Source organism: Phalacrocorax carbo, chromosome 2 (assembly GCF_963921805.1).
Source record: "Phalacrocorax carbo chromosome 2, bPhaCar2.1, whole genome shotgun sequence".
Taxonomy (NCBI): domain Eukaryota; kingdom Metazoa; phylum Chordata; class Aves; order Suliformes; family Phalacrocoracidae; genus Phalacrocorax; species Phalacrocorax carbo.
The window spans coordinates 105,231,857-105,376,035 of record NC_087514.1 but is presented as its reverse complement, the minus strand read 5'-3'; the positions used below and the strand labels follow the sequence as shown (position 1 = coordinate 105,376,035).

The 144,179-nt window shown below is 39.9% G+C and overlaps 1 protein-coding gene across 1 annotated transcript; it reads right to left on the bottom strand.

The window, feature by feature from the left end:
* Positions 1-53,076: 53,076 nt before the first annotated feature.
* Positions 53,077-125,788, bottom strand: TPPP (tubulin polymerization promoting protein). The gene is made up of 4 exons (XM_064443781.1): positions 125,700-125,788; positions 112,040-112,354; positions 81,339-81,492; positions 53,077-61,749 (listed from the first exon to the last, which is right to left on the bottom strand). Exons 2-4 carry the CDS (start codon positions 112,348-112,350, stop codon positions 61,555-61,557), a joined length of 660 nt encoding a protein of 219 aa, XP_064299851.1. The 5' UTR covers positions 112,351-112,354; positions 125,700-125,788; the 3' UTR covers positions 53,077-61,554.
* Positions 125,789-144,179: the final 18,391 nt, after the last annotated feature.

Sequence of the window (144,179 nt, the reverse complement as noted above, 5' to 3'; positions counted from 1 at the left end):
GAAATAAAGCGGCATGTTTCTTTTCAGATGCATTCCAGGAAACATTTGAATTCAAGTCTGAAATTACAAGCACACTTGGATTAGTTAGGGAAGTTTTATCCTTTTATCCCATATCCCTCTGCTATATACGCTCAACAAAACAAGATGATACAATATATCAGCATTGCAGTCTAGAATACCTCTATGTAGCACAGGTCACAGACTTACCAAGATCCTTACGCTAATTCAAAACTATCTAGCTAAGGGGTCAGCATTGTGGCCACCTCCATGTAGACCTCTGTTGCTCTGTAATTATTCTTACTGGGAATCAGGATATGTTATTGAGAGCGGAGTCTGAGCTGATGTAATTATATTGCTTTGCGAATCAAGGCCAGTATCTCTGTATGGCACTAAACTGCCCTCTGTAGTCACACCAGCTTAATTAGAGCTAGCTCCAGCTTTGCTATGTAAAGCTGCACTCTGTGATGGAGACACATCCAAAGTTTCAGGCTTTGCACAGAAGGATATGCTTTACCGTCAAAGTAAGATTCCATTGTATTGCACCATTATCTGGGTCAGTCTATCTGAAGTACTGAGCCATTTATTAGGCATGCCATGGAAAGCATCATGTTGCAAGTTCATCTCTGCTTGCTGTTTTAATCAGTATAACCCAAACACTTAAAATAGTCTTGAAGGAGTCAAGGACTCATTAGAGGTGAGAGAGGTCAGGTTGCACGTATGTTTTGGGAATATCCAATTATTCGGTCAGCATGAACTTACTCATAATTGAGATAAAGCAGATAAGTGGATGGGCCCTGCATTTCAAAGGAATTTCTCACAGTCCACTAACTCAGCACATTACTTGATTTTGGTGAAATGCATGAACCATCAGTCTAATGGAAATATGAGAAATACACACTATAATCAAGAAACTGATAAACAGAGAAGCAAAAGGAGAAACTCAAGTCAGAACAGTGATTTTAAAGCAGCCTCTCTACCATTAAAACTGACAGAACTATTGAGTAAATCTGAAAAAGGGGCCCACTGCTCACTGAAAGAAAATTGTAACCTTTGATAGAATATCCAGCAAAGGATATTTCTCTGAGTGCGACTGGAGAGAAATCTTGATAATCCCTGTTGCACAAAGAGCATTCTGCTGCATGATGCAAAAGTAGCATGTGCAGCATGCAAAGCTCACAGAAAGTTGAAAACAGATACTGTTATTCTTTTTACTCCATATTAAACATACTGTCTATTAGCAGCTATTCACACTAAGAACATCCACAGATGTATGCACAGAACAGTCAGCTAACCTCAACACCTATTTTGTTTCTTTTCAGAAAGCATTATCCTGCAAAGACCTACAGTGTGGGCTTGCAGCTCTATGGAATTCCAGTTTGGCCATCAATATAACCACATTCAGACTTGTAAAGTGACATGTATGGTTTTAACCACCAGATAACAGAATATTTCATATGGAATTGCTAGGTTGATACAGGATTACATCTCTTCACTACTGTTTGGTGTGGCCACGGACTTGGTAATGAACTGAATAGACAACAGAAATGCTAGCAGAGTACATATGTGTGAAACATATGTGTAAAACCACGAGACTTAGATTTTGGGTCTAACAAGCACGCTTATGAAATGCTACAGACAAGGAAAATTAACCTGGCAGAAATAACAGACCAGATTCAAAATCAGTTAAGACATACTTAAATCCCCCTGATATCATGTCTAAAGGGAAAAGCATCAGCAAAGGAAAAAGGTTCCCTATCCACTACTACACAAGCAAAAAGTAGGTAGCACATCAGATTTAAGAAACACACTAGAAGCATTTACTAAGTTATTTTTTAAACAGTAAAAATAATGTATATTATGTTAATTATACTGTGTTATATTTTAAATAACATATCTCTCAGAAGGATGCTTTTCTCTTATAATTAAACTGAACAACAAGTAAAAGACATGGGTCACCCCTACACATTAGCTGTCCAGCTATTTCTTTGGAATTTGCTAGAAAGTATGTGAGTTACCTTCTAGTGAAGAACCAATCATTTAGAAAGTCTTTAAGATGACATTTCTTTTTTGCTAAACATTCTGCATAGTACTACTCATCAACACCTAAATGAAAAAGAATTTAAAGTTCTGTTCCATGAGCTAGGTTCTAGCACTATATAAATGACTACTTGCAATATATAATTTTTTTAAAAATTTGAACAAATTCTGTCTTGCAAGGTAATATGTATATCATGACTTGTAAGTGTTCTTTTATCAATGTTAAGCTCTTCTCAATAGAAACATTTCCCCATTCGTCATCTGTACACATCACATCATCAACTTCTAGCCAAATTCACATTACAGTACTTTGGAATTTACAATCTAATTAAAAATCAAAATGAAAAAAAGAATCTATAAACAATCTAGGTGTCAGAGTGTTATGTTTCTGTCTCTATGCCTATATTTTATTTAACATAAACTACAAAGTCCCTGAGATAAAGAGCATCTGTGACTGCCAGATAAGATAAGGATACTTAGACCCTGTTTTTTTACAAAATGAGAAACTGAACAATACTCTTACTTACACCTTACATGGAATTTTTTAATGTGCTGTGAAAAGAGGTCTTAATCATTATCATCTGAAGATCAAGGGATTGTCTAAACTCAGTGACTACCTCAAAAACTGAGCTGAGACCAGACTGGCCCTGCTCCCTGTCCTAGTCATTGCTTACGAAACTACAGGCCCTAAGGAGGGATGGCTGTAATAGGGGTGTGCCTGTGGTCTTGCAGTTATGTGCTGTTAATGCAGAAGCATGTCCCTGTCATTTAACTTAATGCAGGACACATGACAGGATACCGTGTGACTAGATGCAAGGACTGAAATCACATCCCTCTGCCATTACTATGCACCTTGGGAAAGCTAGCTAAGTTGTTTTGCTAAAGTTATATCATCTGAAAAGCTGTGTCTAAAAAAGGAAATTGGTTTTACCTTTCCTAAAAAGATGCAACACTTCAGCTAGCTTTAAAAACTAGATGCCTTTGAAGCCTGACTTTAAGTATCAAAGCAGAGTTACTGCTACAGTACACACAACTGGGAAAAGCTAAACTATCTGTTAAGTGACCTAGTGACAGCAGAACTGTGGGACCTCTAACAATTCCAAAAGATAAAAAGCATTAAAAAAAAAGCCACCATTGTTCTCAGTTTGCATGAAGTAAACACAAAAAAAGGGTCTGTAAACACAGAGAAAGGATTTCCCACAAGTTAGGTGGGGTATTCAAAGCCTGTAACTGAATCAAATTGAGCCAAAAATGCAAGACTTCTAGGGTCGTTTAAACTCTCATACAAGGGGATGTGTCTGTGTCTGTATGTGCATATGTGAGTAAAATCATAAGTGTTTCCTACCTCTTAATTACTGCAGAGGATAGAACAATGTTAGCACAACAGCAGCTTCCTGCTACTGGTATTTATGTATTTTCTTTTTGTAAGTATTAAACTCTGCAGCAGGGACGGTTTTGGTTTTACTGTCTGAATCACTGAATGTGTTACAAATTGTCTTACTAGACAGGAGCAAATTATATTCCTATACTAGAATGTAAGAACATAGCCATTTTAATATTTTAATCAACAGATAGTGTAGTCTTAAGGCTGTACCCTGTAACAACTCATACAGCTTGTACTGAAACCCTTAGAAAAGACTGTAGATTAGCAGAAGCTAGTCTGTGCAGCCTTAGCAATGATGAAATGCATTATGTTTTAAGATAGTTAAACACATATGTTAAAATGGAACTAATTTGTATTTTTTAAGAGGCCCGTTAGTATATGCGAATGAGAACTTCCTGAAATACGTGATTTTGTGAGAAGACAGCATAGTAGGGAAGAACCTCATTTAGTAAAGATGGCTTATACCAAACTTACCAGTTCCCTGCTCCCTAAACCTCCTGCCTTCCAGCTGCAGCTGACTAACAGATTTCCAGCACTGTGGATGTCCCATTGTGGATGAAATGTTTCCATTAAGATCCCAAGTTTCTACTAGGAGAGGTGTCTGGGCTGCTGGATCTCTTCTGCTTAGAGAGTAGCAAATCAAGAAGTTCTGATTCAAAAACAGGCATTTTATACAAAGGAATGCTCAAAAGGCTTTGCTTCTTGTTGAAGGATGGAAAAATACAGGTCAAAACCTCGAAAGTACTCATGAAAAAAACCTGATACCAGGTTTGGTCAGTCTTCTTAAGCTTGTATAGGTTTTAATTTTAGATAATTTTACAATTATGAACTTGCTTATAATTAAAATTCAAAATCTTACATTTAATGTTCACATAGAGATGTAGAGAGAGTAACTCTTTAAACTCTAATGTACTTCTAAACTGCATTGCACCATTGTGATTATGTCAGACTTACAATTAAAGAAAATTAAACTAGTGTTTACTGATCAAGCAGAAGTCCTTGGCTGCTTTTTGATTTCACAAACTATGTGAATTATTCAACTATTTCAACATTTTTGCTTTTAAATAAAATAACCTTTTGCTCCATTGGTGACCAAAAAAGCAGGAATTTTCCTTACTCCTGAAAGGATACAAGTTAGTGACTTGGTTTCCTACCTGTCAAATCTATTCTCTTCAAGGGTCAGCATTTGCCCAAAAGCTGTCTCATTGGTTTCTTTGCTGACAAAAGACCATGCCTTCACAGTTTTATTAGCTGAGGAGTGAAATACCTTGTTTTACTGAGGCAAAAGTTCCTTCATCCCAGCTGTCATTTCACTAAGACTGCAACTGTTGTCAGCCAAGATGTTTTCACTTGTATAATGCCTGCTGAATCTGCATTCAAACTGAATGGCACAGTCCTGGAAGCCAATGCTGGTCTATGAACTATCCTAAGTGAATTCTCTGTGGTCAAGAAAAAACTGGTATTAGATAAGCTCCAGTTCCATTTGCAAAGACTGTAGGAACAAGACAGCTGCTCTGGCATAGAAGGTATCTGTTTCCTGTCCCAATCACAAGGACCTCCAGAGTTCTTGACAGTGAAGGAGGAACAATACCATCTTAAGTACTTTTCATATTGGCCTGAATGTGCCTGACTGTATTTTTAAAGAACTATGTGGTGGTATGAGGACAGTGGACTGTAAATGACACAGTTTACACATATACGGTGTTCAATACTGATTGCTTCCATCTGCTGAAAAATGCTACAGCAAGGAGCAGGAGACGATATTGGGAATGCAGACTCAGCGTGGTATCCTTGACTGCCTTCTAATCACTCACAGAACATAATTATTTGTTGCTTATGCCATATAACACTCTGGTATGTGCATGTCTTTTCCTCACGTGAAAAAATATTAGAGGAAAACTCTGAAAAATCTTGTAAAGATTTTTGCTGCTAGAGCCTGTTCATTAGGTTTCCACACCTTGGGGATAGTTGGACATACAGAAGGACACAAATAAATTGTTTTGGCTGCGACAGAGTTAATTTTCTTCACAGAATCTAGAATGAAGCTATACTTTGGATTTATGATGAAAACAGCGTTGATAATAAAGGGATGTTTTAGTTGTTGCTAAGTAGTGCTTACACTGGTCAAGGACTTTTTCTGCTCCTCACCCCACCAGCGAGCAGGCTGGGGTGCACAAGAGCTGGGACAGCTGACCCCAACTGACCAAAGGGATATTCCACACTGTATGACATCATGCTTAGCATATAAAGCTGGGGGAAGAAGGAGGAAGGGAGGACATTTGGAATGATGGTGTTTGTCTTCCCAAGTAATCATTATGTATGATGGAGCCCTGCTTTCCTGGAGATGGCTGAACACCTGCCTGCCCATGGGAAGTAGTGAGTGAATTCCTTGTTTTGCTTTGCTTCCGCACACAGTTTTTGCTTTACCTATTAAACTGTCTTTATCTCGGCCCATGAGTTGCCTCACTTTTACTCTTCTGATTCTCTCCCCATCCCACCATGGGGAAGTGAGTGAATGGCTGTCTGCTGCTTAATTGCCAGCTGGGGTTAAACCGCAATACCCATTTTTTAATAACATAAAGCTACCCAGAACTGCCATAAAGTGTTTGGTTTTTTTTTTTAAGGTCAAAAAATCACAATGAATTCTTCAAGTTACTATATAAGGAAATGCTTTTATGGCATTTTTGCATTTATACCATTCCTGCACTAAGGCAAGATTTAAAATTCTGATTCAAACTAAGTAATGTTTATCACAAAGCCAGTCTTTGGAATATAAAGGACTCTGTCTTCCCTGGAGCAGTATATTTGTTCACATGCTCCATGTTGAGTGTAAAGATGATAGTAGAAGAAGTAGAAGATAGATCAGGTGGGATCAGGATAAAAAGTATGAATGATAAGATGCTGTTCAGTCAGCTCATTTTGATGAAAAAAGACTAGGGAACATTCATACAAAGAGCTCTGTAAACAGTTTAGAGGCTGTAACTAGGAACAGGAGCTCGCTGGCTCCTAGGAGCAAACTGCTCCTGCTAGGGAATAGTAACCTACTTGCTTATCTCAGCAGCTAAGTGATTTACACAAAATGCATGCATTTATACACCTAGAGAAACACTATAACCTCCAGGACCAGCGGTGCACTCCAACAGAGTTTGCACATATACTAAATATTCCTGCCAGGAAATTGAGATGTACATGCACATGCGATAAACACTTACTTAGGCTGGGAAAGGTCAATCTGTTGTAGCAGTGGATAACTTCTCAGTGCCTACCGAAGTTTGTTCTCTTTGTGTTCCAGAAACTTGACAATATCAGTGTCAGGAAGGTCAGACATACCCAGCTGTATAGAATTTATGTGACCAGGCTAGTCTAGAAGCCAAAGGTATGTTATATTTTCAGTCCCACGGCAACTTGAAAGATACAGTGTTCACTGGAAATATGTCATTGAAAGCGCAATGACATATTCATCCAGATTGGCAAGCTGCACTGCACCTAGCACTGATTGAGGTGTAGGGTCACAGCAAATCATTTTGGCACCTTGGGCAGCTTGCCATGTCTTGCCTAGGAGCACTTTTGCATTCCACAGGCCTGTTTTGAGAAGGTACTCAGTTTGAGGTGAGTCTGGAACAACCCTTCTACCTCCTTTCTGTCTCCAGCTCAGAGAAGCAAATCTTCAGCACCGTGCCTGAAACAGTAGAAGTGGTCCATGTTTGCTGGGGATGTGGAGGATAACTATGAGAGTGGGGAAGCTGACCACTGTACAGGAGTCAAAGCTATCTGACATGTCCAAAACAGTACTTTGTCTTTACAATTGCAGTCTCCACATGTAAATGTCCTATTACAGGATGTTGCTCACCAGTAACCCACCTTGCCTCTGTCATGCTTATCAGCGGTGGATGGAGCAGGACACTGGAGGATATGTCTGACCATTGGTGCTAGATTCCACTCATTTTTTGATGTCTGACTTGGTACAGTTGTACAAAGCTCGTTGTGCACACTCCGACTACCCAGTGTGCCTGACCAACTGTATTTATGTTGCAACTTCATTCAACCTTGAAGCTCCTCTGTCGTTAGCAAAGTTTCTCTTCTGCTGGTCTTATTACTATCTTGGTTTCATAACCCTATTTCATTTTCAAACCGAAGTCAGTCAGTCTGGAGCAAATTGTGATGAACGCAGGTAGCTGTTGCCAACATATACAAAGCAGAGAATAACTTGTGAATCAGGATCACCTGCAAAGGCAGGCTGTGGCTTTGGGCTCAGTCAAATAGTAGGCCAAAAGACAGGCATGACATGGCAGCAGAACTGTAGGATCTCAAACCCAGTTTCTTAGACCTCTCTGCTTAGTCTTCCTGTAGCCGCAGATACTACTTCCCATACATGAGGATGATGTCAAGACAGCAAAGTGTGTGACTGATTATTTTACTACCCTGGCAATTACTAATTAATTCGGCATATAAGTAGCTCAAATGTTAGGGCTGTCAAATGGAGCTGTGACTCTGTCCAAGAAGAGTATGATAACCCAAGCTGTATCTTTTGTTCATATTGTTTAAAATGGTTTTACATAGCTGGCATTCTCTAAATCAAAGGTGGCTACTGATTGTACAAGTGTTTGGGTTTTTTTACGCTATACCCCAAGGTGCATTAACAGAGAAAAGTGTTTCTCCATGGTATGTCAGTGTTTGGTCTACATATGGAAAGTTCACCTACAGTAATGAGATATATAAAAAAGACCAAGACATAATACAGTGACACATCTAAAAGACTGAAAGACAGATTCCAGAGAAAAAAAAAATGTTCCTTTTGACGGCTGCTTGATGTGTCTTGCAGAAGCTCAGACATCAAGTAAGAGAGAATCTTGCACAAGGGAGTAGGAGAAAAGCAAGCTTGGTAAGTCAGAAAGGAGGACTCAGTGGAATGATACAAATTCAAAAAATGAGGGATGTATTGTACTCATACACTGATACTAATTTCACCTTTTCATCAGTATACATTTTTTTCATAGAGAAAATGTCTTAGGAATGCTACATGTCTTCTTGGCCCAGTGTACTGGTATCACAGTTTAATCAGATTTGATAAGTGTTATCACATTTAGTGTTATTTTTGCTGCACATTCATGCATACTTTGTAAAACAGTTCTTGTAATAAGGTTGAAGTCTCCAAGTTATTTTGGAGTCTTTGAGTATGTTATGATGATGATGCTATAAAAGGGGGATCCCTGACCCAAGTGAGGAGAAAAAGTCAACTCTTTTGTTCAACACACAGCAATATCAAAAATTTAATACTATTCTTATAAAAATCTTGGCCTAGGCTTTCATAATACTATGCACATTCAAAAGACTACCTTCAAGAAAGTTGTTTACCTTTGCAACATAATTCACTGTCTCTTCCCTCTCCCCATCCTTTCTTTTTCATGGTATTAGAGCTATAAGGCAAAAAGCAGAAAAAGTTAGCTTCCTTATGTGCATTGCTACTCCCCAGGTGTGATATGAAGCATCTCAGTAAAAACTGGTTGCCCTGCCAACCCGGAGAAATGAATGACCACTGACAAGCTGGCTGTTCCTGTGAATATTGTAAAGCCACATAATGACAGTGTATTAGTGAAAAGCTGAGAGTTATGTATGTTCTTTCATTCTCTCCAAGATATCACTTACTGAGTCTCTCTGTACATCTTTAAAACAGTCACCTGGATATCACCCTTTTCAGGGAATTAAGAGTCAGCTAGGCAGAAGTGAAGAGATGAAGCACCATGATCGGGGACACAGAGTGGGACACTGTTTCTGTTTGTATGTACTTACAGAAATAGGGAAGTGGTAATAGGTGTTCTGCAGGACAGCTGAATAGGAGTCAGGGTGCAGGCAAGGTGGTAGGAAAGGCACTTAATCCTTGAAACAAAGAAAGGCTGGAAAAATGTGTTAGTGCCCTTAAGTTATTTAAACCTCCCTACCCACTGATGCTGAAGTTATATTCGACTGTATCAATTTCTGTTTACTGGACATGGCCCCATGCATGGGTTTTGTCCTCTGCTTGTGGTTCAGATTGATTCTTCAGTGTTATTCAGGGTCTTTGAGTTCTCCATATCTCTATCAGGGTTTATGAGATCCAATGTGTCTGACATTCTTGTATTTCTGTTACTGAGACTGCCATAGCCTAGTCAGCAAGATACCATCAAACTGTTCATAGAAATAGCAGACCATGGTAATTCTCATCCGAAGTCTACCTATGAGGTATTTAGAAGAACAAGAATTCATCCCATGCATTCTTTCATCTGCATAATGGTGGTTGTTTATATAACTACAGATCATTCTGGTGAAAAAAAAAATCTCTGCTCCAAGCTTCTCAGTATATGACCCCAGCCAACATCATATATGGCAGATGAAGCACCAAGAGCTCTGGTCTGTGAGCTCCTTACGCATTAGGCATGACCATGTAAAAGTCTTCAGATCAGTGTTCAAACAGCACAATAACCATGTGTCTACCATGACTCCAGGACAGAAGAGGCAACATGGATTAACAGAAAGCCTAGAAGCAGCAAAACATGGTAGAAAAACAGTGGTATGTTTTGAGTCTTGCAACATGACATGTTTCACAATGTTTCACGTTTCACATGTTTCATCCATACTGGTTTTGGTGCAAATAAACTTGTAATACTACTTAAGTAAAATGCCAATCATAAAAGCACAATTGTATGCCAGATAATCTACAATAAAGCATTTTAATCTGGATGTAAGACATTCTAAGGTGAACCAACTCAAGATAACCCACAACAGTTGCAAATGTAAAAAAACCCTAATGACCTCAGAACTAAGCATGCTCTGAGGTATATTTGTCCTTAACCTTTAGTAGCCCATTAATAGTTTTATTAATCTATGCTGTCACATAATTCTGAGCAAACCAACAGACTCAAAAGGAAAATACTCAGAAAGGATTTCATGTTCAAATATGGAAAACAGGTGACACTCTTGTAACACATAATTACGTGTCAGTTATGTGTTAAGTACCTCTATATGAACATACTTGGTTTTTACTACTTTATGTTTATACGGTGTACTATGGATGGTGTTACTTTATCAGCCAATAAGCAGCTACTGCCATCTATTGGAGGAATTATTAAAATACAGAAATTACACTATACTGCCAGCAAGGGATCGGGAATACAATATCCTTTCAGGAAACAAATGCTCAGTATTTTATCACATATAAAAACTGTTACAAGAATATTATCAAGGGCTGCTAGCTTAGATATAGATTACAGGTAAGGAAGTATAAATGAAACAAATTTTTTTCAGCTCCATTTTAGAACTGTTGCTAAAGCTTGATTCTAAGATACCAAGTAATAGTAATCAATTTCATGCCCATACTCCGCACCACACAGCTGTGCTGACTAATACTGTGCTGCCTATCATCCCTACTCTTCCACTTGACCTGTGACAGTTCTTTACAACACCACCACCTGTTGCAGATGTCTTTTAACACAATAGAGTTCTGTTTTGTGTCATATACTATTCTCATTGAAACTTGTTACCAGGGGCAACTATAACAAACAAGAAATGTACAGCAGCCAACTTCAGAAATTGTTCTTCCTGCCAATGCAGAGGCTGAGGGTATGGACTAGCAACCTCAAGTTGCTGAGGTACGAGATCATAGCCAGTGACTACTCACCAGCTAAACTGTGGTAACTGAATGTGTGTGTACTCTTAGCCTCCCCTAAAATACATTGTGAAAGAAAATTTTATCTCAAATCCTACTCTAAGACTTGCTGAAAGCCAGGAAATTAAGATTAATGTCTCTTAATTTTAGAGGTAATGTGAATACTCTATTCACCTGCAAGATCCCCTTGTAAACAATGGAGAGAAAGTAATAAAAAAGGTTATTCCTACAACTTGTCTCAGATATGTGTCTTACAAGATGAATTATCATGTGGAGAGGTCCATCTTCACAGACTACAATGAGAGTTTAGATTTGAAGATCCAGTTTTGAGATGCCTCAGTATACGATAAGTTAAAGAGATGTGCTCTGCTCCCAAAAAATGAGTTTCTGCTCCCTTCTGCCTATAAATCCCTCATCTTCCTGTCTCCAGAATGTCCCATGTCTTCTGCTATCTGTGGTGGATTTTGGACCTTTCCATGAGTGTTTTTGAGTACAGTAACAGAAACCTGGCTTAGCAAGAAAGATGTCAGTTTTCTGCCTTGCTAGTGAGCTACAGCAGCTCACAGGAGAGCCTGACGAGCACCAGACCTGCACAAAGAAAGGGACAGTAGCATGTGACCTGGAACAAGGGGGGATAGAGTAAAGCAGGGCAAGAGAAAAAAACCTGTAAGACATGCTACCTTCAGGAGCAAGAAAACATGTGATATGTTCTGCCAAATGTAAAATTTGAGATTCACAATCTGTTTTCACATAAACCCTTTGAAAAAGTTGTTCCAGAAGAGAAATGTAATTTTTTTTACTTACAGTTCAATTGTATTTTTTTTTTTAATTAAGAAATGTAGGCAATTACTGTGAGAAAAGATTAAAGGCTGTATGTTATACTTAATACACATCTGTACACAAAAAATAATACACGCAGAAAGTATCGGGACAGAGAAAACTGCAAATAAGGTTGGTCTTTCCCAAAGTAATGTTGAGTTGCTCAATTGTCAAGAGTACATTGGACCTTGGGTGATCACTGAGGGCAAGCTCCGCAGAGGTAATTTTTGAGACCTACTCTAGGGCTTAAGCAGAAGTTTGGTACTGAAGTGCAAGATAGTGACCCAATGAGGCCAACATCCAATGGTCAAAAAAATCAAGGAGATATCTTAAATATGTTAGTACCTAAATATGTTAGTACCTGTCTCTTGCACTATAAAATTCTCACAGTTCTAAATAATAATTTCTACAGTCTGAAAACCTGTATAAATTGGCTTAGTTTTTAAAATTCCATTTATTTTCAAATTTTAAGTCTGTACTGTACAGATATGTAACACTTCTAAGATGAATACTATTTTACTTCAAAGGTTGAATCTAAACGTTTTAAATAAAGGACCTGTAGGGCAATTAGAAAACACCACAAACAAAGTTTTTAATATTATGCTGTGCAAGTCAATGAGACTGAGATCAGAAATAGGAAATTACACTTAAAATGTAAACTTAAGACACTGAAATGTTGCAGTATCTCAAATGTACAGTATCCCAAGGAAATAAAGTAATTAATTTACTAGCTGCACAACACTCATAAATTAGTTTCTTTCTGGCTATGAGTGGAAAGTTTTCAGTTTCCTTTTTTAGTACATTAAGTAACTTTTAAGTAAGTGAAGTAACCGTATATATAACAATATTTTTTTTTCAGAACACCCTTTCCGTTTTCTGATCAGGTTTAACTTTGGTATTGTTTGAGAAAAAAAACAACAGTGTCTTGCCGTGGCACTGACTGACTACCAACTGGAATAAAAGAGCACCATCTGCTGAGTAACCATCACTCCTTGCTATACCATTTAAGGAGAGTTGGAGATTTTCTCACAAAGGTCCAGTCCTGCCTCATCTTTATTCATTATGCTAATAAACACCAGAAACACCATAAAGTAAAATACAATGGTATGAAATTATTTTATGTAATTTCACTTCCAAAACAAAAGACACTGAACATAGCATGCCTCTTAGTGTTCAGATTACAGATTTAATGCTACTTTATTTATGCTTGTATGAGTGCCAGTGCAAGTGGCATTATAGTGAAAAGTAGATCAGTTACTACTTTCCGCCCTTTTGTTTAGTAAGTATGAAAAAGGTGGTGTAGTTTCTTATATTTTCAAACAAGGTTGAAAATTAGCACATTCTTTCACAAGAAATCAATTCAGGGTAGGACTATTATGTGATAAATATTAACAAGTAATTTCAAGGAAAAGTTAATTGCTACACAAAGTTAATAATTTGATAGCTCAGAGAGTTGAGTTATGCAGTATTACAAATTTTAAACCATATTCTATTTCTTGCATATACATATGTACATAGCAGTATACTACACCTGTGCTTAACTACTTCTCTTATCAGCACTTTCTATAAAGAATAAATAGTACATTAAAAAATCAAATTGAGGTATTTGAAAGTCAGTTTCTATACTGACTTTCCCAGACTGTACAAAAATATCAAAATACTACAACTCAACTTTGATTTTGAAAGTATACTAGAGAAGATGCTTTAAAGAGACAAGTTGAAATCTATTTTATAATTTATTTGAATAATTAATTCAGTGAACATCATATTCAATTCTCTCAGCAAAAAGACCAGGCTAAAGGCTTCTTTCTTTACATATGACATGAAGGACTGGCACTTCTGAATTTCTCTCTCCAGTGATCTCTTCCATGTATTTTGTGAGGAGAAAAGTCATATACGATAACTTAGCATGCATTTTCCCCACATGCTTCACTGAAAACATACTAATAGATATGGAGGACTTTGTCTGCAAAGGAAGCAATCTCATATGCATTAAAATCATTCTATACAACTGGTTGTAATCTGCACACTGAAGAGCACACTATTCTTTCCACTAAGTATTCCACATAATAGAGGGGATATAAAACGCTGCCTGCTCCTTGCAGAAGTCACATAAGGACACTCACATCAAAATTTTAGCATGCACAAGGAATCTGTTCCAAAGGAAAAAGCAATGAAAATCAGACCACAATGTCTGAAATTCTAAATTGATTCTTTTGTCATACTGACAGAGACAGCTAAAGACAGGCATTAAGCAGCTTCTTCCTTTCTGTAACATTTTGAAAATGAAAGAAGAGTAGTCATGGTTTTTTGGAGTCCCCAACTTTCACCTGCATTATAGCCACTTTGCTCTGTTTATTAATAAAGAGCAGCCTTAGAAGCTAAAATTACCATGATATGATCACTGCTGGAGTGTCCAGTGGTGTACAAGGTCCTGACAGAACAGGATTTGTGGGTGCAGAATCAAGTATGATTTGGGATTCTCTTGTTCTAATAATGAATGTAGTAACTCATATAACAATTTGGACTGCAATGGGTATATGTTGCTTAAACATATATCAAGGGCCATATCATACTGGCTTAAATACAACAGTCTCCTTAGTCTTAGACAGTTGTCACACTTTCTCAGCCTAGCTTGAACAAGTGAAGTCTGGAGCACTCTGTCTCACTGTAAAGTATCAAGCATAAACTACTTTCTTTCCCCCCAGCACTGGGCTAAAATGCATTAATATAAACATGAATTACAGATTACAGCACTGTACTTTCTTTGAATGTAGACAGTGTTATCATGGGGCCATTGTTCCCACCATACCTAAATGATTCAAAAACCTGAAGATTATCTTTCCTCCGGGTTGAGAAATGTATCACGGGCCTGATGGAAATCATCCCTAACCTCAGTTTCAGCCAAAAAATTCTCACAATATCATTGAACTAGAGACTAAAAATGTATTACAGCCAAAAGCAACAGTACTACACTTGATTCGCTTGTGTGATATTAGGGTTTTTAAAAGTCTTAAATAAAATATATTTATCTCAGTGCACATTTATTTTAGACTCTCACAGGGCTTAAGAGTTCTTAGATTTCGTAACAACATACATATAAAGAAGCATATTGGAGTCAACTGAAACAGCCTTTTAAAAGCCATGCTTTTAATTACTATTTGAAAAAGAAACATACTCATACTCAAATCACAAAAAAAAAAAATTATGTGATGTCTGCGGAAGATGCAATTCTGGAAATTAAAATGGTTAGCAGTTTGTAATTTTTCCCACTAGAATAAATGTAAGGGGGACGTGTGTGTATGTATTTCTTTTCTATACAGTGTAAGTACACTGGGACAGTACATACAACATGGAGGATGGACCACCATGAGCATCAACATGGAGAAGATGCTGAATTTCAGCAGCTGGCTTTTTGGAACAGGTTGGTATTCCAAAAGAACTCATCTGCTTCACCTACAAAACTGAACACCTGTAAAACATTTAGTTCTTGCTGATGAATTAAAGTCAATCAAATCAATAAAAGGTCAACGATAGAAAAATATGGTAACGATGACAGTCACTGGAGCATGGTATTAAATGATTGATGATGGAACTCCAAAATTATAACTAGAAAAACTATAGATAGCAAAGGCGTATATTTGTATTTCGTTATACTGTGTCAATTTCAATAATTTATATCTAGATAGCTATTTTATTTCAACAGCACGGTTAGGATCAATTTTCAATTCAGTTTCAAGAAATTTTCTGATGCTGTAATAACAATAATTGCATTTTCTCATTAGTCTGTAACAAAGTGCAACAACCTTAACATTAAAAGGCACACTTTTCAGTGTCTGAACCAACATGTCATTCAACACAGTTAGACCATCAGGTTAATTTTGCTGGCTGCTGTGCGTCAGCAAACCTCTTGCTACACTCCAAATGAAAATTCCTCAGGAAAGCTTGTATCTCAGAATAGTATTTGAAGAAACAAGTCAGAACAGCCCACATGAAGCTTATTTTTGTATAGCAAAGAGTTGGTTACTCCCCTTTTATTACATTATGCTTTAGAGAAGTTCAGGAATCAATCACACTACACTCACTGTCACTCCGAAGAGGTTCATTATTATTATGTGTAGTCAAGAAACAGCGAATTACACAGATCTGTCGCATGTAGATGTTTCCATTGGGTTTGTTTCTATACAGACATGGTAAGAGAATATAAAATCCACTGTAGAGCACACTTCACCATGAAACATGCACGTGAGTTATGGAGAGAAAAGTTGTTCTCTGGACAGTCAGGTACAAGAGAGAACACCAGGACTAGCAAAAAGATACTTGCTCGTTGTTAGACAGTTATGACTTGAAAAGGAGGAAAGTAAGTTTTCATTTCAGAAGAAGTTTAAATCTTTAACTCCAGAGGTATTTTAAAGAAGAAAGGGAGTATAAGAGTTAACATGCTGCACTCAGAATCAGGGCATCCCTTGACTAAGGCCCCACACATTAACATCAGGAAAACGAGATGTCAGGCAAGGGCAAAGGCAGAAACACCTGATGGCTACTGGATGAAACATAAAGAGACCCTTTCCACTTTAATCTTAGGCTTTGGTTTATCTGGATAGAATACATAGATCTAATCGCACATTCTCCTCCCACACAGTCACACACACATTTATGTACTACCTGTTGTCAGCACTGGGGCTCATTTGAGTCCTTGGAGAGCCAATTCAGTTTTACTGCACTTGCAGAAATAAGTTACATTTTCAAGAAGATACTTTATTCTAAAACTTGTAAATTTATATCATGCTAAATACACAACAACTGACTCAAACAGTGTTTCACACATAATACAAATAATCTTTCGATGTCATAAGAATGTGTATTTCAAATAACAAAGTAAGCACCTAATAGTTCACTTACCCGGATGAGTTCCAAGAGCCACCAGGATCCAGAAAGAAATGAGGTAGGGTACATGAACATCATATCAACTGAGAGCAAGTATGTTTAATCCATGTTTAATATCACTTCCATTAATTCTGTTTCATCTGTCTGGAAATTTAACCTTGTCTTGGAATGCTTCAACCACCATAAGTGAAGTGCTGAAGGGAAGATGCTTCCAGCTAGTTCCCCATACTTCACAAAAGTAAGGCCAACAGCACAGATGATGGAGTTTAAACTTTCTTGCCTTCGTTGTCAACAAGTCTGCTATAGATGTCTTTGCCTTGATTTTTTACTTTATTTCCCAGTTGCTCCAGTTCTGCCCAATAATAAGCCTTTGCTCAATATGACTAACCTTTACTTCCAGTTATCTTGATCCCCCTTTTTTTAAAAAAAGCCAAACATTCTGTTTTTAAATACTAGTTTTGACAACATTTAGAGCTATGGACTGTTTCTTTGGCTGAACTCCACTGTTCTTTTTCTCTAAATTCCTTAACACTGTACCCCCAAGCTTTTGTTTCTTGATGCAGTGCTGGAATTAATAATTCTAACCCAGATTTATCCTACTCTTTTTCTTATCACTGGATTTTTACCTCCTTTGAGGAAAGACAGATGTGGTTTTTTATGTTAATATATCACAATGGGAGGAGTTTACTTACACCTATCAGTATATGCCATTACAGTATCTTACCTGCAAATAGTTATGACTAAAATATTTCCTCATATGCATAAACATTTTGACATAAATTAAGTGGGAAAGATAAATTATAATAACCTAGCAGCAGAATTTTGTGAAACTGGTATCAGGGATTCCCCTGGGAGTTAGCTGCATGCTCAGCTGAGATCCATTCTGCAGTGAAGCAGTGGAATCTCTGATAAATCACTACCCTATTCTGGAAATGAGTTATTTCCAGAGTTTCTAGATTCACTTGTTGCAAACACATGACAAGAATGTTGCAGTTCTCTGCCATACAAACATCTTATGTAAGTCTCTAAGGGTAAGAAGATGGTCCACCTTTATATAAAATTTATAGGTTTCATAAATGAATACTTATCTTGAAATCTACTATGTTCATTAGAAGGGCTCCCTTATTTTGCTTCAGGGAACTAGCAATCTGGAGCAACAGCTTAGAAAAAACAGAAAAGCAGAAGTGACAGTCACTAAGTGTGCCAAAGAAAGTTTAATGGTGAGTTCCTGAACAAAGAAAAGGCCAACCTTCTAACTGTGAATGAAAAACATGGGAAAATATGGGAATTTTATCACAGAGGTAAGCTGGAAATACACACATAATAACGATCCAACATACAAGAAGTTATTACAAAATGGTATGTCATCCAGGTACCTGTGATGAGATTAAAGGTAAGCCAACTCCAACAGTTCCAGTATACAAAAGGGATGATATATTAGCTGCCACTACCTGTAGAAGAGATTGTAAAAAGCAGATTGGTAATGAATATTGATGTAAATGATTTACTAATTTTTCATGCTTCACCAGAATTCAAACACATTTTACATTAATTACATTAGTTTACAAAAAGTTATCATCACAGGTACAACCCCTGAAAAACTGCACAAGATTGTGACTGCTGTTTATATATTCTGCTAGTTCCTGCCTGGTCACCATACTTTTTATCACATATGTATTTATTAGTGATATGCTTTAAACTCATCGATCTGTAAGAAGCTGAAGGAACAAATATTATTCTCCTTTTCCTTCATGCAGCAAAAGCCATTCCTTCCATTTTGATTAGTAACCACAGCCACCATTTAGAACACTGAGCACCTCTCACTCACCTGCTCAAAACCACAAAAAGGACATGAATATCAAATAGGTAAAAATTTGACCTCAATATAATTTGTGCTGTTTCGAATGCCAGCTGAGCCTCAGGTAAAGCAGAGTTCTAGATGACATGAAAAAAATGGAAATACTCAGTAGAAACAGGTAATTTTAAAAATCCCTACTAGAAAATTAAAGCCTTTCTTTTCGTGAAGAGCATCTGGAATGGTTATATACTTTTAAGACACAGAAGAACCAATTGTTTAATTATTGTTAATTTTGTATTCCCACAAAGTATGAAAGCTAGGAAGTACAGGAGATCTTCAAATTCTTGAAACTACTAGATTAGTTCTTGCTTGTTACCTTATTGCCTAAAGAGACATAACTAATTCCTTATAAGAATGTAAGTGACAGAATATTAAGGTGCCTTAATGATGAGTACCAATTAGTTACGGGCAACAGATATTTATTGAATGGCTCTTTTGTTAAACTGAGTAGTGATTCATGTAAGAAAACAAATCATTCCCGGACCACTGTCAAAATTTGGAACAGACCACTGATCCTAATATTTCAGAGCAATTAAGCCCTGCTTCTTCTTGAAGTACTCATAAATTGTGTTGAAATACATTATTCCACCTGGCTGCTTTTTTTTTTTCTTTTTTTCATGTTGGAAAATAAACTTGCTGTTGGAAATGCATGATCAAGAAAACTGTAAGAGTAAAATAATTCTCCCAGTAACAGTAAGGACAATGATTCAAAGATAAGAAGCATTTATTTGCATAGGCTGACACACAGTCATTTTGCCCCCATATACTAAGTCAATTTAGACCATGTGATAGCTGCATAGTTTCAGTTAAGGCAATGCTGACAGGCAAGGTGTGTTAACACTCAATAATGATGTTAACACTGAGCTTAATATGGTGTCCAATTGGCTTGGAGTGTGAGCATAAGACTGAGTAGACATAAGAAAAGCATTCTTTTCATATGGAAGATGAGACAGTCACTAGTCACAAATGACTAGAGCTGTGCTGGCTGGTAAGTAGGTGCAAGCAGTCAGATCTTCAGAGAATGGTAAAACTTGCATGAAGAAAGAGAAAACAAACAAGTTTCTCCACATGAAGCATTTTAACTGAACTCCATGTAGAGATTTTTAAGTGCCTTGGCAGACACCTACAACAAGCATTTATTGGTATTCACTTTTGGTTTCACACATGCTTCACTGATTGCTGCACACTGCAGGATACTTGTAAAGCCTTATCACTGAAAATTAAGAAATGGAAGAATAAATGTGACTTTACTTTTTTAATTTCACAGTTTTTCAAAAGGAAAATCGTGGTCATCAAGCCCAGATTCCTAACTTTACAACAGATAATCCTTGCCACAAGGAGCACAAAACCCAAGCATTTTTATAGTAACTGGTTCGAGGGCGGCACCTGTTTCTGACAAGCTATTTCATAATTTCAGTAAGAAATATTTTTCCTTCCCATCCTATCTTAAAACAATATGGCACAAAATGTCTTATGACCTGTTTTAGTTTGTTATGAATAGCCTTAACAAGCCTACAGCTTCCGTCAAATCACTTGAAAAGGGAGTCGAAACTGTGGTATGCTGCGGATTTGGATGACCAACTCCTTTGGGCTTTTATCTAATAGAAATATTTAGAAAAAAATGTGTTAAAATACTCCAGTATCTCATTGATTTGTAGTTATTTACTCTCCGCTCTTGATAATATATTAATTCCTTTAATCAGTTCTGACTTCATATTAATCATATTCACTAAAGCATATAGACTTCTATTAGTGGTAATCAAAGCAAAGTATTATATTTGGTGGGCAATGGAAATTGCCAAAGAACTCAAGAGAGAAAAGAACTATGAGAAAAGATAAGGACTTTATAGCTTTATATTTATATATACACATATAAAGTATAAGTATATATTAAAATACTAGACCTGAAGTCAGAATTTAATGGAAACCAGTGGCATCTAATTTATTGTATGATTTCAGTCACAAAACTCAGATTTTTAGGAGATTTTAGAGGAACTACGCACATGAAAGTCATAGAAATTAAAAAGAATTCTAGCACTTACCTTCCCTAGACTCTTCAGAAAATCCTGTCCCCAGATCAGTACAAGCGCTTACCATAATATGTCAAGGAAAACTTGAATTGTTTTACACCTTTCTCTGTTCTGCTCCAGACTCTAGGATACTGGTTCATGGCTGGAAAATGCCACCTGCAAAATGTGACAAATGGCCTTGGCAAGAGCACACTTTCAGGATAGTCTTACTTTAAGGAGAAAATTAATATTTTAAAAGCTATATAGTGTCTGCTTAACTGGTGGAAGAAAACAGCTGAGTAACTAATGTACACAATCACTGGAAACTAATCCCTATATGTGAGGCTTTTCAGTGACCCAAACCTGATAGAGTAGTCCTAACTCTACTCACTCCTGACCACTATTACACAGGGCTCAACCAGAATTTCAAACCTGCAGTAAGTTCCAATGTTCTGCCACCTCCAAAATGATGAGAAGAGAGAAAAAAAGGAGAAAAACGCAGCTTTAATTTTTAATATTTTATCACCACAGTGTAGAATACAGATCTGAAATGAGAATTAGTCCCCAACATTTCGGATTTTTTTTTTCTCTCTAGACACAAAACACAACACAGTAGGCTATACACTTGGCTTTGCAACCAAAAGATTTTAGAATTCTGATATGACTTCTCAGGTCTTTCACTTATTTTTGGCATTGTATCATTGATCTGCAAAACCATCCTTTTTTATTGTAATGAAAGCTTAGATCAGTTGCACCAAGGAAAGATATTGCTACTTAAATGAGGGAAGACCAAGAGATCTGGGGTTTAGTTTAGAAGAGAAGGCTGCAGGGAGATCTTATCAAATGTTTATATATATCTGGGTGGTGCATAAAATCATAGAACCATGGAATGATTTGGGCTGATCAGAACCTTCAGAGATCATCCAGTCCAACACCCCCTGCCATGGGCAAGGGACTCTTTCACTAGACCTTTTTGTGCAGAGCCCCATCCGACCTGACCCTGAACACTTCCAATGGTGGGCATCCACAGCTTCTCTGGGCAACCTGTTCCAACATCTCACCACTCTCATCATAAAAAATTTCTTCCTTATGTCCAGTCTAAATCTACCCTCTTTCAGTTTAAAACTGTTACCCCTTGTCCTGCCAACACAAGCCTCGGTTAAAAACTCTCTGTCTTTCTACTAGCCCCCTTTATATGTTGAAAGGCTGCAATACGGTCTCCCCAGAGCCTTTTCTTCTCCAGGCTGAATAACCCCTTTTGGCCTTTTGTCATAGGAGAGATGTTCCAGCCCTCTGATCATTTTTGTGGCCCTTCTCTGGACCTGCTCCAACAGGTCCCTGTCTTTCTTGGGCTAAGTCCCCCAGAGCTGGATGCAGTAGTCTAGGTGGGGTCTCACCAAAGCAGAGTCATCTCCGGGCATGTAGAGGAAAAGGTTATCAGAAGTAGTCAACATGGATTCACCAAGAACTGGGCTCCTAGTCTGGTATAGGGTATCTCACAGCTCAGGAACAGAGGCAAAAATGAATTCCATTTGCTTACACAATCCTTAAAGCTGCTACACTTCATATGATAATTTTATGATTATGTAGTGTCAGATATTTTTAGGTGTCCTTAATCCTCCTGTCTTTATTTTTCCAACCCATACTGATAATAATTTCCTGGAACATGAACTGACTGATCCAAAAAATATTCTAACGACTTTGAAACTGAGGTAACATTTGTAGCTATTTTAATGCTAGTGTCTTCAAGCCATGGATTTTTTTAAACATTTTATAGACTTTTTTTAACCTTATCTAATATCTTCCAATTCTCTCTTTTTCATCTGGCCAATAAATCCTGGTTTAGTATCTTCTTCATTTTTTCCCCTAAATTAGACTCTTAAGGAAAAATGTAGTCACTTATCTTGAACACAGTGTATCTTCTAACTTTACTATTGTTCCATTCAGAAATTGTTTTCCTATAGGCCTTCCATAGAAATTCTTGGAGGCACATTTTTCAAAGGCAAAACCAGCAGGTAAGGAATCAATCACCAAGAAAAATTATTGTCCATTAGGTCCCAATTTCCAGCGATGCCTTTGGCAATTTCCTTGCATACACTTGCTTCACAATTGCAGGTTAATGTCAAGAGCTATACATACCTCAAAATTAACAACTGTACTGCCACTACATTGCATATTGGTGAACCTTAAGAGGTTTACTTCTTACCAGCATAGCCAAAAGGTCACTCTGAATATGCATCTGTCAAGCAGTTAGCTACTGCTACACACGTGTTTGATACATAAGGTCCTAAGAGTCAGAACAGTACCACTGAAATCCATGGAGATAAGCTGGCATAAAATGGTGTAAACCTCATTATAAGAAAATCAATATATCCTTTCAACAATTTTTTACAGTTTAGGTTGGTAGTTCCCAGGGTCCTGCTTTCTACCCTTTTTAAAAATGGGTACAATGTTTCCCTTCTTCCAACCCCCAGGGACTTCACCTGACTGCCATGACTTTTCAAATATCATGGAGAGTGGCTTGGCAACTACATCAGCCAATTCCCTCAGGACTCTGCGATGCATCTCATCAGGTCCCATAGACTTATGTAAGTTCAGGTTCCTCATGTGGTCATGAACCTGATCATTGCTTACAGTGGGAGGGACTTTGCTCCCCTGATCCCTGCCTTGAGGTCCATCCACTCAACAGGTGTGGGAAGAGAGGTTGCCAGTGAAGACTGAGACAAGTTGTTGAGTACCTCAGCCTTCTCCTCATTGTTGTTACCAGTTTCCAGTCATGCTCATCATGGGGCACATGCTTTCTTTGACCTTCCTTTTCTGGCTAACATACTTCCAGAAGCTGTTCTTATTGCTCTTCACCTCCCTCACCAAGTTCAGCTCCAGCTGTGCCTTGGCCTTTCTGACCCCATCCCTACACAACCAGGCAGCATCCCTATTCTCTTCCCAGGATACCTGTCTCTGCTTCCACTGCCTGTGCATTTCCTTCTTGCCCTTTAGTTTGACCAGCAGGTCTTGACTCATCCATGCTTGTCTCTTGCCTTTCTTTCCCGATTTCTTACACCTGGGTTTTAAGAGCTCTTGTGCTCTATGGAAAGCATCCTTAAAGATCTGCCAGTTCTGGTCCCTTGTCCCTTGTCCCTGAGGGCATTACACAACTTCACAAGCTTATGGATCACCCATACTTCGACATTTATATGCAGTCCTGTCTCTATCATCTCAAAAATAACAGAATGTAAATACAAAAGTTTCAAAGAAAAATGACTAGGATGATAAAAGTTATAGAACACCTCCCATTCAAGGAATTACTAGGTGGGCTAGATAGTACTCTTCAGTCTGTAAAAGAAATAACGGATATGCTACTAAAGATTATTTTTCAAGAATAAGAACTGTTAATTTTCTCTTTCAATATATAAATCTTCGGTTCCATCAAAGTAAATAAGTAGAATCCAAGTTCAAAGCCAACAGAAGAGGTTATTCTTTGCACAAAAAAAAAATAATTTTGTGTTTCTGTGAATACTTCAGAGAAGTGTTATCATATGACTGCCTGGTTCTTACTCTTTCATAGGCAACCATTTATGACCACTGCCCTTTTCCTAAAGGCAAAATTTACTGTCAAAAAGACGGGTAAGGGTACAGGGATAGTACTTTCCACAGCCACATATATAAAGCAAATGTGGGCATCTCATTCAGGAAATCTGTATTTAATTTCCAGATCAAATGCTGTTTCTTGCATTTCTTCTTCTACTCTTCAAAATAAGAATGCAGAAAATATACTGCAAGACCACCTTTGTGAGGAGGCAGCTGCAACCTCTTTGGAGACAAGACCCTCGGCTAGATGGACTCTTAGCCTCAAGCAGTTCAGCCAGTCTTAGGCTCAGAGGGTAAAAGATACTGGAGACCTAGTATAGCATTAGTTTATTGGGCAATTTATTGGCCAGCATAACGAGGACAATTGTTGCACCACATGAACTTGCAACAGTGGCCATGAAAATGCATGTATCCAGCTATAAGTAGGATCCAAAGACGGAATAACAGACGGAGATTCATTTCTAATGGCTGTCTATCACTATTGATAGCTGAGCAAAAAATTAAGTAGATAGAGAGGAAATCAGCACTTCAGAAACCCTAGTTGTCCTGAGCAGGGGGACAGGTGAGCACAACTAACAGTCAGTTGTGTAGTAGCTAAGGTAACTGACGTAAGAATCAGTTGTTTAGATGGTAAAAATTCTGTTACCAAGTACTGTGCTTAAGCCTCTGTGTTGACAATATAATGAATCTGTTCCTTTTCACCTTAATTTGTTTAAAGTAGATAATATGTTGCCTGCAATTAAAACTTCTGAGAGCAACAGTCTACACTGCTCTGCAAATCTAGCATTTAGCGCATTGTTTAGAGCGGTGTACAGCTGCAAAATCACATTTCTATAATGAAAAAAAATCCTGATGCACTGAAATGCACTACAATGTCTGTTTTAACATAATGACTTCTCTTTGGCTTGTATGCATTTGTTGGAGAAATCCTACTAAAGATAATATAAACAGTCCCTGACCTTATTATCTTAAAACTATATTTAAAGAGAAACTTCTGAAAATTGGCAGAACATCAAAATACTTTTTCCTGTGCTTCCTTCACATAATACAAAGCATTAATTTATTCCCTTTCTTAAAATATCTGCATTATTTGTACAAATATGGTTACTGCAAAAAAACACTGAACAGGACATGGATGAAACGCACTAACCCTTCAGCGTATGAGCAGAATGCAATTTGCACACAAATGTGGGAGATTTATCTTTCTGAGTGTCTCTAGCCAGGAAAAAAAAGGAACTCTGCTTAAAACTACCTTCCCTTCTTGTGAATCTTGTTTTTTCTATCAGCAACTTCCAACATCTACTCAAAATCCTCTTTTGACTGTGTTTCATTGCAGGGACTTGTTAGCAGTTTTATATGGAGTGGGTTTTGTTAGCTTTTATTTAGAATGTAAAGGATTTGGATGCCAAAAAGATTTAGAGAAAGTAACATTTCATTTTCCCATGGTTAATGTACAGTCGAATGCACTCTGGGAACTAATTAGATTATTTTAATCTTGTGAGAATAACTTTTATTTTATCAAGCTTGTATTTCAAATTTCTGTAATTATAGACATAGTTCTCTAGCTATGTCTAAATAATATTAATTTTTAAAAGATTAATGATCTGAAGGTTTCTTAGTCTTCACATTCATTACTGTGATGAACCATAAAACTATTAAACAAGAAAAAAAATTACCTGACTAAATTTCCACTCCTTAAAAATAGTTCTGTTGGACTACATTACATTATCAGCTATTTCTGACAATCAGGAGAAGATTTGTAGAGGAAAATATTTGGTGCTGACTCCCACACCCAATATGCTTGGCATATTCATTTATAGCCATTACTTTAGAGAACCTTTTCCTCCCATTCCTGACAAAATTCAGCAAAGACAACTGTGAAGTCCTGTACCTTGGGTAGACTAACACCCTGCAACAGGTACAGGGTCTGACTGGTTAGGTACTAGCCCTGCAGAAAATTTGGGCTCTTGCTGGATAATGAGTTGAACATGAGTGCAATACATGTTGGGCTTCATTAACAAGAGCAGATTGAGAGAAGGAATTATTCCCCTCTACTCAACACTTACAAGGCAGGTTTTGGAACACTGCGTTCCACTTTGGGGCTCCCCAGTAAAAGAGAGGTCATAAAACTGGAGAGAGTCCAGAGGAGGGCCTCTGAGATGGTACAAGGCTGGAACATATAACATACAAGGAATAGGCTGAGAGATCTGATTTTCTTTTTACCCTGGAGCAGGGTTGGGGAAGGGGAGCAGGAGAAGAACCTAATTGCTGTCTTCCACTATGTAATGGGGGGAGATGGAGAAGATGAAGCTAGACCTTTCACAGATATACACAGTAAAAGGACAAGAGACAGCTAGCATTTGCATGGCAACAAAGACAATTCCAGCTGGATGTAAAGGAAGGATTTTTTCCACTGGTCAAGCATCCAGGGAGGACTTTCAAAATATGACTGAATAGAACACTGTGCAGTTTTATCTGACATTGATGTTAGAGCTCGTTCAACAGAAGGTTGAACAATGAAGGACATGCAGAGGTCCCTTATAGCCTGAGTTATTTTATTATTTTAATTATGATACGTGCTGGTTATGTACAACTTAGTACTTTAAATTTTATTTTGACTCTCAGACTGGTGTTGGAAAATTTTCTAATACGTTATTACTTTTCATTTAAATCCTGTTCAGAAGTTGTAACGTGGATTACTGGAGTCACATGCAGAACTGCAGTGAAAAATGACACAGACAATAAGTAGGAGAGAACAATTATGGACCTCCCCATTTTATAAAATGGACTTGTAACACAGAGGAGGTGAATGGACCAAGAACACGCAATGAAATTTTTGACAGACCTCTAATTAAAACTAAATTGTTCCTGATGTAACTGTAAGAATATCCTACTAAAATCCAGTTGAAAAAGGCTTACACTGTCGTGTGACATGCCCTTTGCTAGAAGGTTGGAAAATCCTGTGAAGTAACCAAAACCAGAAAGGCTTTGCGGCAAAAGTACCGATAAAGATATTTTAATATTTTCCTCAAAAATTTTATTAGAATCTGTAGGATAGCAATAATGCAAACTTAGGCCTAGTCTTACATATCAGACAGGAAAATGCTGTTGCTGATTTCCCTTTGCATTTTTGTTTTCATACAAACTGGATTTGGATGCAGTAGAAGTACTAGGAAGTACAGGCATTTGCTGGTATTTCAGGTTCCAAGCACACCATCACTTTCTCATTGCTGCCACAACTGCCTTCCCCCCTTTGGTTACATCAGGATATTTCTGCGCTTTAAGAGAGCAGTGTTCTGGCTGCTGCATTCTAGTGAGACACCCTTGCAGGGAAAAGGGGAATGAGCTCTAGTAATGTGGTCATCAGCTTGCCAGCAAAAGTCTTATTGATCTGATGGGGATCAGGAGCCTTTCCTGTTAATTCTACCCTGTGTAACATGATTTTTGCCCTCAGGAAGGTGAAATGTAATTAGGTCATTTTAGGTCTGTGTATTTTGTGGAATCTGGAGGAAAAAACCCAAAAGCTTGGTAAATAAAGTTGTGGGTAAGGGGAAGAGAGTATAATTTCTCTGGGTTTTGCGAGACTCGGATTCATGCAGATCTTAAAGTTCTGCATCTGGGTTAGCATATGAGTTAAGTTTGGGATTTGTATAATTTTACTTTCAAGTGATGAAGGCAGCTGATGATTATACAGCTGAGACATAATTTTAAGACATACATGCATGTTTGGTACTTGTGGTCAATTTATTTTTCTGTTTTTAAATTTTCAAATGCTTTTTCCTTTGTATCTGCAAAATTGATGGCATAAATGTTAAAGAACAAGAAGTCTGAGATCAGATCACCTCTCAAATATGGAGGCAACATGGTGATAAATAAGTAAGCTGGTATTGCCATTAGCTGTTTGGTAATATTGTGGTTTAACCTGGCTGGCAACTCAGCAGCACACAGTTGCTTGCTCGCTCCCTGCCATGGTGGGATGTGGGAGAGAATCAGAAGAGTAAAAGTGAGGCAACTCATGGATTGAGATAAAGACAGTTTAATAGGTAATGCAAAAGCTGCACGTGCAAGCAAAGAAGACAAGGAATTCATTCAATACTTTCCATCTGCAGGCAGGTGTTCAGCCATCGCCAGGAAAGCAGGGCTCCATCATGCGTAAAGATTACTGGATGGACAAAACTTAACAATGAACAAAACACCATCAGTCCGAATATCCACCCCTTCCTTCTTCTTCCCCTGCATTTATACACTGAGCATGATGTCATATGGTATGGAATATCCCTTTGGTAAGCTGGGGTCAGCTGTCCCAGCCGTGCCCCCTCCCAGCTTCTTGTGCACCCAGCAGAGTGTGGGAAGCTGAAAAATGCCTTAACTAGTGTAAGCACTGCTTAGCAACAACTAAAAGATCTCCACATTATCAACACCATTTTTAGCACAAATCCAAACCATAACCGCACGCTAGCTACTATAAAGAAAATTAACTCTATCCCAGCCAAAACCAGGACAGGTACCCATAGCTGTTTTGATACTAGAGATTTCATGAATTAAAACCTGCACCTGTATAGGTATAGGCTTATAGAAATATAACTTTTGGTTCTAGATGACATGATCTTAAATGTCTGAACTTCTTTCTGGGATATTCACCTTTGTTCTGTTGTCAGCCTGGTATTTGCTCAAAACTGGGAGCATTTCAGGTTACAACTGTGGTACATTGTGCTATTTTTGGAATAATCTTGCCTTGTATTATTAGTTTGGCCTTATCTACACCTTTCTTATCTCTTTCCTTAATGCTTTATTTTTATTTTTGATGTGTAGTCATAAAATTTCTTCCCACAGCTAATGGTATTTTCAAAGCTGGGCTCTGCTGAACTGATGACATCTCTCTCATGGCTTTTGCAAGTTTAGCTTGTAACTTAAGGCACAATTGAACTGAGCAGCCTGACACTACCTGCTTTGCCAAAACTAAAACCCAAAATAGATACTTCTTTCAAATACTTCTTTCCAGGTGAACCTTTCTTCTACTTGTCAAACATGTTTAGGGTTTTTTGGCATTGCTTGAAGGTCAGCAGCTTCATACTGCTTACGACCAAAGTGTTTCTACCACCAGCTCTTTCTTTAACATTTTAGATAGTCGGACTGATATTTCTGATGCTAATAAATTAAGCAGAATTGCATGGAGAAGGTGACTAGTGCAGGAAGTGCTTCACAGTTGGCACAGCACAGTCGTCTTCTGTATCTGCTTTACCAGTTAACTCTAAGTTCAAGGTCCTGAATTTTTAGCAATCTTCACATTTTTTTTGCTGTTACCTGGAGTTGTCATATCTCTATAGAGAGATTGAAGTTTCACTGCAAGAGGTGACTGACTTCCATGAAGGCTCTGCTGCTCTCTGTTGTTTTGGGTGGAGATAGAGTAAGTTTGTGTCTGGCTTTGGAGAGAGTTACATTTCAAAGCAAATGTTTGACAGAAGAGGCTGCAAGAGCACTTACAGGTTCTTATTAATCCATGATAAATATCAAAGATAGCAGCGAAAATGTCTGTGGTCTTGAAAAAACTTTGTCATAGAGTTTATTTCCTAGCATTTTATATCACTTCATCAGCAAAAGGGTATACAGCCTAGCCTATTAAACCTGTGTCCTGATAGTTACAGTATCTAAGATTGAACACTGCAAAAACGCTGGCATCTTCAGAATTTTGTGGTTTTTCTTCAGAAAAAAAAGGGGGGGAAGAAATGAGAGAAGAAGAATTAGCACCCATTTTAACAAGCATGGTATCCAATATGATTTGTCAGATATACCTAAATACCTTTGTAATAGGAAGTTCAGCTAATGCTAGGAAAAGATTAACTCTCATAACGCTTCCTATGCAAGTATAAATACTAGGTTATTGCCTCCTTAAAGAATGCAAGTGTTAAGTGCAAACAAGTAGAATGATACATGAAAAACCTTATAAGAATTAGCTCTTGGTGCCTTACAAAAAAAAAAAAGAGAGCATGAGACATTTGCATTATATTTAATAGCCTATATTTAGAAGTTGTTTGGAATTTTGCATTAAATCCCTATGCCTAGAGTATGACATTTCAGTATAGTGGAAACTGCTGAAGATTGTGTTAGTGTTTTGCAGGCAACCATGAGTTCCGTGCACTTATGCTCTGAATCAAGAGAAAGCAATTTTAAGAGCAGTAGTGATAACACTACATGCTATAAGAAGATAATGCAGGACACTGTGTCAGCAATCTATGGAAAAAAGCAAAAATAGAGTGTAGCATAAAATTAGAAAATTATCAACCTGTTATCACCTAGTTTTCTTATAATCCCAAACAATAAGTGTGGAATACCTGGTCAGTGGCTCGACTTTGAAAAGCTGTACTTTTAATAATAATAAAATAATAAAATACCACATTTTATTTTGTCATGCTTGGAGAATGAGGATTGTCTAAGTGATCCATTAACACTCTTTTCTCTTGCATATTCTAGCATATATCCATATATTAAACTATCTGTAGTTATTTGATAGCAAACCTAAATTTCTTTCTTTTCTGTGCTACGTTTTAAGTATTTGTCTAATGTTTCACCAGCTAAACATGTCAACAGCAAACAAGGATCTGAAAAAGAAGTAGCAAAGTTACATTTTCAGAAAGTAAGACTAAGGATTTGTCTAAAAAGGACCCAAATCTAAAACTTCAAGATGTAGCTGAAGCTTATGATAAAATTCCTGTCCAGGCTATCTTAACAACCCATCCAGGTATCAGTTTTAGTACTTTAATTCTTTTGCTTGGTTGGTTCAAGGTGTTGATTACCATGGTGCAAATTATTACTATGTCTTCTGTATAAGGACTATGTGTCCATGGCTGTTCATGGTTGTTTTCTACTTTATTATTCTGTGATGGTCAGTATCTTGGAGGGATATCTACGTAATGAAATGTAAGTCAAATTCAGTCTTCAAGTAGTAGGAGTTTTTGAGCTTTCTAATTGGTGTCCTTACTGAAGAAAAGACTGCAGTCTTTAATCATTACATATACCTGTTGTGGCTGGCTCCGAGTTGTGTGCAGACTGTCCAAAAAGTGCCTCTTTCTTAGCAGGTAGCGAACATTAGAGTACTTCAGGGGCTCAGAGAGGGAATGGCTTAGGTAAACATTAGTTAATTTGGCTAGTAACTGGAGGTGGTGTTGTGGAGGAAGAGGTGCACATGGGCTGCACGAAAGAGGATCTTGAGCTAATATTGGGTGTTGGGTGCATAAATAAGAACACAGAACAAATCTATAGGTATAAGGTGTCATACAGACTGCTAGATACTGATTTGCAGTTCTGTTAATATTGCTAGATCTCTTCTACTCCACAATCTTCAGACACAAAATGGACACAAATCTTATAGTAGAAATTACACAGAACTGATTCACAAGCCCCTGTGCTTCCTACTTCCTCCTGTGTGATAGGAGAAATGGATGTGACCTTTGCATTTCAGCTCAATGTCATCCATTAGGTATTTGGTAGGTCACACTCTCTCTGCTCACCTCTAGCAACCACATACAGTGTAGGCTTTGGGGAAAAATCTTTGTCTATTTAGCAGGAAGATTCTTTTTTTCCTCCTGCATTGTGAAAGTGAAATGAAATTTGCTTGTACCCTAGACTTTTTACTGAGGTTTTTCTTCAATAATTTTAACCTTAGATTTTGGGGTTTCTTTTAATTCTTTGTGATTATTTTTTTTAATTGAAAAGTTTTTAGGTGGGAGTTGGTCTACAGGCCGTTGCCTGACTCCTCTATGCCTTGTGCACCACCTAGTGGATTCTTTTAATATCCTTTCAAAGATTCGTTCTTTCAGAAGTCCATGAAATGCAGCGTTTTCTTGTTTCCGAACAGATAACTCACACCCCAGTTACTTTGTCTAGTAACAAAATATGTCTTAATCCATACCTTTCTGTTTAAATTCCAGCTGTGTTTAGCAGCATCATAAAGATTTCTTACTTTAACATCTAGCATCAATAATCATTAGTGGCAACCTAGTTTAAGTTTAGCCTTCACCAAGAGAATCAGGAAGGACAGTACTTTGAAAAGTTTTAAATACTGTTTGTGTGAAACCATGTGAAAATAGCTCACTAAGACTTGGCAGTGAAGATGTTTTACACAGTTGAAACTAAGTCTGGATATTCTTTCTCCCCCCTGCTGAACATCATACATACCATCACATTTAGTTCTTGGCTTTTCACTTCCATAAGTTTAAATTTGTGACTCAGTCCTATTTACTACAGGCAATGTGTATTGCAAGTTATTCCAGTAGTTCAGACATGCATTATTTTTCCTTAAGCAAAAATGCTTTCATGATCAGTAACTTGTATACAAGGTGATGGCACTGTCTGCAGTTGTGAGGAGTAGATAAAGTACTCCAAAGCAAGTAAAATGTTACTGAAAGAACTAAGCTTTTTCAAAATAAAAAATAGATACCTGAGAACTAGTCTGGAAGTGTTTTTCTCCAGAAACACTTTATCTCCAGACCTAGTTTCAAAAACTGAGTAGATTTTCATAGTAAAAAAATCTATGAAGATTTTACTCTTGGAAGTCATTTTAAAATGAGGATATTCTGTTGTCATGACTATGGTGTGGGGTTTTTTTCCTTTTTCAGACTCACTAGAAATAGGTGAATTATCCGCTTTTTCAGAGGGGGATCTGCAAGCTCAGGAGATTTCTAACACACTCTCAGCATCCGAATTGCCCAGCAATAGAAAATTGTACGATGAAACAAACCAACCTGCTGATAAACAAAAACTTCATAGCTTTGCAGAAAAATAATGAACAACCTAATGCTGGAGTATCAATGCCTAAGCAAAAATTATTCATCACCTCTCTGGAAACTGTACCTAAAGAATAAAGAACAAAGTCGATAGACAGGTAAGCACTAGAAAAAAGAGCATATTATTGTGTATTATATATCTCAAACGTAAAAATGGACCCTTAATAACAATTACATTTTCTTAGATGGCTTTTCAGAAATTAATATAGTTCTGTCAGTACCTTTTTTGCTTGCAAAAATAAGAACTGCTGAGAACGCTGTTCTCTGCAATGCTAAGCTTAGGACTCTCTAATGTTTTCATTAATTTGGTAAGCAGTCAGAAGACTTTGGTGATGGTATGCCAGTCCTATATGGAGAGATCCACTATCTTGTCCTGTTCATTGGAATAACGTTTGCCAGAAGGATCTCTGGCAAAAATCTGTGGAACAGTACAGTAGCAATTTGGTTTACACATGTGTGCATTAGCTTTATTTGTGATCCCAACTTGTCTTTTAGTGAAATCAAAGATAGAATTGTGTTAATTCTTTGTTTCATCTTGGGGCTGGGCAGGTTTGTAGTAATGTTAGGAGGGGCTCCATTACAGGAAAAGTTAAACTTGATAAAGGGGAAGAGCTGGAGAAGTAGTAGAAAAGCTATGCAAAAAGCTTTTGCTTAATGCACTGTTTTAGACCAAAAGACTACAGTTTTGTAAAAACTGTTCAAAACCGGAAGAATGAAAGTTTGTAAAGGAAATTTTCCAAAAGTTTTAATAAAAGTAAAAGCATCCAGACTTTTCCATAGTAAAACCCTTTGACTTAAGAATGGCCAGCAAAGTGGTGCTTGGGGTTTTCCCAAACAAGCTGGAGCTTGTTTAACTCTACTTAATACCAGAGCTAAACATAGGCACTCTCATCTTGAAGAAAATAAATGGGTTTTCTTCAGAAAGAAGTTAGAACTACAGAACAAACTGTTGAGTACCTGTTTTAGGGCTTTTTAATGCATATGCAATGTAAAAGATTTTTGGCAAAGCTACCTGATTGTATTCATTTTTCTTGCATATCACACTTCTTAATTAAGAAGGGACTCCAGTTTAAAGAAACACCACCTTGAATTGAAGGTTTTCTATTTTTTTAGTTTCTCCAGTTACTTTCAGGAAAAACATAAGGCAAAAGCTCTGGCAGTCAATAAACATGTATATGAAGCAACACCTATGAAACAACTCTGGACACAGTGGATAAATACTGGACATAAGAAATTTCTTTTTAAGAATTTTACTTATAAATAGTATATTCTGTTGATATTTTGAGAGGCTTTCATTGAATGGACTTTAAGTCCTAGTGGATGTTGTGTATTGTGTAAGTCTATGAGCAAGTGCAGTACAATTTATGTTTTCAATAGCTTGTGGTACATAAACTTCTTTTCTCTGTGGTATGAAAATCAGCATTCTAATATAAGTACAGAAGAAGTTGTGTAAATAATATTTACACAACTATATAATTACATAATAAAATTTACATAAAGTTTTTTTAAAAATACCAACTAACCCACAACCGTAATTAAATCCACAGAAAGTGACCTCAGAAAGTGAATCTGCAGTGTTGCCTTGATGATTTTGGAGCTTTAGTGCTTTGTTTCAAGTGCAGATGTATCAGATTAAGCTACAGTTACTAAATCTACAAGAAACAGTTGCCTTTTATCAGGGTAGGTTCATATGACTAAATTCTACTACAATCCTGAGTCATGCAACTAATGTCACTGAAGGTCGTGGAAGTCACCAACAGATTGCAGCTGAGGCAAAGTTCTGCATTATCAGGAAATGTAGAAAATGTGTTTTTAACTAGCCAGCCTTGGGTTTGGTTTGATTTTTAAAAAATTTACAAGTAAGGCAGGACCTGTTTTCTGTAATGTGAACAAATCAAAAAGCAGATCAATAGAAAGATTCTGCAAAACCTAATCAATAAATTAATTACCTGCTCTCAGAGGAAAAAAAACCCTTTACAAAGCCACTTATCAGAGCAAAACCAACAGCATAGCCTGAAAATTAATGGCCTGATGTCAGAATTGAGCAGTACGAACTGGAAGATTTAGCTGATAAAATTTGCCATAGGGTGCTATTGAATTCAGCTGGATGCATTTATAAAGCTTTAGGACTCTTTGCACTTTTCGCATCACTCATGAGGATCATTCTTTGTACACCATGTACTTTTGCCATAATTTTCCCTCTGGCAGGATCTAGAGCTAGCTGTGAACATGGGTTCTGTGAAGAATATTCTTCTTCAGGATTTTCAGAGACCAGTTTGTCATCAGGTTTCAGAAGAGGAGACGATGACTGCAGGTTCCTGGTCTGACAACTCCATATTCATCAGCTTCTCAGAACCTTTTTTCAGCCTTATTTTCACTGAGCATTGGAAGAATTTGCCTCTATGTTTTTTTTCTGAAGATCAAAAACAAAAAAAGTTGTTCCTGGAACTGCAGTTTCTCTGAATTCATTCACTTTGGCCTTCAGTTATCTGAGTAACTTCACACTCACTGGCTTCTTATTCTGATTACTGCACTGTAGCTCCTAATTTTTGCTAATTATATAAAAACTTTTTGTGTCTCCTTCAAACATGTAGATTCTGCTTGCTTACCATCTTGTTTCTACTCTGCATTTCTCACTGAGACATAATGAGACTTCTGTTTTTCTAAATCTCTCTCTAATCTAATTATTCAACTTTGGCAATACTGAGTTTTACCTTCTGCTGAAGAACAATCAATCAATTTCCTTGGCTCTGTTCTTTCCCTTCTGACATCAGGCAGCCATCAAGAATAACATGTATTGTTTTGCCTTAACTAAATTATCATAAGGTATGAACTTGAAAATCTTGTTTTGCTGACTGCTGGTTGGCAATCAAGCATAAAAAACATCTTTCTTTCCTCTTCCTCTCTTCGCGGTCATTTCAAAACAGCAGTCAAACCAGCAATATCTTGCATCTGTCTTGATTGTCTGTCATTATTTATCATGATGCTGTTTAGGTACCTTTGTTTCAGCCATGTAAATTACAAAGGCTATGAACAGACATGCATTCAGTTAAGTGTGTATAGTGGGTTTTTTTAAACATAGAAATAGCCCTGCTCTTGCTATTGCAAGCTAGTTGTAGTTCATGCTTTATGAAAATGGGCACTCTTGCTGATAAGGCCACAGTAAAAACAAAGGCAGGAGAAAATATGATAACACAAGGTGAAATTGGCTTTGTAGAGGTTAAACAGTTTGTGTTCACTGTTCAGTCAAGGACTTCAGTTAGAGTTTACACATGGTATTTTGGAGTAGGGATAGGAAATGTTTTTTTTTTTTGTTGGGTGTTTTAACAGTGCTAACATTGAACACACTGAGCTGATCGAGAGATTAAAATATCAAGAGTAAGAGTGTCATATTCTGCATTAAAAAACATGTCTCTGTCCTCTCCTTCTTAAATTGTGAGCTGTAAAAGTAAGTCTTTTGGACTTATGAACTAGGTAGACTGGTGGTAGTCAATTCCATAGATATCCATGGATATACTGACAAGAAGCTCTTCTCTGCTGGGTAAATATAAAAATAGTTTTTTATTATTTTACAATTAATTGTTTGCATAATAATACATAATTTATATACCATTTTATTATTTCTATTTATTATTTCTATATTCTTAATTAAAAATATAATATTTAAATATTATAAATTAAATACAATTTTGAACAAATGGTTTTATAAAGTGAAAGTAGTTGGAATTATCACTTAATATTTCATTAACGAAAACACTTGCGATTCCCTTTAACAGCTGCTGAAGCTCACTGGGTTTATATCACTGCTGTAAAACATAAAACCAGGAAGCACTGATCTTTGGAGGGGGGGAAAAGAGTGTGTTATACAAAATCACTCGCACAACTGCAGATGAAGAAAATTATCATGTTTATTTACACAGTATAGTTCTGTGATTCAGTGGTGATGCTGAACTCTGTTGAAAACATTCACTAACTTTATTTTTTTCCCTAATTTGTATTTAAATATCCTCAGACTGCTTTGAAACAGCAGCTGGGTCAATTTCTGGAAGAGAACACCAGTTTGAATTCCTTTAAATATAGAAGAAAACACAGATATTTACAGATTAAAGGTGAGTTTTAAATATACTTCTTCAGTACTACTACCTGAAGCAAATCTCAAACAACATTTTATGGTAGCCTCTCAAATAACATTCATATTTGATGGTGTCATGGTTTTAGCTGGGATAGAGTTAATTTTCTTCACTGCAGCTGGCACAGTGCTGTGCTTTGGACTTAGTATGAAAACAATGTTGATAACACACCGATGTTTTGGTTGTTGCTGGGTAGTGCTTGTACTAGTCAAGGACTCTTCCAGCTTCTCATGCTCTGCCGGGTGCACAAGAAGCCGGGAAGGGAGGGGGCACAGCTAAGAGAGCGGATTCAAACTGACCAAAGGGATATCCCATATCATGTAACGTCATGCCCAGTGTGTTAACTGGGAGGAGCTGGCCGGGGGAGGGAGGCAGAAGTCGCAGCTCGGGGACAGGCAGCATCAGTCAGCAGGTGGTGAGGGGTTGTATCGTTTGTGGTTTTGGTTTTGTTTTCCTTTTCCCCTTTTCCTTTTTATTGTATTATCATTATTGCTGCTATTATCACAATCATTATTATTATCATTATTATTTTATTTTAATTATTATACTGTTCTTATCTCAACCCACAAGGTTTTTTTGCTTTTGTGCTTCCAATTCTCTCCCGCATCCCACAGGGGTGGGGGGAGTGAGTGAGCGGCTGCATGGTGTTTAGTTGCCAACTGAGGCTGAACCACAACAGTCCTTTTTGGCACCCAACGTGGGGCATGATGGGTTTGAGATAATGACAGCTTTGATTGGAATGTGCTAGATGGAATTTATAGCTTTTTTTTGCTGTTTAGCTATTAATCAGCAGGCTTCTGTGCTTACTATGGGGCTTGCCTGTCTTACTTTATATATATACTCTATGCCTTAAAGTTTAGTGCTAATTAGTGGTGTTTTTTGCTTTTGCTGCTTGCAGTACTGCTGTACTGCTTATCACCTTGCCTGGGAACATTCTGATAACAGCAATGGCCAGATGCCTGGGCTGGCAGATGGCCAGGGCCCCGCTGCTGTTTCTGTGCTGCTGTACTGGACAGGCTGAAACTCCAGTGTAAACTCGAATCAAAGGGACTGTGACCTGTGGGTGAGTCCATATGGGAGCAGGACACCCCGAAGCATCTGTGGCTGTGTATAAGCCCATGCCAGAGCAGGTATATCTCAAAGCATCTGTGGCCTTGGTTATGTCTGTGCCACAGCAGGTATACCTCTGAGGCAATTGTGGCCCAGGGATAAGTCCATGTTGGAGAAGGTACACCTCAAAGTGTCTGTGGCTATAGGTAAGTCTGTGCTGCAGCAGGTACACCTTGAAGCATCAGTGGCTGTGCATGAGGTCATGCCAGAGCACCTCAAAGTGTGTGGCCATGAATAAGCCCACAACAGAGCAGGTTTACTTCTGGAGGGGCTGCAGTCATGGATAAGGCCATGCTGGAGCAGGTATAACTCTGAAAGCATTGTGGCCCATGGAGAAGGCGACACTAGAAGAGGTGTACCTCAGAGTGACTGTGGCTGTGGATAAGTCTATGCTGCAGCAGGTATACCCCTGGAGAGACTGTAGCTTCTGGGTAAGGCTCCACTTGGAGCAGGTACAAGCCTAAAGGACTACAGTCTGTGGATAAGTCCAAGCCAGAGCAGGGGCAAGGGGAGGAGTTTATTACAATGTTAAATCTGATGATCTGGTCAAAATGGACCGGGGGTGGAGATTGTAATGGAAATACCTTTAAATTGTTGTAACCTGGGATTGGAGTTACATGTTATGGAAATTACTATAGCAGAAACCCCTTGTTGCTAGCCAGGCTGGGAGCAAGGGGAGGAGTTAATTGTAATGTTAAAATCTATAACCTGGCCTGAAGGGGTCAGGGGTGCAGATTGTAGTGGTTCTGCCTTTAAATTGTTGTAACCTGTGATTTGAGTTTCATATTATAGGAATTACGACAGCAGGAACCACCCAAACAATGGAGGATGAGCCTTTCAAGAATCAGTGCAAGTGCAGCAGTGACCCGACCTGAGCTGGCTTTGGTGCCCAGTAACTCCACACAACACAGCACCTCTCCTGTCCTGAGCGACCACTAGAACAGAAGGAGCCCAAAGCCATGGACTAAATGATATCTGTGTATTTTATCAAAGGATGAGAAGGGGGGATGGAGGTTAATGAGGTTATATTGGATAATGTGGAAGCTGAGCATGATGTAAATGGTATGGAATAAGGGGTGGATACTGTCCTGGTTTCAGCTGGGATAGAGTTAAATTTCTTCGTAGCAGCTAGTATGGGGCTATGTTTTGGATTTGTGCTGGAAACAGTGGTGATAATGTGGAAATGTTTTAGTTGTTGCTAAGTAGCACTTACACTGGTCAAGGACTTTTTCTGCTCCCGGTGCTCTGCCGGGCACACAAGGAGCTGGGAGGGGGCACAGCTGGGACAGCTGACCCCAACTGACCAAAGGGATATTCCATATCATATGACGTCATGCTCAGTATATAAAGCTGGGGGAAGAAGGAGGAAGGTTTACTTCCCAAGTAATCATTATGCATGATGGAGCCCTGCTTTCCTGGAGATGGCTGAACACCTGCCTGCCCATGGGAAGTAGTGAATGAATTCCTTGTTTTGCTTTGCTTCCATGCGCAGCTTTTGCTTTACCTATTAAACTGTCTTTATCTCGGCCCATGAGTTGCCTCACTTTTCGTCTTCTGATTCTCTCCCCTGTCCCACCGGGGGGGAGTGAGCAAGCAGCTGCGTGGTGCTTGGTTGCTGACTGGGGCTAAACCACAACAGATGGCCAGATTGTGATACCTTTATTCCCATTTTAAGTGTAGGCAGCAGTCAAAAGGTGATGTCTGTGACTTCTCACTCAAGTAAGCACATTTAAATAAGCTACCTTTTAACTGATGATTGCTTATTTAGTGAAATTTTGTACATAACTAATTTAGATTTGCTTAGCACAATGAGGGTAATAGAATGAGAAAACACAAGTCTACTGACTGTAAATTTAGGAATAAATTGTGTTCAAAACTAAGCTGTGTATAATACTGTGCTTTTTTAGCCTGTCGATCTAGGTAACTGAGTAGAACAAGCAATAAATTTGGTTTACCTGACTGCATGTATACACTTTCCTATTTTTCTCATAAGCATCATTGAATCATCAAAACAGGGAAAGCCTGGAATCTATGCCAAAACAGTACATCTTGCCATGATAGTTTCATCCTGGAATCAAGCTAGGATCACAGAAAAATCATACCAATTGTTGAGTCATTATCCTATAATGGTAATGGCTAATACACATCATCACTGATCTCATCAATACTTATAAATATCTAGAGGGAGGGTGTCAGGATGGTGGGACTGGACTCTTCCTAGTGGTGCCCAAGGACAGGACAAGGGCCAATGGGCACAAGTTGGAACACAGGAAGTTCCAGCTAAATATGAGAAAAAAACATCTTTCCTGTGCGGGTGCCAGAGCGGTGGAACAGGCTGCCCAGAGAGGTTGTGGACTCTCCTTCCCTGGAGACATTCAAAACCCGCCTGGACGCGTTCCTGTACCTCCTGCTCTGGGTGTGCCTGCTCAAGCAGTGGGGTTGGACAAGGTGGTCTCCAGAGGTCCCGCCCAACCCTCCATGCTGTGATTCTGTGATCAGATATTGGAAACACAAGATGAACTTGCCAATAAATGTGTGCAAGGGGAACTCTTGTATAAACTCAAGGAGTCTGTTCAGTATCCAATCAATCTCCTTTCGTTCTAGTATTTTCCTCAGAAAAATCTGGTCTCTCCTTTTCTTGTGGATATAAAAAAGAATTTGAACAAATATTGTTATAAAGTAAATTAAAGGCCTTGGACATGCCACTTAATATTTAACTAAACACTGCTTGCTAACTCAGATATAAACTTGTGACATGCAAGATGTCTTAAGTGGTTGTGTACCCTGCTCCTAATGTCGTTACAAACATCAGTGATGAGAGTCACGCTCACTTTTTAATCTCTTAATTTTGGATGTAGAAGAAAAAGTAAATTTTCTATCTTGTATCAGCATTTTCCAACAAACTTAGTAACTGTTGTACGTTGGATACTTTTACTCTAGTTGGCTTTTGCATTAAAGAATCGGATACATCACTTTGTTTTTTCTTATAAAATAGTGTTAAGATTGTTTTCACATGGTGGAAGACTTCAGTGGAGTCCAACTAATAAAAATCTCTGAATGGAAATTCTGATGACACTTTTTCCTTCAGGAAGACTCAGTTTTTTGGAGTGTGGTTAATGGTTTTAAATGTTTGGAAAAAACAGTAGTGGAATATCAAGCATTTTTCAAAAATCTAACTATTTTTTTGCCTCAGAAAAGACTGAGTTTTTGGGGAAGAAGTTGAAATATAAACTGCAACTTATCTTACATTCTAGCCTCTCCCTTAGACAAGACTTGGACTTTTTTTGAAAACAAAGATGTATAATGAGTTAGCATCCTCACATCTAGATGCAAATTTGATGTGATATAGTATCCTTTGTGTATGTGGTATATGGTGTGTGTATTGTTCCAGTCAAGCCTGTGCCTCCAGATTAGAGGACAATTCAGGAAACTGATTGGTTAAAAGAAATTATAGAGATTTCAGTCCATAGAGCCTTGAAATGTTTTACAAATGAAGTGAAATAGTTTTCAGATGTATCACTTCATTAATGAGAAGATTTTCAGTAAATGGGAGCTGTCCATTCTAACAACATGGCTGCAAAAATAAACAGCTTTAAAATAGAAAGTTAATTTGATTAAAAATAAATATTGCCAGGAGAATACTGAAGATAAGAGTACGTTTAACTGTATTGGGATTGAATTAAAATACTCTGTAGCTGTATAGTTACATATTTGATGGAAATTTACAAAGTGTTTTGTTATGATCAAGAAAAATGTTATGGAATCTTTTGGCATGAAATGCCAATAATTTTTTTTAGGATTCATCCAGAAATGGATTTCTGACTATTGTAGGAAATAATCTAGTTTTTTTAGAACTCAAAATCATCGCCAGGTAACAAACGAAAATATTAGCTTGAAGGAAAGGCTTCAACACTGTGGTAAAGTTGAGGAGCCTTTACAAACATGGCAGCCACAGGTACACTTTAGGTCCTAAGCATAAATGAAACAGACAAATAGAAGCATCTTTTTTCTTCTCAGCAGTCACGTTTGACTGTTTGAACAATTTAAGTTTGTCCAGCATTGTGTCACAGTGGTGACTTGCTTCCTCTTCTGCTTCTGTTCAGTACTACGAAGCTGTGTCACTCTGCCTCTCTCAGTGTGCGTTCACCTCGCTGACAAGCCCCCTGCAGTGTTAGAAGACTAGGGGACAAAAGGCGTGCTTGTTTGGCTAAAAACATGCCTAATGATGTGGAAACCGATTTATTCTATCTCTCGGTAGGTAGGTGGTAGAATGATTAGAGGCAGACAAGGATTTCATAGGAAAAGTGAGAAATATTGAGGTAGGAGAGTGGGGCAAAGAGTCTTTGGGGAGTAAGAGGACAGATTTTTAGCAAGGGGGAAGCTGTTAACTTTCAAAAGTACAAGAACATGCAATCAGCGTTCAGAAAGATGTGCTATCAGTGTTGTTATCAACGTTTTTCTCTGCTTTATTCCTTAGATACAGGATAATGTGAAAGGAAGCATGGGTGGGATTCTGAGGAAGAATACTCTGCCCCAGAAGCTAGCGCTGGACCCTGGGGCAGGCATTTAGGCACGCAAGCTGTTAGAAAGGGGCAGCAGACTGAGTTTTGGGACTGTGCTGGAGACCCAGAGATGGGCCAGCACTCGGCACATTTTCAGGGGTTTTAAAAGTAAGGATATCCAACAAGTGGTTCGTCAGTCAGATTTTTCAAGGCATCGACTTTGAAACAGGAAGTTTGCTTCCTCCATAACTTTCTCAGAACCCTGCCACAGCTTGGGTCACTGAGTGCATTGCAGGGCTTTTCTTGCCTAGTTGGAATCTCACTCAGCATGTTGCTGCAGGTGTTCTGCTGTTGGCTGGCCCATGGTGGAACTTCCCTCTGCTCGGGTAGGTTGGGTAAGAGGAGGGGAAAGCAGGGCAGAAGCTTCCTGTTCTGCTTCATGGCCCCTGCCTTAGTCCAGAAGGCTGGAATGCAATAAGCCATTACAATCAGGGAAGACAATAGCCTTGTTTACTGTAACATTGTTTCTAGATTTAAACCTGTGTAAAGTCAGTATTTTAAGGCTGTAGTGTAATTCCTGTAGTCCTGAGATAAATCAAATCTAAAGAAATGGGATTTTTTTTCCAAGGAATGTAGGTACTTCTAAACTCATGTGAGGGGTGTTTCTAATAGAGACTTCTGTCAAGGAGATTGTAGATCAAGTGTTTTACAAAACAAACAAGCAAAAATTCTTGCTGTGCTTTATATTTCTGCTGGAAATATGTTCTCCTTTTTTATCCATATGGTGATGCTCAACAGGCCTACTGAAATTGGGCTGTGTGTTGCAACGGTATAGCTAATCAGGTGCTGTGTATGCCTGTCAACATGAAATTTATGTCCTCGTTGAGATGTGAATGATCCAGACCTATGCATTTATTTTGAAAGCCTTGGTTAGAGTATTGTACTGCTCAGTAGAAATACATCCTGCAGTAGAGCAAACCTGTGTATGTACATAAACCTCTCCCTCTCCTGTTGCCCTGCTCCATATTTTTGTTAGAAGTAGCAGCTGAGGATATTGGTGCTGCTGCTACGGGTGGAGGCTGGGTCCTGCAGCAGGGACAGAGGCCAGGCCAGGCCAGACAGGTGGGCTGCCAAGGTGGACAGGAGGTGTCTGGTGCTGCTGACTGGCCTGTTGAAGCTGTGAAGGAGTATGGAGGTACTCCAAAATACTCAAATAAGTACGAAGTCAGTTTTTCAGATTTTAAAAGAAAGCTGGTTTAATCAAAGCAAAATCTTTTAAGTACTCTGATTACCTACATAAAAGGGAGCGATAACCTGGTAGTGTGTGTAGGGAAAGCTGCCACTGACATTTTGTAACAGCTCTCACAGGACTGAACAGATCATTTGATAAAGTGAATACCATTGTCCCAGGTGCCAGCACATCTGCCCTTGTGATTTTAAAAAAAACAAACCCCTTAACTCTGTACTTGTTTACACATTTCCTTTTTCACTGATGCATTCAATAGAGGTTGCATGCATTCAAAATTAGCCAATTCTTGTGTTGCAGGAGTTCTTTCTTTTCAGAAAAACTAGTGTGTTTTGTACGTTATAGACAAGGTCTTAAGCCACTTAAGGCTTTCTAGCCTTTGAGAAACTTTATGCTCATTCAAACCAGTAACAGACACTTTGTGACAATTTTGTAAGTTCGTATTGACACATCTCACTTTATTGCATCAAAAGGTTAACTTCAGGCATGTACAGATGGTCTTTCTATTGAACGCATAGTCTTCAGGCTGCTTCTTGTGTACCTTCTCTAACTTCGCTGTGACCAGCTTTCTCTGCTCCCCTTTTCTCTGAAGTTTCTACTACTTCGCCTATTTTTGTTTTGGTTGTTGTGCTCCTACCCTTTATTTACTCCATTCACAGTAATCTCAACTTTCTATAAGTATATTATGTTTACCAATCCAGGAGTAAAGCTCAATAGGAATATAGCATTTAGCTTTTGGCATCTGCCCCAGTCTCACCAGGAGCAAAAATGTGATGACTGAATGAATGGCCCATTGAAGTCAATAAAGATCACAGCTTTACATTGTAATAGCTTTGGATGAAGCTTTACCAAAGCTCCAGAGAATGCATCTAACCTTCCCTCTCATTGATGCAATTACACAGAATATACATTAAGCCAGGTCAATACTTGCCTGTCAGTTTCTGGGTTAAAAAAAACCCAAACCACTGAAAACCTAAGTCAGTTAACCCATCCAAGCATTAGGCCTGCTTCAACACTTCCGTAACTTAGCTTCTCCAAATGCTACAGGAATCCCCTAGAATTTGGTTCTAGGGCAGGGACCTCATACAAAGCCAGACAGTTCTGCATCTGTGCAGTATGTGATACTACAAAATGCTACTTATTATCTGACATCACCAACATCCCTTTCCATCTTGCCTCTTAAAGGCTGCTACCCCCTGCTCTAGCCACCTGTGAAACCAGAAGGAACTCCAGGCTTATCTTCACTCTAAAGGCTTGTAGTCAGCATCTCCTGCAGGATTAACCACAATTTGCTCAGCTTTTAACGGCAAGGCTGGTATAAGATGGCTATGGGCTTTGATAGGTACCTATGGAGATCTGTGATGCTCATGTAGCATTTAGAAGGGTGTAACATTCTCATACTCTGCAGATCTGAGGCTAATTTATGGTCAAAGGTCAAGCTCCTTTGCTGTTTCTTTGATATTCCCATTGTAGGGAGAAGCAAGACAAATAGCAAAAGGTTCTGCAGGCAGCTGTGTCACTAATCCATATGGCTAATAATCTCCGCTGTGCCAGAAGGGAGACTGCGCAGTTTAGTATGCCCAATACTTAATACTTCCCTAAAGGAACAGTAATTCTGCTGCCGCCCATGAAATCCGACAGAAGTGATATTACCTGCATTACAAAGATTCTTGGCAATAACTGATACCTCCCTGAACTTCTTTGTGCAATTCATTATGCAAATAGTGGAAAAACATCCATTAGATCTCATCCCAATTTCTAAGGTAAATAACAATAAAATCAGTTTAAAATTCTCTGTGAAACCTGGTCCTAAACAAAGGATCCAGGCCCCCCTGTGGATTTTACTTTGCATTTTTCTTCTGGTTGTAAAAGAGAAAGAAGAGGCCCTTAAAGACTCCCTACTCCTCATTGCCCCATTATCTAAGAACAGAAGAGAAGGAGGAAGCATAGACATCCAGGATGAGAAGGGCTGGCCTTTCTGAAAAGACAGAACAATTCCCTTCATGCAATAGTAGAAGGAAGAATTCTTCAAAACATCAGGAACTGTTGTACATTTACTCCTTTATTAGCCTATCCTGAAGGCTCTGGACTGACTTCCAAGATGAAACTCTTGTTCCAAATACTATATACTATAGGAAAAATTTACTTTTCAGGTGCACGTCTGAAACCAAATGCTTCTCTTCTAACATGTGCTGTTCCCCTTCATATCTCCATTAAGGAAGGAGAAAGAGGTCTAGGTGTTATAAGATTTCGATGCAATGGTGTCTTAGTGAATTAAATCTGAAAAATATTAAGCTGTAGAATACTCAAGTCAATGCTAAAGGAAATATGTGACGCTAGTGTACTTGTAATAAAAAGATCTGAATGTGCATGAAACTGATGGCAAATGCAATTGCAGACACAGTGGCCATCAAAGGCAAATTTATAGGCTGCTTTCCTAGGAGGTAGACAAGTGGTAGTTAAAGAAGAAGAAAAGCAAAAGCATATGACCTACTTTAGTAACACAGAAGAGTTCAAGCTGTCACATGAAAAGAGAGGTTCTTTACATTCCAAATGTAAATGTAGAAGTACTGGGGGAAGTATTGATCTTCTAGGCCCAGATCTAGATCATAAGCATAATAAAGCAGGACTGTTTTGAGGACTAAAGGTAATCCATTAGTTCTCCAGGCCTACACACTATAAATGGATCAGGTAATGTAAGATAACATGGTTCTTTGTGCTACTAGTCAATTTAGCTTTGGCTTACTTGTTGGTTCTTATGTTCCTGAATAATGCTGTAGTAATCTACAATGTTGAAGGCAACAAATTACCTACTGATTGGATTGGGAACTACATGTATGCTGCTGGTTTTGTCCAGAGCAGACTAAAAGTTAATATCCTAATGAATGTCCTTCTGAGATTGAAGTTTTCCCAGCTAGGAAGTTATGGTGGTAATACCATGATGTGGGGTTATGGGAGTGGGTTGGGGTGGCGACGGTGGTGTGAGGTGTGGTTTTTGTTTGGCTTTGGTTTTGTTTCGTTGTTTGTTTGGTTGGTTTTTTTTTTTTAATTTGTGAGTGCAAATAAGCTTACAAATGAGCTTGGGCCTGTTTTAGGAGCTTGTCTGCTTTTCTGTACATTTATAATTTATTGCATTCTAGTTTGTGTAAAATATCAGCGAAAAATATCTACTTACTCAGTATTTAAAGTAGAAGTTGTTATATGGTCTGCCTTCTAGCAGGTTTGCAGAGGAGTTAAAATTTGGGCTAAAATGAAATTTTGAATGACAGTCTCATATTACTTCTAAAAAGAATCAGAAACACCACTTGGTCTAAAATTATCTCAGTAATGTTTAAATGAGATGAAGCTATGGCCCAAGAGAAGACAGACAAGAAGCTGAGATGAGCAGAATGAGACACAGCTCAACATGAAGGCCATTGTCAAATACTGTTTATGAGCTTTATGAGGTTTATGAGGCAATGAGAAGGTGATAACGAGCCTAGATTAGTCATGGAACAAAATGCTGTGGTGCTGCTTTAAGGCAGACAAGATTTACTTTAGTAAAAGAAGATTACATCCTTCAGCGTGTGTCTGTCATGGCAATTAGCTAAAATAGGATCGCAAAATTAAGATAGACTATCACTTCATGCGGGTGACAGTGCCTTGGAGCAGAGCCAGAATTTCAAATAATGGGAAATGTTTTATACCAGGTTTTTTTTGCTCTCTCTTACATATAATTATAGAGGAAGATATACTATATTTAAATTTAGTTTAAATATATTTATAATTTTTATATTTATATTTTTTATGTTTTACCATTTACACTGCATCTGTTCCAGTGACTTCAACATGTGGAACCTACTCTCATTGGATAGATGTAGTCATCAGTGTATGACTACAAGAATTTTTTTCCGTTAAGTAATTTATAAGAAATGTTCCTGCAAAAAGTTTGCTTTGAAGTAGAAGTTCAAATTAGTAGTGCTAAAATAGACTGAAACCACTAAGATACTGCTGAAAGGAAATGTTAAAAAAATAATTTAATTTATCTGGGGAAATGAACACAACTCATTGTCTGAATTTTTTTAGTTTACAGAACTTTAATTTCTACCAAGAATTAGCAGACATGTACATGCCACAAGACTCATGTTGAGCAATTTAACTGGAGCTATCACCGGTTAAGAAACACAATGAATCAACTTTTTCGTAACAATATGGGCAACACCAGATGTTAGTAACATTACAAAGGCGGCAAAGTCATTTCATGAGGGTGGTGTTGATCAGCACAGCCAGAAACACTCAGCACTTACGAAAACAAAGCCAGCACCACCAGTAAAACCAAAACCAGTACCAACAGCCTGTCTCTGGCTGGTCAGGATGAAGGGCTGTTTGCAGGAATCATGCACATATTCAGTGTGGTTCCCTCCAGACAGTCTATCTGACAGCTAGCGCCTGGATCCCTCTTTTCGCCTGCTGCTGGCACCTGCACATGCAAGCCTGTGAGGGCCACAGCTGCATTTCAGCTGCTGGTACATAGAGTTCCCCCCCTTCCCCCCACTTATGCACACCAGCACACACTGTGGATCCCTTGAGTAACTGGGCTTAGATGTGCAGCCAGCTCAGTAACTGGCCCCTGGATTCTATCACCTCCAGCTGCCTCCTGCATAGAGACACACACCTTCAGACCTTGTGGTCTCCCCAGTAGCTGGCCTGGGCTGCCTGGTCCCTCCTAATTGCTCATGCCTGCGTAGGCCTGTAGGTAGTAACCTGCCTTCATCTGTAAGGTGCTCTGGAGAGCCATTGACTCATCTCAACCTGGCCCCTTCATCTGCTTGCAGACTAGGTTCAGCTTGATATTTGCTAGCAGTCACCTGGTGGTATACATCCCCTCACTTGATCCAGCTGCTGGCACCACATGCACATGGGTTCTTATAACCCATGGTCTGACTCCAGTTGCTGGCAATTAGACCTCCATATGCACATATGTGCACAGAAGAGAGAATCCCCTCACCCAGGAAAAGAGTTAGAAATGAAATTTAATGACAGGACAGCTGGTACTTAAGAGGTCCAGGGCATCGCCAGACAACTGTACAGACCAGTGACCAGCGCCTTGACCCTCTATTTTCCTGTGCTTGTTCCTCCCCAGATCACCTACATCCCTGCCTTTGGTTGCTTCCATATATATATCCCATAAAGTTGTATAATCCCTAATTGCTCATGCCTGCATAGGCCTGTAGGTAGTAACCTGTGTTGACCTGTAAGGTCCCCTGGAGAGTCACTGACTCATCTCAACCTGGACAGTGAGGCTGATGGCTCTTCTGTGACAGCCCCAGGAAGGGCTGTGACAGGGTCCCCTTCTCTCTGAATTATCTGGGTTCCCCCAGCTGCCATCGTGCCTTTGTGATCCTTCACATTTGTGGGGACAAGCTTGTTAATCACAGAACAAATGATAGAGTTGCTGGCCAGTGACTGGCTACAGTCATAGACAGTGTGAAACCTGATCACTGCTTAATTTGAAACCTTCGAAACTGCCCTTCTTTCTCCTGGCAGTGCTGACCCTGCTGCTTTAGTAATTCTAAATGGTGAATGGAAAAAGAGGATGATTTTCTTTCCCACTTTACGATAAACTGGCATCCTGCCAGTTCACTGTCACCGTAGCTAACACCTGTCTTCAGACAGCACCTTAAATAACTGTCAATTACAGCTACCAGAACAATTCTGCCTGCACTTTGTTGTTTTCAGTATTCAAGTGCTGTCCAACACGTAATCCATTTCAGTGGCAACTGAAGTTCCTCTTGTGTATTAGTATTACGTATGTTTCAAATCCAAGTTGAGGCCACTTTGTAATAGACAAAAAAATGAGCAAAAACATGTGGGAAAAATAGAAGTATTTGTAAAATGCTGACCAGAACACTACTTCTAATTTTTGAGTGCTCTTCTCATTTTTTTTCTTACCTCGGCTTCCTTAGTCTGAGAAAAATACAGCAGAAGGAAACAAAATTAACAGGATAAGTAAAATAAACAATTAAAAGGCATAGTGCACAGGTTACTTCAGAGAATAAAGAATGCCTTTACTGAAGTTGCTTCAGTTCCCCTACCTTCAGTTCCCCAACCCTATTATCAGCAGAAAAATAGCTGATCCAATTTGCCTTCAGGAGTGGAGGGATGGTTAAGGACATGAATCCATCTTGAGCCAGTGAACTTGTGAAGCTTAGCTAAATTATTGATGCAACAGCAAAAGTAGCAGTTTAAACCGATTTGATCCTGAATTATTTTCTAAATCCTGCTTGTTTAAAAACAGCCGTAGTATCTGAAAGTTTAACAGGTAATTTTTAAATTGAGAGATTGTGTTTAAATGGCAAGTAGATGGTCTATTGTTTTACCTTTTGTTTAAAAAAATGAGAATAATAAAAGATAAGGGTAATGCACGAAATTTCACTGTGAGCTCTGTGTGGAACTATAGAAATACTACAACCACTAAGCTGCTTTCAAATAATCCCAAACAAATATACCAGCATAATATACTGCATGTATTTTGTCCTGCATGGATGAGTTCAAAAGACCCACAAGCTCTAGTAAAGGAACTGCTGTGCTGGATTAGCTTTCAGGTGGAATACATGGCATTTACTTAATATGGGACTCACCGTTCAACTACATATTGGCATCAAAGAGTCTTTTGCCTAAAAATAAATGTCAGCTTAGGTATCTGGAGTTTATTCATGTTCCACCATACTGTGAGTAGCATTCCTAGTCCCTGCCTTTCATTCGTTTGTGTGGGTTTTTTTTGTGGTTGGTGGTTTTTTTCATGTTTTTTGCTTTGTTTGTTTTTGGGTTTTTTCTCCCCATTATTTAATAATGGCAATAATGGCAAATTCTTATTTTTCTGCGCGACCCTCAGTTGGACCCTCAGTTCCTCAACTGGAATCTTTTCTTGCGTACAAACGAAAACGCCTTGGATGAAGAGTGTAGTCTTGTCCACTTCTATAAAAGCACTTCATTAGGTGGTCCCAGGTACAGAAGCTATTTAGCTGGCTGACTCACAGAAAACATGCCATGCCACCCAATTTCTGTTCCACATGCAAAATTCTCCTGGTATTACAGTGTTCACAGAACTCAAGTAAAAATGGGATTAAAACCTATATTTTATTTTCTATAGTATCATCTAGCATCAGGGATTGTTACAGAAGAAAATGGTCTTGTACCCACAGTAACGATTTAGCAGTTTTTTGTTATCATTCCAACGAAGGTGTAAAACCGATGGTCCAGTTGACAAGCTTACCTGCCTCGAAGAGGGAAGACATTCTTGTGCTAGCTGGAAGCAAGACCTACAGGATTCATTCCAGCAGCCCCAGCTCGCTACTCTTTCCTACTATCCCTGCCACTCCTTTTATTCCTGCATTCATTCCTGAAAGCCCCTGAGCCCTTAAGTGACCCATGGATGGTTGTGTAATCTCTTGAGTTCACAGTTTTGGAAATAAAGCGATGTAGACCTGGAATGAACTTCTAGCTGGAATGTGACCCAGAGCAGTAAATTTCAGTGGGCCTGGGTTAGTTGACATTATTAATAAAGCAGTGCAGTGAGTTAAATAGGAAGCTGAGGAAATGAAAAAAGGCTAACTAGAAGACCAGGTTTTATGAGTCCCCTGAAGACCCAGATTTGGCAGCAGCAGCTTTTTTTTTTTTGCCTTTTTCCCGCCCCGCCTTTCTCCGCTCAGTCCTGGCTGTGGTAGAACACCGGTAGAACCCAGAGAGATCGGCCTGCATTTGGCACATGGACATGAGAACAGGAAACCCAGCTGATGCTGATGAGAGTGGTCAGTTCTGAAAGCTTGGAACAGAAAGCCAGCAAGGGTGAGGTAGCACTCTGTCAGCCCCATCTCAATGGGACTATGCCTACATGTACAATCTGTGCATAGCTATTGCAACAGTAGCTACACATAGAGAAAAGCTAGCCCAAATAATTGTGTTCCTGGAGTAAAGAGAACACATCAGATGGGGTTTTTTCTACTTTTTATTTTAAATTCATGATGCTTAAGTGGCATGTAGGGTTGAGTGGGCATTTCTAAAGGCTTTACAGGAAAAGAACAGAAAATCCTCAACTCTTTTGAAAATACAGATCTTAGTGTCTTATATTCTCATAGGGCAGAAGGGTGCCATCTCCTCTTCTTTATGGGCTTTTTTAATGAAAAAAAATTTTTATTCTTTTAGTAATCCCTAAAGGTTCTGCTTCATTAGGTTTTTTACAGTTTCAGTAACCACAGATGCTAAGAGATAAAAGCAGCTTTATCTGGCAGTCATACTACAAACAGTATATGGTCTCTATGCAGGAAGAAAAGCTATCTCAGGACACAACTATATTAGATTTCATTTAAAAGGCACTTCTGAAGAAGGTTGTCTAGTGTGTGAGCACAGAGAACACCACTTCCAGTTTGAGAACAACAGCTGTAAGCTGTTTAGTTATGTTTCCTTGTAGTTGCTAATCCAGTACCTTCTACGTTTCTAGAGCAGCACTGTGCCTGGGTTATTGTCACATTATTCATTATGATGTTCTGCGTTTAAAGAAATAACTTCAGTCTTCTGTTTCTTGAAAAATCATGGTATTATTTCTACTGACAAGCTGAAGAATGTTGTTATTTATGAATAAAAGCTCCGTATTTGTGTTTGAAAGTAACGTCCTTTAAACAATGTTCCATGTAGCAGATGACCTTCCTTGCAAGCAGAACACTTTCAACACCGCTCAGAGAAGGTGAGAGAGGTAACTCCAGCTTTTAAGGCTGAGGACCATTCTATGTTAAGTAGCTAGTTAAGAAGAAATTGTTTCATCCCTCACAGATCTCGTTTGGTGGATCACTATAATCACGCCTGTTCAGGGATCATACTAGAGTTCTCAAAATGTTACTGGTCAGCTTTACTCATTATTAAAGCCAGGAAAATAAATGGTAAGGAAGAAATATATTCTGCTCAGAACCAGAGAGCTGGTTGTTCAGAGAGTATTTTGATGTAATTTATACATTCAGTAGCAATTTGCTTAATATCTAAACTGTGAAATAACTGCTGGTAACAAAGTTTAACAGCAAATACCGTTTCCTTCAAGAAATCCAGGAATTGATATAATAGCACATTTATTGATCACTTTACCAACTGAAGATACAATTTTATACAGTCAGTCAACAGCAGTAACATACTTTATGAGAAGCTATGCTTTAAAAAATGGTGTTTACAATATGGATTTCACTACAATTTTTCAAGCCAAGCTTTTACAGCGCTAATCAAACAACTGCTGTACTTGAACTTTTTCCCTAAAACATCAACAACAATGTTGCAGACAAAGTAGCTTTTCCATTGTTAATGTGGGTTTAGAATTTAACAAGACAACTTTAAAAGGTTTAAAACATCCACAACATTGTAATTACTTTAACATTCACACTGATAAAGTGATACATTTAATACTTTCTAGCATTAATAAACAGTGTAAAAATATATTGCATATATATATATATATATAAATTTGTTTCCTTTTCCTGAAAAAACACCTAGTACAAACTAGTAGTATATGATCCCCCTTCAAGTTTCTTTTACTTATTTTAAAGATTGGATAGTAGTAGTTTTAAATTAACAGAAACAAAGATATGGAAGTAGAGAATCACTCTTGTGCTCCCCCATAAGCTCTTGTCATGGTTACTAAGCATATTAACCTCTTGGTAACGGAGGTTCCATTTTTGCTAACACCAGCTAGAATTTTGGCACTGACAGCAGTGGGGATAAAATTTTGCCCAGTGTTCTTTGCACTGGATGGTGCCAGGCCCCCTTCATCAAGTGGTTAAAAATCTTTGCTTAGGATGGGTTTATCTCTTATAGTTAAGATTAAAAAATACTATGCTCAAGCTGTTCATTTGCAACAATTTTTTTTAAAAAGGTTCAGTGTTAAATTAGTGAGGAAAAAAGTAAACTTGTAAGGTTAAATGATCATGTATAATTTTTACCGTGTTGAAAATTTCACAGTGAACACAGTAGGTTAGTACAGCTGAATGTTAATGTTTGCAATGCCTGCAATCATAAATATTGCAGGCGAGTATCAGCACACAGCAGCTTCCTGGTTTTCTGGACCAAGATGAAAGACAAATGAAAATAAGAACAAGAAATAGTAAGATTCACTGAAGGTTTTTATCATGCTGTATAGTGCTCCAAGGAAGACTATGCCAAGACCCATCTGCATATTACAACTATCTAATGATTAAATTTTTATTAGTGCTCTAGGTAATCAAAGACAAAACAGTTTTGCCTCTACACTTTATGATCAGGTCCTGACAGCATGCATATCCAGGTTTGTGCAAATAAAGAATCAAAACATCTACACCAAATTAGAAATGGATGTTGGAACAGCATGGACAGATAAACAAGCTAGCAAAGGAATAAAGCATAATGTGGATAAATAAATGGTTCATGACTGAAGAAAACCAACCTCAACATTCAAAAATTATACTTCTGTATAAATATATATTTCTCCTGTAATATTTAAATCTGTGAAACATAAAACCTTGCTAAGAATAAACTTCAATATACTTATCCATTTCTCTGCTTTACAGAATGTAAAGACAAATTACTTTGTATTATAAGCATTATACAAAACGTTTTCCCTGCTGCAATAGTTTACCAAAGCTGATATATTCTAAACCCAGCACAAAGATAAACACGAACACACGTTTGTTGCATTCTATAATTTGTTTTTTGTCTGTGACCTTGCCATTTCATACACTACAGAGCTAACAAAAGTAGTTTGCCAACACGATTTTATACAGGACATCAGAGTTTGTAGATTAACTGACCTTACACAAAGCCTTTGTAAAGAGCTAGTATGTATTTAGCATGAATATTACAGACATACAGCATTTCAGTTGCATTAATATAACCCTATTTAACAGAGGCCAGGCTGCATTATTTCACATTATTTAATTACTTAGTTTAAAAATAACATTTGAGCAAATGCAAGCATACAGAAACTCATCTGATGTAAACTGGAGCTTAAAATAATTCACCACTATGGGGATACAGATTGCCATCTTTTTTCTTATTTTCTTGATCATCCATAATATCGCTACCGATCAAAATGAAAGATAGATGAAGTATGAGTGTATTTTTAGGGCTACATTTTCAATTAACTTGAATGTACCTTGAATGTAACTTTATTCACGTTTGTGATCTGTGATCTGAAAAATGTGCAAAGTAATAGAAAAACCTTGAATAAATTTTTAATAAAATTCATTAATTCCTTGGATGTTTACATGCAATGGAATATGGTAGGTGCTTAACATTTTTCCAAATCAGGTTCATCAGTTGGGCATTTCAATGTCAATTTCCAAATGTAAGGAAATGAAAAAAAAAAAAAAAAAGCCTTTCTATAGTCTTGCTACTCATGTATATATATATGCCCCAAAGTACTGCATGTGTGCACGCACGTGTGCATGATTACAAAAGAGAATTTATTTTTTAAAAACTCATTTCAGACTACTAGTACTGCAAGAATACCCAGCACATAGGCTGGGTTCTTTGCCCCTTTATTTTTTATCAGGCTTGCCCTTGCCAAACTCTACTTAAAGTGGATGATCAATCGGTTTGAATGAAACAAGCCAATTCAAACATTTTCTGACAACCAAGTAAAGAGTTATAACTTGTTTTGAAATCCACCTTCACCATATGGATTTTGAAGCAATATAGCCAAGGTAATAAACTGAAAAATATGAAAAAATACCAAATATATTACCGTTATTTCTCCCTGCAAAAGCAAATTATTTGGACAATTAAGATGTGGAGCTTCTATCTGCAATATTCTTTAGCTTCCTGAAGCACCATTCTTAGCTGGGACCTCTTTCAAAGCATTGTTTTTGAGTTTAATGAGCAAGCATGAATGCAACTAAAGGTTTCTCACTGGTTTTAGGATTCTGAAGACTTAAAAAGAACATCCCGGTCCATCATTTCCAGCTTATATTAGGTAAGCCAAATGGGCACTTGGATGCACAAAATGAGTAACTCACTGTCTAAATGCTATTTTATGGGCAAACACTCCAAATACAGGAGGTACACATGCATCAAGTTGAGGCACTCCAGGCTGTGAGAATTTCACACAAGCTTGAGATCTGTCATTATGCTTCAGGTATTTGATTTTATAAAGGTCTACACAAGACTCAGGTCCATAGGCATTGAACTACAGTCCTGTTCCCACCTCAACATACCATGACTTTGTACTTACTGATGATGAACAACTGCGTGTATACATAGTGAGTGTCAACTTGCTTCACAAAGTTGGGGCAAAGGAAAATATAGGGCCTATGCAGGGCATAATTTGAAATGGTCTCTGAGGGCACTCAGAGGAGATCTTGCTTTTGCCCTGGCTTTCCTACTTCCTCACTATGGAGAAACATTTCTTGTCACACCAAGTCTACGTTAGAATTACTGAAGAGTGATTTCACCCAGAAATAGGAACAAGATAAATGTGTAAAAACATAAAAGCCTCCTTAGATCTTTACCTTCATGCTGTGGAGGGAGAATGGCAGTGTCACCAACTGGCCAAGCTGAACAGCGTTGGCTGCAGGACTAGAGTTTGGCCCTAATGAGGTTTAAGGTTTGGATCAACATCTATATGGTTTAATTACTTAGCTGGATTCAAGAAGTATGTGTAAGCACACACAAACCTGTACAAGTCTTGTGTATTACATCACTTATTACCAACTAATTGATGACCCAAGAAGACAATATTTACACTACAAACAATGTACACAAAGGTGTAGTTATTTTGGCATACATGCAAGGCTAACAGTCAGTTAAGAGGACACATACCAGTGCAACACATTACATTTGCTCTATCATGAAGGTAAAAGGTTTGTTTCTTGGCCAGTGCAAACAGAGAATTCTCATTCATGGATGACAGGCACATGCCCCCAGAATACATGCATCATTGAAAGGCAGGGTTATGTTTTGAGAATCACACACACAAGCACAAAGAATTAAAATTTATTTTATAACTATGACAAGCCTTAAGTAAAGAATTATCAATTACAACTTTAAAGTTTTGATTTTGGAGAAAGATATATGAGGATTTTCTCTACAGATGGTTACAGATGGCTGGGATATCTAACACTTGCAAACCAAACTCATAGCAGTCATTTGCCTTTTAGTTCTGATTAATTCCAGCTACCATAAAAAATATTAATTGAACCAATAGCGGGAAAATATGGGTGACTGAAATGCTAATTCATGAACAAAGCTTTCTATAATGCCAAAAAGTTGTCAGAAGAATTTTTCATTTAGGTAATGTCAGTAAAATACATGGAAAATATCATACTTCAATCCAAAATATCTTTGAAGGACAATCTCTATACTGATGAAGAACACAAGCTGTGACATGAGTAGTTTTATAATCTCCCTTTCCTTTCCCTAAAGTGAAAAAGAAATAAGAAATATTGTAGGGTTAAAAAAAAAAAAAAAAAAAGTGGCTAGGTCTTGGCCATTGTCCAACGTTCAACATTTCCTTCGGGATTCTAAATATTTGATTACAGTTAATGACACCTGTTCACACAGGACTGTTGAAACAATGTTATGTCTTTTAATGTCTGCCTCTCAGTAACACTATTTTCATAGCTTTAATAGCCACAAAAAGCAGAACAATGATTTTTGTTTCTGGTATTTTCATACTGATAAGGTTGTTGCAAAACTCTCAACAAGTAACTATAGCACATGGAGTGACTAGAGGGAATTGGTAAGCAAGCACTAATAAGAAAACCCATTTGACTTCTGCATATTTTATTTAAAAACTAGGTTATATTTAGAAAACTATTTCTAACGACTATAATTTTGCCCCAGTAGGGATTTTTATTTCTTGTCCTCAATTTTGCAGTGGCTTTAATGGTCAGATTAAGCCTCAGTGGAGATACAGGTAAGATTGTGTACTGCCATAGTATTTCAGGGTTCAATTTTAAATGAGTTTGTTCTTTAAGGCAGCTATTTCTAAAAGCTACCTTTTGGTAGCATGTTCAGCGGTAATGAAAGCAAACATAATTAGGAATGACAGGGTTTTATAGGTGACGTCGCATAGGAGAGTGCTGCATAGTATAACATGCTGAAAATCAGACTGGAAAGTTAGATGGAATGAGTTGAGAAGCCCCAAAAAAGGAGATGATTGTAAACCATATAGGTACTCATGTCCTTACTTCAGACACAACATTTAGTTACAGCCTGGAGTATGGTGCACAGTAAGAGCATGTGCTCTACAACACTTCAAGGGTTGAAAATGGGTCACCTCCTGAGCTATCCCTTCCCCTCATCTCTGGGGTACCAGCCATATTTGCTGTCCTGAGAATTGAGGGAATGGCAGATGGACAACAAAACGTACTTTGCCTCATTCCCAAGCAGGCCTGGAACTTACAACTAACATTCAAGCTAGTATTTAGGATTTTAATTTCCTACACATATTAGCAGAAAAGTTAAGAGCTTAAGTAGGTAGCTGAACCCCTAATACACAGCTGCATACACTGCTTTTATTCATAGGCCTTACCTTCCACATCAAGTGTAGTAGAAGGGAAAAATCTTTCCAAAGTACTATCTTTCCAGCCACAACTTCCCTTTGTTACTGTCACATCAGAATAACTTTTTTTTCACGCACCTATTTGACTGAGTGTTAACACTATCCAACTGTGAAACAAAGAAGAAACAAAGAAGTATGTTCCTCAAAATAAAATACTGCTATCTGAAGTGTCTTCTCAAGTCCTGATCCAAAGCTTGCTATGCCACTGAAAGTATTTCAAAGAACTTTGCATCAGGTCCATACAAAGTGCTTTGGTTCATGGCAGGGTTTTTATACTATACAAGTAATGCAAAGTAAACTCTGGCAGAACCCCAGCTAGTTCCATCAGTCTCTTCTAAGCAAACAGAATAGCTCAATTTCTAGTCAGTGTCAGCTTGGATCTGGCTGCATTCTCAATTCCTTTGCATGCCTTCTATCTCACAAGTGTGCTGGTCTCTCACATGGTGAACTAGCAACTTAAAACCTAATTATACCTTAAAACCTTCCTAACTAATCACTCCTCCTGTGTAGCAACAGTCTGGTATTAGTGACACTCAGTATTTGGGTACTTGAGAAAGCCTGTCACTTGTGCATCTCAGGTTAGGTTATCACCTGATGTGTCAGTCAAGGCAGCTGGCTAGCAACAAGCAGCCAGACCAACAGGGTGCTGAAAGGGCTCTGCAGTAGACTGGACTTCACCCCTCATTTGGGCTGGGTCCAGATCTTTTCAGCTACCAATGAGTTATGAGTCAAGTCTTAATGTCAATGGGAAGAACAGGGACACTGGTTTTGCCTGTAACTTAGCTGAAGGATTTATCAAAGGTTAGAGGCTTAGCCTTTTTATTCATAAAAATCAAGACTATTCTGGAGCCTTCTTCAGGTGCACAGGCATCAGTGACATAGAAGAAGGTTCCCTACATTCAGACAGTTCGCTACCATGCTGGAATAATTTAGCCATTGTTGGTATCACAGTATGCTATGTTCTGCCTCAGAGTGTGACAGGTCACCAGTGCAACACAGGAGTGGATAATCCTTCATTTCATGGAAATTCTTCTTCAAGAAAAATGGGAAATTCTTGGAAAGGCTTCACAAAGCTCATCCTGAGTATCCTTATATACATAAAAAATCTTCCCAGGTAACCAAAGCCAACCATGGGAAAAGCCATTTAAATCTTTACAAGATCATCTGCTGAGTTTTAGCAAACTTCCCTCCCTCTTCAGAACAAAACCCAAAATAAATTATAAACAAACAAACAAAAATCTCCAAGTCCACAAGGAAGTCCTTGCCTTTGTTTGCTATTGTTGTTTTGGTTGCAGGCTGACGTATGGGCTCGCAGTCATTGGAGGCAAAGATACAAGAAAGGCTACCATTTGATATCAGAAAAACAAAACATGAACAGTTTAAGGGCTGAAAGCCAGTGCTGTTTCCAGACATTGGCCAAATATGGACTATTGATCTGCATGGCACATGAGAGCGCTCAGTGCTTACTAAATTTTATGTATTCTGAGTGGGATGCTGATATAGGTGGGGGGAGACCAACAAATTTATTAACCTTTATTCAGAGTCAAACATGAAAATCAGTGCATGAGCTCTTTTTGAAAGAAAGTGAAGCAGAACTGCAAGCAGTTCTTTCTGAATACTGAAAATCTTTCATAATTTTAGAGAAGCAGAGTAATACATTAGGGTGCTTGTTCAGCTCTTGCAGAAAATCGAACCAGCCTTTTCTCTCCTTTTTAACCAATATGAAAAAAAAGGGTTATTTTTATTCCTGTTAAGCTGTTTTGGCATTCTGGGCCCCAGGCAGGTCACACTCAGCTGCCTGTACCTTAAGCCTGTGGAACTGATTCTCCTACAGCAGTGGAAAGCCATTCCCATCAATACTATTACTCCCAAGTTAGGCAGCAAAAATGAACAGAGAATCAAATCCCTTGGCTTCAAACAAATTTAACATAAAATGCAGCCCAGTTATAACAGTATATTTTTGTGGGCAAACTGCACCTAATTACATGGATATTAATTGTATATGTCCTTACTTCAAGGGGCACAAACTTTCCTTACACATATTATAGATGAAAGGGAGTGTGTGCCAATGTATGTGCATAGCATTCACTTAATAGCAATCTGATTGGCAGTGTTTAGTCATACCTAATATTTTAAAGCATTATTAGCTTAATAACCCCTTCATTTCAAATGTGAGGCAGTGCAAACTTGCAAACAGACTGCAAAAAATGTTTAATAGACTTTCTTTGTAATGTCTTGTTCCTCACTTCTCAGGTTAGTACACTAGCTCCATCCCAATCCAGCCAGTCAGAACCATGCTACAGTACACACAGTAACAAGCACAAAGTATAGACAGGAGGAAAGTAAGGGCTGGTATTTTCCACATCTTTCTGTTGACACAAAACACTTTAGAACCTATATTGTCCTAGAAATAGCTTTTTTTTAGTTTTTCTTGAGTGGTGTATGACTCTTACAGGCTAGCACCTCGTATATTAACAACCACTTACTCCCCAATAGTATATTGTTGAATGTTTTAAGGGAAGTACCAGATCCCATGTAAGACATTTTAATAAAGCCCCAAAACAGTAGTCAAATCAAACTGCATAAATAATGGGATATTCTTCAGAAAGACTGCTATGAAAGACCCTCTTTTCAAGAGGTTCTTTTCGACATCCTCAGGGCAACCAGACATTTAGGAATGTTTGAGATCTTTTGCTTGAATTGACAAAGCGTGGTTTAACTGCTCTTGACTTTTTTTTTTTGTCTAAAGCTCAACAAAACAATGTATTTTTTGTACCAATATAATTATTTTTGCCAATATACGCATGAGGAATGTAATGAAGTGGCGTTGTGCTGCAAGTAGCTCAGCAGATGTTGAAATCAGTTCCAGTTCCTGAAAACAACTTCTTGACAACATAGTCTTAGCATTCACAATAACCAAAACATGTGGGATTCATCTACATCATTCTTACAAATATATTCTCTTTCCCCCTCTCTTTCTCCCTCTGTATTGTAAACCCTCAGCCTTACTTGCTTCCTTGTACTTTATGATCATATGTGCCTGCATGCTTATAGCCAGATACATATCCTGAAGCATCCACCAGATCTTCTCGGCCAGCTTTGCCTTTTCCTTTCCCGCTGGGATCAAACCTCTCTTTGTGAGAACCTGTGAATTTTGATGTATCTGTAAGGCGTGATACAGTTGGAGATGAAATGGCTTTCTATTAGAAGACAGAAAAGAAATTAAAAAACCATATCAGAAATCAATTATTCTTAATACATATATTTGTACATGCTACTAACATTCAAATCTTTGCTAATGATAGAGTCTATTTTAATATCTACTCCCTTCCAGCAAAAGGATTAAAAAAAAAAGAGTTTGTTTCTTGCTATTACATACAATGACAATAATCATACAGCCAAGAACAAAACAGTGCAAGTTATGTCAAAAACTTTTGGAAGAGACTTTCGGTACGAGACACTTATGACTAATAATCAAGTTCTAAGCACCAAAGATATGAAGAAGTCATAGGGAACAGCCATGTTCAAAATCCATTATGTCAACATCCAAGCATAAAAGCCTGGCTCCACCAATATAGGAAAAACAAACCAATATAGCTATAATTCATTGCTTTAGGAGACAATTTTATTCTAAACTCTAGGTTTCACAAGAGAAGTAACAAACTACAAAGAATGAAAGTTATTTTCAACGTTAGCAAATCAGCAGTCTATGAAATAGCACTGAGCAAAGACTTTCCCCTACATTGCTTCCACTGAGTCATATCAGGCTACTCAGCAATCCAAGTTTTGCTGTCATTGACACAAAGAAAATCTGACTGCACAAGCAGAAAGAAACAGATATCTCACAGAGCAATATAGGAGCATGCTAACCTGTGTGCTTGGACTGGGAGCAGTCTCTATCCCAGACAAAACCATGACAACACACAGTCACAACACAGAAACAAAGGATTGTCTGGCCACTGGAAATTACTCTTGACAACTCAGGGAAAACAAAGACACACACTTCTGTAAGAGTGCTGTGCTGGTTTTGGCTGGGATAGAGTTAATTTTCTTCATAGTAGCTAATATGGGGCTATGTTTTGGATTTGTGCTAAAAACGGTGTTGATAATGCAGAGATGTTTTAGTTGTTGCTGAGCAGGGCTTACACTGAGTCAAGGACTTTTCTGCTTCTCACCCCACCCCACCAGTGAGTAGGCTGGGGGTGCACAAGAAGGTGGGAGGGGACACAGCCAGTATAGCTGACCCCAACTGACCAAAGGGACATTCTAAGCCAGTATCAGTATATAAAGTGAGTGGAATAAGAGGGAAAGGGGGGCACATTCGGAGTTACGGTGTTTTGTCTTCCCAAGTAACCATTACACGTGATGCAGCCCTGCTTTCCTGGAGATGGCTGAACACCTGCCCACAGATGGGAAGTAGCGAATTAATTCCTTGTTTTGCTTTGCTTGTGTGTGTGGCTTTTGCTTTACCCATTGAACTGTCTTTATCTCAACCTGTGAATTTTCTAACTTTTACTCTTCCGATTCACTCTCCCTTCCCACCGTGGTGGGGAGTGAGAGAGTGGCTGTGTGGGGCTTAGCTGATACCTGGGGCTAAACCATGACAGCCCTTTTTAGAGCCCAACATGGGGCTCAAAGGTTTTGAGACAATGAGAGGTTTGACTGGAATGTGTTAGATAAAATTTATAGCTTTTAGTGCTTTTTAGCTATTAATTGTCAGGCTCCTGTCCTTGCCATGGGAGCTTGCTTATCCCACTGTATATTAGAGTCTAGTGCTCATTACTGGCTGCTTTTTGCTTTCGCTGCTTGCTGTCCTGCTTATCATCTTACCCTGCCGTGCCTGGGAACATTCTGATAACAGCTATGGTGATGCACCTGGGCTGGCAGATGGCCTGGGCATTGCTGCTGTTTCTGTGCTGCTGTAGTGGACAGGCTGGAGCTCCAGGGTGGGCTTGAGTCTAAGGACTGAGACATGTGGATGAATCCATGCAGGAACAGGACACCCTGGAGAGTCTGTGGTTGTGAATAAGTCCACAACAGTGCAGGTACATCTTAAAGCATCTGTGGCCATGGTTGTGTCTGTGCTGCAGCAGGTACACCTTGAAGCATCAATGGCTGAGCATGAGGTTATGCTGGAGCACGTCAAAGCATGTGGCCATGGGTAAGCCCACGACAGAGCAGATAGTCCCCTGGAGGAACTGCAGCCATGGATAAGGCCACATTGGAGCAGGTATATCTCTGAAAGCATTGTGGCCCATGGAGAAGGCGACACTAGAAGAGGTGTACCTCAAAGTGACTGTGGCTGTGGATAAGTCTATGCTGCAGCAGGTATACCCCTGGAGACTGTGGCTTGTAGAATCACTAAGGTTGGAAAAGACCTCTAAGATCATCAAGCCCAACCGTTAACCCAACACCACCATGCCTCCTAAACCATGTCCCAAAGCGCAACCTCTACATTTTTTTTTTTAACAGCTCCAGGGATGGTGACACCTCCACCTCTCTGGGCAGACTCTTACTGAAAGAATGGTCAGGCACTGGAAAGAAATTTTTCCTAATAGCCAATCTAAACCTCCCCTGATGCAGCTTGAGACCATTTCTTCTTGTCCTATCAGTAGTGACTTGGGAGAAAAGATCAACCCTCACTACAACCTCCTTTCAGGTAGGTGGAGAGAGTGATAAGGTCTCCCCTCAGCCTCCTCTTCTCCAGGCTAAACAACTCCAGTTCCCTCAACCTCTCCTCATAAGATACATTCTCCAGATCCTTCACCAGCTTCATTGCCCTTCTCTGGACATGCTCCAGCACCTCAATGTCCTTCTTGTACTGGGGGGCCCAAAACTGAACACAGTATTCAAGGTGCAGCCTCACCAGCAGCAACAAGGGGCATGATCACTTCTCTACTCCTGCTGGCTACACTAGGTCTCATATAAGCCAGGATGCTGTTGGCCTGCTTGGCCACCTGGGCACACTGCTGGCTCATGTTCAGCCCACAGTCAATCAACATCCTAGGTACTTTTCGGCTGGGCAGCTTTCCAGCTGCTCTTCTCCAATCCTGAGGCATTGCATGGGATTGTTGTGACCAAAGTGCAGGACCCGGCACTTGTCCTTGTTAAAACTCATGCAATTGGCCTCGGCCGATCCATCCAGCCTGCCAGGTCCCTCTGCGAAGCCTTCCTACCCTCGAGCAGATCAACACTCCCACCCAGTTTGGTGTCATCTGCAAACTTACTGAGGGTGCACTCAAACCCCTCATCCAGGTCATTGATAAAGATGTTAAACAAGACTGGCCCCAAAACTGAGCCCTGCGGGACACCACTCGTGACTGGTTGCCAACTGGCTTTAGGTCCGTTCACCACAACTCTCTGGGCTCAGCCATCCAGCCAGTTTTTTACCCACTGCAGAATACACCCGTCCAAGCCATGAGCCACCAGCTTCTCTAGGAGGATGCTGTGGGAAACAGTGTCAAAGGCTTTACTAAAGTCCAGGTAGATAACACCCACAGCCTTTCCCTCATCCACTAAGCAGGTCACCTGGTCATAGAAGGAGATCAGGGTCGTCAGGCAGGACCTGCCTTTCATGAACCCATGCTGGCTGGGCCTGATCCCCTGGTTGTCCTGCACTTGCCTGGTGAGCGCACTCAAGATGTATCGCTCCATTATCTTCCCTGGTACCAAGGTCAGGCTGACTGGCCTGAAGCTCCCTGGATCCTCCTTCCAGCCCTTCTTGTAGATGGGTGTCACATTGGCAAGCCTCCAGTCATCTTGGACCTCCCCTGTTAACCAGGACTTCTGGTAAATGATGCAGAGTGGCTTGGAAAGCTCCTCCGCCAACTCCCTCAGTACTCTCCGGTGGATCCCATCTAGTCCCATAGACTTGTGAGTGTCCAGGTGGCACAGCAGGTCATAAACTCTTCCTCCTGGATTATGGGGGTTTATTCTGTGATCCATCCCCATCTTCTAGCTGAGAGGGCTGAATGCCCTGGGGATAACTGGTCTGACTATTAAAGACTGAAGCAAGAAAGGCATTTAGTACCTCAGCCTTTTCCTCATCCTTGGTGGCAACGTTCCCCCCCCGCATCTAATACAGGATAGAGATTCTCCTTGGCTCTCTTTTTGTTGTTAATGTATTTGTAAAAGCATTTTTTGTTATCTCTTACAATAGTGGCCACACTGAGTTCTAGCTGGGCTTTTGCCTTTCTAATTTTCTCTCTGTGTGACCTAACAAGATCCCTGTACTCTTCTTGAGTTGCCTGCCCCCTCCTCCAAAACTGGTAAACTCTCATTTTTTTCCTGAGTCCCAACATAAGTTTCCTGTTCAGCCAGGCCAGTCATCTTCCCCGCCAGTTTGTCTTACGGCACATGGGGACAGCCTGCTCCTGTGCCTTTAAGACTTCCTTCTTGAAGAATGCCCAGCCTTCCCCAACCCCTTTGCCCTTCAGGACTGTCTCCCACGGGACTCCCTCAACCAGTCTCAACCTTGTAGATAAGGCTCTACTTGGAACAGGTACACCTCTAAGGGACTCCAGTCTGTGGATAAGTCCAAGCCAGAGCAGAGGCAAGGGGAGGAGTTCATTGCAGTGTTAAAACCTATAACCTGGTCCAAAGGGACCGGAGGTGGAGACTGTAATGGATATACCCTTAAATTGTTGCAGCCCACAATTTGAGTTGCACGTTATATGAATTACAATAGCAAAAACTACCCAAAGCAATGGAAGACAAGCCTTACAAGAATCAGTGCAAGTGCAGCAGTGAGCCAACCTGAGCTGGCTTTGGTCCCCAGAAACTCCATGCAACACACCACCTCTCCTGTCCTGAGTGACCACCATAAGAGACTAAATTAACTCAGTGGACATTTCTGGACATTTCTGGATATTCTGTGGAGGTTTTATAAGGCTAGTCCATAGACTACAGCAATGATATCTGTATATTATATCACAGGATAGGAAGAGTGGTGGTGGTTAATGAGGATGTGTTGCACAGTATGGTGCGTAACCTGTTAGCTTCCCTCCAGGCACAGGCACTAGGAATTCTGTGCTATTTCAAGTCTTACTTGTGAATCACTATTTTGTTTGGTAAGTGAAGGGAAACATGGGGCCTTGTACCTTGAACAAAAATTCTGGCACAAACCAGTAGGAATAAACTTTTATATGGTGTAGCGTTTCCTGTTAAGCAGTGTGCATGAGCAAGAACCCAGATGCTACTTGAAGACAAACTGTCAGACTACTTGACAGAACAAAGTCTTCCACCAATCACAATTTTGAACCATGAAGCATCTATAGTAGTGGACAGTACATGTGTCACCTAACTCATATAAATACATGGGCTCCCCATTTAATTTTCATTTTAAAACCCCCACATGTCATAACAGCTGCATAGTAATAGAGGCTGACTTTAGGATAGAATATATGTGGTGGAATTTTCTTACACTTGTTTAAGTTATTACTAGATCATTCTCCCTCCAGAAGAACATATGATACTTCTTACTAAAGGCATTTTCTTAACTATTAGCACACTTCTTGTGTGTTCTGAACAAACTAACTAAGAAAATGAAGATCTCGTCTGTGACTCACCCCATGTAAGCCAGCAAGGAAAAAGCTAGGGCACAGTACTTGCCAAAGTATCTTTCATCATCCCTTACACCAGAAGCAGCTGCTATAGAAGATGCAAGAAAGCTTATCATGTAATCAAAGGACTAAACTTTGCTCTATTTTTACTTATATAACACTACTGCTAAAAGCCACAGGATGCTACCAGTGACAAAAGCCATTTGTACTGTAAACATGGAAATAGTCCAAATGTAAGACAGGGGCAATGTTCAGTATAGAGTTAATGAAACAACATATATTTTCTTTCCTTGTATTTCATCACCACTACTTACAGAAAATCAGTTTTCTCTAAATGTGAATACACCACCCTGCATTCTCACATGCAGAGAGAAGTCTCAGAAACTCTAGCTGACTGCCTTTCCCTGCAACAAATTCATTCTCAGGACAGACTGCTATTCTGAGAATTTGTAATGGTAAGTTTAATCACTATTTGGAAAAAGAAGGACTACAGCTTTTGCTCCTCTGTTTCAAAGGGGTGGTGTGATCAGTATGAAGTTTGCCTCAATATCCAAATTAAAATAAAAATAAGAATTCTGGTAAAGTAACATAATTGTAATGGACATACTCTAACTTGTATGAGTGGAATATTAAAGGAAATCTATGTATATAAACATGCAAGAAGAAATGACAAACTAGTTTTTGGATAGATGTTTCACAATCTTTAAAAGTGAATTGTTGCTACAGACTAATCCTTTGCTTCAGGATCTTTTCAGCCTCTTTAAATTGTAGGCCAAGCTGTTTCTCATCCTCTGTTTTCCACATTGGTTTGAAACACATTGCTCTTTTCCCAGTAGACTAACAGGAAAAGGAAAGGCTCTTGTGGCATGCTGCAACCTGGTTGCTATCATCTATTGTTAGGATGCACCTTTTATTTTTTTCCCTGATAAGTCATCTGTCTTATCAGAGTGCAGGCTGTCTTGACATAAACACCACATTCCTCAAGTCTACCACTGGGAATAGTTTCCTGGGAATGTCCTTCATTATTGGCACAGGCCATTCTATTAATCCTTGGTTTACTATTCTATGAAATAGTAAAACTATTCTATGAAATTCTCATAGAATAGTTTTCTCATAGAAACTATTCTATGAACCCTCACAGTGAAAAAGTGTTTCCTGATGTTCAGAGGAAACCTCCCATGTTTCAGTTTGTGCCCATTGCCTCTGGTCCTGTCACTGGGCACCACTGAAAAGAGCCTTGCTCCATCTTCTTTGCACCCTCCCTTCAGGTATTTACATACATGGATGAGATTCTCTCTTGAGCCTTCTCTTCTCCATGCTAAACAGTCCCAGCTCTCTCAGCCTCTCCTCATAAGAGATAGGCTCCCATCCCTCAGTCATCTTCATTGCTCTTCGCTGGACTCACTCCAGTAGCCCCATATCAGTCTTCTACTGGATGAGCCCAGAGCTGAACACAGCACTCTGGGTGTGACCCCAGTAGTGCTGAGCAGATGGGAAGGAGCAACTCCCTTTGTCTGCCTGGCAATACTTTGTCTAATGTGGCCCAGGATACCAGTAGCCTTCCATGCTGCAAGGGCTCATTGCTGGCTCATTTTCACCTTGGTGTCCACCAGGATCCTCAGGTCCTTTTCTGCCAAGCTGCTTTCCAGCTGGGTGACCCCCAGCATATACTGGTGTGTGGGGTTATTCCTCAGCAGGTGCAGGACTTCGCACTTCTCCTTGCTGAACTTCTTGAAGTTGCTGTCAGCCCATTTCTCCAGCCTGTTGAGGCCCCTCTGGATGGCAGCATCTGGATGGCCTGTTGGCTACTCCTCCCAACTTTGTATCATCGGAAAACTTGCTGAGAGTACACTCTGCCCCATCGTGCAGATCGTTAATGAAGATGTGAACAGGACTGGACCGAGTATCCCGCCCCGAGGTACACCAACTAGACTTTGCACTGCTGATCACCACCCTCAGGGCCTGGCCATTCAGCCAGTTTTCAACCCACCTCACTGTCTGCTCATCCAGCCCCTACAGCAACAGCTTGAGGGTCTGACACTCTATGGGAGAACGTGTAAAAGGCCTTACTGAAGTCCAGGTAGACACCTCCCACTGCTCTTCCCTCATCTATCAGGCCAGTCATTTCATTGTAGAAGGTTGTCAAGTTGGTCAAGCATAATTCCCCCTTGGTGAAGCCATGCTGATCACTCCTGATGACATTTTGTCCTTCATGTGCCTGGAAATGATTTCTAGGATTAGCTGTTCCATCACCTTCAGTGTGCTAAGGTGACAAGTTTATTCATAAAGATTCCTCTATGAGCTGATGACTTATTTTCAGTGAACTGCCTTTATGAACTGAATGTGCACCCAGCTTGTTTTTACAAAAATGTGGTTTCTGTTTATGAACAACAAAACCAGCTACAGAGGCTAAACTGGCAATTAAGCAAAGGGCAAACACAGTTAAAAGGGTAGGTGGGAGCTCATTCTTCTGTGCAACCCAGCTGTTCATTACAATTCACATGGTCATTGGAAGGCAAATAAAAAAAAAAAGGGGGGGGTGCGGGGAGCTGACCATCCCTCGTCAGTCAAGAAAAATGTAGGAAGAAATATAGTGAGCATTACAAAGGGCTGGATGAGGACAATTTCCATCTTAGCAAGTCAACACTCTCCCTTCTTTTTCACAATGAATCAGAGAAAGGATCCTGCCTTGTCATAGAGCAATTCTGCTTGAACTGTTTACTACTAGAGTAAGTTATATAATCTCTCTAGTTACATTTTTAAATTACTTGGAGCCAACTTCCTCCTCTCCTTTCTGTGAGCTCACAGAAGTCTCCATTTTCCTTCTTTTATTTGCACATACAGTTAACCTCGAAGTTTGCATAGCACAGAAGATGCATATGAATTTAATTTAAAAAAAAAAAACACCACCAAAAAACCTCTCTCTTTAAGAGAAAAGTTTTACTTAGCACAACAGTATCAAATATAATCACTCTATAAACTCATTTTGGAACACCAAATGAAACAACCAAAGGTAGTTTCCAAAAATATCAAGACTTCCATTCTCCAAGACTGTCCATTCTTCCCTTGACTTAGTTATTTCCATTAACACAAGCCAGCAGCTATAATTTCAGTATCTTTGCCTCTATCAAATAAAGGGATCACTGACAAAAGACCTACTCATTTACCGACGTTGTATTTTTACTGATATTTTGCTGGACCGTTGTGGCCCCCTTAATCTTAAAAATATCTTTTGGAAATGGCAGTTGCACCTTCACTGTCACTTTCCGGCCAAAGGTGTGGTCACATGACCTCCAAGTTCATGGAAACATCTCAGATCAGTCAGAAAGGGTATGTATGTCTCCTGCCTCTTCCAACTGAAACTCCTTTCACACCAAAATTGCACTGAGAGTATCAGAACAGGCCACAGTCTCAGAAGGAGCTATGGGAAATAAAAATATATTTTATTTAGACCCGTAGATTTACTAATTTAAAATGATCATTCATTTTTTGTTAGCAATTCAGTATTCTTCCTGCATTGTGTCAGTGTTTACAGAGAAGTGCTCCTAAGACAGCAAGGAGCTTGGAGCATGTGGCACATAAGAAGATGGCAGAAGGGTATTTATTCAGACTCAAAAGAGAATAAAAAGAGGGGAGGCAAATCTTTCTCCTGTCCACAACAGAGGTGTTGTATTAGAAATAGAGCCAGTTCTGGAATACATATTAAAAAAAAAAAAAGAAAAACCACAACCAAAAAAAACCCACAAAAAACCAAACCAAAATATGATGGACATTATTTGGAAGATGGAAAATTCAAACTAGACACATGGGAAAAAAATTCTTCACCACTGTGGTTGCTCAAGCACAGATAGAGCTTACGTAGAGAGACTGGGGATTCTCTGTCCCTGGGGATTATCAAAACTTAAAATCATAAAGTCACAGAACAATTTAGGTTGGAAGGAACCTTTGCATATAAGTCCATATCTAGCATAAACCCCTGCTCACAGTAAGCCTCAAATGATCTTGCACAGAAACACCTCAAGTCCTGAATACCTCCAAAGACAGAAGGTTCCACAGCTTCTCTGGGCAACTTGTTCCAGCGTTTGACCACACCCAGGGTAAAAAACAAAACAAAAAAAGAAACCCAACATCTCATCCAAATTACAAATTCCCATGTTCCAACTTTTGTCTGTCTGAAACAGTCTGCATACCAAAGACTGGAACTGAAAGCTGTAGAGCCTTTTTAAACCCTGAAACCTTTAAGACTGCTACATGACTCTCTCCTCCTTTCTTATGAAAGAAACCTCTGTAATCTGGGGTAGATTTTCCTTTTTCCCTCAAGATAACAGATGAATCAAAGTGCAGTTTCAAGAATTAGAATGTTTCAGAAATGTACTATCAATCCTTATGAAACTGAAAGGAACTATAGTAAAAAGGAAATGAGAGCTTAGAAATGAAGAACACATATTCTGTCAACATTACTGCATAAGAATATAGCATTTTGCTGAAAAAAATATCGATACACTGAAAGACATGCTGTTGTACTGGCTTGGCCTGTTTGCAGCAGAGAAGCTGCATCAATGCAGTTAAGTCAGCATGAATTATACAGACTCAACAGGACCTCCATCTCAACTCTGATGTCAAAGGCTTAGAAGAATCCTATGAAGCTTGTGCCACAATCACAAAAATAGGGTAACAGTGTAAGACTAAAAGATTCCCCGCACTTTCAGGACTCTTCCTTCCAGAACAAAGCTGAGGCAAAGATAGAAGACAATTCAGTGCTGCTAAGGTCGTGTGCTTCATTTTCTGTCAGCACTCATTACCATCCTTTTTAGAAAGCACGCAGTTTAACACACCAAGCTGATGCCAAGAAAGCTGGAGCATTCACCTGGCACAATGCAACAGGCTGGACAACCAGGTCAGTGCTGCTTCCACTTCAGCAGCTAGCACAGTCCGAGGCAAGCTCTTGTTTGCTGTGCGTCGGGCGGCTTGGAACGCAGCATGGCACCATTCCCAAAAAGGATCTCCAGAACCAATTACTGGGAAGTAAATGCAGCAAGAAAAGCTACTGGACTTCAGGAACAGCATACATTCAAAACAGACATGAAGGGCAATGGTTTTCCAAATGAACTCCTGTCGCCACAGAAACAACTCGCCTGAAGATATTTTCCACCGTTGCCAACACAGAGAAAGATTCAGGTTTGATGTAAAGCTGTTCCACAGCTTAAGCAGAACCTTACTGGCTGGATGGAAAACGCTGCAGTAAGGTTCTTCTGGAGTTTTGTGCCTGAATTACAGATGTCCAGGTACTACAGAAACATTCCCTGCCTGCCTTAGGTAATTGGTCTTTTTAGTAACCAGTGGCTCAAAGTATTGGAGGCAAACATCCCCACCTTTCTTCTTTTTCCTTTTTTTTAAACTATCATATTTTCCCAACTCACATGCGAAATTAAATCAACGATATCAGTCCTCTGATGGGAGAGCTGCAAAATTTGGTCCCGGCTATTCAGGCTGCAATGCTGCTTTTCAAAATGACCAGTTACTCAGTAACAGTGCTACTGTGTAGAAAAGCAGCAGCGTGCTGAGAGTGCTTGCACTGCCAAAAATGCCAGCAACGGGCAGTAGATGAAGTGCTAATGTTACTCCTTACCAGAAGGACATACATGGTAGCCATGGTCTTCCTGGCTACACTCTGTCAACTGCAATCATCCTTCCTCAGTTCCTCACTGACACCAATTGCCTTTCTGTATTTGCTCCTTCAACCATAAAACTTCAGGCTCTCATAGCATTTCCTCCTAGAAAACGTTGCCATAGAGATCTGTTTGTGTAACTAACATGTTCCGGGAGCCTTCAGAACCAGCACCAACGCAAGCAATCTTAACAAGGTTTTAAAAATCATTTCTTTGCTGGTAACATCCAGAACCTCTGTGAAGAATGAGAACCTTAAACTGAATATCAAATGGGGGAAAAAAAAATATTCTCAAAGGGAAAGTTTTACCTTTTGGGGGGATTATACCAGGACTCCATACCAAAAAACTTTGGGTTTATTTTGTTTTAAATACATGGGAATACATGCAAATGCATTTAAAACACTGTGGAATGGTCAGGAACAGAAATCAAGCTTCGAAGAAAAATTTGCATTTCCTTCACGTTTCTTCAGTTGAGTGCGCACACAGACACACAAAAGAAAACGATAAGGAACTCCACCTCCATAAAGCCAGAAAGTAGTAGGTAACACCATTTTAATTAATCAGGGCGATGACTTCCAAAGGAGTGCTTTCCACTAACACTACTTGGGTGCTTTAACACTGCAGCCCTAACTCTGTGTATAGCACCTAAAACTCCTCACCAACTAGTAGTCCAGCTAGAGCTAGGCCAAAAGACATTAAGAAGGTGCCTTGTATGTGACATCACTTCCAGGAACAATTTCAAATTGATAAATCAAACCTGCCTGGCCCAGATCTAACTTCATCAAGATAAGACCATGGAGTGCTCAGCCTTAAGGGGCAGAGCAGGTTGTTGCAAATTAGCATTTACAAGTGACCCTTTCTTTTCCTCCTCTGTAATATTAGCCCCAGACTCCAGCTCCCAAGCATTTCAAGACTCCAAGCAACTACAAATCATTCCATCTAGCAGCCTGATTAACACGGCCTTCCACAAAGCTGAAAACAATGTGCCGACACTTCTCTGAGGAAGAGTTTCATGTTCCTATTGGTGGTGAAGACACTACAGAAGCACAGCTTTCCATAAGCTGGGCCGTGGGCGAGTCCTTCTTCAACTTATGGTTACAAGCAGTCTTGAGAGAGATCTGTTCTGATTCACTTGTAAAATGCTCTTCTTAAACCTCTAGATAATGGGATGCACACAAGCAGTCTTGAGAGAGATCTGTTCTGATTCACTTGTAAAATGCTCCTCTTAAATCTCTAGATAATGGGACGCACACAAGAGCTGGGCTTTCCCAAGTCAACCCATTGGGTTTTAAAAAAAAAACCAACAGACAAAACAGAACAAAAAGAAGTCAAAGGAAGATGAAAAACCACATCAAATGCAGCATGCTTCCGTTTACCAGCATCACATCTTAAGTGGGCCACACCTGAATTCTTTTAGTAGCTTTATATACATAGGCAGACTAAATATAGCATAATTACAACATTTACGGTATATTAATCATCTTTACGAGATGGATGATGTCTAACTCATGTCCTTAGTTTAGAAGTCAAACAATGTACATACATATAAACATGCTTTGTTGCTATAAAATGCCTGCTCTAACTTCAGCACAGCAAGTTCAGTTCTACTGTCTATACAGGAACGCCGAGAACCATATATAGTTTTTTTCCTGTCACAGTCATTAAATACCATAGCCACCCCCCTGACCATCTTGGTGGCCCTGCATGGGCTCGCTCCAGTGCATCCAGCTCTCTCTTGCACAGGGCAGCCCCAGACTGGGCACAGCACTCCAGATACAGACTCACTAGCGCCACACAGAAAGGCAGGATCACTTCCCCAGACCTGCTGGCTACACATTTACTCATGCAGCCCCGGATACAGCTACGCTTTCCTGATGCCACAACTCACTCACTGCAAGGACTGCTGCCGACTCACGTTCAACCACTTGTCCATCATGACCTCCAGAGCTGCTTCCTAGACTGTCGGCCCACTTTACAGCCCATCCCTCACCAATTTGGTGATGATGCGACTGGGGCTGAGGCCTTGCCATAATCAAGGTATACTACACCCCTTTGCCCACAGTGCCAGTTGTTTCACCATAGAAAGCAATGAGGTCAGGCAGGCACGGTTTGTCCTTGGCAAATCCATGCTGGCTGCTCCAGATCACCTCCTTGTCCTTTGTGAGTTGAGAAAGGGCTTCCAACAGGATTTGTGGCACAACCTCTACAGGGACTGAGGTTATGCTGACTGGCCTGTAGTTACTTGGATCCTCCTTCCTACCCTTCTTGAGGCTGTGTGTGATGTTTGCCTTTGCCAGTCACTGGGAACCTCCCCCAGCTGCCATGGCCTTTTGAAGATGATAGGGAGCAGCTCTGCAATGACATTGCCCAGCAACTTCAGCACCCTTGGATGCCTCCTACCTGGTCCCATGGACTCGTGGACATCTAACTGGCTCAAGGGATTCTTAACTCTGTCTTCCTTTACTGTGGGTACTGCTTCACGCCCACAGACTCTGCTAGCAGGCTCAGGAATCTGGGAACCCTGACAGCAAGCCCTACCAGTTGAAAAGGGAGGCAAAAAAAGAAGGCATAGAGTATCTCTGCCTTTTCCATGTCCCCTGCCACTAGCTCCCCTGCCCACCGTGCAATCGGCCCACGCTTTTGCAACCAGTGTACTTACAGAAGCCTCTCATGTTGTCCGTTACCTCCCTCGCTAGCCTCAATTCCAGCTGAACTTTGCCCTTCCTCACTCTGCTCCTTCATGCATGGGCTATATTCCACCTCCTGTGCACTTCCTTCTCATGTTTGAGCTCATCAGAAGCTCCAAGTTCACCCATGCTGGACTGCTGCCATGCTTGCTCGACTTCCTGCACATGGGAGTGAACCGTTCTTGTGCTCTGAGGAAGCTGTCTTGAAGATCAACCAGCTGTCCTGGGCCCCTCTGCCCTCCAGGGCAGATTCCTGTGGGAAACCAAACAGGCCAAGATCTGCCTTTCTGAAGTCCAGGTTTGTAATTCTGTTGTTCATCTTATTCACTCCTCTCAGGATCCTAAACTTTACAGTCACCTGGTTGCTGCAGCCAAGGCTGCCTCATGGTTTACACCTTTAACCTGTTCGTCCGTTTGATTGTGAATAACAGGTCTAGAGAATCTCCTGCACTGTTCATCCACATTGAGAATTTTTTTAAAATTAATTTTAGAAGTCTCATGGATTGCTTACTTCTAGTCATTTAATCTTGGTTATTGTCACCCATGAGTACCAAGGCCTGGCATTGTGAGGTGTTCTCCAACTCTCTGAAGAAGGCTGTATCTATCTTCTCTTCTTGATCAGTAGGTCTGTAGTAGATGCCTACTAAAACATCGTCTATGCTGGTCTGTACTCTGCTCCTTACCTGCAAGTTCTCTACTTGCTCGTCCCCTGTCTCAAGGCAAACCTAGATGATGCTGTCAAGCTAAGTCTTTACATAGATCACAATTCCTCTGCCTCAGTTTCCCACTGTGTTTCCTAAAAAGCCCCCATCCATCCACTGCAGCACTCTAGTCCCTAGAGCTCTCCCACCACACCTCCACAACCCCAGTGAGGTCATAGCTCTGAAACTAATTTGCCCTGCTTGCTCCCCATGTTCTGTGTTTTTGTGTACAGGCATTTGAGATTGACCCCAAGACCTGCTGCATTTACAGAAGGGTGAGAGACTCTTGTGAAGCTTGTCACCTAGATGCATCTGCTCCACCCCTTATGACCTTTCCTCTTCATGTTATGGTAACTTTCCATACCCCATTAAACACTCTCCTCAGTATATTAGCAAGACTAATTTGTAAAGACACTCTTGCTCCACTTTGTTAGATTTATTTCATCCCTGCCCAGTAGCTGTCATTCCTCTGGCCACAGAAGACAAAGCCCTGTCTGCAACACAAGCCATACAGCCAGACATAGTCCACTTCTGCTCAAGCTTTCCTCCTCCCTGTAAGGATTGGGAAAGCAAGACCAGAGCTCCATGACCTTCACTCTCACCCCCAAGACTTCTGTAGTCTCTCTTTATATGCTCCAGTTTACCTCTGGAGCAGTACTGTTGGTACCCACAAGGGTAGGAAGAAGTCTAGGGTAGAAGACTGGACAAATCTTGGCAGGGCATCTGCAAGAATCCCAGATCATGGCACATACCAAACAACAAAACTCCTAAGACATCAGGTAGGGTCAGAAGATACATGCCTTGATCGTCCACAAGAGCTATCTCCAGTAACTATCTGTTACTGGTACTCATTGCTCCTGACACCTGGTACAGTTACCAGGGTTTGGTAACACTCATTATGGAACAGGGAAGCGTAACAGCACGTGAGATATTCTGGATGGCAAAAGCCGTGACCCCTTGTTGGTCAGGTGTGCCTCCTGTGACTGTTCACTCAACTCTTGCTCAGATTTTGGCTAACAGACAGCTCATGCTAAGGCCTGATGTATGCTGGGAGCTGTGCCATTAGGTCAAAGCAAAGGTAACATGTAGGCAGGACACATGGATAGGAAGAGATAAAGATCATTATGCAGCCATTATCACCTCCAGTCAAAATTCCTGCATACCAATTGTTTGGCAGCATCTTCAGAATCTGTAACTTATGGAAATTGTACAGACCAAACCCCCAAACTGAGAGGTATAAATATATCACCTTATCTAAAATGTTTCTAAAGCTGATCCAACTGCAGACAGACTGCTAAGGCTTTCATGCTTCCTGGTGTGATACAGGGGATGTTCAGACTGTGACAGAAGAGGGAAGGGGGAACACCCTCACTGTGGACTAGAGTACTGTTACACCCCCTCCTTCTTCAGTGGATTCAGTGACCCACTCATGGACTTTTTAAAGTCAGACTCCAGATTATAATAATTAGCAGGCAATAGAATAATCAAGAATTGGACCTGATCTGCAGAGGGTCCAGGTGACTGAAAAGTATAGGTAACTGCAATTCTAGGTCATGGGAAAGATATCCTAATTGCTAGAAATTCTGCGTGATGATAAGCTATGCTTATTACTAAAATCTTTCTATAACAAAGATTTATTATTATATATCTAATTATACTACAGACCTGTGCCCAGTTCTCATTCGGGCAAGCATCCTTAAGAAGAACCTGCCTGTCCTCATAGTGTCAGATAGCATTGGGTGACACTATCACTCATTTTTACCTTTTTGTGTGGACACTAAGTTCAGGCTCAGCTGACTTTGATGGGTCTTGTTGACCCTCACAAGAGCCCCAAGTATTATACCTGTTCTGAAATTGGAGATCTGCAGGGGTAACAGATCTGCAGCTTCTTGTTGCCAGAAATCACACACTTCCAGCCTTCCCCGTCTTGATGGTCTCTGTCCACTTGGTCTCCCAGCTGTCGCTCCCTCCTCACCTTGTGTAGCATGGGTTTTCCACAAATACCATGACAGTCTCCTCCTCATCTTTCCCCTTAATTTGGAACCTCAGGGCCTTGACCACCGCACATCTCCCACAAGAGAGGCCACTGCCCTGACCTCCAGGGAGAGGGCAGGAGCACTCTGGATAGAGGGCTCCTCTCTCCAGAGCCAAGGACTCTGATGTGCTAATGGTAGTCCTGTGGACATGTATGCCCATGTGCTGGACAGTATGTCCTGCAGCATGCTAAAACCACCATTGTACAGTCTTCAAGCAGACCCACATAGTCTTGAGTGGAATTTCTGATCCTCTTAGCACTCCTGCTGCAATGACTGCTATATCTCATTTGCTGCACTCTGTGGGCTGCACTCTGGCTTCCTTGTTCTTTCCCTAACAGGTCCCTTTTTGTGTGAACACAATCCTGTCCACATCACCATCACCCTTAGCACCCATCACCTAGCTTCTGAAGTGCTGCTGCTGCACTACTACCCTTCCACTCACACCACCTTCACAGCAAATTTGACTGGACTGGGCCCTAAGCAGCCTGATCTAGCTTTCAAGTTAGCCTTCTTGTGAGCAGAGGGTTGAATGAGATCATCCCAGGTCCCTTCCAATTGAAATTATTCTACTTTTCTGTGACAGGGACCCTGCTGAATATACACTGAGGTTTAACTGGTTTCATTTTAAGAGCCAGCAATGACCAAAGCAAGTATCTGTTCCACAGGAGGTGTAGAAATGCATTCAACATAGTTACAGCACACAGCTTTTGGTACAGGAAAATAAAGAACTTCAGTCTTGCTTTTGTACTCTTTGTGTAGGAGTGAGGGCAACTAAAAGGTCCTAGACTTTGTTTACATGTATGATTGTAAACTGTCAAAGATATATGACCTGTACTGTATGTTCTATTGCCAGATCACTACCAAGTGAGCTAATAAAGCTATGGCTTAATTAGCCCCTATCACTTGCCTGTTGTTTTTCTTCCTGTGTGACCAAGCCAACCATACACCTTCAGTTGCAGATTAGAGAGCAGCCCAAAATTTCATTCAGTTTCAGTGTCTGGCTGCTGAGCCTTCTCAACCACATGCAGGGATTTTGTAATTCTACAACATTCTGAAGAAGAAAACAAAACCAAACAGAAAAAGAAAAAAGTATTCTACCACAACATACACTAAACCCCTCATTGTCTGATGTGAAAGTAGACTTCCCAATCATCCTGTTGAAGCAGTGGTTTCCCCAGGCTGCCATTCAGTACAGACATACTGCCCTGCCTTGCCTCCTCCCCAAACGGAGAGCACAAAACATAAGGTAAGACAAGAAAATCTCCAAATGCCGCTGAAATATACTTACCCACAACCCTCACTTAATAATGCTTTCAACTCCCTCCCTAATATGTTTAAATTAATGTGTCAGTAGTCACACTAAAGTTTTCTGACTGAAACCTGAACCAAATCTATATACCTACAACAGTTCTACAGAGCAGGGTACATACTACATGGCATGGTTGTGTTATCCTAGAACAGTTTAAGAAAAGCTTCCTATAACTCTGTCTAACCATACAGAAAGCAGTCCAACTTAAAATTTCCAGGTCTTAGACTTCCCAAACTAAACAACACATTAGAATGCTTGTATATCAATTTCATATCTGCATTCCCAGGTTGCTGGAGGGAGAGTAGCTGTGTATTCATTTATTTTAATGCCTTTAATATCCAAATGTTTGGGTCATTTTTTAGCACCTGGTTAAACTAAAATAGCATGACAAAATAAAACAAAAATTTGGGGGTTTTCCCCTCCAACACTTCCAGCCTGTAATCTCCCTCCCTTTAAACTCTGTTTCCTGCTCCTTACTTTGCCAGCAAGCAGGAGACAATATTGTGATCCCCCTGCTCTCCCATTATTTCTTCGGTTCTTTTCCAACTCTCCCCAGGACTGCACATACTATAACAGTACAGGCAAGCCTCACACTGCTGGCTCATATTCCCCCTCCATTTCTCTGCCCCTGCTGCTGGCACATTTGTATACCTTTGCAGCACCTACATAATACTACCCTGCATCTGCAAAGCTCTCTCATTACCCTGTCATCCATGCAGAAAGAGGCTGTTCCCTTATCAGCAGCCATTTATCATTTCAGCATCTGACTGCTGAAATACCAAAAACAGAAATCAGGAGCGAGGCCTAGAAGAATGTGCACAATTCAAAGAGATAATCCCTGGATAGATGAACAAGTTACTCAAACTCACTAAAATCAGTGAAGGACAAAAAGAAAGGTTCATTATTTTAAGTCTATCAAAACTACCACTTGTTTCAAATGAGAGTACAGAAATAATAGAATAAAATCTTGTAAAAATCTGACAAACAGTACAACTCAAAAGAGATCTCTCCACTTGATATTTCTACTGTTCATTTGTGCAGAACCAGTTTCTGGAAAGATTATTTACAATTACGTTTTCATTCACAGCTCTACAGCCAAAATTCAGGAGGATCACAATTTTAAGCAGATGAACTAAATGGACAGGACTGTTGAAGTTGATGGTAAATACTCCAAGATCTCCTAAACTACAGGTTAAAAGCTTGCCTAACCTGAGCATTTAAAAGGACAACTAAACTTTTATACACTAGGCTTTATAACTTCCTTTTCACATATAAAGCTTAATGCCAATATTTAAAAGAAAAAAAAAAAAAAAGAAAAAGGAAAGAATATTATAGTTCTGACAGACTTGGAACAAACAAAAAACAAAGACCAGACCATATGATAATTATTCCCAGATTTCCAGTGTTCAGGGATTCACATGGTGTATTAATGTATTCTAAGATGTCCTTGCTTTAGCCTTTTTGGTAGTTCACACATCTTAGAAGTGTTCAATGAGATTCTAAATTTAATTCCCTTTTACCTTTTTGCTTTGGATACACCACTCTTCTAACCACATACAGGAGCTCTCCTTAAATTTTCCTGACTGTGCTGCTAGATGGTACTACAATTCCTAGCAGCAGCAATGACAGTGCCACACAAGAATACACAGTAGTGCAATACTCAGCTGTTGCATAATCTTTGCTCCTGCCCAGGCACAGTTGTTGCCTTCAGGCCCACAGAGGCACACTGCTTGGATTTGTGGATTGTAAAGGGAAGCAGGTGAATATAACACTGCAGTAGAACGAAGGACAGCTAAAACAATCCATCCATTAGATCAGTAACATACCGTTACTCCAGATATAATTGGGGCTTTTCCTTCAATTAGTTTAAATATTTCTTGAACGGCTTCCTCATCACTCTTGTCTTTAAATCGCTTCTTGGAGAGTTCCTGAAGAGCTTCTTTAAACTGCTCAAAAGTGATAGTTCTGGAAGACTTCCCCCTGTTGAAACACACAGAAGTTGAAAGAAATTACAAGAGCACAAGAAGCATTCCAAGAATAACAGAATGGTTTCAGTTTACCACAGTGAACAACAGAAAACTGCAACAGAACAGGAAGACCCATGCAGCCCATTTATGGTGTCTAATAAAACATAGCCCAGGAACATCACTTTCTTTTTTACGAACATCAGTAGGACAGCACTTTAGAAACTTCCCTTGATGAACATTCAGAAATAAAGAGGAAATAAAGTGACCCAGCCTGCTGTCAGAATGTCTGTAGCTCAAAGAAATATAGTCTCATTTGATTGATAACTTGTGAAGCCTGCATGCATAAAAGACAAGAGCTCAATCATCTTAGGTGATTTTTATTATTTAATATTTTTATTCCTCTTTGAATAACTAGTTATGACATATTATTCAGAGGTCACTATTTACATATTCACAAGTAAATTAAGAATAATGCTGTTGTGTAAAGCAAACTATTAAAAAGCATTTATAAACTTGAAATTCCTCCTCTATTAAAGACTGACAAATTTTAAAGCAATGCATTTAATTTCAATACCTGTTTTCCTTCTTAGACCATCACCTTCATAAAATATTCACAGGTTCATGGAAAACACAACATAGCAGTCTGAAAAACTCATAAACCCCCCAGAAATTCAGAGCTGAAGACTTGATGTTGTTTTCAGTAATAGGAAGCCCATATTTCCACACTAGTAAATTACTTGCTTAGGTTTACTTTTAGTGGAGAAGATTTTGCTATAGCAGTGTACAGTGCAAAATCTGATGAGTGGGAAATTCACACTTTACAAACATCTATTTATACAGTCACTCCTGCAGATCTTTTACACCCATCAGGCCGAAGAGTTCAATTGATAAAACTCTTACAAAGAAACTCAGCATTCGCTACAGAGATGTGTTTAACCAAAAGGGCATCAATGCATGTCTGTTTTCTGGCATTTTAAAATATTTTGTTTAGGCAGGAGATAACATAAGACGAGTATACACGGTTCCTTTCTTTTCCCTAATATGAAACTATTTTTAGCGTTCCTCATTTTAAAATTCAAGTATGAGGCCACAGCATTAGTGAGTACTCACCATTAAAATAAAAAAAAACCAAACAGCTTTTCTATGAATTATATCACACACAAAACACACCTTTTCCTCTGTTATTAGATGACAGATTCCCTTATCTTTAGAACAAGAATTTACATACCAAAATGTAGCCATCTGTTTTAAGGTAAAATTTAACAGATCAAAGTGAAAAATTTTCAGAAAGATGTTCTGGTACTTATACCGATGTAACCTTAAACAGAACCACCTTTAATAGCAGATGATGTTTTCAATTGCTTACAACATTATGAAACCCTCAAAGTTGAAAAAATATTTGAGAGTCTGTGTTGCTGGGAAACATGCTACTACATGAGTTTTGTTTGCCCCTTAAGCATTTCTTTTTATGCCAATTTAGAGAGCATTTAAAGCAAATCAGAAAAAAACCAACCCAAAACCCCCCAAAAACACCACCACACAACCCAGACCAGTTCTTTCAACAGTGACAGCTGTTTATACAGAAATAAACGATAGATGCAAGGGTAGAGAAAGCGTGCACTGGTAACAGAAGTCTCAGGCTAGAAAAACTATATGTAGAAATCTAATTTTAATTCAAGTGTCACAAAGAGCCACTGTGAAGAGCAATTCAACTATTTACCATTGATTTATCTTTGATCTTCACTCAGACGCCTTCAGAGGTCAAATCCCCCTCAGTTGGCAGGTGGCTCCACTAATGAAAGGGGGAAGTGAGTTTTCTCAGTTTTAGACACCAACAGTTAGGAAGTGACTCCTACTTCAGTTAAACACAAAATGAAATGTTACCCCAGGCTTTTGAAACAAGGAGAAATTGGTTATTCACAAAAAAACTCAACACTATCGCAACCCTTTACATGCTGTTCATTACTAGTATCCTTTATCTCCAACGTAGCCCAACATGTAGCAAATCCCTACATCTCTCACACTCCCTATTTCAGCCAGAAATAAACTTTATCTGTTTTTTGACAAAACTTGGCTGTTTGCAACTAATTGTCTGCTTTAGGTGAAGCATATGCTGGAGTATCTCATGAAATTAGCTACTAAAAGAGCATCACAACAGTAGAAATGAAGATTATAATCTAGTATTTCATTAATCAGAAAGATACATGGAACAAAATGCAATTAGCTACTTGGAATTTGTCGAGGATTCTCATTAATAGGATTAACATCCCTCTTCTGATGAAACACATCCAAGAATTTTTAACTAGTTCAAGAGGTCGGGACTTCATTTTGGTCTGCCTCTCATTTAGAAAAATACAGTATTGGCAATTACTACAAAGCTTCAGCATACACCACACTAAGGCCTTTGTTCACAACAGACTCACAGCCAAGACTAAGGTACAGACCTTTCAAATGCTATTTTGTATAACACACGAATTACCCAGAAGTCTCCAATCAGGATGGCTATGGTTTAGCTTGGATCATCAGTCACGATCATCACAACGGGAAAGGGAACAAGCACTTTCAATAAAAACTGTTGCAGTTCATGTTGATTCCTTTTATTTTTATTAACACATGTAGAATTTTTGGTTCCACACTCATCAACAAGCACAACTTTTTTCCTGTATTAATGGGAACAAAGAACACCTCCTTCTGGTTTAAGGCATAGGCATTCATACCTTTCACATTTGGTCTCTTCCCTGTCACACTAACATGGGGAAAGGAAATGACGTTTTTTTCCCCCTCCAACTTAAGACGTAACCGCAAATTGGACACATATATGAGGATGTAGTATTGCTTCTGGACCCAAAAGAAAAAGAAATGCGCATCATAGCAGATATTCTTTAGCAGCAAAAATCATTAACTGGAATGACACTAAAAATAGGAGTGGGAGTAAAGGAATTTTTGGAACTATATTACAAGTAAAAGTTTCCTAAATAAAGCAACTTTAATTTTTAAACTCATTATCTTTTTCTACACTCCGAAACCATCCTCTCTCCCCCTCCCACCTATTATAATATTATCAAACCCATTTGAAAAGCATCATAATTAACTCAAAAATTCCACAGTTGCAAAGTATGCTACGCCTTGTGGAAAACCCTAAGAACATAACTCACGCGTTCTGGCACTTTTGGTATGACACGTACCACAGCATCTAAATTACCAAGTAGAAATGCTACAGCCCCTCCTGTCTCTAGAAGCAAGTCTCAAAGAGCTCTGAGCAGCTGCTGCCATCGTTGTTACTCAGCAGAACAGCACACTCCTACCCTCTCTTCTATCTTTACAGTCATGGGCTGAATACAGAGGAGAAAACAGACTGTCTCTGTCATTTCTGCCTACTCAAAGTGTCTCAACAAACCAGCATAGCTCTTGATTTACACACTCCTAAGCCACAGGATCAGCCCCCTCCAGGTCCACAAAAATGCCCTGAAGAGAAGGACTTAGTGGATTAAAAATTGGACATGAGCTGGCAATGTGGGCGCACAGCCCTGAAAGCCAACAGTATCTTGGGCTGCATCAAAAGAAGCATGGCCAGCAGGTCAGGGAAGGTGATTCTGCCCCTATACTCCACTCTGGTGAGACCCCACCTGGATTGTTGCGTCCAGCTCGGGAGCCCTCAGCACAGGAAGGACATGGACCTGTTGGAGTGGGTCCAGTGGAGGGCCACAAAAGTGATCAGAGGGATGGAGCACCTCTCCTGTGAAGACAGGCTGAGAGAGGGTTGTTCAGCCTGGAGAAGAGAAGGCTGTGGGGAGACCTTATTACAGCCTTTCAGTACTTAAAGGTGGCTAATAAGAAAGATGAGGACAAACTTATTAACAGGGCAACAGGACAAGGGGCAATGGTCTGAAACTAAAAGAGGGTAAATTCAGACTGGATGTAAGGAAGAAATTTTTTACACTGAAGGTGGTGAAACACTGGCACAGGTTGCCCAGAGGGGTGGTAGATGCCCCATCCCTGGAAAATCCGAGGTCAGGCTGGACGGGGCTCTGAGCAACCTGATCTAGTTGAAGATGTCCCTGCTCGCTGCAGGGGGGTTGGACTAGATGACCTCTAAAGGTCCCTTCCAACCCAAACTATTCTACACTTCTTTCACGAAGATAGTACTTTGAATGCTGCATGACACACAAGGCAATTGCACCCTCAGTTTATTTCCATCATTTTTTTCATACCCTGTACACATTCAGGTAGCCCCTTCCTAACACTGGTTTTCCAGAGGTCATAAGGTTAAACTTAAAAAAAAAAAAGCCAACCAAAAAAAACCCAACTAAAAAACCCCAAATGAACCAGTTTCTATTAAGCAATTGCTACAAAGAATCAGCTTCTTTGTGTATATTTGTAACTTGTTTTTAGAAGCTCATTATAAATATCTTGTTTCCATGGGAATAAGAAAACAAACACATTAACTTTCATTTTCCAAGTGTTACAAGTTCAAACAACTTGTCTACAATTAAGTAGGCCAAGGGCAATCTCTCAGCTGTTAACACTCTCCTCTTAGGTTTAACACTCCAGAGAATAGAGACCTAGAAAGAAGACAAAATACTGTACATTATAAAAGAAAAGGGGGAGAGGGAAGAAAGAAAGAAAAAATATGAAGAATGGAATAGACGGAAGGTACGAACAGCTATAGAAACATGATACAATTAGACACTGGAAATGCTAATTAAAACTATCTGACCAGAAAATGAGACAAAAATGGAAACTAGAAACAGTAGAGGGAAGGTGGGGGGGAAAAAAGGCTTTTATGAAAACAGACATCCTAACATTGGCCACTTCAATGAAAAGAAAAAAATATATGTAAGAGGAACATTAATAAAGTAAATTTTTAAAGCCCTGCACTTTATTATGACAAAAAGAAAGCTTTATGTTTAAGAAGGATACATTCTTACATGCCATTCTATTTTAAGCTCTGCTTCTTACAATAAACAGAATTACTCTAATGCATCATCCTTTTGTGGAGGAAACAATGTATTCATGGCACACACTGAAAGTTGCTTGTGTCTATGCCTACCTTTGGGAACAGTTTGAACATACTCAGAAGAATTTTAGGAAGCTTCCACTCACTCCCCTTCCTTGATGGATCTCTCTACATGTAACCACTATCAATGGGGAGATTCTGAACTAACGCTTGAATTCGTCAGTTTGCTTTTGGGAACCCAGGTTCACATATGTAAAAGCATCAGTACTGAGGCTGGATATCAGCATAGTGAACATAAAGTATAAAAGATCAAACACTGGCCAAAGTAGATTGCAATAGCAAGTCATGCGGTTTTTATTTGCAGACATTACTACTAAGTGTCCTGTGTTCACAAGATTAGAACAACGCAGTGTGAAAACGTACTGCTGCAAATTAATACTTCTATGTTACTTGGACTTGAATACTATTTGGATTAACAGTTGTCTATAGTTTTAGCTGAAAAGAAAAGCTAGTACAAATACACTCCGCATACCCAATACATAAAATCCTTGACTAATACTAGACATATTTATCTCCATAGCACTATTACAGTTCATTGTTAATACAGCAAAGTCTCCAACTTAATAGTTTTCTGTCTTAATCTCTGAGCTACCAAAAGTCACCCCATACTCCCATCCCAAAAGGTCACTTCCCCTTTCAATTTTCTTAGGCTGAATAGGGGAAAGATGATGTAAAAGTACTCAGAGAAGCTTCTATTCTTGCTAGCATTCCAGAGAGGATTACAGCAGGATACACTAATGAGGACTGTTTTGCCATGGAAGTTGTCACCTACCCACAAAGGTCTAAGGAGTACAGGAAGTCTGACAAGGGTCTGAAGACAGCATAACTAGAGGTGAGAGCCTAGCAAATGTTTTTGCATAAACTCTATAAACAAGGATTTTTGTTTGTAAGGCTTATTTAGTCTAAATTTGCCATGGATTTTGGTGTCTCGGTCAGCCAAGCATTCAAGCAAAACTCAACAGCGTCATCTCTTGTAAATCAGAACAAACAGGGTACTCCCTATATGTTTTCCCTTCCTAGTGCAGTCTCATTCATTCAGAAAACAGAATAAAGGATTGCACTAGCAACAGAATGCCCAAGTAGCTTATTTGTCACAGTTTCTGACTTACTGGCACAATAAGTTTAATCAGGCAATTTTGGATTTGCCACTACTGTTCCTACATACATGTAGATAACTGCTAACCAAATAATAAGAAACACGCCTGGATGATCAGAATTAAGAATGTAAATTATTCAAATTAATCACATAAAGGTGCCATAATAACATTGAGAACAGACCATACATACAGACTTTTTAATCCCAAACCCTAACAAAAGCATATTTCCTAATGACATTCAGACCAGATGTCAAAATTACAGCTGTTTCTACTTTAACAAACAAACAAGAAAAGGGAAATGGGAAGCGTTTCTTCTAAAACATGTTTCACTTTTTTTTTTTTTAAGAGAAATAATAGATGGATCTTGCTCAACTTGTCCAGATTTCTTTTTTTAACATTTTCTCCAAGTGCAATCTGACATACTAAAACTTGCTACAGCTGAAGCTCCCTGATTTTCATACAAATAAATTTTTCTAATTTGCTACTTCACAGCAGCAAATTTATGATTATTACTGTGGTATTTCTCAAAGCATTCACTCCCGTTCGCCTAGCAGAATTGACATTTATTCTTTCCTTTCTACTTGTGAAAACACAGCAAGTCTTCTTGATGAGTCTATAAACAAAATGGACATTAATAGAACTGGTTAATGGTGTTTGTACGGTACACATTGACAGTAAAAAGGTACCACAGACAGATTCCTTGAAGCAAAAAAGGTTTGTACTGGTCTCTGCAAAATACATCACTCATCTAACAGATGCATGTTTTTTTTCCGAGAATGTCTGCTGTAATGTTACCAGCACAAAGTCCAAGGCTAATCTGTTTAACCAAGAAGCAGATGATGCCATGGGGCTAGTAGTTATTTTTTTTCCTTTTGTGGTTTACAGTTTTCACTGTCTGCTCTCTTTGGGCTACACAGCTCAGCATCTTTACTGGCCATCAGCCCCACAATTCATAGCCAAAAAAAAAAAGGTCCCAAACTAAAGCTAGGTCCCTAGGTAGGCTAACCAGGCTGCTAGAACCTTGAAATCTAATTGAGTATTTAATATATCCTGTGAAGATCTGTTTCTTGCTATATATCTGTCAAGAACAAAGTTATGAGATTTAGATATAGAACACAAAAAAACCTTACATATGAAAGAGAACACAGGTTCTCAGATTAAACTGAACAATGTATGAATAACCCAAAGCAGAGACTTGTGTAAAAATTAGATAAATATACCTGAAGGGAGAAGTGGAGGGGAGGAAGAAAGATACTGTAATACAATTCTATCAGGTTCTTTGCACTGCATTATCTAATAGCTCTAAAGAAAGGTGGTTGTAAAAGAACCAATTAAGAAAACAAAACTTGAGGTATCACTTTGCATCAGAGACTTCTGCCCAATTAATGGGTAAAACTGGGATAATGAAATTAGACATTTGGGTGTTGATGAAAGCAGAAGTAAATCAGCAAATTATTAGGAAAGAAAATATATTTCCAGAAGATATCCTCAGAAAAATGATCCTAGGAAGAAGATACAACAGAGATCTTCAGCTAAAGTAGCAGTCACTTCTGGAACGCAGGTACCTTTGAGTGCATAGCTATTTACGAGAAGTGGGTTCCCTTGAAAGAAAGATTAGGACTAACAAAGGACATCCAGATGACCTTCACAATTAGTCTATAAATATAACTTAGAATAATAGAATCAAAGGTTGGAAAAGTTAACCCAACACCACCATGTCTCCTAAACCACACCCTGAAGTGTTGCATCTACAAGTCTTTTAAATACCTCCAGGGATGGTGACTCTACCACCTCTCTGGGCAGCCTGTTCCAATGCCTGACCACTCTTTCAGTAAAGAAATTTTTCCTAATATCCAATCTAAACCTCCCCTGACACAGCTTGAAGATGTTTCCTCTCATTCCATCGCTAGTAACTTGGGAGAAAAGACCAACACCCACCTCGCTACAACCTCCTTTCAGGTAGTTGTAGAGAGCGATAAGGTCTCAATCACAAGGCAATGCCATCATGAGCTTTCTCGTCATTCCAGGAGAACATAGCAAGAAGAGAGGTACAATGCAAAATGCAGTGCAAAATGCTCTCTCTATATCACAGCAATAAGCATGACTTGCAGAAACCTCTCTGGAGTCAGGAAGTGGGCAACAAGGGCAGAAGAACACAGATCATTCACTGAGGAACTGAACCTGGAAGTGCCAGTTTCCCGCCAGACGCTTTTTGTCTCATTACTGAGCAAGGATAAAGCAGAGTGCACCTAGTTCATTTTAAGTATCTGAAACTGTGACAGCTTGTGAACTACCACGCATTGAAAATCTGAACCAAGAGGACTTCAGCAGCTCATTAAAACAGCAGTCGATACCTTTATCAGGCTACATATTTTCGGTTTCTCTCATGAAAACTCTCTTCTCCTATATTTGAAGTTTGCCTTTTTTCCTCTTGGCTTTATTTTTGTAGCATTTCCTTCCTATGTGCTCCACTCACAGTCAAAATTCGTTTCCATTTAAAAAAAAAAAAAGGGGGGGGGGGGGGGCGGAGGCGGGGCAAGCCCAAAAGCTAAGCGCCTATCAGATAAAATAGTATTGGGAAGGGAATGAAGAGGGGGATTGGAGAAAGAAAATTACTTTGCTAAACATACAGTAGGTAAAAGCTCCCAAAGGAAAGCAAAGCCTAGAATGAGTTAAAGAGATTTATAGGACTTAAGGAGGATGAGGAAAAGAAAGAGTCCAAGCAGAAAGTAGGTCTGATGGTTATATAGGGCTTAGAGGAAGAGATGAAATTAGCTTGAGAAAGTAGCTAAATCCACTTGTTTGGGTTGTTTCTTTTTAGGTTTAAGTGAACAAAAATAATGCGATATCTGGATATTTATGAAAAAAGATCCATGTAATGGTTAGTTACTGATAAAAAGCTGCAAAGGAAGTATTTGGAAAACTCAGTGAAACCTCAGGAAAGCACATGCCCCAACTTATGTTGAAGGAGTTTGCAAATGTATTGCTCATGACAGGCATGTACCCAAGTTTGAAGAGAGACAGAAACATGTGCTACCAAGTAGTCTGGGAAGGCTTAAACTTTTCCTTGTTAACTGGTATCATAGAAAGAAGAGAGATGTTCTGGCTGTCAATCCCCTGGACTCTACACAAAGAATGTAATAACTGTATACACACAATGGATAAAAGATAGTAATTTTAACCACAAGCATATTGCTTTTATCCTTAGGATGCTGTCTACTTCTGTGAAAAAATCCAATAAATGACACGCAAGTTACAGAGTGTGTTGCTCAGTAACATAGAAATTATATTTTTGGGGGGCACAAAGGACTGGCGCATTGTCGCCACAACTCAGGTGGAAGTTTGATATTAAAGGACGTGGCAGGGGGAGTGAAAGCAGCAGGGAAGCTAGCCAAAGTACAGAAAGATGTAAGACATGGACAGCAAATAAAAAGAGGCTGCAGACAGGTCTTTGACCCAAATGGTAGAGGACAAACTAGTGCTGAAGCAGGAAGACTGTGCCTCAGAATCAGGTTTCTGCAGATATGCTGGTTTCTTCTCCAGAGGGCTCAATTTATTTGCCATTCTCTTTGGTTCTTGCCATCTTAAGCATATGTACCAGGCTGGACATGCACACACACAGATCATAGGGGAACAAAGCAGAAACTGTTAATCACAGTGTAACAACCTAATACAGCTCACAGCTGCCAGGGACACTGCTGAGCACATTCAAAATATGAAAATCCAAGAGGATGATGTCATAGTGCTCATGAAGTCAGTCTCCTAACAATAAATGAAAGCACTTAAGGATAGCTAAAGATTTATTACCAGTTCTCAATAGCTAATCATTTCATCTGTCAGTCTTCCCCAGGCTGTAATGAGCTTACTACACAAGCTAGTGGTAAGCAGCTATTTTCTTGTAATAACGCTTACCATTTTATCTTTCAGAAGGCTGAAGAAGCTGATACAGCTGCTACAGTTTCAAAAGCTCTTTCTGCTGTTGAAGTGCAGAGGCTTATGGCAAAGGTATTGCAGCCTAAAGGACAGGGCAAAGAACCAATATCACCTGTACTTTCTCTGCCAGTTAAAGCAGTGCACATGAACTCATTGCTTGGTAAGCCAGGGAAAAAGAAGTAGGAAACAGATAAGGCATCCTTCTAGAGCTCACCAGCAATCCCATATGAGCTGACACATCTCATTCATGTCCCAGAAAAAAAAAAACCAACCAAACAAACAAACCAACCACAAAACCCACAAAACCATCAGCTAGGTTTATTTTTATTCACTCTCCCCAGCAGCATGAAATATTTGGTGAAAAAGGAGACCAGTCTACATACAATGAAACAATATCCAACACAGTGTTGAAAGGAAGCCAGAATACAAGCCATGACCAAGGACAAGGCCAATGCTGCACGGACCTACACCCCCTAAGCAAAAGTAAATATACATTTGATCCAAAGCAGTTAATCCACAGAAAATATAAAAAAATTTTTCTAAGTATGAAAAGAAAAAGATTCTCTAGGACAACTTTCAGATTAGCTTTTTTTGGGACTTCTCTTAAAGTATTACCTGAATTTGTATAAACACATGACAATCAGAGATAGGAAAAGAGATGTAACCCAATGAACTTTTGTGTTAGCACCCAGTCCCCTCAGGCTTTTGACAGCCAGTAGCCTTTCTTACTACTTTTTCTCCACATGCAGTACCTACGTTTCAACTGTGTTGACATTCAGGGAGCAAATGTCTCTTTTGGTGAGACCAGTTAACCAAGAACAGGATGCGGCATTTGATAGAGGAAAGAGAACTGAAATCTCCGTGGTAGAAATCAAACAGTTACATAAGACATTGCTGTTTTTATTAATGAGGCTCAGAACAGAAAAGCTCAGTATCTCACTAAGGACTAGATATTGCATGATTGTATGATACAACATCTTACTTGGTTCAGACAAAATTCAAAATACAACTAGAAAAGGCCAAAGAACAATGGCATTATTAAATAGGGCTTGACATATTAGGATCTTAATTCACTAAGTCTCAAGATATTAGAGCTTAAATTATGCTTTCTTGAAAGTAAACCATTGCACAAGGAACAGAATAACAACGGAATCCAACTCATTAAATATGCAACAACAGTGACGATCCAAGCTTCTTTCTAGCAACTTATCATCCAAAAAAGTTTTTCTCCTCTCAGTTTTTCCATAAGATTATATTTTTAAAAATCCCAAACTTTTACATGCTGCTAACTTTCCTGGAATTTCCTTCTTCTTTTCTTCCTATGATTTTGTGATGTTTCAGCAAAAAGCCTAGCTCCATGACTTTACAATGTCTAATGTTATGAGGGGTTTTTAATTCCCAGGCAGGATCTTTATAGCTACCAAAATGGCCACTTCACCTACGCTGAGCCAATCCACATCAGAATGGCATGAAAAGAACAATGCAAGATGATGGCAAGGCAAAGGGTGTGTGTTTCAGGGACATGTTTCTAATCACTATGGAGCTCAGCTAAAACTACAAGTGCAATCTGAATATCTTATTGCTTGTTCCTATAGGGAAAGATGTCTGGAACACACTGTTCCAGTGAGGTACCTAACAAAACTCCCATCCTAATTCAGTAGTTACACTGTTCAGTCAGTGACTTTTTTCTTTTTACTGAAGACAAGAAAAATAAAGGGAAAGGGATGGGAAAAGCAACTTTAATTCACATAGAGCATATTCCCTCTATTATTCAGGCGCTGCAGCTCTTTGTTAATGACCATACTGCCAAGACACAGCAAGTTTACTCATATTTTGTGGCCAAGAAATTTAGAAAGCACTAGTACCTCATAGCAGAGGTACCCAGCTCCACTCCAGCTCCAGGACATTCCCCCCTACCCTCCAAGTAAATATTTCCAGTTACAGACTGGTTTGGTGTGGGATTTTTTGTTGTTGTTGTTGTTTGTTGTTTTTGGTGGTTTTTTTTTTTTTTTTGAGAACTTTATAATGCTATTTAATACTATAGAGTAGAAGTGTCTTTCATATTTATTTCTGAAACATAATATAAACATCAAGCAGCACAACTTGATGTATTTGGGGGACTGTGGTAGCAGCTCATTGCTTCCAAAAATGTTACTATGGATTAGATGAGACTGATGCTCTGGCTTTCGAGGTAGGACTTTCCTTTAGAATTTAATAACACAGAATTGAAAACCAACAGATTTTTATCAGACTGTCTGGATAAGAAAATAACATTGTCAGAGGGTTTTACAAGAGCAACATCCCAGTTTTTTCAAAGGATTTCACAGGGTTGGGATTTTTTCCCATGTAAAATCACACATAAGCACGAAAGCAATTTCTGAACCCAGTGACAGCTAATGACAGTGAGCTTTCCTGAGAGGTAAGATTTATTCATGTAAGTAAAAAAGTGTGTGTATGTGGAAGGGGTTTTAGTGACCCTGAAGACAGGGAGAACACACAGATGTATGTATATCTACTAGCATTTTCTGCTGGCAATACGAGAAGGTGGCAGCATTAAAATAGACAGCTGGCGTTAACTGAGAGCACAAGCTCAGTCTATGGGAATCATTAACCATGGATGGCGATAAAAAGTGTGAAATCAAGAATGACTCACCAAGTGAAAGAAAAACTAACCTCAATGGCAGTCCATATCCAGAGGTCCCATGCAGAGAAACACATGAGACATCTGTTTGTCATAATCAACAGTCAAGGACTAAATCACAGCCTTCAAGGAAAGACACTCCAGACTGTAGGTACACACACAGCAGAAATATCACAATTTCTCTTTCAAGGAAAACAAGACATAGAACCTAAATAATGAAGAAACTTCCCATGCCTCCTCTTCTGGAAGACTGCCTTCCCACAGGAAAGGGAAAATCGGGTGGTCACAGGAAAGCTCTAAATATGCAGATGGTCTCCAACCTTCCCATTCTATATGTGTTCCTTGTTGTGAGATTTAAATCTGTGTTAAAACTCCGACATTCACAACAATGTCCAGCTCCCCATATCTCTCTTATCTTCATGTCTTCTGAAACAGCAGTTAGAGACTTAAAATTACAAATGCAATTGTCTCCATTGTCGGCAGTCATTCCCATTTTACAAAACAAAAAGCAAGACAGAAAAACAGGTAGACTGTGGCCAAAACAGTCTCTCGAACAGTTTACAATGGGAATAACAGAATATTTGAAGAGATATACATGTGGAGAACTGTACTATTTAAAAAAGGAAAACAGGAAACGTATAGTAGTTTGATGTGCAAAATATTCCTCCTAATCTTTGCCCACAAGTTAAAAAAAACCACACACAGAAAAAAAAATTGCACACATTTGAGATGTATAAAATTGACATTTCAACACTTCAAATCATGTTCTTGCTTTGGGTACAGCATTGTTCGATCAGCTACACGCTTGCAGAAACATCAAGTTACTTCAACCAGGAACAAAGCTAGTTAGCTCACTCAAAAACTGAACGCACAGAAGTAGTATTTTCCTATCATTTGGGAAAAAAATGGGCAGAGGAAAAAAAAGCAAAAAAAAACCCCAAAACAAACAAAAAACCCCAAAAACACCAGGAGAAGGGAAACAAAACAGGAAATCTACAAGTCCAAACTAATTCTTGCAGATATGAAAAATTAGGGAGTAAGCTGAAATTAAATAAACATTGTAAGAACTTTTTTAAAGTGTCCAGTCTTGCATTTTGTATATCGTCTTCCCATGACAAAACAAACCAAAAGCTGAAGGTGCTCCAGACACCAAATCCAAGTTTGCAGAAATATCTCTAAATTTGTTCTTGTTTTCATTTGGTAGACGTCATGCTTTCTAGTTCAGATTATATACAAGTCACCTAGAACTCTATGCATTTAAATGAAAGTTTTTAAGCAACAAAGAGTTTTAACTGGTGAACATGGTATTTTTGAAAACCACATATGCAAACTGTAGCTCAGAAATCATGGTGAAAATTAATTCTTTAAGGTGGCATGTTCAGATGAATGTCAGAAGACAAATTCTATGTCAAGAGCACAGTTTTGCTCAGTTCACTTTTCCAATAGCTTTGATATGACCTTACCACAGTGAATGAACAGGGGAACACCAAACTCATTGAATTCTTCTCATGACACATAAAAAAATGCTTTCAAATTAACATGAAACTGAAGCATGGTGAAAACCACTTCAACAAAAACAAGCAGGCCAACATTTTTCAGAGACCGGATGGTGCAATCAGGTGACAAGAAACCAAAAAACCTAGCAAACCAAAACCATGAATAATCATAATCCAAGGCTACTTCCATTCAGACCAAAGAATAAGTGTAAGACAATTTTCATGTCAATGGGATTCATATTTAAGCACAGTGCTTTAATTTTTTTATATGGACATAAAAAAGCTAATTTGGCTTTGAGTGGTCTGACTTTATACATATCCTACATTCTTGGAAAAAGCTCTGTTGCAACATTTCCATAAAAGCAATGGTGTACATATCTAAGTTACTTCTATCTGCTCACTCAAACATCAATGACATTTCCAGAAAAATCTTACTGTTCTTTTTCAGAACAGGCACTGAAATAACTTCCATGAGAGCATACGGAGTGATGAGCACTTTCTAACTGCTGGAAAATGCAAGAATTTTCATGTAGAAGCTGAAAAGGCTCATATCCTGCTAACACTTGTAGCTGGTCTCAAAACATTATTGCTCATGTATGCCATAAAGATATAAATAAATTGAGAAGTAAATACGTGCTTTTCCATTATCCATGCCTTCTAGTCAAGTACCAGTTCTGGGCTGTTTCCGTCCTTTCTCTTTCCTACAGAAAGACAATTAGGGCTAGGGTTAGCTGTTGATGCAGGTGGGAAGTCTTCAGGCTAAATTATACAGCAGCAAAAGCTATATAACACTTGCATATGAGAAAGGTGGTGACTCATTTCTTCTACAGATCCACAAACCTAAAGACAATTCCATAAGTATGCTATTGCCAATGCAGAGAATATTCTTTAATCAGTTCCTCTGCTATGCCTCTGTGACTTCTCCTTACCACATCTGGTGGAGATATGTACCTTTGCACAGCTTCGGGAAAAAAAAAACTAATGCATCTGCCTATTTAATTTGTGTACCTCAAGAGCCATCTCCACACACCTCCCATCCAAGGAACAAGGAACATCTGCAGGAAGCACAATATGCCACGCAAGCAATAAATGCAGGCCCCTGCGCTCCAAGACCTAAACAATTTAATGTGAGCAAAGCAGAGATTGAAGATAAAAAAAATAGAGGGTTTGCAAACCACAGTCTTCTATCAATTTCCTGGTAAAAATCCTAAGCTAAAGTTAAAAATCCTAAGATAACTCTACCAGAGAAAGTCTGCCAAACAAGTAATTACAATAATGCTACATCCAGCTTCAGAAGTAAGCCATTTGATTCTGAGGCAGTCCTCCTCAGGGTGAGAGAGATTGATCCCCCCTCTGTGTCCAAAGAGGGAAACATGTTTTACTAATGGAAGTCTCAGTTGTACCACAGAATCTGCAGAACAGTCCATGCCAATGTTGTCTTGGCACTTCATGAAAGCTATAAACAGACAGTGACCAAATTCTCTATTGGAATCTATCTCCTCCCCTGGATTAAAGGTCTGTTTATCAGTCTTTACAGTGCTGACTCATGTGCATCTGAAACCAATCCAAAAGAAATGCAGAAAATTATGACAGTTAACAGCAATACAGATGTTCTTTCATTTATATCACAATTCTCTCAATTCAAAGCACTAGCTGTATTTAAAGAAATCCAGAAGTTTCCAATAAATGGAGGTTTACCCATACAGTTTTCTATCTTGCAGACATCATCATCACAAACCAAAATTACAAGGAACAATTGGGAAGCCTCCAAGAAGTTGGAATGAATTGTGAAAGCAGAGAGGAGACTATGAAAGAACAAGTGTACATTCTTTTGGAAATCAGTGACTTATTTAGATCAACAGCTACTGAAGGAAGGTATCAAGCCAGTGCTGGGAAAGATTCCAATGATTTTGGAGATGTCTAACATAACTTCAGTGACTGAACTAAGGAAGCAGCTACAGTTACTGAACTATTAGGGGAAATTTCTGCCAAATTTAGCCTGTCTCTTACATCTGCTGCAAAATCTATCAGGGCACAGGATGCCTCTGCATGCCAGGATGAAACTGAAGCTGTCCTTAGATGAGTCCAGTTGAACAATGTTGTGGTGATCAGATACCAATGAATAGTTAATAGTATTTAATACGCTCAAAATACCTTAGAATCTTTTCCTTCAAAAAAAAAAAAAAAAGCCCACACAACATTACAAGCCATACCAAATATCAGAAGCCTTCTTGAAGAGAAATAGAAACTCCCTTTAGATGCATTTGTTTTTTTTTTTCTCTGTCAGGTCACCACTCTCCAGTTTTTGAATACACGCTGCTAAATATGTGTTGCCTTCTTGACTTCTGCTTTGTATAAAGGGTATTTTCTGTTTTATTTCCAAAGAGAAATTATTACGTTCTTACATTAGCAATATCTAGCAGCTTAGTTATTTAGATTCAGAAAATAAGGCTTCACATCTTTTTTCCCTGAATCTATATTCTTAAGCTGACATTTTCTTCAAAGCCACTGTTTTTACTAGCTGAAGCAAGAAAGTCAAGTATTGCTCCAAACTGTCATTTGCTAACAATATGGTGTTTTGGTGCAAGAAGGATACTCAATGCAGTCATATTCATTCCCACAATGTTTGGTACAGGAGGGTAAGTCTTCTAAATTTTTGCCAGTTAATGGTGCAATTAGTATTAGAATTCTGTGCTCTTATTCCAGTGCATATGTCAGAAGACTGCCTTACCTACCAGATTCTTATATAACCATTTATATGTGATATAAAGTCTTCGGAATTAGGACCACCGATGAAATTCCATGGGAGCTAATTCAACATCTGACGTCTCATACTCCACTAGCACTGCCTGTAGGGTAGGCTGCTGTTCATAAGCAAGTCAAGTATATCCTCATAGCCTATAAAGCAAAACTGCAAACTGACTCTTGCAGAAAAACAGGATGACATAAAACCAACAGATTAAGACAATGGCATGTATATGCACACCGTTAAGCTCTATGTGCTGCACAGCATATACCAGCCTGTGCAGGACTGTGGAAAGCCCCCTATAACAAGCAACGGACAAACATCTTTGCAGGGTTACATGCTGGTCATTTTTAATCACAAAACCTTTATATTTGGTATCTTTATACAAGTAGTTAATTTAAAACTAGCATAAGTACTTGATGCATGTATTTATAGTTAACTTCTAACAGTAAGGACAGCAAAACCAAGGGGAGTCCAACAGAAACTGGCTCAGGCCAGTGCTCTGCTTCAATTACTAAACAAAGTCTGATAGGGTAGAACATAACCAAAGCAAGTTTTATGCACTGCTAAACACCTTATCCTACACCTACATAGGTCAAAGCAGCCCTGTAAGACCACAGCTACAAAACCTAAAATGTCTTTGTTCCCTTCTACCCTGCAGCAGAGGTAGGGTGTCCACCCCTTTAGAGGCATCAGAAGTCAAATCCTCACTCTTCAAAGCCCAAAAAGCCTCACAGGTTTTCAAATGGAGCTCACTGAAGATGACAAGCACAAATGTTGGCCAGAATTCTTCTGAGTACATGCAAATCAGGCACACTTTATGTGCCTCATTTTCTTAAATAGCATAGGACAATTAACAATGCTGTTGAGGGGTTAGTCAATACTACAACTCCTTTAAAAGTCATCACGTATGTTGGAGAAGCTGTGCTGCTCAGCAAATTACTTCTTCCAAGATTAAGAGATTATACCTGCAGCAAACACATACAGGAATCTAATTAACACTTGGCATAAGTTATTTGGATACCTGTCTCCAGAAAGTACATCTTGCCACCTTATTTATCTCAAGGCTTTGACAAATGGAGTTGAAACACTTCCAAAAAATGCAAATGTCACAGTAGATAACATCAAGTCAGTGACCCCAACATTGAATAAACCCAGTTCTCTGTGGGTAGCCCTTAAATCTGATAGCTCTTATGTACCTTGACAGTCACCTGAGGTAAACAGTAACTTTACAGCCCATCTGGACTGTGACTTTCACAGATTAGTACTTAGAAGGTGTAGAACTAGAACTTGAGGAAGCCAATGACTGGGTGATGCACTTTAGCATCTAAAAGGGGAATAAAAGGAACAATCTCCCAAGCATGGATGAGACACTATGTTGTTGGTCACAGAACACAGGACTAAATCAGAAGGGTAATTATTAAAATCAGACAAACTGTTCTAAATGGCCAATGTTGATTGAAGTCAGCTGGATTTGCAGGTCAGACTCAAAAACAGACTGTTAAATCAGGAAACAAAGTTCATCTTATCAGCACAGCAGGAGGAAAACCAAACAGCTTCTTTAACTGATTGTTCAGTATCCCTCTATAGCTTTCTTCATCTGGCTAGAGGAGAACCAATAGGCCACAGTCTGTTGTCTTGACAAAAAAGATCAAGCTAGTTCTGTGGATTTTAGTTCAACAGCTTTCCCAGCTATGCCACCCACTTCAGCATAATATAAAGTGCTCCCATGACTCTTCTCTGACATGAAGTGATGAAAGAAAAGCAACCTATCTGGAAGAGGAAACCACAGTCCCAGCTTTTCTGTAAAAGTAAGGAAATAATTTCTATTTATTTTTACTATAAAAGCTTAGAAAACCAATCATGCTATTTATGCTATCTCAATAAAAGATGAGCTGCTGGAAATGTATTGGTCCTCTCAAGGAATTACTAAACTTCTTCACTGTTCATTTTAAACCAGTACCACGACTTACTGGGAGCAAAGAATGTTTAATCAGATTATAGTCATTACTCCCAAATTTGCATTCATGCCATTCATTGCATTCATGCATTAGCATAAAAAAAAAAGTCATAAACTCAAATCACAGACAGTTTACCACCATTTTCATCTGACACCTATTTCCAATACAACGCTTAAAAAGTATCAAAGTTTTTTACTTTTGGATATATACAAGAATATCACCTCACAGAGTGACTATCAGCTAGCACATGGGGTATACAATTTTCTTTTATCATAGCTACCTTTCAGCACCTTCTTCTATTGTTTTCTTGTATGTGAAACCTCTCTCAACTTACAAAGCACTTTTTTTTAATCTAAAAGTAAGACCCTATAAATGCCAAATTACTCCCTTTTCTTCCTTTGTCTATCTATAGGCTCTTGGGAGAACTCCAACTCACCTGCTCATTTCTATTGCTAAAAAAAAACCCAAACCAAAACCAACCAAAAAAACCCCAAACCACACACTTAAAACCTTCCTAGGCACCCTCTTATAGAACTGTAAACACTAATCAATGCGTACTGCCTGCAAACCTGCAAAACCTTCCCTGACACCATGCCAAATGAGAGTAGTATGACACATGCTATTTTATCCATAACAGCACAATGATCTCCACTTGGACTACAAGTGCCCCAGGCATCTGTTTCCATACAGCATCCATTACAGAAAAAAAAAGTAAATAGCTTAAATTTGGAAAAAAGGTTGCTACCTGTTTCAAATTGAGACACAGGAAGACTGAGCATAAGGAGTATCAAAATAGGGTTCATCATGCTCTAGTGCCACAAACTACCTTGGCATGCAGCAGAAGTAGCTGCTATACAAGGGAAGCGATTGGACAGGATGGTAAACAGTACAGTCACCATTTTTCATCTATCCTATACCACAGAGCCTCATTCTTGCAGAAGTGAACACACAACACCTTTTTGTGAAATACAGACTGCACATGATGATGAGTAAGAGCTGCCTACCCTCTCTCCTCTATGATCCTCTCATCAGTAGCCTCTTGTATTACTCCCACACTGCTCTGGGTCAGAGATAAACTCACCATTCTCAGCACTGGCAGTTGCACTCAGAAGCTTAACAAACACCACACCAGAGTAACAAACACCTCGAGTTTCACGAAGCACATAAATCCATGGTTAATTGGTACTGCTCTGGGAATTATATTGAGTATATGTGGAGATCTTGTCTGAGTTAGATGCCAAAAAATAAGCACAGACCTATCTTGCTTTTCAGTTGTGGTGTAATGAACTACTATCATGTTACAGTATCACTGTATATCTGTTAGCTGAAAAAAAAACAAAACCAACTTACCCTTTTACACACTTTCATAATGTTATAAAAGCTATCAGTTGCATCTTTTACATAGCACCAAAAATACAGCCACTGACAGCAAAACAACTGCTCATCTCATTAGCTTATTTCTTTTTTTAAACAATATTTGCAACTGAAGGGCATAGAATAAAGACCCAAGACATCTGGGCAATGAAGCAAGTGCTGTCCTGTGTCATGAGAGTCACAGCCTGGTGCCAAAGATCACCACTGTTCTGCAGCTGCTGGTGCCCATGATCACAAATGGCACTAAGTGGTACAATGCTCTGCTGTATCAGCAGGGACAGAGATATGAACAGGTCTACAGCACTAACTCCTTCTCACCAGCTGATGGTGGCTTATCCTTTTCTTTAGTCTTGTACTTCTATGCCTGCTGAAGTAAACATAGCACTCCAGAAACCGTTTTGCTTTTCTAAGCATCCTATGAAGCTTGTGCCACAATCACAAAAATAGGGTAACAGTGTAAGACTAAAAGATTCCCCGCACTTTCAGGACTCTTCCTTCCAGAACAAAGCTGAGGCAAAGATAGAAGACAATTCAGTGCTGCTAAGGTCGTGTGCTTCATTTTCTGTCAGCACTCATTACCATCCTTTTTAGAAAGCACGCAGTTTAACACACCAAGCTGATGCCAAGAAAGCTGGAGCATTCACCTGGCACAATGCAACAGGCTGGACAACCAGGTCAGTGCTGCTTCCACTTCAGCAGCTAGCACAGTCCGAGGCAAGCTCTTGTTTGCTGTGCGTCGGGCGGCTTGGAACGCAGCATGGCACCATTCCCAAAAAGGATCTCCAGAACCAATTACTGGGAAGTAAATGCAGCAAGAAAAGCTACTGGACTTCAGGAACAGCATACATTCAAAACAGACATGAAGGGCAATGGTTTTCCAAATGAACTCCTGTCGCCACAGAAACAACTCGCCTGAAGATATTTTCCACCGTTGCCAACACAGAGAAAGATTCAGGTTTGATGTAAAGCTGTTCCACAGCTTAAGCAGAACCTTACTGGCTGGATGGAAAACGCTGCAGTAAGGTTCTTCTGGAGTTTTGTGCCTGAATTACAGATGTCCAGGTACTACAGAAACATTCCCTGCCTGCCTTAGGTAATTGGTCTTTTTAGTAACCAGTGGCTCAAAGTATTGGAGGCAAACATCCCCACCTTTCTTCTTTTTCCTTTTTTTTAAACTATCATATTTTCCCAACTCACATGCGAAATTAAATCAACGATATCAGTCCTCTGATGGGAGAGCTGCAAAATTTGGTCCCGGCTATTCAGGCTGCAATGCTGCTTTTCAAAATGACCAGTTACTCAGTAACAGTGCTACTGTGTAGAAAAGCAGCAGCGTGCTGAGAGTGCTTGCACTGCCAAAAATGCCAGCAACGGGCAGTAGATGAAGTGCTAATGTTACTCCTTACCAGAAGGACATACATGGTAGCCATGGTCTTCCTGGCTACACTCTGTCAACTGCAATCATCCTTCCTCAGTTCCTCACTGACACCAATTGCCTTTCTGTATTTGCTCCTTCAACCATAAAACTTCAGGCTCTCATAGCATTTCCTCCTAGAAAACGTTGCCATAGAGATCTGTTTGTGTAACTAACATGTTCCGGGAGCCTTCAGAACCAGCACCAACGCAAGCAATCTTAACAAGGTTTTAAAAATCATTTCTTTGCTGGTAACATCCAGAACCTCTGTGAAGAATGAGAACCTTAAACTGAATATCAAATGGGGGAAAAAAAAATATTCTCAAAGGGAAAGTTTTACCTTTTGGGGGGATTATACCAGGACTCCATACCAAAAAACTTTGGGTTTATTTTGTTTTAAATACATGGGAATACATGCAAATGCATTTAAAACACTGTGGAATGGTCAGGAACAGAAATCAAGCTTCGAAGAAAAATTTGCATTTCCTTCACGTTTCTTCAGTTGAGTGCGCACACAGACACACAAAAGAAAACGATAAGGAACTCCACCTCCATAAAGCCAGAAAGTAGTAGGTAACACCATTTTAATTAATCAGGGCGATGACTTCCAAAGGAGTGCTTTCCACTAACACTACTTGGGTGCTTTAACACTGCAGCCCTAACTCTGTGTATAGCACCTAAAACTCCTCACCAACTAGTAGTCCAGCTAGAGCTAGGCCAAAAGACATTAAGAAGGTGCCTTGTATGTGACATCACTTCCAGGAACAATTTCAAATTGATAAATCAAACCTGCCTGGCCCAGATCTAACTTCATCAAGATAAGACCATGGAGTGCCCAGCCTTAAGGGGCAGAGCAGGTTGTTGCAAATTAGCATTTACAAGTGACCCTTTCTTTTCCTCCTCTGTAATATTAGCCCCAGACTCCAGCTCCCAAGCATTTCAAGACTCCAAGCAACTACAAATCATTCCATCTAGCAGCCTGATTAACACGGCCTTCCACAAAGCTGAAAACAATGTGCCGACACTTCTCTGAGGAAGAGTTTCATGTTCCTATTGGTGGTGAAGACACTACAGAAGCACAGCTTTCCATAAGCTGGGCCGTGGGCGAGTCCTTCTTCAACTTATGGTTACAAGCAGTCTTGAGAGAGATCTGTTCTGATTCACTTGTAAAATGCTCCTCTTAAACCTCTAGATAATGGGATGCACACAAGCAGTCTTGAGAGAGATCTGTTCTGATTCACTTGTAAAATGCTCCTCTTAAATCTCTAGATAATGGGACGCACACAAGAGCTGGGCTTTCCCAAGTCAACCCATTGGGTTTTAAAAAAAAAACCAACAGACAAAACAGAACAAAAAGAAGTCAAAGGAAGATGAAAAACCACATCAAATGCAGCATGCTTCCGTTTACCAGCATCACATCTTAAGTGGGCCACACCTGAATTCTTTTAGTAGCTTTATATACATAGGCAGACTAAATATAGCATAATTACAACATTTACGGTATATTAATCATCTTTACGAGATGGATGATGTCTAACTCATGTCCTTAGTTTAGAAGTCAAACAATGTACATACATATAAACATGCTTTGTTGCTATAAAATGCCTGCTCTAACTTCAGCACAGCAAGTTCAGTTCTACTGTCTATACAGGAACGCCGAGAACCATATATAGTTTTTTTCCTGTCACAGTCATTAAATACCATAGCCACCCCCCTGACCATCTTGGTGGCCCTGCATGGGCTCGCTCCAGTGCATCCAGCTCTCTCTTGCACAGGGCAGCCCCAGACTGGGCACAGCACTCCAGATACAGACTCACTAGCGCCACACAGAAAGGCAGGATCACTTCCCCAGACCTGCTGGCTACACATTTACTCATGCAGCCCCGGATACAGCTACGCTTTCCTGATGCCACAACTCACTCACTGCAAGGACTGCTGCCGACTCACGTTCAACCACTTGTCCATCATGACCTCCAGAGCTGCTTCCTAGACTGTCGGCCCACTTTACAGCCCATCCCTCACCAATTTGGTGATGATGCGACTGGGGCTGAGGCCTTGCCATAATCAAGGTATACTACACCCCTTTGCCCACAGTGCCAGTTGTTTCACCATAGAAAGCAATGAGGTCAGGCAGGCACGGTTTGTCCTTGGCAAATCCATGCTGGCTGCTCCAGATCACCTCCTTGTCCTTTGTGAGTTGAGAAAGGGCTTCCAACAGGATTTGTGGCACAACCTCTACAGGGACTGAGGTTATGCTGACTGGCCTGTAGTTACTTGGATCCTCCTTCCTACCCTTCTTGAGGCTGTGTGTGATGTTTGCCTTTGCCAGTCACTGGGAACCTCCCCCAGCTGCCATGGCCTTTTGAAGATGATAGGGAGCAGCTCTGCAATGACATTGCCCAGCAACTTCAGCACCCTTGGATGCCTCCTACCTGGTCCCATGGACTCGTGGACATCTAACTGGCTCAAGGGATTCTTAACTCTGTCTTCCTTTACTGTGGGTACTGCTTCACGCCCACAGACTCTGCTAGCAGGCTCAGGAATCTGGGAACCCTGACAGCAAGCCCTACCAGTTGAAAAGGGAGGCAAAAAAAGAAGGCATGGAGTATCTCTGCCTTTTCCATGTCCCCTGCCACTAGCTCCCCTGCCCACCGTGCAATCGGCCCACGCTTTTGCAACCAGTGTACTTACAGAAGCCTCTCATGTTGTCCGTTACCTCCCTCGCTAGCCTCAATTCCAGCTGAACTTTGCCCTTCCTCACTCTGCTCCTTCATGCATGGGCTATATTCCACCTCCTGTGCACTTCCTTCTCATGTTTGAGCTCATCAGAAGCTCCAAGTTCACCCATGCTGGACTGCTGCCATGCTTGCTCGACTTCCTGCACATGGGAGTGAACCGTTCTTGTGCTCTGAGGAAGCTGTCTTGAAGATCAACCAGCTGTCCTGGGCCCCTCTGCCCTCCAGGGCAGATTCCTGTGGGAAACCAAACAGGCCAAGATCTGCCTTTCTGAAGTCCAGGTTTGTAATTCTGTTGTTCATCTTATTCACTCCTCTCAGGATCCTAAACTTTACAGTCACCTGGTTGCTGCAGCCAAGGCTGCCTCATGGTTTATATCTTAATCATCATCTACTTCAATCCATGGAAAACGAGTGACAAAGTCTACAATGATGTTTAACAGTCTAGAAAACGTGTGCTTGCTAATCAATAAAATGAGATACTTTTGTAACTAACAGAGATTTCACACAGCTGCTTTTATAAATGAAAAACAGGCAATTTTAAATGTTGGTGCAATATGATAAAATTAGGCTCACTTGCAATAAAAAAAAAATAAACACCAAACCCCACGCAAGAAAAAAATCCCTCTAAAAACCCACAAGACAAAATCTCATACCAGAGCCCTACTTCTGCTGTAAATGAGAAGTCCTTGTAGTCTAAAGCGGCATATGCCACAAAGTGTAGCAAATACAAAGCAAGCTGCTCTATATTATCGTGTATGATACTCTGCAGCATTCTGTATCAGCTGGGAAATTAATCACCCACCACTCTACCTGTAGGTTTTCCTGTGATGTCTACTCACACAAAAGGTGTACATCTTTAAGGGTACAGAACCATTTTACGTGCATGAAACAAGCCTGCATAACAGCAAGTGCATCTAAATCCATCTTTCTTCTCATAAGTGTTCACTGTTTTACTTTTAGATTTGTGCCTCTTGGCAAAAGGGGGAGAAGACTTGCTTTGGGTTTTTTTAAGTAAAAAGCCTTTCAAAGATAAAGTGCAAAGGACAACATTACATTTGGCTTCTTGGACAAGAAAGGAAATTGGATCTTAATTTCAATTAAAGTATAGATGATGTGGTAAAGAACACTTTCTGTTCTAGGTTACCTACATTTCTATCTCTAACTGCACCACCTCACAATTTGCCTGGGAGAGATTTATTATCACAGCTTATGCTCTGCTTACCATTCTATATCCACTTAAAACTTATTTCCTGATGCAGACATATTAAAATAGACAAGTTAACTGTTATGCCTGCTTCATGCATAAAGTTAGATTACACAAATCAGATTCTATGTCACTGTTAAAAGAATCTCTCCGGTAGGGAAGTAAACCACAACTTATAACTAGTATATGCTTCATTTAAATATAAAGACCACTTCATACCTAATTACGTATTTTAAAAAATTGAAGAGAGGCTTCAGTGAAATCTCTGTTAAATACAAACTACTTCAGAGAAACCTCTTGGAGAGATATTTGTTTTGAATGAGTGCAGGTGTCAAAGTACTACTCCTTTCAAATACATTAAATAGCAAGAAGTATAATGGTTCGATACAAAGAAAAGATGGCAATTATAGTTGACAAGTGGGGAAGCATGTACTCATTCTTGCCAAGAGTTATCTTGCCAGCTGCTTAGAGCAAACAATATCCATTTTAATTCTTCCACGGTCTTGCAGCAATGGTGAACTACTCCTGAATTAAGACCCAGCTGGTCCCAGGTGGAAGTACTCCTGTAGGGACCTGACTGATCCAGACTGTGGGAACTAGGCTAAACGGCTGACTGTGCAAGATGTACTAAGGATAGAGTATGGGTGGGACTGCTCAAGTCAGGGCACAATGAAGTGTGTTGTGAAGATTCTCCATGGGAACAAAACCTTCCTTTCTCAAAAGGATGGAGGAGAGTTTTCTGGCCTTTAGAACACATGGCTTCCTCAGCAACAAGAAAACATGTCAAAGCAACATAAGAAACTATTAATGGAATTTGAGATGACAATTATGGTTTCACTTGATCTTTTACCAAAAATATTTTAGAGGGTGGGGAGTAAGGTATATTTACAAAGCTTCTGTAGATTAACTAGTCTTCAATAACAATCCAGTATAGAACCACAAAAATTTGTTTAAAATTTAACACATAGTAACATCAAAACAAACAAATGTTTCCATGGAGACAACTACCTAAATAAATGCTCACAATGGATCCAAGGCATGACGTCACCCAGGCATGCCTGCAACCATAGTAACATGCCAGTGTAAACAGAAATATTTTTATTTTTCTATTTAATAATGTCATATAATTAGCAGTTTTATGGCAGTGCTTAAACCATATTCTTGCAGTGCTGAGTGGTAACATTCCGAAAATAAGAGCAGAGGTATTTATATCAGGGCTATTACTATTACCATATTAACTACATACAACAAGTGGAGAATGTGTATGGCATAGCTAACATATCAAGTTTCCCAGAGCAGTTGTTGACCCCAATAAACAAAGAAATATAAGTTCCTAAGGCAACATGCCAGAATGCTGGTCAGAGATCAGTAACATCTATTCTTCTTGGGTATTCTGCTCCCCTTAATACAAAAACCCTGAAGTTCTGAGACTGTTGTGTCTCACTATCTTGCTGGATTAAGAAGAATGCAGCCACATGTTGCTTTTCATACCAAACGGAGAACATTTCTGTGCCATTCTCCTGTGTCACCAATGAGCTTGCTTTCTCCAAGGCAACAAGATTCACTAAACCCATATTTGCACTCTGCAAGCACAATACAAGACACAGCCTACAAACATTTGCAACTCTGGAAGACTAACATAAAAGAAATAGTCAGTTAACGAGGAGAATTTCCAAGAAGGCAGGCAATTGTTTCAGCTGTTAAAAAGATACCCATGGAATTCCCATTCTCATGAAAACCAACCATTTTCCAATGCTCTCGCATGTCTGCAAGTCATATGTCTCTAAATTCAGTAGACCCAGGTTGCATTATCACTCTTAATTTGCAAAATATAAAAGAAAGATGTCTATATAAGGTTCAGATAGTACATGAAAAATGAATGCTTGGAATGATCTAATATTACTAAGGAATTTACACTAAACCCCTACATTTTAGCAGAAGCCTGAACTACAGGGAAATTGATGTTATAACCATTACAGAAATGGTAAAATACTATTTTTGATCCTGTCATGAAAATTTCACTACAGTACTTTATAAAAACTTTCCTTCTCATAGAATATGATTGTGATTTATCCTTGTCTTCAAGTATGGCAGTGAATTTAGGGACCAGTTAAAAAAAATTACTTCCTACAAAGTATTTTCAGGCTTTTTTTCTTTAAACAATGATATGAGCAGGTTTTTCAGAGAAGGGGTTGCTTCATTTTGCCCTTTAAAGAGATAAAACTATCTTGATACCAATTATCAAGAGAGATTTTTATGTAGCTTTAAGCACAGAGCTAGCTTCGAAATGAAGATTTACCCTACTACTATAGTGTTACTGTTGTATGCAGTCCAATGAACATATGAAGAAAAGAGTCCAACATCTCAAGTGTTGACTGTGAAACTATAAAATACAGTAAGGAAAGCTTACTACATAATTGCATTTACAGTTATGTACACTTTTGTTGGGGTTGCTGCATTTTAAACAGATTTCATAAGATATTGTAAAATTTTGTAATTCACTCTTCACAATTCCTTCCATTTCTTTTGCTTTTCCAGGTGCTACATGCATAGAAAGATAACGATATTGTATGAGATGTCTTTACTGCATGTTTTTTACAACCTTAAAAAAATCCTTTTCTACTTATTACAGAAATGGCAGTCTAGCCCAACTGTATTAATGCAATCCAAATATTTGGCATAAATGTAGGTGGTTTTCCTCTGATCTCTAGGAATGAAACTTAAAAATATTCATACACGTGGCTACTCTCACATGTGGGCTTTGGCTTTTCATTTCAATTCCATTGCAAAATTAATTGCTGCTTAATTTCTTATATTTTCTGCACTGACATTAGAAAGCTTTTAAAATAGAAAAGCAAAAAAAACCCAGAAAGATACACCTATTATATCAATTTTTAACACAAAACAACTTATATCGGAAGGATTTGTGAGACCCTTAAGAACCTACAAACTACTGTTAAACAAAAATATTTGGGGAGGGCGGGGGGGCGGGGAGAAGGGCAGAGATCACCCAGTTTACATCTTCCCTTACTAAACAATGCAATTCTAGCAGTTCTTCTTTCATGTCTACTACTCAGCATTCTTTGCATTAGAACATTCATTCTTCTTATCCCGAAGTACATACAAATGTTGTGCTTACATGAAGGTTTTCAGCGGACCTTTTATGCACAATAGACAAATTACACTTCAGTCTGACCTGACATCCTCATGCAGAAGGAAAACAGTGTTCTATGCTTATTTTCTTATTTGTAACAAAGGTTCATCAGAATTTCCTCAACCTTTATAGCAACCTAAACTTAACCTTAAATGAACTAACCTCTGAAAGGCAGACACATAGCCCCAGCTTTGAAGTATCACAGACTACTCAAAGCTTCCAGAAGTTTTGTTCACTTGGTTTGGTGGAGGTTGGAAGGGAGCTGTTGAGTCTACAAAAATGTTCATTACTTCTCAGAATTGAACTGATAAAATCTCTCCTGCAGTAGAGAAAGTTACCAATGAGAAAATAAAACACTATCTTTCAGTAGCTCTTAGGTAAACAGATCTGTTACTAATTTCCCTGTTGCTTTACCCTGACTATCAGCAACGCATACTTCCTACCTATTTTTCCAGTATCTGTAGCAGAACAATAAAAGAAGCCTGGGAAAGTCAGCAAGATGACAAACATGGGCTTTATACATAGACGTAGAAATTGATAAATCCAAAGAACAGTTCTATTAGATTATTTTCTAGTGTTTGAACAACATGTGCCATTGTCATAAACCAAGTATAGCTGGCTAGAAGACAAACCCTGCTGAACATGGTGGCTTCCTAGTAATAGACCCAACAGAAAACCTGCTTGGAATGTCTACCACAATGCTAGATGGTAACTGTAGTTATGACAAACACCTCTTCTTATCTTTGGGTGTGCTCCCTGGCCAGACTACAACTGCCAAGATCTACCAGCCCCACCTCACTGAGCCACTATGGCTGACCATAAGAATCCCAGGCCAAAGTCCATTTTGTGAGACACAGTCTAGCAGAAGAACCTAAAAACAACAGTGAAGTACAGAGCCTTCTGATGCCCATAAGCATAACTCCTACTGAGGCATGGAAGCAGTACTCTGCACTTTCTGGAGAGTTGGAGATTCTTTTGTAGGTTTTAATGTTTTTCATTAAGCACAGATAGGGAAAAACAGGTTGTCAAAAACCTTAGTGCTCTGCTGGGAAAAAGTTGCTTGTAAAATGGAACTGAGTAAGAGTTTATTTTGTGAGTACACCTGTTTTGATGTATCACCAAATCTATCATTATCCTTTAGTTTAGGGTTAAACGTGAAGCAAAAGAGAAAGCAAGAAAAAGCAGTTGGCTGAACAATCTTGAGAAACCCTGTATTCTCAGTCTATGCGTAAGCCTATATTACAGCATATTACTACCACTTGAGTAACTACAGCCATTAAATCTTCCCGTGTTAAAACTTAAAACACTATGTGTGAAATAAATGTCATCTAGACTGAAAAGAATTGCTGACATATGTTCTGCTGTTAGAATAATGGCTTTTAGTACATATCCCACCATAGCTTCAGCCCTCTGAGGCTGAGCTTTGGCAAGATGTAAAACTACATCCTGACTTTATTCAGATATGCTTCCGGAAACATTCACATCAGTTATTGCAGTCAAAAACCATATGTTTCTCAGAACAGCCTGCATTTGTCCTGATTACATCATACCACTTTGTACAGCATAACACCTGTGACACTGAAGTCAGTTTAAGATAGCAGGACAGAAGCTGAAAGCTGTATCTTCACACAAAGCAATGCAGTTTCATTAAGGAACAAGAAAGAGACCAATTGTGACAAAGACATACAGTGCCTCACAACATCCGTGAGCAACAGAAGACAAATTTACATGGTATCGACAAAACATGTTGGGGAGACAAGGAAGTGACGGCAGAAAGGAACTTACTTGATTTTACTGAAGACAATGTCAACATCTGTGATTGTCACATTCTTCCCATCTATCACATGACAGTCCTTACATAGCTTTGACCAGTTCTTCCCATGCATTTCTTTTCCTGTGGCTCTTGTATCACCATGGATGGCAAATTTTCTAAAGGCCTCTTCCAGAGCACTTACTTCTCCTGCCATAGCTCCTTCATGGGAGCTGTTTGAATCATAGGATAATCGTTTGGCTGCTCGGTCCTTTGCTGGATCTGAAGGAGACTTTGGAGGAGTCTTATTCACAGGTTTGGTCGACTTTGCTTTATTGTCCGCCATTGTGCTACAAAGAAGAGGAGGGTAAACTCATTAATTTGCACTGGTTTACTTTCTGTTGAGCTACAGGGTACAGTCCATGTCACAACATAAGAAGAATAAGTGGTCTGTAAAGCTAGCAAGAACTCAGTGCCCTCCACCATCAAACAACAGTCTATACATAGAACTATGTAACACTGCCCATCTAGAAAAAAGTATCAGCACACTAAAAAAAAAGTCAGGGAAAGAACATTCCAAAATAGGGCACAAACCTGATTTCACCATCATTACATCAGCCAACAAGAGAACACTTAGTGTTTCTTTTTCTTTTTTTTTTAAATGGCAATCACCACAGTCACTCTACTTGAATATAAGTATGCCCTTTACATTGTTGTAGGTATTACTACCTACTTCTATTTCTGCAGGAAAAATAAACAGGCCTTTATTTTCTGGACTTTGGCTTTTGAATTATTTTTATTGAAAAATTAAATATTTTGAAAATACAGCAAAAATATTAATGTTATAATACTTACGTTATACAATGTAAGGACTAAAAAGTAAGGAAGCTTCAGAAATGTTTAGTCAAGTCTTCCTTGTTAACAAAACCATTCACATCTCAAGTTTATGCCCAAAGAACTGTAGCTGTGGAACTCATTTGGAATGAACACTGCCATGGTGCAGGAACACCGAGAAAGGGATGTCATTACTGCAGAGACTACTTTCAGATTACCCTATGTTCATGCAGCATAGGCTTGCCTTTTAAAAGAAACGTTAAACTGAGGAACAGAACACTATTTTCAGGTGCCTTCATAACAAAAAAAACACCTAGTACGCCAGAAGCATTCCATAGAAGCCTTTGCCTCTGCCCATCCACTCTTAGCTCAGCAGAAGTAAGGGGCACTGAAAAGCCTTAGGATAGGGTGTACCACCGCGTGCCTGACCCAACAGCTACATGCAGTCTGTTGCCCACACTCATGTCTGTGGTACTGTTACAAATTTTAACCCATAAAGAGGTGCTTCAGGTATCAGAAGTTTGGCAAATAGTGGATAAGGGCTGGAAAGTCCACCATACTTACCTCATCCACTCTTCTAAAGCCACAGCTGTACATGGTATGTGACTAACATATGCAAAGATTGGTATGTATTTCTAGTTAAGGTTTATTCTACATCAGATAGAAAGTTCTTTTGGCTTATATACTATACTCCAATACAACTCCTCAGCAATGGAAACAATTCTACCTCTTCCGATATTGCTTAACCTCTGTCACTTGAACAATCAACACATACCCTTTCCTGCACGCTGCAACAGAACTAAACATAAGTACCTGCTATGCAGTAGTTGTTAAGTTTCATGATTAGAAACAACCTTAATAAAAACTATCCTAAAGGACCTTTGTCCTTTACACTTGACAAATGCAGCATGTCCAAAGCCCTACTGCCTATTTGAAAACATTCAAGTAAATGCTTAAAAACCTTGTTATATCTTAAGCCTGGGGATCCTTCTGTTTTGTTTACACTGTCAGCACCAGTTTTGGCAAACAAACCAAAATGCTAAATCAAAATTAACATGACAGAAATTTACTAACTGTACCCTAAGAATTATATGTGCATCTATGAAATAAAAAGAAAAAAAAGCTGAAAATTTGAAGTTCATTAAAAAGTTAAAAATGTAACAAACTCCCATTTCTATTTCCTTTGTGCCCTGCCTGCTCTTGAAAGAACAGCAATTTTACCTCAATAAACTTTTCTGAAGGTCTCCGAACACTGAAACACCAAAATAATAAGCATCCACAGTAAATTGTAAGCTACTACAAGCATTAGATGCATACATTTTTACCAAAATAGCATCTAAATCAGTCTAAACTGATCAGAATCATCACGCTACACATATTTTTTTGCTACCAAAACAGTGGTGCGAGAACATAAGAAGAAAACAAAACCGCTGCTGACACAATCTATGCAAAAGAGAATTAAAAAACAGATCGGGAAGATCTCATCTACCTCTGTCTTCAAGGAAGCTTGACTTCCAAAAGCAGAAGTCTCTTCCAAGCCTTCACCATTTCAAATCCACTGGAGCTGGAAACTAGAACCAGGAACTTCCCAAGCTAAGAAGGACAGGCAAGAAGGCAAGACAGAAGGAAAGATGGACAGTACGCATCAGCAGAAAGCGAGGTCTGTATTTTCATGTCTGTATAGGATATTAAAAACAAAAGTTACCTCCGTAAGCAAGGACAAAAGAAGGTGAGGATCTGCTGTTGTAAGGAATGTACAGTTCATATAATTTTGCAATTTTATCTTGTGCCAAATAAACCTTCCAAGAGACTTTTTGGAGGGAGATAGCTCCCTCTTGCTCTTAGCAATTCTGTCAAGGAGCTATACTCAGTGTGAATATCCTTGAAAGATACAATTGCACAGTTCACAAACTAGAAGTGAGAAAACATCTGTGCCACTCTGTCTCATTTGAAATTATAAAAAAATAACAACATGCCTACATTTTTAAGTATCTCCTGAACAAAATCTTTCTATATCCAGTGTCAGTGCCTTGCTGGCCAACTTTGCCTAATCCCATGTCACCCATAACCATAACTTTGCACAGAAGTGTGTTTTAAAAAGCAGCTGGTGATTTCAAATCGGGAGATGAAACCCACACTTGAAACCTGGGTTCTGATTTTCTGAACCCACAGCAGGGTTACAGGTGGAAGAGATAAGACAAAGTGACTACTCTAAAGTAGCAATTCTAAATGTCGGGAGAAAAATATTAAGCCACTGTTCAAAAGCACAAGCTGTGTAGATTCTGACTACAGCAATTACAGCTAACCAAAGAAATGCCTTTCATCACCATCCAAAAAGTCTAATATGCACACAGTTTGATAACACTACATTTCCAGAGCCAGCAGAGGGAAGGAAGGTGGGACTAGCCACCAATCCCATCCTCTCCAAATACTGCTGGCTCCAACCTAGCAGGTCCACATCACCAAAAGCAGCCATAGAAGAAAGAGGTATAAGCAGACGCTAGAGTTCAGAAGGCTTTGTGAAAGAACAATTGTCCCAAAAAAACTGGAGTTCCACAAATCCACAGAATATTTAGACAACTAGGTATCGTGTTTTGAACTGCTTTAGTCTGTGTCATGTAAGACTCCTTTAGTATAATGAAAAAACAGTTCTTGTCCCTTCTCTCATTCTGAAATACATAAATAATACAGCACATTATACAGAGAGATATCTATACAGACAGAGATTAAGCTAGGGATCAAACTGAATGAGGTCATGAGTAACTCACGCTAAAATAGACTGAAAGTGCAGATCTGTGTTCTCAGCACATGCCTAACCCATTAGAAAAAGTTTTGTCATATCATCAAACTTCCTTTCAGCCAGAGACTACAATACATACTCATCTGCAGAGAGACAGCTGGGAGAACTCCCCTGGATAAAGTCACATGTTAATCTGGATGCTTCCAAAGATGAGGGGACAAGCAGCTATTGTTTCTGTGAATTCCAGTTGCCTATTCTCTATAGCAGCATGAATACCAGGTACATATAAATAAGCCCAAAGCCCCAGTACGGACCAGCTGTCAGCTTTACTGAAAGATTTATATTAGTTTACACTCTTTCACTTATCCACATCCTCTCCAGGTATCAACATATTGCAGTAATTCTGGTCCAACTTTGATTTTAGATTTGAGGGATTTGTTCTTAGAAGTAATCCATCTCTCGGTGCCAACAAGTAAGACCTGAAGACTTACTAAAAGCCAGAGTATTTCTGCCAACAATTTCAGCAGCTTATACAACTCTACAGAATACACATGTATCCTACCTGGCCAGAATTCACTGTGGTACCTTCCCTGCCCTGTCCCTGAAAACTAACGCATAGCTAATCTGCTCAGGAATTGCAGACAGCTTAGTATTTGTAACAGAAGCTAGCATTGCTGCCATATCACAGACAGGGAAACCAAAGGAGAGGGATGAAGAAACATGTCTGTTCTGCTGTCAGAGTTCAGAACATAATGAGGACCCTGGGACCTGTACTCTACACACTGCTTTAATTAGTCCACATAAAGCAAGTACATGATTGTATGGAGTGCTCTGAAGAACCAATGTTCTCTGACTCTGGAAGAAATAATAGTCTTACTAGCTGCAAATGTATTAACCCAGTTTACACTTTTCACACCAAAAAATGCTTTTCCAAAAAAATCAACAGGAAACTATCAAAAGTGTGAATGCCTAGCTTTTTGGGCTATACCATGTACTTTCTCATCTGTTTTGTCTAGCTTGCCTCTAGCATGCTAGGAATATACTGTCCCAATATATGTTGAATTGCTTTCATTTGCAGCAAGTATTACAAAACCAGTTTTTAATGGAAGTCCACCTGCAGCATGAACTGCCACGGAAATGAATAAGAGTCTATTTGTCTACGACAGCACAAAAGATTAGAACACTGCAGTGGATACTTATTACAGCCTCAGGTAGAACCCAGTTAACAGAAAAGGCATCATATTTTAAAACTGTTTGTTCTTTAGAATATTTACCAACCAAGAATTGGCTAAAAGGAGGTCAAAAATCCTGTAAACTAAGGAAAACTTTCAATTTGAACTTTTTAATGGCAGAAAGCATTCAGCAGACCTTTGTTCAGGAGGCTACTGAAACTGATGAATTTGGAGAAAAGACTCAATAGCACAACGGCACAGTTGCAATGCAATAATGGTATTACTAACATCTACTCTTTCCTGTAATGCTCACCTTTGCATATGACAACCTTATTTCTCATGTGCAACACCTAGCTGTGCTGCAACTTGCAACACAACTCCACAAGACCCCAAAGTTATGTTTACACTGAGCACCAGGGTCATCCTCTAGCTAGAATCCAAAGCCTGCAGTACAAATTCCTCATCTTGACCTCAAAGACAGTAACTTCCATAAGATAGCCCTAAAATGAAATATCCACTCAAATTCTCAATCTTAGCCCTGATCCCTCCCTAAATTCTTAATCCCTTCTCCCACATGCCCCAGACAGCCAAGCAGCATAACTCTACAAGTTCTCTCCTTGACTTCCTTCTGTTCTGCAACTTCTTTTGCTGTTGTTTTTAATGCAAAGTCCAAGACTCTCCTTTGGCGACAGTCACATCATAGCGCTTTGGCCACAAGGTAGAGTGGAGACGGTACCCCAACCATACCCTAAATATCCACCAAGATATAATCCAAAACAGAGAGTCCCCAGACAGCCTTTCTGCAACTCCTTGCCACCCAGCAATTCAGTTATACATTTTGTCTCCATGATCTGTTAAGTGAGACGGGCAAGTAGGTAATCCGCAGTGCAAACCCTAGACTTATAAGCAAAGGTAATGTTTATTATCTGCAAAATATCACCAGTAGGTTTAAAAACAAAAAAAAACAAAAAAAAAAAAACACCAAACCCAAAAATCTTTCAAGCATTCTATTCCATTTTTTGCTACTCCTTAAGCCAAGTATGAGCATGCAGGCTTTCCAACACACTTTCTCTTTTTAACGGTTATTCAGACCAAAAACTTCCCTAGTTCATGGGCAAATTTAATCCATCTGATCTTGCCTACATCCTTACCTTCCAAAGGGGACAGATGTATAGATTCTTTTACAGATTAATCTGTTATATCTATTTAGTTGGCCAAGAAAAATAGGATTCTACATTCAGTAAGATAGCATCTCTCATGCATGTGATCACATCAGACATTTGAATGAATACTGAAAACAGTAGCCAGTAATCTACTGACTTTATTGAGAACTAGAAATAGAGTAGGGGGAAAGGAGAGACATGGTGGACCCCTTGCAGTGAACACAGCCAGCAAGTTGAGATAAGTCTGGTGTTGCAGAAATATTTGAAGAATCATATGTTGTTACCATTAACAATTTTACTTCTGTTTAACCTCACAATAAACTTCCTATTTCTGTGCCATTCTCTTATAAATACATCAGGCTCAACCTCTCCACACCTACATTCTCAGTTCCTCAGCGTAGCCAAACTACCAGCATTCCTAAAGGTATTTCTTTAGATGGTCTTAAACCTGAAAAGTCATTGGCTTTTAGAAAATAGGCATACTACAAAGAATTCTGCTCAGAGGCACACAACCTAGTAGTTTTATGTTAAATGTTTCCTGGTTTTACCTCCCATTCTCCTGCTAATCCATCCTGCACATCAAGTGTTGGTAAGTATGCAAGTGCTTAAAGTGTAATTTTTATCAGAATCTGTTTCTACAGTCTTGATAAAATTTATCCACTGCACCACAAATAGTTGCCATCTAAAATTTCTTAAGACCTTCCAGCCAATCCAACCAAAAAAGAAAGCAATATTTCAATGAGCATGAGAGGTGCTATTTTATGAGTGAATTGGATTCATAACATTATCAAACTGTGCAAGGCATTTGAATTTGCCTGACTGAATCTATTTTAGTACTTGATTTATCTTCCCCATGTTTTAAAAATGTTACAGAATTGCAGTTAAAGGGACTTCTCATTTATTTTCCATTTCTAATTATTTATGCCAAATAAAAACAGAGACAAAGTACAGCAGATGGAATCTTTCTCTCACATTTTTGCATAAACATTCAAGCTGAGCGAAGGGATAAACAGCTGGAGAAATGTAACATCCTCCTAATAAAATGCAATGCTTCAGATAATGCTCTTCAAGCTTCCCTTAAGCTTCCTTCACAGCTATCAGTAGGAACCAGAGTTAAGGCATTTCTCTTCTATATTCTGCTCTGGGCATATTTCTCCACATGTGATGCTGAACTGAAAAAGAGCCATCCATTTTCCCTAATATAACACAGAGGAAAGTGAGCTAAGAACACTGCAAACCAAAGAAAGCTAACAAAACTATCTACATTTAAACCCATCTTTACTTAAAGAAAATTAAATCCTTTCACAGGCTTTATGAGAAACTGCGTGGCTGAACCTCTAGTTCTCTTAACAATATATGTATACATAGCACTGTGGACAAGGGCAAGGCTGGCTAGATCATACAGATACCTTAAGACCTTCAGCAGGACACAGAGTAACAAAAGATCGTTACTCAAGTTGTCCAATGCTTCTCCTTAGCAAAACAGTATTTCAGACTGATTAAGTTACATATACCATTAAAGGAACAACCTTTGAAACTCATTATCAAGCACAGAGATTATTTTGATTACTGACAAATGGCTGTTACTGTTCCATTTCTAAAAACTATTGCTATCTACCTACATAGTTACTGCTACAGTATCACTTATATAGAAAACTAAGTTTGGTTCTTAGTAAATTACATTCCTCCATTCCAAATAATCACTTCATAAACTACCACCTCTTTATAATGAAGCAACTATACAGACACCTTTATCAGCAATAGTTCTATTTTCTTTTTTCTTTTAAAAGATGCATGCTCAACTGACAACACTTAAAACTACACAAAACCCCTTTATCTAACTAAATAACTCTTAACTAGGTCTACAATATACTGTAATGCCACTGTGTCACTTACACAAGGTTCCAACTATGAAGGCAAAAGCATAAATACAGGCATCCATTCATGTACTGGTGACCTCTTAACATGCATTTTTTTTTTCCATTATGCGACTATCCCATATGAGGATTCCACTTACTAAGTGTTCATCCTGAACTCTGCTGGGCTGCTGTCATTGGTAGATGAAGAAATAATCTGGACAGAAATATTCTGCAGTTCCACACACAGACAAGGATACATGCCAGTGTCTAGAACAGCCTTCACAGAAGAAAGTGACTACAACACTGATTAATACACAACAAAAGGAGACTCAACTGTTTAGATGATTCATTTTTTCATGGTATATCAAAAAGTGATTTGAGAGTCACAGATCCAAAAAGACTGGAAGGCAACAGCTGCTTTCTGCAGTAGTTAGTCATACAACTAACTTACAGCTCCAAATAACATGCTGGGTCTATCATCACTTTAGGATTACCTGAGTGCATGTTCCCTGACTTGTAACATTACAATTGTAGAGTTTGCTTAGCCTCATTTCTCCATACACTGTACATTGTCCCCTCCCACCACCCCCATCCAGAGCAGACTACTAATCTGAACTCCTATAGAACCCTTTCAAAATATTGCTGCAAAAGCCATGAGTAATGAAGATCCACTCCATGAAAGGAGATCAGAGATCGTACGGCAAGATCACTTTGAACACCAGGAAGATGGGGACTTTGTGTACCACCTATAGGTAAAAATATCAAGAGAACCAAGATGATGCTATTGCCAGGGGTAGAATTAGATCAAAGAAAAAATGAGCTAACAGAGACTTAAAGGCCTTGAAAGCACTGTAAGATTTAATAGCCACAAAGCATCACCTCTAATCAAAGAACTGGAGATGGCATAAGAGCTACAAAATCACAAGACAAGATTTACCATGTGAGACTTGAATTCCACCAAGGTAATTTGTCAGGTGATTGAAGTCACCTGAGCAAGGCATTCAAACACCTTTGTAGAGAAACTGCATCACATACTAAATGGCTCTTTACTGTCAAAAATATAAAAAAACTCAACATCTGAAAATTCAGGCTATGCCAATGTAAATTAGAAATAAGACTTCTCTAGGGAGAGACAATCAACCATTGGAAATACCGAAGGTAACTTCCAAGAATAGCTGCAAATACTTCACAACCTGATGTCTGCACATCAGACAATTTAATACAAAAGATACACTTAGTCAAGGATCTCTGAAAGACAGACTTTTATCAAATGTATGTTATTGGTCTCAGATAACTAACGGAAAGCAACTAATACATGAGCCATTAGATTGTCTAAAGAACCCTTATATTCTTAAAGTATGCTGCTTCAGTTTTGTCTGAATCTAAAAAAAATAAACTAACCTTTAAGGACAGATTTTTTTTTTTCAGCTACCCACAGCTCAGTACAAAATAGGAGCAGAATACTTCCCTTGCTAGGTCATCAATAAGTTCTTTCACATCTATAAGCTCCTGTAAGATGAACTGTTTGGGTACTGGTCCTTCCAATAGTGGATGAGACACACAGATGCAGATTTGTTTTTAATTTAAAAACAAGCAGAGTCACCAACAACAAAAGAACACTTTTGTGAGCAAGACCTCCTAGCATTTGGATTTCCACTGCAAGAATTTCCTCAGCACTGATCCAACAGAACACCATTCCTCAACTGTGCGTTTAAGAACTTGTTTGAACTAGGACTGCATCCCTCAGAGATTTAAGCAAAAACTGTTATGTCCTTGATTTTTTTCCTTAAGTTTCTCTGTGCTCATTTTGCCAAACGCTCCAATATTTGAACACTGACACACAAGCATATTCTTGAGATTAGCCAAACTGGGCAAGAATTAACATCATAAGATTAAGACAGTTGTACTTTTGTATTTTCATCTGCCACATAATGCACTGAAGCTTTGGTCTGTATACTTTTGGTTTCTAGCTCTTAGTTTTCTATCCAGGACATGGTAAATTCATATCACACGCTCAGGACACTATAAGCCAGGGGAAAGATGAGGAAGAAATGAAAAAGGAGAGGGAACCTTAAGACAACTAGCAAGAGTAAGAACCTAGGCTTCTCTACATCCACCTTGGCGTCCTGACACAGTTAAGATTCCCCCTTAGCAGGAGCAACTGAATTGCCCACCCACTGCACATAACAACTAAGAATACAGAAAAACTTCCCATCTGTTTTGACGGACATACCACTGTGAGCCAAGAAAAAAGACCAGCACAAAATCAGTCTGTTCTGCTCCGTCAGCACTTGAGATAAACATCCAGTTAGAAAGCGTCCCGAAACCTGAACAGGCTACGCATACTTTTCCTGTACCACAGGTACAGGTCCTGTGTACTTAAAGACTTATTTATAGCAGGGTATTTTACCAACAACATCCTCTCAATGTACAGTTACTTTCATTACTATGTTTCAAAGTATTCCAGTAACCACACTACATTGCAATGGGAAAGTCTTGTAGTACTTCTATATATGGGCAATTTGGGATGTGCAGGGTGATGCATTCACTAAGAAATTTCTTTCTACTAAAGGTGTGTTTGTTACTATGTATTTTTTGTGGGTTTGGGCAGATGAGGGAGATAAGAGGAAGAAAGAGCTAAAACAGCATATAGAAAACATTGGGGGAAAGGCAAAACAATGTGATTTTTCCTATATAACACTTTGATTTTGAAAAGAAAACTCCATTTCAAAATTTTAAGAAGTGACCTTAAATTTAAAGAACGGTAAAAATTAAGTAGCCTGAAAATAACATGGTTCATACTGGGTTGATGTAGGTTGGGTTTTTTTATTGTTTTATTTAAACTTTCAGTATTTAGTCAAGTTAAATATATGTTAAAATCCCCCAAAACCTAACCATTATTCACATGCCCCAAGAGTGCCCTTTCATACCAGCACTTCCTTCAGAGAACTGTGTGAGTCTTACATTAAGTTCTACAATTCCCTTTGCTCTAACATACAAGAGAAAATACATAGGTGGTTAATGCATACACATGTACCAATGTATCCTTCTTAACAACAGCTGCATTCCCTTTTTTGTACCACTTACGTCTTGTTCTGTATTTTGGATCATTATATTTTGGGGGCCAGGCCCAAGTTTTTTCCACGGTTATATTGCACCTAACACATTAGTTAAGGTCCCTGATCACACCTCCCAGACACTATGGCAATACAAACTGTAAGCAAAATATTTCTTTTCAACTAACTGGCAGAGGCACCTAAAAGCACTTATGCCCATAGTAGTCATGCCAGTATGGCAAAGAAACACTAGGGGTGAAAATTATATACCTGCATTTCATTTCAGTTATGCACAGCATAGAAGTAGTTTTTGGAGGAAGAAAACCCCCACTTTTTGCTTGCTGAAAAGAGTCCATTTCATTTATGCAAGGGCTGCAAGCAGTATGCATGTACAAATAGAAAGGACATGACATCATTGAGTGACTGCACCACAGGAAAGACTGTTCTTATTATAAGTTTTTCTTCATAAAATAATACAAGCTTGTGACTACAGTCACATTCTCACACTGAAAACTTACATAATCAAAGTATGCAAAGCAAGAAAAATAGCTGATATAATTTTAACTTGCATCTTAGCTTATCATTTGACAGCAAGTTATCAAGTTTAAACATTGTATGGTTTATTCTCTAAAGCATTCTGAGATAAAGTACAATTAATTGCATCTATAATCAGAACACACTAATCTTAAGATAAATTGACATAACTGCCTGCCTGCATCCTTAAAAGAGCCTTCCCCCCCTCCACCCCAAATTAAGTTCAAGGTACAAGAAGTAAAAATAATATCATAGAAGTAAAAATAATATCATATAGCTGCCCACAGAAAGTAACTGGAATGAATATATCTACTATAAAAATTAAATAAAAAGACATTATTTTTCACCACAGTCAACCCACATTTTAAACTGGGCACAGAAAGAACTACTTGTTGGATGTATATTTCCATTTATAAAGACCTTTTCTTACATTTACAAGGGTCAAGTGCAAGCACTGCAGGAGATTCCTATGTGAACTTTATCTGCAATTTGATCCTTGCATGGCATGCTGTCTAAGCATTACACCGTACTATGACTTAATACTAGACGTACACTTCAGCAGTTACAAATGATAGACTATTTAAAGGCATATGACTGTGACCCAGAGAGGTGCAAAAGCATGCAAAGCAGCATTTTATTTTGGTTTTGGGAGGGGTGAGGTTGAATTGGGGAAGGGCCTGTAAAAAACAATTTGAATAAGTGGCTTATCGCTACAGGATTTTAAAAAATGGCCATTGACTTTTCAAAAATAAATAAATTGTATACATTCAATAAACAGTCACACTATTTTAAGCCTGAGACTATGAAAGTGTATAGGTATCTCTTTGGTTTTCCCCCCAGGTTTTCACAGCACTAGAGGAAAAAAAAAAACCCAAACCTTAATGTTTCATTATCATTCTTACACTTGCCAATCTTCTAAAGCATGCTATTTAACGGTATTAGTTGAGAAAACAGTGCAAAGGCTCAGTAAAAGTCGGTGAAAACAGTCTCACATCATTTGAGGCTGGGGGTGGTTTCGCCCCACCTTTTCTTTTTAAATAAACATAAGCAGTTATGCAATCCTCTGTAAAAATCTGAAACAATTTCCAGCCCTAAACCTGCTCACGTAGACCCTGCAAAACACGAATAGGGAAATTGCTTGTCAGCAGTGTACATACTGCAAGATTCAAACCTGTCTAACGTAAAAGATGCACACTTTTCACATGCGTGTTCAGCACCTAGTAGCACACACCCAACTTCCCCGTGGAGAAACTTCACCGAGGTACAAGAGCTTTTACCTAGGACTGAAGAAATACTTTCAACCGCTGCTGATTTGGAGGAGAGAGGGGTATTTGTTTTCAAAAGAGCAAGCCGGGGTCGCAGATTAATTCACAGGATTTTGTCTCGTCCTGTTTTTTAACCTGGAGTACCGTACTTGGCTTTGCAGCTGCGGGTGTTACTCTGCAGTCCCTAGTCTCCCCCACCCGATGCTGGTTGTCATGGAGGACGCCACATAGGTGCGGTTCTCGGAGACAAAGCCCCTCCAGCTGACGCTTGGGCATTTGAGAAAAAGAAAGGCAAGTCGCCTTTACCCACCAACCTCCATAAAAGGGGACCGCCTGCTCTGCACAAGCACACGAAGAAGCAGAAGAAACAGCTGCAGCGGCTGAGGCTTTGTCACTGTCTCTATATAATAGTTCATGCAGAACCTTCGGTGCGTGCGCAAGGTGGATCTTTCCCCCCACCCACCTCCTCCGGGAGCCGCCCGCCGGCAGAGCCGGGCTTGCCAGCTCGCAACCAGCCGCCAGCACCGCCCGTCCTCCGACCTGTCGCTGCAGTGCCGCCGGGGCCGGGACGCGGCACCCCCCGTCCCGCACAGGTTGCCTCCCCTCCCCTCGCTCCCCGATGGCGGCGGGAGATGCGGCGGCCGGGGCCCTCCCTGACGGGCCGGCACGGCAGACCGGCTCCGCACCGAGCCTCGGGGCTCCCGCGGGAGAGCGGGAGGGACGCAGAGGAACGGGGGAGACAGGGTTAATCCTGCGGAGGAAAACGGCCGGTGCTCGTGCTGCCGCCGCCGCGCCCGCAGCCCCCCGCGGCCGTTACATAACGGTAGGGCAGGGCGCCGCGCGCCCCTCCTGTGGGGGCCGGCAGCCGGTGGCACCGGGGGCTGCCACCCCCTCCGCCAGCGCCCACCACCCACTCCCCCCCCGGTGCGTTTTCGGTAACCGAAGAGAAACCGAGCATCCAACGCGCTGCAAAGGGGGGAAGAGGACAAGAAACGCGCACACGCGCCACCCACCCCCACACCCCAAAAAAAGAGAGGATCGCCGCGCCCGCCCCGCAGGAGGCGCCGCTCACCGCCAGCTCTCGAAGGGCGGCAGGTCCCGCCAGCCCAACCTGACGCTTGCCCGGGCTCCGCCGCTGTCGGTAGCCCCTGTCAAGCCGGCGCGGCGGACTCCGGCAGGCACAGGCACCGCCCCCGCCGCCCGGGCATTGGCGAGCGCCCGGCACCGCCCGCCCGCCCCCATAGGCCCGGCGGGCTGTCCGGCGGCCGGCCGCTCCCGCCCCCCGCGGAGCCTGAGGTAATGAATTAGCGCGGGGCAGCTGCTGCCTTTGCTGCCTTAAATGGCTGGTTGCGGCTGGCGGCGCCTGTGCGCGCTCCTCCCTGCCCGGTGCGCGGCGGCAGGTGGGCAGGGGCAGGTGGGGGCCGGGCCGGGAGGCGGTGGCTGTCTGCCCGCTCCCTCGCCAGGCACTGGGGGCGACGACGCGGGGCGGGCCGGTGGCCCCTCGCCCCGGCTAGTGCGGGAGCCGAGACCAGGTCCAGCAGCTTCCGCCATCTCGAGCATCCAATTCCCCCCTCCCGAGGGAGGAACGGAGACCAGACCAAGGGGCTCCGGAGTCCTCCGTACCCTGCTGGGCTCTGGCAGGTTTGGGCCCGGATTGCTGCTCGGCTGTGCTTGAAGCAGTGGTTGTTTACATCAAGTAAATAAAAATCCTGTGAAAGACGGCTGTGCAGCGCAGTAGGTGTTCCACAAAACCTCGCGTTCCCTCAGCCTGCCTGGGAGCAGGCCTAGGGTTGGCACAGCGGAGAGGAGCAGCCACTAACCTAATATGGAGCAATCCTGCCTGAGATCTGAGAGCACAGAGACAGTTCAGGAGTCAGCAGAAATCTAATGAACTGTTGTGCATCCTCATTCATTAATTCATAACCAGACTCTGATGATCCGGCAGAGCTTGGTGGACCGTAACTTGATAGCTGCTGTGCTGGAATCAAGTTGAAACTATCTGCGGAGGTGGGGGAGAAAAGCAAAAACATCCAGTTAATGTTCAGTGGAGTCTCAATTTTTCAAATGCAGAATAGATACATAGCTGCCTTTTAAAAATAGTCATGTAGCTATACTTGCCTTAAGATGCACCATATTAGTTTATCAACTATTATAAAACCAGTTTATAAACTCTTATTTCAGTATCTTAAGGCAATTATTCAAATGGCCCAGAATGTCATAAATTATTTAAGGCCCCTTCATATTAGAGTTGATTTTGGCTGCACTACCAAGGAAGGTTTTGTGGTAGAGTGTGGCAAATGCACTTGTGATCTCATGAAAGCACAAACCAAAATCATGTTGTATTTTTTTCCAAGTTTTCTCCTTTACAATGCAGACACAGGAAACCTACCCCTTATAAAACTTGAGCTGGCTTAAGGCTCAGGAAGAGTCCCTACAATACAGCTAAGAAACTTGTATTCCAAGTAGTCACATACATACAAACACATTTCTGCAACAGGTATGTACATGTACACACACAGATAAATGGATCAGTACAGACAGAAAGAGTCAGCACTCACACAAACACAAAGAGCACCAACAGCCTCTTCTTGTTCCTCTTTGGCTGATCAGGATGAAGGTCCATTAGTAGGAAATCAGATATATGTATATCTAATGTGGATTCCTCTGGTAGCTGAGCTGATCCCCTGGATCCCCGATCTCCCCTGCTGCTGTACCCTAGATTTTTGAGCCCCCAAGGCCTGCAACCACACTCCAGTGGCTGGTACAGACCTCCTCACTCACAAACATGCACTACAGCTCTCTCAGTAGCTAGGCTTAGACACGCAGTCCATCCAGTAGCTGGCTGTGGATCTAGGTCTCCCAGTTGCTGACACCTGGGCACACTAGTCCCCAGACCCCACAGTCCCACTCTGCTGGTACAGATTTCTTTGCACACAGCAGCACATAACATGCACACTGTGGATCCCTCCAGCAACTGGGCACACACTACCCAATAGCTTAGACATGCAGTCCATCCAGCCTGCGTCCTTGTTCTCCCCAGTTGCCTCCCACACAGAAATACACACACATGCAGTCTCTTAGCTGACCTGCAGATTTTACAGCCTGTCCATCAGTTGGCATACACCTCCTGGTCCCTTTGGAAGCCAGCTTCTCCAATTGCCTCACTCCCAAAGACTTACCTTGTTCCCAAGCCTCTTAACCTCCTTTCCACCTAGTTTGGCTTGATATCTGTACTCTCACTTGGTCCAATTGCTCACACCACAGACACATAGGACCCCTGATCTGCACTGCAGTTGTTGGCACTTGTTTTCACTCATTCCAGTCTCTCCAGTTGATGACACTGCCCAGTATACAGGCACTATAATCCATGGTCTGACTCCAGCTGCTGACACTTAGACCTCCATATGATCACACCCACATAGAACAGAAAGTCGCCTCATCCAAGAAAACAGTTAGAAATGGTAAATTCCATTTCTAGAATGGAAGAAGGCAGGACAGCAGGTGATGACCAGGTGCAGGGCTTGGCCAGACAAACGTACTGACCAGCAACCTGTTTACACATGAGAAAATCCTTTTGTCCTTTTAGCCCTCTACTTACCCACACTTGTTCCTCTCCAAGCCACCATGATCCCTCCCTTTCTCTGCCTTTGGTTTGCTCCCTAAACATGCCGTAAGAAGTCTTACGCAATCCCAAGATACCCTGCATGTCATGGGAGGTTCAAACTTGATATTAGGAAACATGTCTTTAATTAGAGGGTGCTCAAAACCTGGAACAGGCGACCTAGAGAGGTTGTTGATGTCCCAGGCCTGTCAGTGTTTAAAGAGGCATTTGGACAATGCCCTTAACAACATGCTTTAGCTTTTGGACAGCCCCGTAGTGGTCAGGCAGTTGGACTAGATGGTCATTGTAGGTCCCTTCCAACTATTCTATTCTATTCTATTCTATTCTATTCTATTCTATTCTATTCTATTCTATTCTATTCTATTCTATTCTATTCTATTCTATTCTATTCTATTCTATTCTATTCTATTCTATTCTATTCTATTCTATTCTATTCTATTCTCCTGCATCCCATAATATCCTATATGCCCTAGGCAGTAGCCCCTCACTTCAGTCCGTAAGTTGCTCTGGAGGGCTTTCCAGACTCATCTGGTGGTTTTCAGACCTGGATGATGGGCATCTGTTTTCTTTTGTGATGGTCCCGAGGGTCACTGGGGCAGGGGATCTGTTTCTTCGAGTTCCCAGTAAGGATGGAGGTTCCCCTGCTTGCCATTGTTGCTCTGTGCTACATTTAGTGTGAGGAGATGAGCTTTTTATCAAATAACCTAACAACACCTAATTTCCGGTCACACTTTGAAGACCCTCCATCCTCAAATAGTGAGGGATTTAGAGGTTTAATTTAGCAATTTGATTTAACTAAATTTATTAATTTAGTTCTTAGTCGTGAATGCTTACTGTTGAAAATGTGCCATCATCCAGTTTTGGTAAAGGCAAATGAGTCACAAAAAGAAATTAAGGATACCTCAGGGCAAGCACGTTCTGCCAACCTAATCCTCGCTGGCGTCCATTCCATCCTTCAGTTCACATTCTGCCAGGTAGCTCACCCTCCAGGGGACAGGGTGGGGATGAGAGGAAAGGTTAGTTTCTTTATTTCTTTCTTCAACAGATAATTGTTGTTCAAGATGCTTCTTTTTTACACCTCCCAAACTAATATTTATGAAAGAGTAGTATAAATTCACAAAAGCCCATTTTGGGGTTGTCTGTACTTGGTTTACATGGCAAGATTTTGGTAGTGGGGAGAGGGGAGGGCTACATGGGTGGCTTCTGTGAGAAGATGCCAGAAGCTGCTGCTGTGTTGGACAGAGCCAGCTCTAGTTGGCTCCAAGATGGACCTGCCACTGGCCAAAGCTGAGCCTGGTGGTAAAACACTGTGATAGCATATTTAAGAAGGGGAGAAAACTCTGCACAACAGCAACAGCTGGGAGAGAGGAGGAAGAATATGAGAGAGACAACTCTTCAGACACTGTCCAGTGAAAGAGGGTGAGGAGGTACTCCAGGCACCAGAGCTGAGATTCCCCTACAGCCTGTGGTGAAGACCATGGTGAGGCAGGCTGTCCCCCTGCAGCCCATGGAGGTTAACGGTGGAGCAGATACCCACATGCAGCCCATGGAGGACCCCACGGTGGAGCAGGTGGATGTGCCTGAAGGAGGCTGTGACCCAATGGAGAGCCCATGCTGGAGCAGGCTCCTGGCAGGACCTGTGACCCCATCAGGGGACCCATGCTAGAGCAGTCTATTCCCAAAGCACTGCGCTCTGTGGCAGAGAGTCACACTGGAACAGTTAATGAAGAACTGCATCCCGTGGGAAGGACTTGTGTTGGAGCGGTTTGTGAAGGATTGTCTCCCATGGGAGGGACCCCACACCGGAGCAGTGGAAGAATATGAGGAGAAAGGACTGGCAGAGACAAAGTATTGTGAACTGACCACAACCCCCATTCCCTGTCCCCCTGCACTGCTCAGGGTGGGGGAGGTAGAGAAATAGGGAGAGAAGTTGAGCCCAGGAAGAAGGGAGGGGTGGGGGGATGGTGTATTTAGGTTTGTTCTTATTTCTCACTACCCTACTCTGTTTAGTTGGTAATAAATTAAATTAATTTCTCTGTTTTGCCTGTGACAGTAATTGCTGAGTGTCCTTATCCCTGTCCTTATCTTGACCCATGAGCCTTTTGTTGTATCTCCTGTTGAGGAAGGACAGCGATAGAGTGACTTCGTGGGCACCTGGCACCTAGCCAAGGTCAACCCACCATATTATCACACTACCTTAATAAGTAATGTAGTTTTTGATTAATTTTAATCCTGTGTGCAAATGAACTCATTCCATATTTTAAACTGGGAGATTGGACAGTTCTTCTTTGTCTGCATTGATTTGCATTTTTAACTCAAGAATGCTGTCATCAAGTTCTGTGTGTGCCTTGGTCATTTATTCAAAAAATAAAATAATGTGAATGCCAACACACATCTATGTTGTGGATTTCTGCAGCACTCTCCACTTACATGACACAATTACACTGTTACAATTAATTCCCTAGAGCTCCCAGAAGCCTCCTCTCATCCCCCTGCACAAAGAATGATTTTTCTCAGTCCAGAAAATATTCTATTCAGTTTTACACTGATAAGGCAGTAGTGCTTCGCCACAGAACAGGGCCTTACAGCAAACCCTGAGAGTCATCCAACCCTTGATTATGTCGATCTCTTCTGGAAGACCAAGCCCTCACAAGGAAAAAAGACCTTTGACCATGACCTTGAGGTCTCACTATCTTATCCTAAGATTAGCTGCATTTCCCCAAGAGGTTAGTACAGCTGTGTTTGCAGGCTGTAGCTGTGGCTGAAAGATACCATCTTTTCTTCTAGGGAGAAGCCACTGTGTAAGTTTACAAGTGACCTGACCTGATGATTTGTCAGTGTGACCTAGCATTCTAAATTCTCTTTTGCTCTTCTAAATGAGCATTTGAAAGTATGGTTGATCAAGTGTCATTCTCTCCGACACAGTCTTTGCAGACATTCCCAAGCCACTGCAGCAGGAGTATGTTTCCTTAGAATCCAGGAATGGAGCTGAGTGCAGGCACTGGCCATACCCTGCGTCCTGCAGGAACTTTCAGAATGCAGTTCCTGCAAACCACAGTTTAAGGACAAACTTTCTTACTTCTGGGCTGATGGCAACAGAGAGTAGAAAAACTGGCCCTACAGTTTCCTTTTTCAGAGCTTCACAATAAGAAAAGCACAACCAGATTTCATGCTAATTCCAGAATATTACTGATTTTAATTAACACTACGAGAAGTACACAGATCTATTAAAAAATAAAAATGTACATATTTCCCTACTTCATTCTCTCTGTCAGCTAGCATGTCAGTTCTTCTTTCACTTCAGGACAAAGTCTTCTGGGAGGGATGTAGCTCTGCTTCCTGCAGTTGACAGCTTCTTTTCAAGTTGCTATACTTACTGCTCATCCTGTTATTTCTATGACGTTTATTCTCATATGAATTCTGTTGAAAGGTTTTGTTATTTTAAATTTTTTTTTGCTTTTTCCTCCTTCCTTCCCTAGCTCTTTATAAGACAGATAATTCTTTTCTGCTTAGGCTACTCCTTTGCTAATACATTAAGCCAGTTCCACCAGAGCTGGAAAACTTCGTGGCCAGCATTAGTTCCCAGATTGAGAGAGATGAGATGCAATACTGAGAAAAGGATAGATCACATACATAAATGCTGGGTGCTCAGTGAATCAGCAGTTACATTGTATCTTGAGCCAGAACTATTAAACAGTTAAAAAAGACTTTTCAAGTCATCAGGCCTGGCTAGGAAAATGTACCACCGAGATCACATTATTATTCTAAAAGGTCACTTTAGTTTACTTGTGATTTTCAAATGTGATAAGCTTTAATCAGAATATTTGTATGAATCAAAAAGTATTAATTTGGTTGAAACTTCCATGAAAATAATGGTATCATTTTTAAATGCCAGGTAGCCACACCATTTAGAAAAATAGGGGTTTTTTTTCTGTTGTTGTTGCTTTCTTTTAATCACTTCTTGGAATAATTACAAAAACTGAAAATCAGTCAAGTCTACTCCAGTCTTTCATGTGGTGAAAATCAAATGCAATTTTCCAAGTTATACAAGCAGTCAAAAATACATTGTCATTTGCATATGTATGTGCAACATACATATTGTCAATATGTCATGCCACATTACACATAGTCAGTTTATGAACAGCTGTGCGTATAGTCTCAGTCATTTACAGAAGGGCAAAACCAGCTACCTGCCAGACCCTGACTAGGAGTGCAAATACATGTTTTATATATAAAATTGCAAGGAATATTTAACTGTATAAACAATGAGGCAGAATTTCAAATAGGTAGACAAGCTTAAAGGACCATTCTCACACACAGAAGTTTGACTTAGGACGTTCTGTATTTTGCAGTGTGGTGTCCTGTAACTTTGTATAGAAACTAATCTAATTATGTTTACGGAATCAGTGCCACTCATCGATTTTACAGAAATATAAATGAATAATAAAATAATGCAAATACAGAAGCCAGAGTACAGGAGATGTGCACATGTATTAATGAAATATCTTGATCACCTAACAGCACAGAGCACAGCTCTCCAAATGCCTGACCATGATAGAATTCCTTACCTATTTTTATTTGCCAAAGTTCCCATCAAAAAACAATATTAACAAAATGTTGAGCTCGAATCCAAGCACATAGATCTTCAGAAGCTATAAAGATAAAACTAGCATGTCTCATTCACTCTTCTCTGTTGCACACAGACCTTTTTTGGGAGTACCTTATCACATGCGCTTTCTTTCAGATGGAATGCCATTCTAACCCACATTATATTCTTTTCCCCAATCCCCTACCAAAAAGTGAAAGGGAACAAAGGAGGACAATGCAGAACAGCTCTAGAAAAAGGATAAAATTCTGCAGCAGATCCAATAATTTGGATCAAGATTTAAGAAACCTGGATTCCAGCAGTGTATTTTGTACAGGCTTTCCATGGAGCAGCTAGCAACATGCTCTATCTCCCTCTGCATCTGTTTTGTGGACATAAATTGGGCATAATCTATTTTAGAGTAAGGATATCTGAAGGGCATAGAGATATTGTAGCATAAAGCCATTACTTAAAAGGAAAAAAAGTCTTTAACAGGGAAGCATTCAGTGATGTGAAGGTTATGACAAGAGGTAGTTCTTCTAAAAAAAGCTTTTTAAGGCAGGTCCTTCATTCACTAAATATCTTAGCTCTATGTGAAGTGACTTCGTAGTTAAAGACTACAGTTAAAGCATCAGTGAAGTCTAATACTAAAGGTTCAGCATTGCAATTAAGAAAGTAAACAAAACCTGATGGCATTTATATGGAAATGGCCATGCCAAACTATTTTCTTAGTGCAAGACTTTTTCAACACTGTTCTGCCTTGGGTGACCTACATTCTCAAATGCTTCAGGAACAGGTGGGGAAGTCAAAATGAAAGATAAAAAATTTACCTAGACTGCCCACAGAACAGAAGCAGCCCTTCAGGTCCTCGCAGCAATTAGCTGCTAGAATGTGAAAAGCTGGGTACGCTTTTGTTCAGTTTAGCTTAAATTACTTTGTGTCAGCAGATATGAAAACATATGAAGCATTTCTTTAATTCACCCATTTGTTCATCCCAAATGTTGCTGATTGCCCCTGGCACTAAATTCCACAACTATTTTCTTTGTGTAAAAGTAAGAATTCTTTTACTGTGACCTTTTATAACAGACTACTGTTAACAAGTGTTCATTGATTAGGACATGAAGTGATAAGAGATGTAGATTTGTGTTAAAACTAAGTGATTGTTATACAAGCAGCTACCACATATCTTTTTTTTCTTGGCTAGAGACAATAATATAAGCCTATCCAACAGTCTTAGTTGTGATACTTTCTTTTTCTAGTGGTGTTAAGACAAACAGAGCTTTGTCAGAGCTCATCCCATCAGTGTAAATATACGCTGGTACCACATGTGGACTTATTGTAATTCAGCATAGAATCAGCACATGAATTTCTAGACCCACTAAAATCAAGAGTTTTACCATCAACATAAAAGGAGTTAGCATTTCATTTGCAGTTCCTTTACTTTCTCACATACTGTTAGTAAATAAAGCCAGAGAAAAGTCAGTTTAAAAACAAAACAAAACTGAATCTGTTCTGTAGTACATAGGGAGCATGTTGTTCAACATGACAAGAAGGAAAGGGCCAAATAAAATAAAGGCTCTCATATTCTGTGTTGTTATTTGGTTTAGGTCTAATGTAATATTTTGCTACTTAGTGCTTGTCCCTTAGAACTATTTGAATAGCCGAGTCCCACTCTTAATTTAGACCTTCATCTATTATGAACAAAAGCCAAGCACCTACAAAATACAAAGCAACCAGTCACCTAGAGTAAAATCAGAGTATTTTCTGGTCAATAATGACGGCTAATACAAGAATCCTTTTGCTACCCAATGGAGGTGAAGGCTTTTCTTTTCACGCTAAAAGGCACAGACACGCTCTTTGTCAAATTTTGATGAAGCTGATCAAGATGTCCTTGTCTTCAGGTGTTTAGACTTCTTCCATTATTATTACCACTGTAACAGGATGTCCAAGTGGAATATTTGTCCACATCTCAAACAGTCAATTTCATACTCTCAGGTATTAAAGTACTGCTACAGGTAGGTTACTTTGTGTCAGACTATGAACGGGAATACCTGAGACATGGAAGCATGCTCTGCTGCTTCCACTGTACTGGAGTGTGAACATCTTGCAGTGAACAAGAGCAGTTAGGTATAGGGAAGAAAAGAAATCGGGCATTAAACTGAGGTTTAATCAGGCATGAATTGCTAGAGGACATTCAAAGCCTCAAATATGGAAGTTTGCTATGTTCCTCTTTTCCTTTTCCCTTTCCTTTTCCCTTTCCCTTTCCTTTCTTTTCCTTTCCTCTTTCCTTTCCTTTCCTTTCCTTTCCTTTCCTTTCCTTTCCTTTCCTTTCCTTTCCTTTCCTTTCCTTTCCTTTCCTTTCCTTTCCTTTCCTTTCCTTTCCTTTCCTTTCCTTTCCTTTCCTTTCCTTTCCTTTCCTTTCCTTTCCTTTCCTTTCCTTTCCTTTCCTTTCCTTTCCTTTCCTTTCCTTTCCTTTCCTTTCCTTCCCTTCCCTTCCCTTCCCTTCCCTTCCCTTCCCTTCCCTTCCCTTCCCTTCCCTTCCCTTCCCTTCCCTTCCCTTCCCTTCCCTTTCCCCTTCCCTTTCCCCTTCCCCTTCCCTTTTCCCTTCCCTTTTCCTTTTCTCTTCTTTTTCCTTTTCTCTTCTTTTTCCTTTTCTCTTCTTTTTCCTTTTCTTTTCACACGTAGCAGCCATACAAGCCATGTCTGACAAACAACAAAACTACAGTGTTTGCATTGCTAGACCCCAGCATGGGATTATGCTTTTCCTAGAACAGTCTCAAATCATATTTAAATGCTTATGGTTAAATGATCACTAAAATCATGTCAGCTGAGATACCGAGAGCAAACAGTACACAGTTTGTCAGCTTTATGCTTTTATGTTGGACATATATATCCTATTTAGGAGAAGAACAATAACTTGTACTCTGATTGCATCACGGAGCTGCAGTACTTGATGTGCTGGGAAAAAAAAAAAGGAAAACAACAAAAAAAACCCCAACACTAGTACTAAATTACCAAACAAAAAAAGAAAAAGGTTTTAACATTGGAAATTTGTTTTATATGCTCCCACACTCTTTTATTACAGCAGTAGAACTTCTAATGTGAGCCAGAAATATGAATTTGTCTCATAAGGCAGAGAGATGTGAGAATAACTGGAATCAGAGGGTCAACTTCTTCAGGTTTATAAGGACATCAGAGTCCTTACGGCAGTTGACTGCGGTGTACTCAAAGCTGTGATGTAGCAGCTACCATTTCAACTGGGCTCTATAGCTCAGTTTCAAAAGCTCTGGCTCGGTGAATTGTTACATTCCCCTGGAAGCCAACGATTCATAAATTATTGGCTTAAAAAAATACTACTTCAGTTCATTAAGTACAAGTGGAAAATATTTTTTAAAAGCACTGTTGGTCTACCAGTTGGGTAAAGGAGAAAAGTGCTAAGCAAAAAACCAAAATGAAATATAAGGGTTAAAAAAAAAGCATCATGCATTATAGAGACAAATCTGTGTGAAAACTATTTGGCAAGGTTTTACAATGTGCAACAGAGAATACTTATTTCCAGCAAAATAAGTCAGCAATAAAGCCACTATATTTTACACTGGCATTCTTTATACGTTGAACTACACCCAGAAGCATCTAAAAAAAATCAGGTTACATAATGACTGTCTCAGAACACTTCCGCAAGTTACTTATGTCCAGAATAGGTTTTGGTACAATAAATCAGAGTACTGTGTTTCACGGCCACCAGTCTGATAATCCACTCTTGTGTTTCCCCTGATGGCAAGAGGAAAAGATGGGGTACACTGACTGATACAGCTCCGTATTTTGGATTTTAGTGGATTTTAATTTAAAAGACATCTAGTTTCACGAATAGGTATTTTTTTCAAGTAAAACCTTTCAGAGGCTAAACTCATATCTTTTTTGAGATGATGGGAAGAAAAGCACTGAGAGAGAGTCAGAATTTCACACTATGCTTCTTGAAGCAGCATATGTAGTATTGCAGAGAAACAGAAATATCAAGACTGGTATAAATCAAGCATAAATAGAAATGTATAAGTGTGAAAGCAGAGGGGAAAAACAAACAGCCAGTGCTGATAACACCTAGATCAGCTGGTGTATTGATCCTGGCTGGGACACTGCTGTACATGGAGGAGCACGTGATGCACATCACAGCTTGCATGAGCTCAAGGCGCAGCTTGCACTGTGCTGTGCTGCACATCCAGCATGGCCTTCAGGCTGTGCTGCGCTTCGTGTGTCCCATGGCTGCAGGGTCACCTCAGCCAGCTGGTTGCAGCAGAGGAACCTGCAGGCAGCTCCTGCTCAGCACCACCTGCTGCACCACCTGCGCATCTTTGCCCATGTCTAACAGTGCAGCCAGAAGTTCTCACGTCAACAACCTTTAGGAGTAGAGTTGTTTTCTTGTAAGAAAATTATTTAGTGTCTCAAAGGACCAAAGAAGAGGAACTTCTCTCCACAGATGGTATCTGCACAGTCTACTGTGGCAAAATCCATCCGGGATCCATCTGATGCTGCATGCATGTTGCTCAGCATCTGAAGGGACAAAAGGTTTACTCGCTATCTGTATTCCTCTTTTTATTCTGTCTTATTTATTCTGTCTTATTAAAGCAGCTATTTTATTAAGCCATTTGTTGTCAGGCCTTTCTTATTGAGCTGCAGAAAGAGCCCTGCACCATATCTCTCGCTTCACCCACACCCCAGCCCCTGTGCAGAACAGCATGTTGGCACAATCTTAGCACACAAACATGCAGCTTACCAGGATACCTAGTTTAGGGAAACAAAGGACAGACTCTTTTCAGAGAAGGAGGCAAAAGGAAAGTTAGTAAATTAGTGATGTTGCCTAATGACTGTCAGAAGGAGGACATGATGAAAAAGCAAAAGATGACAATCACTGTCAACATAAAAAGGTACAAAAGGTATGCCCAGAGAACCAGGATGTGATTACTGATCAAGAATAATGCTTTAAAATAAAATCCTTTTTTATATAATCCTTTCAAATAAAATCACCATCCCTTTCTGTATGGTCTCAAATAGAGTTTTCTTACATTAGTTGCCACATCAATTGACCCTGCACTGAACTTTGCTAATTTAGATACAACAGTCTATAATAAAAAGTAGCATATATTCCCAGCAAGGTGTCTGCACCCTTTCCTGGTCCGGTCTAACATAGGAGAACAGGTCTGTTCCCTGCTATATATGGGGGAGTGTCACAGTTGAAAAAAAACCAAACAGTTTCAGGTTGTAGGATTTTACCTAATGTGGTCAACTGGCAATCAACAAAGTTAATTATTGATTCCAATATTGAGAAATAATGATAAACAAACATACACTCAGTGAAAACTCCTCAGCTTCCATCTAGACACCTCTCCCCACCCTGCTTCTGGTCTCCAGTGTCATTGCCACAAGTTACATTTGGTCCCATTGGTGAGGACAGTCGGTGCAGGAGGCTGGGGTCAGTGCATTGTTGTTCCTTTTCTTTTGCTGCTATTTGTTTCTTACTCAGCTGCTCCAGCATGGGCTCCTCCACCAGCCTGGAGCCCTTTGGAGTCATACCTCCCCCTGTGTCTCCTCTCTGCCTCTAATCAGTGGCTTTTTGCTCTAGATCTTTTTTGGGTGGAACGTTGCTCTAGCCCCTGCTCAGACAGCTGCATGCTTTAGTACTGCCCTGGCATCTCTCCTTGTGCACCCATTTTGTCCAGCCCTGTTCTGCCTTATGTCTCCTAGTGGTTACCACCCTTTCTTAAATATGGTTCTGCAGAGGTGCCGTGAACTGGCTTCTTGTCTGTTGCTGAGCAGCTGTGACCAGCACAGGGCGGTACCAGACCTCGTCCTAAATAGGTCACCCCTGCAGCTGCACCACTACCAAAACCTTGACAGTCATGCTCAGTGTAGGGAATCATGTGCGGCCAAGAAAGTCAAATCCGGGTCATTTCAGTGGTGAGTATCATCATCATCATCATAATACTCATCACTGAAATGATGCCAGCCTCCTAGGGTATAGTAACCCGTGACAGAACTTTTTCATACACCCATGGCTTTCTAAAACAACTAAAAGTTGTTCTTGCTTGGTTTTTTTTCAATTTCCTAGACATCAAAACACATTAAAAGAAGAAGGTAGGTCTTATATTAAAGATACAGAAGAGAGAAAATAAAAAAGAGAGATTAAATTATTTCTTCAAGATCATACAACAAAATAGAACAGTGTCTTTCCTGCTCCATGCCCTAACTAGATGGATGTTAAAGGTTGTGTTCCTTAAAGGGCCTGGGTGTTTGGTTTAACATCTGGGCTTTTGGTTTAACATGTTCCTTAACTGAGGCCCAAGAAAAGAGAACACCCATATAAAGCAACACACCTGGGAGAGACAGGCCGTTTAGAGGAGGAAGATATTAAATGATAAAACCAGGTGACTGAGAACTGTAGCAACATCTTACAAGAAGACAGTATAAAATATGAAAACTTGGGCACTAACTGAAGAAAAACTGAAAATTGAAAACTAAACATAAAGACACTCATTAGCTGTCAGTAAACCAAAACTATAGTGAGATTATTGAAAATGCAAACACATTCTAAAATTGTGTTAAACAGTGCTTTCCAGTAAGACTGGAAAGTATTTGTGGCCATTCAGGCTTATTAGTGAAACATAAGGTGACTTCAAGTAACACAGAGAGAAAGATGAGATACTACAATGTTCAGGTGAATGGGTAACTTGTCTCACAAGAGAATAATACAAAAAGATGGCTAGGTTTCAATAGACTAACCTGCTGAAACAGCTGTGTGACTGCTTCCCCCTACACAGAGATAGAGAAGAGCTCTTTAAAGGGCCACGCTGTCAGACCAGGCATACATGGACTATGAAAAAAATTTAGGCAGTTGTTAGAAAATGGTTCCCAACCAGACAGCTGAAACCTGGGCACATCTTTCTGATGAGGCCAGAGAGGAAGTGCCACAGTGTGCCACTGGCTAGGGGGTAGGGGAGTCGGTTTGCCTCTATTAATACAGATGGTATTAAAAGGGCTAGGAGGAGCAGGGCAAATATACATGTGGCTCCACAAGGTTTGTTTGGCCTGATAAGTGCTGTTGCTGAGCACTTGAGCATGCCTGCCTCTTGTTTTCATTGTTCGCTGTCCTGGGTCTATGCTGGGCTCAGGCTGGCTCTTCACTCTCATGTGGTGCCGTGCCTGCAACATCATGTTCTCACACTGGGAAGACACAGTGCAGATGCATCTCAGCTCTTCTGCTCTCACTCACGTGAACACACAGAGTCTTGCACATTTGTTCTCTGCTTTCCTTTCACTTCCTTCTGCAAGGCCACCAAGCCCAGTTCTACTTTTTCAAATGAACTAAAGAAAGCAGCACTGATAAAGGTCTGCCCGCTTTCGACCCACAGGCCTGTTCTTGTGGGCCCTGTATCACAGCGCCATAGTACACCTCCCTGACATTTCACTACAGCACTGAAATGTAGGGCCTGTGCACGTAACTGCTTGCCCATAACTGCTGTAACAGAGGAAGTAAGGCCACTACTGGCAACACTACTTCGGTCCTTTTCTATTCCTATCTACTAGTTGATATCACAGACTCACAGAATGGGTAAGGTTGGTAACGAGCTTTGGAGGTCATCTGGTCCAACCCCACTGCTCAACCAGGGCCACCTACAGCCAGTTGCCCAGGACCACATCCAGATATCTTTTGAATATCTCCAAGGATGAAGACTCCACAAACCTTTAGGGCAACCTGTGCCAGTGCTCAGTCACCATCACAGTGAAAAAGTGTTTCCTGATGGTCAGGTGGTGTTTCAGCTTGTGCTTCTGATCTTATCACTGGGCACCACTGAAAAGGGCCTGGCTCTGTCCTCTGTGCAACCTCCCTTCAGTTATTTATGGACTTTAAAAAGATTCCCACCTGAGCTTCCTCCAGGCCCTTAATCATCCTTGCGGACCTTCACTGGACTCTCTCCAGTAGCCCTATATATATCAGTCTTCTGGCTGGACACAGTACTCCAGGTGTGGCCTCACCAGTGCTGAGTAGAAGGGAAGGAGCACCTCCCTCAACCTGCCAGCAGCACTCCTACTGCAGCCTAGGATGACATTAGCCTTCTTTGTAGCAAGGGCACATCGCTAGTTCATGTTCAACTTGGTGTCCACCAGGACCCCCAGGTCCTTTTCTGCCAAGCTGCTTCCCGGCTGGGTGGTCCCCAGCATGTATTAGTGCACGGGGTTATTTCTTGCCATGTGAAGGACTTCACACTTCCCTTCACTGAACTTCACAAGGTTCCTGTCAGCTCATTTCTACAGCCTGTCCAGGTCCCTCTGGATGGCAGCACGCCCCTCTGGCCTATTACCCACTCATCCCAGTTTTGTGTCATCTGCAGATTTGCTGAGGGAACACTCTGCCCCATCATCCAGATCATTAATGAAAAAGCTAAACAGGAATGCACTCATCATGCACCCTGCCCCCCAGGGAGGGTACACTGCTTGATACTGGCCTCCAAATAGTTGATTTGGATCAGTCTGATTTGGGTACACTGCTGATCACCACCCTCAGGGCCTGGCCATTCAGCCAGTTTTCAATCCACCTCATTGTCTGCTCATCCAGCCCCCACAGCAACAGCTTGTCTATGAGGCTTTTAAGGGAGACAGTCTTACCGAAGAGTAGATAGACAACATTGACTGCTTGAAGTACTTTCTACAGTTTATCAGGATTAGAATGGCAGATTTTATACTCTCCACCAGCTTTTGCACAGACAATTAATCATGTTACTGGGTTGGTTTTTTTGCTGACATCTATTAACTAGGCACAATGACATAGAATGGGTGCAGAGCCACATAGCCTTGTTTAAAAGTTCCCATTTAAAAAACAGGTGTTTTCCAGGGTCTAGTTCTAGGACTTACTTGCTAGTGAAAACAGCTGCTTTCTTGCAGAATTCCCTTTCTCTTTCCCTACATGAACACTCCTGCCGCAGCACCACCCAACACCAGCACCAAAGATTACAGGACTCTCCTGACAGTGGCTTACTTCTCTGCACTTTTGTGGTCCTTCATACTATTAGGAGTTTGGTTCTGACCCCTGAATCAAGTGAGGAGTCCAGACACATCACTGTACAGTACCTCTGGAATCTTCAATTCTTCCCAGATTTCATTGCCTTTCTACTAGTTTCACCTCTGTATTCAAGTCAGTTAAACTTCCCTGTCCCATAGCACCAGGGTACCAATGAAAAGAGAGGAGGAAAAACCAATAAATCTGCATATGCTGGCAATTAGCACAGCAGGGTTCCAAGCCATTGGAGAGAGGCCAGTTCAGCCCGTGTAACCCATGAACATCTTTCAAGCTTTAGCAAGTCTTCTGAACATGGAGAAACAGATGTCTCATCATTGGGCAAGTGTTTTCTAGCATGAACAAAACATACTACTCTAGTGTCTGGAAACTTCCCAACTTCCCCTTCTTTTCTGTTTCCCCAAACAGCAAAGTACTGATAAGTGCAGTCTTCCAAAGGAAAACAAAAAACATAAAACGTGTAAAATGGGCCAGTGATCCTCTCTCCTTTAAACTGTGGAAGAGCCAAACTCTTTTGCCAGGTTCCCCCTATGAAGGACTTTTTATTAGTGGCTGAAACATATCTCATGCAAGATTTCAGTCCAAATTACTTCAAAGTTACAAGGTACTGAAAACAGTCATGTTATGAAAAGCACTGTGCAGTTTATGCTTGCTATTTATTACAGCTGAGTGTGTAACTTCTTCACAGTCATAAAATGGAATTGGAAAAAAAGCCCACATCTTCTGGGCTTCTCCCATAAGAGAAAAGGTAAGAATGTGGTCAAAATAAGATTTTCAATTAGCAATAAAGATTAGTTAATTCTCCCCTTTTGATTTCCCTAACTATCCACACATGTGCTCTACATTATGTTTTTCTTCATGCCACATAAATGCAGCCTTCCACTAGATATTTAAAGTGAATGTAGGACAAATTGGAGGGTGGTCTGACTCTTACTATTTCCATCCCAGGTCACACTTGTGAGGCAAAGACCCTACAGAGGAAGTTAAAAATCTTCACCCAGCAAAGCTTAGCACAAAATTCTTCCCAACAAAGAATACCAAGCAAATAAACAAACAAACATACAAACAAATAAATAAATAAGGTGAAAAAAATTAGGACATGTCTGGAGGTTAAATCACACTGTTTGAGAAATAATGTTATATTAAATTCTATTTGCAGCATACAAAAAATTTATATCCTGACAGTCCTGGTAATCTGCTAAGCAAGTTCTTGTTTTACATGTGTCTAGAACAGAACTCTTGCTGCAGTTGCCTTTAGCACGACTTGTTCTTCCTCATGTAAGCCACTGTGAGTGAGATCCTCAAAAGCTTTTAGTCATTTTGCCACAGGACAATTTCACGTGCATACCCTATATGCCTCTGGCCACCCAGTTAACCATTATGGAATAAAAACGAACACTGATACAAAATGGCCAAAGGCTATGGAAGAATTCTCAGATTTAGATCAGCCAGTTCTGAACATACAGAACAGCAATACTTTGGACACTCTCCAGGAAATTCAGTTGCTTGGAAGAAATGGAATTATTGCATTTTCCCTCTTTCTGGTTTTGTATGGCTACCCTTCAAATTCTTCAGCAGAGTAGTACAAATTAAAAGTGGTACAAAGCTTTGAGTTTTAACATTCTTCATCTAGTTCTTTCAATTAGTCATTACAGCCTTTGTTATAATAGTCCAGTTTCCCACAAGGCTAAATGCTAAAACTATAGAAAGTTGGATTAAGGAAAGCTTTAAAAAATTGTATTTAAATTATTATTAATTTTAAAGGGTTAAAATTAAAATTTATTCTGCCTGCACTTTTTTCATTATTTCCAAACAACAAGGTAATTGTAAATACTGTCAGCAAAAACCACTGCATCTAGAAGATATTGCAGAATATCAAAACCTGTACCTAGAAGATGGACTTTGAAAAGAACTAATGCTTAAACGGTAAGGTGGATGAATGTGTTTGGAGATAGTGTTTAAAGGTTCTGGACAGAAAACCTGTGCTCACTTTTGTTACATATTACATTTTATTTGGAAATATCACTAACGGCAAACAAACAGATCATAAATATTGCCAAATAGTTCCAACCACTAAGTAATTTTTTGGATACATGCCCTTTCACTTGTATCCTCTCAGTATTACATTGCATAACTTATTCTTCTCCTCAAATTATACAGTATTCACACACAAAAGCCAAAATGTTTTATACGTATTTGTGGGAACATAGCTAACAAAAGCTATGCCATTCAAAGAAGATAGATTAAACTTCTCCAGCTATAATCTCAACTCACACAC

Excerpts from the sequence above, each read along its gene's own strand:
- TPPP (XM_064443781.1), bottom strand. The coding sequence starts at position 112,350 with ATGGCGGACAATAAAGCAAAGTCGACCAAACCTGTGAATAAGACTCCT. Across the intron at positions 81,493-112,039 it reads ATTGTCTTCAGTAAAATCAA|GGGGAAGTCTTCCAGAACTA; the intron begins GTAAGTTCCTTT and ends GTGTTTCAACAG. Across the intron at positions 61,750-81,338 it reads CAATTATATCTGGAGTAACG|AAAGCCATTTCATCTCCAAC; the intron begins GTATGTTACTGA and ends GTCTTCTAATAG.